The 104,134-nt window shown below is 47.1% G+C and overlaps 1 protein-coding gene across 1 annotated transcript; it reads left to right on the top strand.

The window, feature by feature from the left end:
- Positions 1 to 8,863: 8,863 nt before the first annotated feature.
- On the top strand, positions 8,864 to 87,195 carry GALNT16 (polypeptide N-acetylgalactosaminyltransferase 16). The gene is made up of 15 exons (XM_072866082.1): positions 8,864 to 9,454; positions 48,033 to 48,208; positions 52,796 to 52,894; positions 59,582 to 59,649; positions 62,094 to 62,159; positions 63,274 to 63,395; positions 65,291 to 65,378; positions 66,355 to 66,439; positions 67,484 to 67,587; positions 71,886 to 72,012; positions 72,989 to 73,081; positions 75,257 to 75,340; positions 76,385 to 76,526; positions 77,905 to 78,021; positions 85,188 to 87,195. Exons 1-15 carry the CDS (start codon positions 9,245 to 9,247, stop codon positions 85,323 to 85,325), a joined length of 1,719 nt encoding a protein of 572 aa, XP_072722183.1. The 5' UTR covers positions 8,864 to 9,244; the 3' UTR covers positions 85,326 to 87,195.
- The last annotated feature ends 16,939 nt before the right edge of the window (positions 87,196 to 104,134 follow it).

Below are 104,134 nucleotides of genomic sequence, written 5' to 3'. Positions count from 1 at the left end.
GAAACTAAAAAATCTTTAGCATCGTGTTTATCTGCCTGGATCGTGCCCTGGACATTACAGGGATGCGTGATGTCCTCTGGGCTCCAACATCTTCCCTGACCTTTTTATACTCCTCAGTTGCCACCTGGAGAGAGATCTCAGTCCCAGCAGGCAGAGGTATGGGATCAGCCTCGCTGCGGGGCACTGCAGTGCCTCTGGAGTTGACAGATCTGTGGCTCCTGTTTCTGGGCTCCCCTCAGCCTGGAGTTTCTCACGCTTAGTGCCAGGGCTGGAATGTTTTGGAAAGTTTTCCATTAATTGTCTAGGCTATTTTGAGTGATACAGCTTCAAAAATAAATACATTGCTGTGACTTTTAGGAAAGTTAAGCACTTTTTATTGCATTCGACTCAAACCCCATCTGCTGTGCAGGGTGCAAGCCCCTTTTATGGGATGTGTGAGAAACTGGGTAGGATATTTTTCACAGGTTATTTCCCAGATTGTTGTGTTTTCACATGGAATTCCTTTGTAGTGGAAGACAGGAGTTTCATCATTTTGCCAGATGAGCATTTCAAGCTGCTTCTGCTTTGCAGCCAAGAGGACTGTTATGAGCACTAACCTGGTAGCTACATTGAGCTGTAAAAGCTTTGAATTTCTATGAGGATTAAATTGCAGTTCAGGTCGCAGTCGGCACTGTGGTGAGCTGCCAATAAAGGAGAGCAAATTGTCGTCAGATTGTAATAAAAAGATTTTATTGTTAATTAATTCTGAGCACCAGAAAAAAGTGCTACGTGCTTTACCATAAAGGTGGGAAATAAATCCATGTCCTAGAAAAGATGCAGCAAGGAAGAGAAGCAAATGATTTGGGGTGAGAAAAGGAGATAAGAAAAGTGGTAGGAGGGAGAGCAAAAATTTATATCAGGCTCATAAAGTGAATCAGCTTGATTATAAGTGGATCTTCTAGTTAATAAGTTGTATTAATATGTAATTATTACTACTTAAATATTTATTCTGTTGCTACACTTTTAAAAGATTGCACGATGGCGGCATGAATTTAGAGCATTTTTCGGTGCTGTTGATAGCTCCTGCCTGATTCTGCCGTAACTCCACTCCTCACGAAGGCTGCACCTGCTCTTGCGGTGGCAGACAGGCGAGTTTCCTGGTCAGAGAGGGTTAGTGGGACTGTGTCCCAAGCGGGAGAAGGGGTGTCCTGAATCCTGGCTAACCAGCTCTGAAGACTTTCCTGGCTCCTCCATGCTGTCAGAGATTCATCTTGCTGCTCTCCGCCTTTCAGCAGGTGTTTTTCTCTTTGTACCTGAAGAGCACAAGTGCAATGTGGAACTGTTAATTACAGCTTATCGGGAATTCTTCTCTATGCTCTCATTTTCATTAAGAAACACGCTCATGAAAATAACGTTAAGGTTACAGTGACCTTAAATAGCACTTACGACAATGTTTAACTGTACGATTTAAAGCAACTGAAATCCTAGTTCCCAGTTAACCATATGCTATTTGCCTTAACTTGGCCCTGAGTCACTCCCCTCCACCACCTTGCTGTTTGCACGCTGGCCAGAAACAATGAGCCAGAAGGTATTTCTGTCCTGGTCAGCAGATATGCCACCCTAGGCAGCTCATCTTCTGTTAAATGCAGAAATAATTGGCATCTGCCCTCTGTGCCTATTCCAGTTGGGCATCAGGATAAATTAAGGACAGAGCCGCTCGAGGGGGAGTGATACGTCTGGCCGGGCTTTCTTTCATGCCTGTGGCCGTGGCATTGGTGCTGAAGGGCGAGAGACCGCCTGAGCAGTATCTAGCTCTAGGCAGGGCATCATCAAGACAAGCTGTTGGGCTTCTGGTACACCTTGTAGTTTCCCAGTGGTGACTGAGGCCAAGGATGTGCAGGGTGATATATGACCTGAGGCACAGCAATATGGATTTTCAGAAACCCACACACATACCCACACCCCCTGACCGGCATGAGAAAGCTTTTTCAGACAAGGAGAGTATTTCAGGCAGTTTAGGAATTTGGCCAATGCAGATGAGTAATGCAGATAGATAACATTTTTCTTTTTCTTTTCAACAACCACGCGGTGGAGGACGGTGGCACACACTGCCATTTTGGCGTTATGGTATGGGTAAACATGTCTCGGAAGTTTACAGGGGTATGATTTGGATCTGGATGAAGAGCATGGTGAGATGCTGTGGTCATCAGAGGGGCCTTTCATCCATTCTGGGGAAAGGCCTTCAGCTCTTTCTGCCCATTGGGACAAACATTTCCCCTTCTCCCTCCTTTTCCTGGAGTTTTCCTGAATTGAAATCAGGGACGAGCTCTGAGTCCTCTCCCTTCAATAGGTAAATTGCTTTCACCCACTCCTACCCACCTATTCCTCACCTGGAAGCAGATCACTGACCCTGCTTGGGAAAAGACGGGGAGCTTCATCAGGGAGGGCGAGTGTCCAGCCCAGGGATGGGCCAGAGGAGGAGGAAGGAGCCACTTGGTGCCAGCAAGTTCAGAGAAAACCATCCTGAGATGTCTCGCTTTCTCCCAGGCACCCTGCTCTGCCCGTGCAGAAGGAGCTCTCTGAGGAGTGGTCCCTTGGGAAAAATCCCTGAACTGTGGCTTGTCTTCCCTTGCATAATGTAGCTAGGAGCCATGACAGAGGCTTAGCTAAGAAAACGATCATCAGAGTTGTCTCAGCTGTGTGTATGGATGGGGTTTGAAGTGAGAATTAAAAGAAGGAACTCCTGCGGCTGGAGGGCTATAGGGAGCTAAGCCATATTTACGTCCTTGTCCCTCGTGGCTCTAAAAGACATGGCTTTCTGGCTCTTCAGTCCATAGCACATGCAGCGAGCAGGCAGGAGCCAGCTGGGTGCACAGTACTTTCATGCAAGGTGGAGCTCAGCTCCCAGCCAGCGCTGGGCAAGCAGAGCTGCCTCTCCCTGAGCAAGTCCTCTTGTCCCAGCGGGACAACATGCCACTCTCGTTTCTCCCAGTTGACTGCTCTCCTCTCTGCCACGGTGACTGCTGATGGAAGCTCCCAGGCAGGGAAGTGTCTCCTGCCAGCCTAAAAAAATGAAGCCTCTCTGGCAAGGGCACAGCTGCACATCCCATCATTGCGTGACCGGCTCCAGCCCCTGAACCCGAATGCTAATTTTCTTTAAATGTTTTTAGCTAAACTCTGGATGACTGTTCAAACTGTTTCCAGAGATTAGACAGACCTTATGTTCATGTTTCAGATGGCACTTCCATGCCTAGAAGCCAGAAATATAGGGGACCTGATTTCTCAGATCAGAGTAGTGCTAAGAAAAACCTTTTGGTGTTCTCCAGATGTTTCACAGTTGAAAGCTCAGCTACATTTTATGTCAGATGACTGCAAAAACATGCATGTTGTCTCACCATAACTATAAAGCAGGCACACTTTGCTTTTTCTAAAGACTAATCTGGATTATGCTTGTCTTTTCTTCCCCTGCAATAAAGATCTTCTCGATTTTATGGGGGCAATGTGGGACACCAGATCTGCTCTCCTAGATGTTGTTGCTAAGGCTGTCAGCCAAAGACACAAAACTGGCTTCCTGAGAGCACTTTTTAGTATTCATGGTCCTAGGAGATCTCTTTCCATTGAAGATGATGCTGATTAGGGCCTTGGTGATTATAAATAAAATAAAGTTCTTAATCCCCTACATAAATTTCCTCAGGTCATATTCCTCTATCCCCTGTGTCTAGGTTACTCACCAAATACTTAGCCTATGCTCATGTTAAAGAATCAGCCACCTGCATTGTCAAGGGGTCCCTTATGCTATTCTACTGTACAAAGTTTGTCACAAAATAAGAAGAGAGTTAACATCTCTAACATGGAAGTAACAGCTCTGGAGGAAACTGAAAAAGAACGAATGTGGTGGCAAGACCCCATAATTCTGCTCTGAGGTTTGTATGATCTTGATTTGTTTAGTTTATTATATTATGTTTCTCAGCTCACTTCTCTTAGGGCATTTATGGAATTAGCTGATGCTTTTGCAAAGATCAGCAGTGAAGTATCATCACTGTTAATATTCATTGTATGTCTACATTGCAGGTTGTGTTGAGTAGAGATCTCCGTGCCAGACTGCTTCTGGTACTCATTATCTCTGATGAAGCTGGCTCTAATACCTGTATGCAACATTGCAGCTTACAGTATAGCTATACTTGAACAATTTATATTGTCAGAGATCCCTGTAGAAACATAAGGTTAGAAGTGTACTGTCTTTCAAAAGAAAGATTAGATTCTGGAGCAAAGCTCTGCAGTCAGAGGTGAAATCATTGCAAATTCTGGCTGCAGAACACCTCGGGTACGAATAGCTTGGACCTGGGAGCTAGTCATCCTGCAGCGAGGTATTTGCGCCCTGAAGATGAAACATTGCTGTGGAGACACTTTCAAAGCGTGTAGAAGCCTGGTGCTGCAAAAGTACATGTCTTTTCTGCTGGAGCTGTGCTGAAGGTTCTGTCTCCCTCAGGTCAGCCAGCTCTAGTCCCTAACCCTTTCCAGCTCAAATAGGTCGCAAAGCTTAAGCAATGCAAATAATGGGTGTATATTGGATTTGCGTGGCAAGGTTTTGGTAGCGGGGGGGCTACAGGGGTGGCTTCTGTGAGAAGGTGCCAGAAGCTTCCCCTGTGTCTGATAGAGCCAGTGCCAGCCGGCTCCCAGACGGACCCGCCGCTGGCCAAGGCCGAGCCCATCAGCAATGGTGGTAGCGCCTGTGATAACATATTTAAGAAGGGGAAAAAAACCCACCCTGCGCAACAGCAGCCGGAGAGAGGAGTGAGAATATTTGAGAGAAACAACCCTGCAGACACCAAGGTCAGTGAAGGAGGGAGATGAGGTGCTCCAGGCGCTGGAGCAGAGATTGCCCTGCAGCCCGTGGTGAAGGCCGTGGTGAGGCAGGCTGTCCCCCTGCAGCCCATGGAGGTTCATGGTGGAGCAGATATCCACCTGCAGCCCACGGAGGACCCCACGCCAGAGGAGGTGGATGCCTGAAGGAGGCTCTGACCCCGTGGGAAGCCCACGCTGGAGCGGGCTCCTGGCAGGACCTGTGGACCCGTGGAGAGAGGAGCCCACGCTGGAGCAGGTTTGCTGGCAGGACTTGTGACCCCGTGGGGGACCCACGCTGGAGCAGCCTGTTCCCGAAGGACTGCACCCCGTGGAAAGGATCCACGCTAGAGCAGTTCGTGAAGAACTGCAGCCGTGGGAAGGACTCACGTTGGAGAATTTCATGGAGGACTGTCTCCCGTGGGAGGGACCCCACGCTGGAGCCGGGGAAGAGTGTGAGGAGTCCTCCCCCTGTGGAGGAAGGAGCGGCAGAGACAAGGTGTGATGAACTGACCACAAGCCCCATTCCCCGTCCCCCTGCGCTGCTGGGGGGAGGAGGGAGAGAAATCGGGAGTGAAGTTGAGCCGGGGAAGAAGGGAGGGGTGTGGGGAAGGTGTTTTTAAGATTTGGTTTTATTTCTCATTATCCTACTCTGATTTGATTGGCAATAAAGTAAACTAATTTCCCCAAGTCGAGTCTGTTTTGCCTGTGATGGTAATCGGTGAGTGATCTCCCTGTCCTTATCTCGACCCACGAGCCTTTCGTTATCTTTTCTCTCCCCTGTCCGGCTGAGGAGGGTGAGTGATAGAGCGGCTTGGTGGGCACCCGGTGTCCAGCCAAGGTCAACTCACCACAATGGGTGTCTGCAAATCTGGCTTATCTGTGCTGACCTGGGTACCTGCAGGCAAGTGTGAGCTGCTCAGCCAACAGCTCTGGGGTGGGTAACTCGATGCTTTTGCCGGGGTCGTAGGCTAGAGCAGAGCTTCGCTACCCCACGCTCTGGCTGCATTTCTGCAGGAACAACCCGTGCGCTCCTGGGCTGACTCCTGAAGGGACAGGGGAGAAAAAGACATTTCCTCCTATGAGAAAGACCTCTTGAACTTCAGGTTGTCCTTCCTGCATCAGAGCTGGCTTCTGTTTGGGGCTTTGCTGAAGCGTGCCTACAGAGCTCTCTGCTTGTTTCTCACACTTACCTACAGGCCACCCGGTGAAAAGGGTTTGGGGTCTTCAAATGAAAGGGTTAAATTATCTGGGTTGTGTTTTTCTTGTAATTAATGAGTTGATTTAATGAAGGAAAGTAGTCATTCTGCACAGGAGGATTCCTGCCACTTGTGTAAGTTGTCAGCAGGCCACATTACCCAGTACAAGTAAACTCTGAGTTTTTGGTTTTCCTGTGCTGTTTTCTGAACTGCTGGCAATGCTCTGGGAATAACAGGATGTGATGGGGGCCAAATAGCAAAGAGGGCTCGGCAGCATGTTTTGCAGGCATAAGAAAGTGCTGCTGAGAGCTCAAGAGCCTCCTCTCCAGGAGCACGAGCTCAATAATGACTGGGAGCACCCAGCCGCACGTGGTCAGCTTTCAAGGCTTGTGCGTAAGGTGCTTCCAGCAATGAGGGCCAGCTGGGCGCAGGCAGCTGCCGGCTGAACCCTGCCGTGGGCAGTGCCGTCCTGCCCCGCATGGCTCCCTGCACGCATGCACGGAGGTTAAGTGCCAAGACAGCCCGAGCTCTCTGCTGACACGTTCCCCTGGGCAGTGACTGCAGCTCCGAAACACAGCGGGACCGGATTACTCCGCTGCCTTGCTCACCGGGCAGTTATTTGCACTTGCTTAGCATAGGGGTTGATGGCTACTCCAGGCAGGGGAAGGCTTGGGGCCAGCCCTAAGAGTGTGAGCCTGTACTGTAGTATGGACAAGGTGCTGGGATTTATTAGAAGATGGCAAATGTTAGACTGCACTTACAGAAGTGAAGTGTTAATGCTGTGAAAATATAGGGCTTCTCCAGCCCTTGTCCTGCACAGGGAATAAAATGCGAGGTGTCTTTGCCCAGAAGGTGGTATCTGCGCTGGAAAGGGAAGAGTGCTCAGAATGATGTTGTCCCTGGAGAATCTGAATCTGAAGAGTCAGGGAGCTGGGTTTCTTCTGAGCAGAAAAGGGGAGATGCTGGTCTGACCTTGCAGGGGACTTCTCAACCATTAGAGGCTTGGCTGAGGCCGAGATGCTGGTGGGGTGGGGATCGCCATCAGGATGCTTGAAAGTCGTGAAATGTGGTGTGGGGAGGCAATGGTGACAGCACGGCAGCTTATAGGGTGCGCTAACAGGGAGGGCAATGGAGGAAGAAAGGGAATGGCTGCGGTGCAAGGGGGAAGCAGCATGCTTGGAAAGACAGGAGAAGGCAGTCTGTTTAGTTCAAGTGTTGGGGCAGAGGGCTTTCTGTTTCGCACACATCTCTCCATCACTGTCTGAGTGATTTGCTTTTCTGTAGTGAATCTCACAGGATGGTGAGAACAGACTAAGAAGTAATCAAGCAAAGTCTGGTATGATCTGCACAGTGGTGAAAGAGGAGACAGTGTATGGGGCTGGCTCTGCTGTCACAGGGACATGAACACATCTTTCTCCCATGTCTTTCCCTTTTCTGAATCCTGGATACAGCTCCTCTGCCTCTCTTCACGTCCCTCTGCAACCCAGGCAGCTGCTGGGTCCAAACCCGCATAGGAGAGAAGCCGCCCTTTTTTTGGTAGGACTGTGAAAGAGAAAGAGACTGAAAACAGTGGGAGCCCAGCTTCCACAGGTTACTCGTACCACTGGGACAGATGTGGACTGGGCAGCTTGGACTAATTATGTTTTTGTTGACCCCTTGGAGGACTTTGCTTTTGCCTTGAATGTCTCAAACTTCCCCTTGCCACTGGCTGTGATCAGCCGGCCTGGGAAGCTGCGGGTGGTTGATGGGTTATTGGGAAGGGCACCTAGGAGGACGTGAGATGCTTTGTAACACCTTTCTGCATCAGAAGTGCAGTGTGCTTTGCAGGGAGGCTGGTGTGGAGCCATACGGCAGCCCTGGGAGGCGGTGGTCCTAGCAATAGCTTTCTGCCCCAAGTGCTAGCACAGTACAAGTCTGACGGATGAATTTCATACTGTGCTGTGCTTCAGGAAACAAGCGGTGTGCAGGCAAACCTGAAAGGGCAATTTAGCAGGGCAGGTTGTAATTACATTTAGAGGGATTTGGCCAGGAGGAAGGTAGGCAAAAAGTAATTTAGAAGCCCTGCTGCCATTTTCCATACTGTAATTCGAATCCTCTAATCCCCTCATCAGGTGCCTTGGAGGCACCCACATTCTCTAAGCACGCGTCTTCACTGGTAGTTTTCTCAGTACCTCCTCCTGCTCCCTCGCGCCCTTAAGCCCTAGTTGCACAGCAGCTGCACTGTGCCTAAATGTAGCTTGGTTTCACAAGCTGGACGGTCTGTTGCCTAAGCTGCCCACAGGGCTGGATTCGGTGAGCTTTTTACCGCTACAGCTTTGGCAATGCCCTGTAACGCGGAATTGTATCACTGTTGCCCCTCCGCTGCCGCGCTTCCACTCCTGCAGGGCCCAAAAGGCCTCATGGCTGTAGCACTCCGCAGGCGGCCGGCCCTTGTGCCACCGTGCGTGGCTGCACCGTGGGTGGTTGTGGGAGCGGGGGCTCGGGCAGCTCCGTCGCATCAGCCCAAGAGACCTGCTTCTGTGAAGAAGCCCCATGGCTTCAACGCGAGAGGCCTCTGGGCACGCGCCCATCTCCACGGAGCGGGTGCCTAGACCCTGTGTGCCACAGGGTGCCACGGCGCACCCTCGCTGGCCACCTGCTATGTGGCAGAGCACCGTGCGGTGCTGGGGCCACCAGGGCAGGGAGCCGGGCTAGTGGTGCAGGAGGGCGGGCTGCTGTGGCACCGCGCCCCAGCAGCTGCCTCGTGGGGCTGAGCCCATGTCACCCCCGCCCCGCCACGGAGGCCCTGCCGCCACACCGCAGCACCCGCCTTCCCGGGGCCGCCACCCCCTCCCCGCTCCAGCCGGAGCGCCGGGCGCATCCCCGCAGCGGCAGCCCCGCGGGCCACCGGCCAGCGCCGGCGCCCAGCCCCGGCCGGCTGCTCCTCCCGCCGGCCAGGCCGGGCGGAGGAGGAGGAGGAGGCGCGGCGCCCTCCGCCCCCTGCGGCGGAGCGGGGGGGCGAGGCGTTAGGACCCGGCGGCGGCGGCTGGGCGGCGCGGGGCCGGGGCCGGGGCCGGGGCCGGGGCCGGGGCCGGGGCCGGAGCCGGAGCCGGAGCCGGAGCCGGAGCGGTGCGGGGGGAGCCGCCGCGCCGCCGCTCCGCCGCCGCCTCTCCCCTCCTTCTTCCCGCAGCCGCCGCTGCCCGTCGAGGCAGCGCTCCCTCCCAGGCTCCCCCGGGGCGCTCGGCATGAGGAGGATCAGGGCCAATGCCATCGCCATCCTGACCGTCGCCTGGATCCTGGGCACTTTCTACTACTTATGGCAGGACAACAAGCCCCGCTCGGCGGCCGCCGGCAGGTCCGCCGGCAGCGGCGGCGGTAGCGGCAGCGCCCGGAGCGGGCAGAGGGCGGCCGGCCGGCGGGAGCTCCGCCGGGAGGAGAGGACCATCCCCCTCACCGTGAGTGAGGCGCCGCCGCCCAGCATCCCGCCCTGCCGCGGCGGGGAGGATGCTCGGGGAGCCGCCGCCTCGGGCCGGGGGGAGCGGGGCGAGGAGGGCTGCGCGTTGCCTTCGGGTTGCTTCGTATTTATTTTAGCATTCGTGCTTGTCACCATGGCTACAGCCGGGGAGCAGGGTGGGCAAACCTCCGGGGAATAGAGTCATGCCGTGGGTAAAGTCTTGGCGAGTTGTGTCCGCCGGCTCGCCGGGCTCTGCTCCTCCGGCTGAGCGCGGCTGCCCTTGGCTGAGGAGAAGGGCGGGTGAAACAGCTGGAAGGTTTTTGGTTCGCGTTCAAGAGGCGCATATATGCGTGTATATACATATGTACAGACACGTGTATGTATGTGATCGCAGTTTTTTCCCATCAGGACCAGGTAAGAGCCACGACCTCTCGCAAGCCCTTCCTCTGGCCAGCCGGCTGCTGGGCGTCGGGCCGGGGGATGCGAGCGGCAGTGGCCAGTGGCAGCGGGGGGCTGTGGAGCTGGCACCAGCCTCTGCCTCGGCTCCCTCCGCTTCGCTGCCAAACGGGGGACCTGGGCGCAGCTCCTGAGTTTTGCCTGGTTTAAGCCAGAGACGGCAGTCTGCAAGTCAGGCTCAGGCTCTGCAAGTCAGGCTCAGGCTCAGGTGCGGGCAGGGTGGGAGCTGGGGAGCCCTCGGGGTTCCTTGCTGACCCGAGGGGTGGTAGTGGTGCTCTGATGTGCTACTTCAAATTTGCTTTCAAAGCCCCACACTCTGCCCTCCCGGGGTATTTGTGGGCTCGGTAGGGTGATACAATCAAGATCCTCACTTAAGGATGATGAGGACCTTTCTGCTCTGTCCATGGAGGAGATTTGTCCTCCTTCAACCTGTCTAATAGCATCAGTAAAGCTCTCCCAACTCTAGGCAATAGCTTCATAAAAAATAAACCAGCCCCTGGAGCAAAAGTGGCCCAGCAAGACCATTCCCAGGAGTGATCCAGCTGAAGCAGTTCGGGAACTGCACTGTGTGTCACTCTTTGGCTGCAAATCCATTTATCAGCCGGTTACGCACACATGGAAGCGAACAAAAGCAGCAGCCTGGTCAGAGTCAGAGCAGGGGCCGGGCGCCGGGGCTCTCTGCTTCCCTCCTCGACTAGCACTGGGATTTGTGGCCGGTGTCTCTCTTTTCTCCACCTGTAAAGTGAGGGTGGCAGGTGTGTGTGTGGGCGTCTGGGAAGCCTTGCGAATGTTTGGAAAACGCTGTCAGAGCAGCCCCAGCCCTTGGGCAGCAGGGTGGAAACCCTTCAGCTGAGACTCTCAGCCATCGCTTGCAGCTGCCGAAACTCAAAAGTCAAAACTGAGGCTCTCGGGCAGAGCGAGGACGTTCTTTGCCGTTCATTAGGGTCAGGGGCTGCCAGCAGTTCAGGCTGCTCTGCTGTGAGACCCTGTATGGAGCAGGACTGTGGAGATGAATACAGTGCCTCCCAGGCGAGGAGCTCTGTGTGAGTGCTGCTATTGCTGTAGCCTTTCGGGGCGTGCTGGGAAGCGCTCTCAGGCTGGCCAGGGCCGACTTGAACAGACGGAGGATTTGGAGTGCTGCTGCCTGTCAAATTCCACCTTCGTGTCGGGGGGGAAGCTGCCCCTGAGCCCCTGATTTCTTGTGTGTGCTTGAACATACTGCTCTGGCAGTTTTATTTCTCCGTTCCCCCGCTTATCCCTTCCATTTTTTTATTGCATTTACTTTACTCCCTCTCAGAGGGCTTGTGAGGTTACATGAATCCGTATTGTCTGCCAAGCGCCTTAAAATCCTTGGGAGGAGGATGCTGTGGCAGTGCCGCACGTTGTTATATTGCTGCTCTTTGGGGGAAGGCGGTATGCGCTCATGGCTAGCCACAAAGCCTGTTGTTACAAGCTATAGCGCTGACATATAGAGCCGCTCCAAACCTGGTCCTGCTCGCAGAACGACGTAAAGCACCCCAGCTCTGCTCCACACCTGAAATCCCTTAGCGGGGAAAAATAATCATCCTTTGCCTCTCCTGTCCCTCTGTAACTGGGGTCCCATGATGGGCCAGCCCTCCCGAGTAAGTCCTGGTCTCCCTGGCAGGCAGCAGCTGGGATGAAGGAGGACCCTCTCCTGATGCACCTGACAGCGAGGTGTGGTGGAAATATCACATCTTGCCGTGATCTATTTGCATAGAGAAGGGAAACAGGAGGATTTTGTGGTGTCTGGGCTTCCCCTCGTGCGTGCAGAGCAGTTTCCCAAGGGTTTCGTGGGCTGCCATGGGAGGCGGGCTGGTAAAATGCAATATATGTGCTGCTGTAACTATGCAGCGGCACAGCTATCGGAGACCCTGACGGGCTTTGCTTCAATGGGAGGCGAATAACGAGCCTTCCTGGTCACGGCCTCTGCCTGCGCTCCTGGGCTGGAAGCAGGGAAGCGACTGCAGGCGAGCACAGGGCAGGAAGGTCAGCGGGGGGCCTGGGGACAGCACTCCCTCGCAGGGGGTGGCATCTAGCCGGGGGTGTGAGCAGTGGGTCTCGTGGGCTGAGTCGACGATGTGAGCCTGCGGGGCTGGTTACGCAGGGGGTATAGCTGTGCAAGCGGTCCTCAGCACGCATCCTTACCCCGGCTCCTGGGTGCATGGCGTGCAGGCTGCGGCACTGCCCACTGCCCTCTCCCAGCCAGCACGGAAAACGTGCCATTTCAACCACCCCGCTGGAGAAATGATGGATGTAGAGAAGTGGCTGTCCTTCTGCAGTGCAGAGCCCTCAACCCTGAGTTCATTCCCTGCGAAGTTAAATTGCTTGACTGAATAAATAATGGCAGTCTTGTGTAAGCAGAGGTGTGCCTATACTCCACATGCTTCTGGTGTCCCTTGGCCTTCTGCAGAGCCACTGAGACAAGCTGCCCATTTTCATCCAGCTTTTGGTTTCCTCTGCTCTGCATGAGTGATGGTGTTGGAGTTCAGGTTTGGGCTCATCTGCAAGTAAGGGTGACTCATGTGACTTATGGGTCTCTGGAAAATATTTTTTAAAATTGGCTGCTTTTCTGGGAAAAAGAAAAAATCTTGTCTTTTGGATGAGTGAGTCCAAGAGTTCTGCTCTTGCGTCTATGCGGTGACATTTCAAATCCTGGGCAAATGAATGTGAATTGCATGGGTTTAAAAAATGGAAGTGCTTTCTGAGCTTGTGGTTTTCTTCCTTATTCTCTCCTAATGTGAAGAATAAAAATCACCTCAGGTAAAAACTATAGTCGATTGCAAGTCTCAGCTTGAAACTGGCTTGTTATTTGTTGACCTCATGTTTATTAGCATAACTTTAGACTTAAAATCTAGATGTCTGACTCCTGGAGTTGGCAAGGGAAATCTTTGAATATTAAAGCTGGGGGGGGGGGGCTGTCAGAGATCAGTGTCCCAGAAATAGCTTGTGCATGAATAATGATCCTCCAGATCCCTGCTTTTTATCCAGAAATCTTGACATGTGGGCTCTCTGCAATAGCCTCTCCCCAAACAGGTCCTACAGATGCTTGAAATAAAAATGCAGAAATTGGTGAAGGGCAGGGCTGACTCAGTGGCATGGCGAGCCTCTGCACGCTGCCCCTTCCCGCCACGGAGGGCAGAAACATGAGTGAGTGCCACAGTCCTAGGAATGCATTTTTTTCTCTGGAGCACAGCATAGTTTCATATCAATTAGGAGGAGCCCTGAGACCTCTGGCAGTTGGTTTGTGTGTTGGGTGTTTCTGGAGGATGGACTTCTTCCCTGGGCTCTTTTCTGTCCCTCCCAGGCAGGAGGTTGCCTCCTGCTCCTTGGAAATTTCCCAGAGGCAGAAGCCGTGCAATGTGTCTTTTGGAGGGACTTTGGCATCATTTACACACTACGTTTGGGCGGTTAATCATTCACCATGTGCTGCTCGTCTGCTTTAGCATGGCGCTGATGGGCAGACCCCAGGACTCTGTCCTCCCGCCTCTAAAGATTGCAGTGTGGGAAGCTCACCCGGTGTACCTGTGTCCCACTGAAGAGAGCAAGGCCATCGCTGTCGCGTGGGCAAAGCTCGGTAGCCAGGGGGGTGGCTGGTAGGTAGCTCTGAAAGAGGAATTTTGCTGTTGGCTGTCTGTGCGTGCTGAGGATGGGGAGTCCCAGTCCCAGACTGGGAGACTGGTGATTTCCCAGTCAAAAGCTGGATATGAAGCTGCCCTTGGGCTTCTCCAGCTTGCTGACTTCTCTGGGGTGGTAGAAAAGCAGCAATGTGCCTGAAAGATGGAGACAGAAGAATATCGTTAGTTAAATGCTCTGGGTCATGTTAGACTGGCTCGCAGTTTCTCTTTGGAGCAGGTATGTCGTCTCTTATCTTTGTCCTGCCAACTTTTGTGACCTGTGTAGCTTCTCTGTGACCCCACTAGAGCCTGTTTGGCAGCGGAGAGACCATATATTGTCATACTGGCTCGGGTTGCCTGGGCTCAGCTCTCCTGGCTGCTCCCCACCTCTGTACTCAGACACGTAAAATGAGCACTGGGGAGATAACAATCAAGGCATCCTTTTCCCTTGTAGCAAAGGATTTCTGAATTCTCTGAAACATTGCTGAACTGAAAGACACCTGCCTGTTGAGAGACAGCGAGCGGGAGACTTCTCAGGGATGCACTGCTGAGAACAGGAGGTGTCTGTAGCATCGAGCAAGTTGGCAAGGAAAGATGTCAATTGTTTGACTTTTCCCCTCTTGTGTAGCCAGAAAATAGGCAGTGGCTGCGGTTTACCTGGTTCTCTGAGTATCTGGACTGGCGACTTTAGCCACACTTGCATTTGCCAGCATGTAAGACTACCCTGATGTTATGTTCTTCAGACCTTGGTAGACTTAACTTGGCCAAACAGTGCGCTCTGCTGCATTTGTCTTCTCCTGCACCTGTAGCAACCTGTAATGGGGTTGTTGCACTTTGGCTGTGGGTATCTGAATCCTGCAGAGCAGGTGCTGGCTGATGTTCACCATTCGTTCGTGAATGATTTTATTCCCATCCATTCATCACATTCCCTCTGTGCGCAGCTTTCAGGGGATGCTGTTTCCCTCACAACTGGGATAAGCTGAAGCTTTCGTGGATCGATAAGTGATACCATTTTTCAGGGAGTTGTATCCCACAGGGCTCCCGCATGTGTGCCTGCCTGGAGGCAGGTCTTGTAGCCGCGGGAATGTAACTCTGGGAACTGAGGTGGATCCTAAATAAAAAAATAAAATAAAACAACAAGAGAGGGAAGAGCACTAATTCCTTGCATTGGCATATTATCAGGCTCATGAAGTACAGGTTTGATTTCATGTCCTGCTGTGCTGTGGAGAGAGAAGGCCTAATATTTAATGAGGTGCCACAGCTCATTTCAGCAGCCTCTTGCAGCGGTGGAAAGCGGTGATTCCCTTACTGTTTGACTCTTGCCGGGTTGCTCACTCTTGAGTGTCCTGCCTTTGGGGGCAAAGATCAGGAATATGGCTATATAGGTTTCTTTCTGCTCTTATGCTAGACGACCACGTGTCAGTTTGCACACACGTGAACACAGCACAGGAGGCGGGACGGTCTCCCCAAGGCGGGACGGTCTCCCCAAGGCTGCTGCGCTGCCTGTAAGCCAGACCACCTCAGCTGCAGGCAGCAGGAACCCGAGTCCGGGGAGGCATGGTGAGCAAGCCGGTGAAGTCACCACATTCAACAGCTTATGAAATGCTCCTGTTTTCGTAAAACATCTTCCCTTCAAGTTAAGCGAAAAGCGAAGGGGACTTGTGCTCTCCATCATGGCAGCCTGCAGAGCAGCTCTGCTCCCTGTGGCTCTGCAAACATCTGGGGTGCTGGAAACGCAATGGAAAAGAAGCTGCAGGCCGTAGTGACGATGCTTTTGCAGGGGGAGGGTGCCCCCTCCAAGTGCTGGGTTTGACTGTGCCGTTCAGCCTGGCCCGTTCCCCTGCCAAAATCCAGCACCCGCCCGGCTCTGCCTGGCACCTATATGGCCTCTGCTCTTCCCAGTCAATTTTAAGGTGGGAGGGTGGCCCTTAACGCTTGGGGTTTTGTGGCAGCTGTTCCTGCTGTGGCCAGACCCCTGCAACACTCTTGATTTTTTTGGATCTCTGTGGGATCTCTCTTATAAATGCCAGATGAGGGGCTTGTGCCAGCTCCCTGGAAAGGATGACTTGGTAACTATTTCTCCAGGGGTATTACCGCAGGAGGAAGATTCAGTGACAGTTCGACAGCTTAATATTTTATTTACGGTGTTTATGTTTTAAAAATGTGGGAATGAATGCCATTTGCCTAAATGGCAGAAAACGATTTTATATTTAATTTATCCCAGTGGCCCATGTGGCACATTAAAAAATAAAATAAAAATAAAAGAAATGGTTCACAATAATAATATTAATAAAATCCAGTTGGAAGCACTGGCCTTAATTATTAATCAAAGTGACGAGGTAGCTCTAGCGTGGTCTGGGGCTCGGGGAGCGTGGCCATCTGGGCAGCCTGGGACGGTGTGTAGAGGGGTGGGGGGAGTGAAACGCAGACCTCCTGAAGATCATCTTTTACCAGAGCCTTTCCATTAAATACGTGGGTGAAGCAGCTGCAAGTTTTAGCGAGCTGAAGTGTTCTTTCAGTATGCAGCTGCTTCCCCAGTTAAGGTTTGTCTTTGTATTTACAAAAATGCCCTAGCAAACCTCAAGATTTACAAAAAATTTAGCAGTGTTTGCTGGAAACAGAAGGCTTTGAGAGACATCTCAGGTTGCTGTTTGCCGTGAGTGAAACTTGGCCCAGGCGCTTCATCCCGAGGTGGGCAGGTCGGGAGTCACTTGAAAGGCAAGAGGAGAGGATCTGGTTTTGTTTCAGTGGCAGCGAACTGGGGCTGCTCGTGTTGGAGCACTGGAAAATGACATAATTATTCCTGCAGAAAAACATGGAGCATAGCACAAAGGCAATGAAATAGAGGCGAACGTGCTGGGGATGAAGCATGTGGGTCAGCGGGGGACCCTGGCTCCCCTGTGCCGTGCATCGCCCCCCTCTGCAGGGAAAGCCCCGGTGCAGAGCGTGGCTGGGTGGGATCTCTTGCTCTTCCTTGGCTCTCCCTAGGGTGCCAGCTGGTTGTTCCTGTCCCACGGCATCTCAGTGACAGTCCCAGGACCTCGTTCTCTTTTTCCTGTGTCGGTGGTGAGGGCTGCTCCCCTGTGCTCCTCCAGCCCTATCTGCCAGCTCCTGTAGTTAGGGTTGTAGCTCTTTGGGGCTCGTCGTGTTGGTTGTCGCTGCTGTTTTGCCCGTACAGTGCCCAGTGCAGAGGCTGTGATCCACAACACATCCCGTACTATCGCATTAAGGTAAAGACCTAACTAAAGCGAGACCCATGGACTAGGAGTCGAGCTGGCTTACTGACTGAGCTACAAACTCATCCTCCTTACAGTCTTCTGTGCCTCAGTTTCCCCAAAGTCTGAAATGGAGATTTTTATCTGCTTCACAGGGCTTTTTGGAGGCTTAGCTTGCAAGTTTTGTAAAGGGCTGGAGATGAGAGAACCTTAGCAAAACATTTGGTTGAGTTCACCCTTTGTACCAAGGTTCCTACTTGGTTCACATTTGAACCAAGAAGGGTATGAGCAGAAATGCAGCAGGTCAGGGACGATCTGCTGCGAAAGGAAGGCGTTAAAGGTGCAGCACGGTGAGCTCTGACAGTGTGCTGAACAACAGGATTTATGAGGAAAGGCCGTGTCCTACCTGCTGCTGTCTTTCACTGTATTTTTATAAACGCATATTTCTGCAACTAATAAAAGTGATAAAGGAGAGGAGCTGGACTGTCCTCATCAGATTTCCAGGTCCAAATTGTGCTTGTGGCTGTGGAGACAGTGAGATATATAGGAGTACATTTAAAAAAAAGAAAAAAAAGTGGTCTCTTGGGCCCCATCTTTGCAGAGAAATTGCCCATGTTGTGATGTGCTTTGAGCATATGGGTAATTTCTCAGTGTTGGTAGAGCCTGAGTTTTTGATAGGCAGCTGCGTGCTCTCTTTGGAGCCACTTCAGGGGCATCGTCCTTGCAGAGACCTGCCCCAGCTCCTTCTGCGGTGGCAGTGGAGGTCCAGCAGCACTGTTGGCATGTCAGCTCCGTGCTGCCCCGGGACGTGAACGAGGCTGCTGCGTGGGGCTGGCCCGGGCAGGGAGGCTGTCTTAGCCAGTCTGATGATGGTTGGTTGGTCGTCCTGTCATGATGGAGGTACAGGGTTGACTTTGCAGTCCAGGCTTCAAGGCTGCCATGGTCAGGCTGGGTTAATGCTCCAGCTTCTGACCCTGTTATAGCACGGGCACTGATGACACTTGGTGAAAGCTGCAGAAAATGATCTACTTTAACCTCTTGTTTTCTTTCTCCCACTTTCCAAATGTTTCTTCTTTTAAGCTGAAATGTGGTCCTTGTGAGGAGGCTTTGTTTTAAAGTAGCAGAGAGAGAAAAAGCAACTGTGCTGAAACCTGCATCAGCTATTTTGTGGGCCCAGGAGGAAAGAAAATAGGAATATTTTTCTTGACTTTTTTATTTTGGACAGGCTGAATCCCGAAACAGCTGGCTCTTGGCTGGAAAAGTGCTCTTACCCAATGAAGGTGTCTTCAGAGGTTCTCTGAAAAAGTCTTCCTGCAGGACAAAATTGGAAAACACTGATGCTTTCCATCTGCTCGCATGTCGAGTGCCCCGAACAAAGTATTTGGTGCCAGAGTGTCATGGTCAGTAATGCCACACTGTACCTTTGTGCCTTTTGGTATTAAGCATGCAGTAAAAAACATAATAAATGAGGAAGAGCATGTAAGAGCTGCAAAAAGCAGTGCAGCTCCTCGGGTAACTGGTGAGTTAGTCCCCGAGCATGGGAACAGGGATACAGTAGCAGTGCAAATGGGAGCCATCACATCCACACAATGAAGTTAAAAAAATTCTGTGCTCCCTATGTAGTTTTCCAAAGTAATTTTAAATTGTAAAAATTAATAGTAAAGTTATTGGAGTTAGGAAATGTGAATGTTGCAAGTGCTCACTACAGACTCCTGTTGCTCAGTGATGTGATCATGCTCTAATTGCCAAGTGCTATACTATGTATGTATTTGTTTTGGTTTGTTTTTTTCCTTTGTACCTTTCTGGGAGACATTTTGGATCTAGTTGCATGGTAGGAATTACCAGCTACACCAGGCTGCTGATGGAATAAGCTGTATGTGTTTCCTGACTTTCTGGGATGTCTCAATTTGGCTGAAGTACCTGTTTCACACCTAAAAGTAGGGCACAGCCTCCCAAAGGGATCTCTGGGCAGGTTGACAGGGACAGTGACAAACAGGTAGCGCATAATCCTGTCCCCGGCATAGGGACGCTGCATTGCCACATCCCTGCTGGTGCTACACTTGCTTCTGTGATGCTAAGGCTCTTGGTTTTGTGTTCAGGAACAGCAGAGCCGGCTCCCCTGGCAGTACCAGATGCAGGTTGGGGTGAGCACAGTCATGTTTCTCCCCTCGCTCGGAGTGCAATGCGGTGTTTACGCTGAGCTTGGGTTGGCAGCAGAAGGATGGATGCTCTGCAATGAGGTAACACTTTCAAAAAAATCTGTTGGAGCAAATCTGAGAAAACTTGCATCTGTTGGCATCCTCTGCGTTTGGGTGGTCTAAGTCTGGTTGTGCCATGCCCTGGGATGCCCCATTGCTGGGCCGTGTCCGCTAGCTGAGTAGCCCTGTGGGGCATTTCCAGTCTCTGCTGGGAAAACTGGACCACACTGGTTGGGCAATCCCAAAGAAATTTTGGGAAGGGCTGGGAAATCAGTGTTCCTTCAGAACTAGCTGTGGTCATCACAGAGGGTCTGTCAGGTCAGGCAGTGATGAGATGTGGTCAAGTGAGGTCTGGCTTCGGAGAGGTTGCCCAAGCACCTATCAAAGCTCCCTTTGGCCAAGCGCGGAAGGGTTTTAAGTCAGCAGATGGACTGCTGGCTCGGGTCAGGTTCTTGAACAGACACAAATCTCATGCTACATGTTAGGCGAGCCAGGAGGAGGTGGTTTACAGTGAAAGTAAACAACGCAGTCCTTACAGCGCAGGATAAAGATTGAGTCACATCGGGTAGTAGGGGAAATCTGCTGATCTGCTTGCATCACTTCGCTTACAGCATTATTAAAAAAAATTATTAATTGTGAATTATTTACTCATTAATTTTCTTAGGCCCAAAGCCACACCTTCATGAAAGATGTGCTGGAGTTGAAGGGAAACGTGGGGTGATATAAATGACTGTGCTTGGTGGGCTAATATGAAAAATAGCTCATTTGGTATGTTCTCCTTTCTGCTGCTGTTCAGGCATTAATTGTGCAGCTCAGCCCTGTGTGCTGGGTACCACACTGACCTTTGCTGCCCCTTGCACCTGTGAATCAGGGGGGCTGCCTGGGTGCTCCTGCCACCCCATGGTTTTGGACACGCTAGTCTCAGCATGGCAATGCCCTGGCAGTAGAGTCCTCCCGCCCACTGCCAGCGTCCTTGGGGCACTGGGTCTCACCAACTCCCACTCGCGCTTTCTCACAGAGGAATTGGCAGGGACAGTGTACTGCGGGGACCTTGTTAGAGGCGTATGATATGTGCAAAGCTGAGCCCTTTAAATCTTGGTGCCCTAGTTAATGGGGATTTAGTCCTCCCAACCTGTCACAGCCCATCTCATTTTTCCTCCTCTTCCTTTTTAGTTAGAGGATTATAATTGTCGCATTGAGCTTAAAGGAGATTGGAATACTCTGTATCTTTCTTCTGCCTTTCCCCAGTATCTCTTAAGAGGCATCATAAAGAAGCAGCAGGAATGGATAAACAGTTATTAGCATCACTGCAAGCACTGAAGAAGGGATGAAAAAATTCTCCCTAACCGTTTGCGCCTGCCTTCTTGCAGGGTCTGCATGGGATGCTCTGTAACCTTCTGAGCTGTGGCAGCTCCCTGACACGCTGGCGTTAGTCCGTGTCCCCAGATCGCCTGGTATGCAGGAGCAGGGACTCCTGGCAGTCAGCTGGGCAGGAGCTGCAGCTGCAGGAGGGGAGAGTGCTGATGGGAGCTGGGTGTATGAAGGGATGCCCTTGTTATTCTTCTGTGCCTCCTGTACCTTAGGAGCCCTGTAAGGTGTTATTCTAGTTCCCCAGCTCACGAATGCACAAAAGGAACTGGTTGCTGCCCGTGGGTTGCATGTTCAGAAAACCCAGAATGCGGATGCACTCGGTTCCTTCAGCTGGGCTTCAGCAGAATCCAAAACTGTAACATCTAAAGTTTAAATGAAATGTCTTGCCTTTTTTTGGCGGGGTGGGTGAGTGGTGCTATTCACCGTGGAAGAATCCTTCAAAGCGTTAGAAAGCAGAAATGCACAGTGGCCATTTGAAGTCCCTCGTTTATATAGCAATGAATCTAAGAAATTAGGAAATAATGCAGTGCACAGCATTTATTAAATGTCCAGGAATTTGCTAAACCGAGTCTTGTGACAGATTCATAAAGACTAAGTAAATTTTGAAGATCCACATTACATTATCAATTTTGTCTAATTTTCTATTACTGCTTTTATAATTCCACTAGAAATACACCTCCCACTGCTATATTTAACTTGCTGGCACTGTGTGAAGCTTTAATTGTGGTCCACACCATTCTTTGGGGCAAGGACAGCCACAAAGTATGTTGCCAGAAGGTTATTTTGAATCATTAAAGGCAATTCATATCTTTCCAGTCTTGAGTAGGTCAGTTGAATCTGAATGGAAAATATTTCTATCTAGATCAGAATTTGCTTTAAGTTATCAATTTAATATTTTTCTGCCCAAGGTAAATTCCCATATCATTGTCATTGTCCCATATCATTGTCCCATATCTGATGTGGGTAAATTTAGATTCATTTTGGTCATTGCCTATCAGTTGGTGGCCCTTTGAGAGTCAGATGCTGCTTAGCCTGGGGTGGCCTCAGCACCTCTGCAACGCAGGGTTCAGATCTGCGCTGGGTCACGATCGGAGTGGCTCCAGCCATTACCGGGGTCTGCTTGGCAAGAGCTGGGTGAGTGTTGGCAGTGTGCTTAGGGTTCAGGTGCAAAAGGAGAGGCAGGGAGAGAAGCTGTGCTCTATGAAAACTCAGCCAGCTCTGGCAGCTGCCAGCCTTTCCCCTGCCCTGGCTGTAACTCGGTACGCCAGGGGAGCACATAGACCGGCTCACAGCTGGATGTGTATCTCCCTAGCAGACTCTGTACATGAGGGACTTGTTTTGAGGCTCTACTGGGATGGGAGAGTGAGGCAGGGCGACTTGTTGAATAATAAACTGTTAGGGGCTGCCACAAGCCTGCCTGGAGTTACCTTTTCATGCCATCCTTTTCAGAGTGATTTGCACATCAAAGTTACGCAGCCTGAGATCTCCCGTACGTCTGGCTCCTAGCCCTCACGTACAGCCTGGGCTGCTGAGTCCCTCCTGATAGTCTACACATCCCTCCTCGTAGGGGTGCTTGGGTATCTAGACCGGGGGCTCTTCTGTGCAAGGTGAAATGTGAACTGAAAAGACAGCCTCTGGCCCGGGGAGTTAATAACCTCCATAGATGAATAAGATAAAGGGTTGGGGAGAGAAAACGTTCTTCCCCCCATTTCCCTGATGTAGAGCTGAGATTAAGCCTCAATCTCTGCTGAAAGAAAGAAAAGAAAAAAAGAAAAAAAAAAAGGTATGTTCGTTATTCAGATCTGCTAACCTCTGGTTATTAACTCTGATTAAAACACCAGTGAAGCCAAGACAGCTTGGATATTAACTGTGTACCAACATGAATTCAGACAACTTGGTACTGGATTCAAGCTACCATCCAGAGACAATTAAAACTCCGTTTGTCCTGTGGTAGCTGCTGTTGTAACTGCCCATACCTCATTCTTGTTAGGGTTTCACTTGCCTTGGTAATTTGGATCACCTCCCCACCCTCTGTAATTTCTATGTGGTCAGTGATGGGTTGGCCACTTAAAAACTGCTTTGGCACTTCGCATAACCTGAGAGGGCTGAGATAGCTTGGGGGGAATAAATTTGGCTAGCGTCTGGGGAGGTCAGGAAACCCCCTCAATTACTCTGAGTGCCAGCTCAGGTTTTGATGTGCTTTTTTTTCTGCGTGTTCATTTGGGGGAAGAAGCAGCATTTGAGGATAAGCCACTGGGAGCGGGAGTGGGGACACAGGTTAGAAAAAGCTTCTAAAGGATTCCTGTATGTGCAAATGTTAATCATTAAACCTGTTACTGCTTAACAGCATGACTTCTTGTCATGATAAACTGCCCCTCCAGGCTGAACAGGAATAAATCTCAGGGTGTTTGCTGAGCTCTGGGAGCTGGACTTCAGGCTCTCCCACCTCAGCCCTAATACTGCATGCTGTTTAAATGCTCCTTAGCAGGCTGTGGTGGCAACCTGCGTGGCAGTGGGGCTGCTTGGGGCTGTTGCTGCTTCTTCGGTCTTAACTCTGTCTTTGGAGAGTTAAATTCTCAACTTAATCAGGGTAAAGTGAGGTTCCCCATGTTATGTTGTTTTTAATGCCGACTGACATCTGTGACCAGCATCTGGATTCTAGTTCTGTGCTCAGACCAGTAGCCTGTGTGATTTGCTCTTCTTGGGGGAAAAAATACACCATAGGCACTTTAATAATTCTCTCTGCAGAAAAAAGAGTGTTTGCATCTGGGAATATGCTCCTGGCATTTATAGTATGTATTCGTTTTTTGTCTTGCTACCAAGTTCTTAAAGCAGATAGGTAACAGCAACGTGAGTCCCTGCATGCTGAAACGCTTATATTGCTGTCCGGTGGCACGTGGCACAAGTTGTATCGGGCAATACCATCTGACTGGGCATATGGCCTTTTTGCCACAAGTTATTAATAGTCAAATGCAAACACAAGCAGCAGCATCTACTTTTGTAGGAGCAGAATTTTACAAGGATGAATTCAGCTAGTTGTACTCATTTCCCCCCAAAATAGGAGTCTGAATGTAGGACATCCACTGCTGCGGATGTTGAGAAGGGTAGGTGGCTAGTTCAGACTCTAGCAGTCTGGACAACATCAGGTGGATGATGAAAAGTTACAAATGGATGACTAAGCCTTTACCCCTGTTGTTTTGGTAAGTGATACCGGGTAATATTTGTTGCTAGTAATTCTGTAATGCAGGCAGGGGAAACTTAGCAGTCTAAGGCGTGAGGGCCCTGGGGTATAGCCTGTACCTGAGCTGGATAACCCACTCTGCGAGGCACGCTGGAGACCATCTCTCCTGATCAGAGAGGTGAGGAACAATGTTTCTGGGGCAGCAGCAATATGCCACCTCAAGACAGCTCCTAACAGCCACAAGCAACTCTAAGTCTCTAGGGAAGTCTGTCCTGTTTGACGTATACTTGCTATTGCTTCTTGAACGTCTCCATACGGCACTAGGGGATTGGGACAGTATTGGTTCTTCAGAGTGGATCTGCACTGTAAGCAGAAACGGGCTATTTGGAGTTACTTGAGGGGGAAAGAATGGCCAAAGTAGACTGAAAACTCTGATGATGTAAAGGAAATACCTTTGCTCCTGAGAAGGGTGAGTGGAGAATCCCCACCTGTTTGCTAGGGCTGCTCAGTCTCCCTGTAGGCTGTGCTTCCGGAAGAACTCTTTGCAATTCTCCTTGCAAGTTCAGTACCTCCAGCAGTATCAAAGCACGTGTGAAAAAGAACTGCGTGGGAATGTCTTCAATGTCATTTAGAGGGCAGCTCAGCTATCTGTCCTCCGGATAGACACCAAATCTGGCAAGGAGAAAGGTGTTTATACTGTGCTTTAGTAAGTGTTGACCAAAAAGAACTTGTCGCTGTGCATTTCTCAAAACCCTGTTAATTCAAAAAACATCTCTCTTAGCTTTTATTTAAATTGATTTGGTGCATTTCTGAGAGTGTGAAGGTGAACAGCAATATGCTCCTTGGTTTGCTGAACTAGCTTACCATGAACTTGGAGGAGCTTCCTTCATGCTCCCTGCGGATGAGAAAGACGTATGAAGAAGCCCGGGGGGCAAGAACTTTTGTCTTTAGTATATGCTCCTAGTGTAGGGTGGGTGTGGAAGTATTAAAATACATTTAAAACATTTGAATGTCTGCTGAAATGTAGAATCTTAATATTGTCTGTCTTACCTTGTCCTTTCAGCTATTTGAGTTTATTAGGAAAAAAGAGGGTTTTTTTGTATTTCCTCTTTACACATATGGTGTTGTTTGCGTCAGTCACAGAAAATGGAGATGCTAAAATAACTGTATCATCCAGGCAGCCTCCCTGCAGATGCTGACTGCTTCCTGTAGTAATGGCCCACGCTATCTCTTGGAGCCTCTTGCTTGTTTGGGGAGGTACAGAAACCATCCGATAGCTCTTCCTTCCCTCCATCTTGTTAAATAGGTTGACAATATAACGCAGGATGCACAACGCTGTGGTTTTAGTCTGTATTGAGCCAGATTGAATGCTCAAGGTCCAAAACCAGGAGGAAAGATTACCTAAGGATGCTGGGATTATAGAGTAGCAGTCAATGTCACTGGGCTGGAGCTGGCTGCTCCTGGCTGTAGAAGGAGTTTGGCCACATCCCCTCCTTTGAAGATGTGTGATTTGGGAGGAGAGGACTACTGTTAGAGAGGCCTGTCTGCTCCTCCAGAGCTAATTTAAGAGCCTGCCTCCCATTCAGACAAGGGAAATGCTATCAGTGGAATTTTTCCTAGTATAGTAAGTGAGCTGGCCTAATGGTGTTACTGCAGAGAGGAGCAGATAGAGGATAATTTTCCTTGAACGTTTTCTTTGCTGCGTGGGAAAGGGGCTGCTCCCATCTGATTCAGCTGCTAGGCAGGCAGATTTCTCTCTGCTGGTCAATAAACAGAAACTGCTGTTTTATGCACCAGAAACTGGGGTACCGGCTGCTATAGTTATGACTTAGTTTCTACTGTCAGGTTAGTTAGGACTTAGCTATTGCACCAAGCCAAGGATCTATCTACTACAGATGTACAGGCTGAAAGTGAATCCGTATTTCTACGTTAAACAGATTTGTAGCAGTGTCTGTTCTGCCCAATGATTTTTACAGGGGAAACAGTCCAGAGACAGTAAGATTGAGACACTTCAGTTGGTACTTTTGGTAATAAACTTTTTTTTTGCATTGACATGTCTTGTGCACTTGACTCTTCAGAAATGTGGTAAGATTTCTGTGCTTAAGGATGTGCTTAAGCATCTTCTTTTACAGATCAAGAGTCTGAGGGAGGCTCAGAAAGGTTAAAGTCTTGATTTACACTGATTGCTCAGGCTCTGTTGACTTTCTCTTTGAATGTCTTTCCCACTGGGCATTTTGACTGGCATCCCTTTCCCTAGAGCTTCAGTGCATGTGCAAATAGTCACGGCTATTTTGCAGGGAGGGGAGGTGGATCAAGGAAAAGCGAGGTGCATATACCCCACTGATGCACAGTGCCAGCATGCTTTGCCCCCTGAGGATGGTGCTTCTCCTCTTGGGGTGTCTTTGGGATGAAGCATCAAGAGTGCTCAGGTGCCTGCTTGCAAGTGTGACATCTTGCATTGCTGCAAGGTGAAGGCCCTTGTAATGAGTGGCTGGAACGAGGCAAACAGTAATGAGTTGTCCAGGGATGGTTCATTGGCTCCTGCCTAGCAGAAGGAAAAGTGTCACTGTGATTTGTGCTTACCTAGCTATGCAGCTGAATTTTATCCTTGAACTGGGTTCCTGGTTAAGATAAAATCCTTTGGGTGAGATGCATTGCATTTGCACAGGGTTCTTAATTAGAAGAATTCATCATAAACATGGGCATCTTTCTCTTGTTAATATGGCAGGGGATAGAGATTAATTACATCAGCAGAAATGTGTCTGTTGTTGTTTACTATTTCTGTGAAATGTGGCAGTCCTTGGTGTCTGCAGACAGCGATGAGGTTCCATATGATATTGCTGTGCTGCCACTATTATGCTTGTAATTATTTAATGAGTTGCTGACTTTTGAGTTGAGGTAGCTCCACAAGGCTTGCTATCTGCTGATCAGGAGATGCTTAATACTTGCATATTCAAAAATTTCTAGATCTGCAGTGATAAAGGGGGAATATCATGGCATGTTTAAATTTTTAATAGCAGCCCTCTCCTAAAATATCTGTGTTCACTCTCCCATACTGCCACTAGCAAAGGAAGGGATAGAGTGCAAGGAGATAATTTACTATGATAATTTCAAAATTAACAGCTTCGTTTGGGGCATAAATAGATCTTGCATCCTGCTTCTCTCCCCTCTGTCCTCCCACCCCCTCCAGTTCAGCTGGCCAAGGGATGCCATTTTGAAAGCGTCCGAAGAAGAGAAAATCCATTGGCTGTGCAGAGCTCAAGAACTGGAGATTAAAATTGGTTATTGGGTTCTTCTGTGTGAAACCTAGCTTCCAGCACCAGGGATTAGTTGCTTACATTCAGGTTTTGAAGGGCCTGTGTCTCTCGCAGAGAATAATGCAAGAATGGCTCGCTGGCTCCGAAGCACGTAAGCATCATTTGAAATGCTTGCCAGTGGGGTGCAGCAGGGCTCTCCTCTGAAGCTAGCAGGAACAATTAGACCACTGGAGAGTTGGTTTTGGTGGGTTTTTTTGGCCAATAATCCCCATCTATCACCTCAGGGAAATTTTCTTTTTGTTGGTTTGTCTCCTTTCTTCCTCCTCAGATGGATTATCACGGTATAAACAGATTGCTAAGGAGAACCGTTTCCTTCCCCTGCCTAAAAAGGAAGTGAACATATGGAAACTGTCTCACAGAGACAAGTTTTGAGTCCTCTTTTAACTTGGCAAAGACTTTGCTCTTACCCCAGGAGCCTTGAGGAGCAAGGCCAGTGTGTCAGGCAGAGGCAGAAAGGGAAGCCCACATAGAGGGCTTACAGGAAGAACGGACAAAGTATGTTTCGAGGAGATCAGTGTTGTAGCAGCTGGGTACACGCCTGTAGTGTACTGGGCCAAATCCCACTCTGGCTCTCACAGTAGGTAAAAGTTGTGATTTTCAGCTGCTTCTGTCCTCTAAGCACAAAAGCGAGGAGATCCGTGGCATTACTAGAGAGGAGACGAGCGTTTGTCCATGTGTTTAATTAAGACCTGCTCTTCAGTGAGTGTGTTATTGCAGATGCTCTCTACGCACTTCTTGGGATTGAAGTGTTAAGAAATTGTCTTCATCCCCTTGTCTTACGTACTCTCATGTCATGAGTTAGGGATGGAAGTGCCTCCTCTGCCAAATATGATCTGATGGAAGGTCTTGCCTGGAAGATTTATTTATTTGAGTATGAGGTTTTTCAAGTTTAAGTGGAGATTAAGTTGGAATTTAAAGAAATATCTCAAAATGAAGGAGCGTAAAACAAGCATTTCTGCCTGACCTTGTTCTCAAGTGTGCAGTGCTTATCACTCTCGGAAGAGGAACAGACTGTTGTGGAGTGAAGATGCTTGAAGAGTCACTGACCTGTGGGGCTGTAGTGAGTTCTCTGTCCAGAAAACTCCCCAGAATAGTTTCTGTGCCGTTTTTTAAATGTCTAGCTTGCAGTTTGGGGCCCAGACATGAAGGATTTTAAGATCTGTCACATGTCTGAGGACAAGAGTTACAGACCCTTAGAACAGATAAGAATTTAGTTAAAATAGATAAGAATTTACTGACAATCCATAGCTTATTGGATTTCTCCATGTAAAATCTCATGTACAGCACTGAGGATTAATTGATTAAACTCTTCTCTAGCAAATTTTATTCTTTAAGAATACTTTAAGAATTCTTTAAGTAATGTAAAATTGCCTTACTGGCTAAAACAAACATAACAATGGGAGTTTAAAGTGGCTGTTGCCAGGCGGAGAATACTGTTATCTGCTTTTAATTATAGGGCAATATTTTCCTTAAAAAGAAAAGGTGAATCCAAGTCTTTTGTATCCTTATGGTGAATGGAAGCAGTTAATTAAAATAAACACTTGGGGTTTGAGATTTGCAAGGTCTTTCAGATGAAGGACTTAGGTAGACCTGGAAGTAAGTGTTTTAGGAAGCTGTTTCCTGCTTTGCAGTTCTCCCTTGAGCTGAGATGGAAAGGAGGTGTTAATCACTTCTCAAGGCTTCGGCAAGACATTGTTGCAGTCTTGTGAACATCATTGATTGTGTCCTCCAAAAGATCTCTCTGGGGCCATGCAGATGGAAGACGGGATGGACAGCTGTGGTAGCTTGCTGAAAGAAGCAAGAATATTTGATTTAAGAGCCTGCAGGCTCTTATTACTGTTCCTCTTGCTCTGTTAAGGCGCTGATCTTATATTTTGCTCTGTAGGTTACCATGAACAACTGTGCCATTCCTCCAGATTTTGCCAGTTGCCAGTAGGGACAGTGCTTGGGAGGTCAAGAAACACAGGAGGAACTAGTCTTACCAAGACATCCCTCCATCTGTCTGCAAACGATGCTTGTATTTCCTTGTCCCTGGGTACTGCCTCCCTTTTGGGCTGTGAAGGAGGCAGAGGCTGAGCCAGTACAGTCCCGTGCCAGCAGGAGATGGGGGCTCTGCTAGGTCATGAGAGGCCTGGGGGCAGAGGGGTCATCTCCCAATAACTGGACTGAGAAGACACTGAGGGATGCAAGAGGTGTATTTGGAAGGAGTCGGGGGGGGAAACAGGAGGAATGAAAGCTAATTTGGCCTCCACCAGATGCTGGCTGTGGTCCCTGGGAAAAAGCATTTTTGCTGTGTTGCCACTGATGCTTGTACTCAAGGTTACCGCACTTGGGCAGAGGTGAAGACACCATTCTGGGAATGTTTTGCTTCGGATGGGTTGACTGCAAAGGGAATTCTTGTTGTTAGCCTGGTATTAACCAGGGGCTATGAGAGGGATGACGATTCTGTCACTTCCCTGGTATCGTGGAAGTGTGCAGTGAAGGGTGACATTAAGTCATTATCAATTAAAAGAAGTTGAGGGAGTTCCTTTCCCTCTTGGGTTAAAAGTTGTTGCTTCATACAGGCTAACACGGTGCTCTGGGAAGACATTGAAGGGGTGACTGTGTGGGAAAACAGAGGATGGGGATGGGTTCCCTATATATGCTTTTCCCACTTGCTGCTTCCCTCCAAAGTTTATCAGTAACTTCGGAATTGGTTCTGGCATATTGCTCTTTATGTTATAATAGAAAGAGTCTGTTAAAGGCCTATCTGATGGGTGCTGGAGTACTTGTATGAGCTGTCATCCATTAAGATGTTATCAGGTTAAAGATGGTCGTTTGACCATCAGATGCAGATGGTTGCTGCACCCCCAGCTCCAGTTCAGCAGTGAGTGGAGGGACTGGGAGGAAAGGTGCCATTTGGACTCGCAGCCCTCAGTTCAGCTCCAAGGGCTGCTGGAGCAGCCTTGCTGGAAATATCCTCGCAGTTCGAGCCACTGGCCTAAACGCTGGCTCCATAACCCAGAGAGCGAATACTAACCTGGAGACAGAAAAGTCTCACAGCCTCTGACTCAGTGCTGGACGTGACAAGTGACATGGAATGAGGAGACCTTGCAGGGGGCCAGGCAGGATGGATAAAGAAGGTTAATTTGGAGGGGAAGTATATTGCAATGTGGCAAGATAGGACCAACTTTGTTTCCTTGTGCTTTTTTCTCTGCACTCTAGACTACAGAGAACAGCATCTATTTAAACATCCCTGTAGACTTTCCTCACTTTCAGATGAGGAAAGAAAGGGACCATAACTTTTTAGGAAACCTGAGGTGTGGCCATGTACACAGTTTCTGAACTGAGTTGTCTGGGAGATGTGTATATGTTATTTGTGTGGGTGTACATTGACGTCCTTGAGGTTCATGCAGCAGCCCAGCTATGAGTGCATACTGTAATGATATCTTAATTGTGATAACTTCTGGAGACTTTTTTTCAGTACAGAGGATTTTCATCATCTCTGTACTTGTTTTCCTGTTTTATTTAAAGTAGTAATTCAGATCTAGTGTTTCTCCTACTGCTCCGAGTGGTACAAATGAAATAGTGACAAGCCATTTGACCTCCTGAGCAACACCATTGGAGTCAGAGGGACACCTCCCTGTATCTACCAAGGGAACTGACATATCTACCTAATGAGAGACCAAACCTGATCAGTTTGGCTGGTGCACTTCTGTCCCCACCAAGCAGAGGTCCATCTTGGACACCTTTAGTTTAAAAGCCCCAGAGCCTTCCTGCAGAAAGGGCTGGTGGCAGGTGGCTCCAGGACCCAGCTGCGTTCCTTCCTCTTGGGTTTCTCTTGTCTGGGGCATCCCTAAGCAGGACTTGGGGCATCCAAGAGCTGGGGACAAGCCAGGTTACAGTCCCCTCCTGTGTGAGGGTGGGCTTGCCCGAGACTGGAGGACTCGTGCCTGCATCCTCTGATGAAGTCGCCAAGGCAGCAGTGGCTTGCAGCAGGTAGAGCCCTCTTTCGTTGGAGATGATGTCTGAGCCTTGCAGCAGAGGGTCCACCAGCAAAAACTAGTGAAGCACTTTCAACTCCGTTGATTAAAACCGCAATAAATGAGCATTTGCTTGTGATGGCTAAGTGAAGTTGTAGTACCTCAGCCCGTGAGATTTTGTTAGATGTTTCAGTGTTCCCAAGTTAATGAGCCTCCCTGAGATAGGTAACTCTTTTTCTCTTGACACCTATCATCACGTCTCAGGCCTGGCACAGTAGGATTTGAACTGCGTGACACTGGTTAATGCAGAGATATAAATTGCTATTGCATTACCTTCACCACGGCGTGTGGTCTGTGTCAACTGTCTCTCTCCAAGGCAGCCATTTTTGAAACAGCCCGTCACACGCTACGATTACGCTTTTGGTGAGGAAGATCACTTACTTTCTGCAAAAAGAAACATGATTTCTTCCCTAATCTATGATTAAAGATCAGTGGACTTTTGAAAGATACCTTTCTACTTTCCTTTAAAAAAATTATTCATTCTGTTGTTCCGCATGACTGACGATATATATCAACCACAGGCCTTTAGCATCGCAGTACAAACCTCTACTGCCTGCGTTTAAGGACTGATTATTCATTTGCAGGAACAGTACCAGGCAGTTATCCTCTGCGAACCGGCATACAGAAATGGGTAGTGTGCAGTCCTAGCAAATCAGGAGGGTAGGTTTGCAAAAATTGCTCCATTTTATGATGGGTATACCTTACAAAGATTTGATGCTGCGAGACAGTTTTCTATTGTTTAACTTAACTGCTAGTTTCTAATGATGAGTGTGCTGCTAAGCTCTTCTGCTCCCCTTAGTTTGGGCATTGGTTGCTAAAAGGTCAGCTTTACGAATTACCCGAATGTACCAAGTGTTTGGCTCTTTTAAAAAAAAAAAAAAAAAAAAAATCTTCTGGCAATAGGATACCTTTCTGCTTCTGGAAGGACTCTCCCTTGGGTATCCTTGACTCTGAACATGACCACAGTTAATTATATTTGGGGGGGTAAATGTCTGGCAATCAACTCGTTTCATCTTTTCTGGATTCCTTGGAGTAGCCCATGAATGACATGCTGAAAACCAAGCTGTTGAGCAATGTATGTGCATAATGGCAGTTCTGGAAAACACCCTTACGATAATTGTATTAAGGCTTCTGTGGATCACTACCAGACCCTGGAAGTAGCCTCTAGCATTGAAGGAAAATTTGGCTTTACATTATTTGCGCTGGTCTTGTAAGCTGCTTTTGGCCAAGCTGTTTAGGGGAGAAGCTGAAAGTGGATGCTCATAACAATCTGATGGTTGTTCTGAGAAAAGTTAATCACAAGAGCTCCCCGAGGAGGTAAGGAGGCACAGTAGCGTGGTACTCATCAGCGTGGGTAGGTAGCAACACCATGCTGTGTGCAGGCATCAGAAATGGCTTTGGTGAATGAAGTGGGCAGAGCCCTGCAATTGCAGTGGGGTGTGAGGCAGGAGCTGAGCATCTCCTTTTAGCACCCTGCTCCCAGGTAGCAGGCCCTGCTGCACCCGCAGCATGCTGCGAGTATTAATTTCCTTCTCACATAACTGGGAACTGGCTCTGTTTGCACTGGATAAGAACCTAGCTTTAAAAAAAACCCAAAAGCAACAAAACAAACTAAAAATTACTATGGTATTGCTATGGTAACAAACATCTAGAAATGCAGACAGATCTCTATATCAACAGCAGGCTTGGGCTTTATAGCCTGTGCCCTGGTGGTTGCATATGCAATCAGAGACAGAAATGATGCTGTAAAGGGAAAACAGCAGCAGGTTTATGATACCTTGGGATCTTTCCAAATGTGAGACCTACTGCTCCCTCTGAGGCAGGCTAGGAACAGTTGTAGGCTGTTGGCATGCATCTGTCATTGCTCGTTCATTACCCACCCAGGCAATGAGAGATGAGGGGCCAAATGCACTTCACAGCACTGTTTATGGCTAAGCAGAAATGGCTGATTATGGGATTGGCATTGGAATATCCTGCATTTTGAGTTTAAGAACACCGTGGCCTCTCATCGGGTTTTTGGGGGGCTTTGTGTGGTTGGAGAAGATGAATTCATTTTGCATATAGTGTTATTATTTGCAGCTTCTAGTGGCACGTTCAACGGTAGGCCTGGGAGAAGGCAAAGGGAGCTCAGCTTCTTCCCTGGTACGGTGTTTAGTTATGTGTGCAGTCATCCTGGGTTTTGCTTTGTTTTCATTCTTGTTTTCCATTTCACTCTGTTATGGGCAGCATTAAAATCAGCGAAGAAGGAGGGGAGGTGCCAGCAGCAGAGAGCTTTGAGTTTCTGGCTGAGATGGAGCAGGTTCTTCCAAAGCACCCCTAAAGCATGGGGTGTCTTGGTAACTCAGACAGCCATCTTCCCCTCCACAAGCATCTCCCCAAAAATATGGCAAGACTGGGCAACAGGGCAGGAGAAAAAGGGAAGGAACTTCCACCAGGGCAGTTACAGAGGTGTAGGGGACCCTGCTATAATTATGGAGGCTGGTGGTAGGAGAGAAGACGACCTGTCCTGAGAAGGCCTGGTTGAAGAGGAGAAAAGACCTCAAAATGCTGCCTCCTAAAAGAAGTCTTGTTTTCCTGCAGCCCTCCCTGAGGGATGATCCTGAAAGGATCCTGGCATGTGAAAAGAAAGCTGCCTCTTGTAATGCAAGGATTTCTCTGGCTTGCTGCTGCTCCGGCTCCCCTCGGGACCAAGTCACAGGCTGAGTCTTCCTAACTACCATTTCTGGCTTCAAATTAGTTGAAGCTACTGAGTGTGAGATATCACTGGGGACTTGATCTGGATGCTTTTGGCATGCCACTTGTTTCTGTTCTACTTTGCATGCGATTGCAGGGAAGCAAGGGGGGAACTCCAGGGAGCTCAGTCTCCTGTGTCAGGGCACATGTTGGCATGTAATTATGCACAGTCATGCCAATTAATGCTGGTAGTGGACATGCATGGTAAAACTAGCTTTGCGCTGACACTTGTAATTCAGGATTGCCCTCTGTGCTGAGTGCTTGACTCTACAACCTTAAATATGCCTTTTAATATTGGTTTGGGGTAGAGAGGGCAAGAGAGCGAGCTGGATGGAGTAATATATATATTGACAGGCAGTCAAGTGCCTTTCAACGAAGGTAGATAAAGTCCTGAAGGATGTGACCCTGTAAAAGTTTGGTACATCTCTCATCACTGGTTTCAGAGAGCCAGAGCAACTAATGCTGCTTAAACATCTGTTAATCACCGAGAAAGACTGAAAAATGCTGTTCTGGCAATTGGCTGGATCCTGAGCAGTGAATGTTACTCAATGGGCGTGAGAGCTCCTGTGCATGCTCTGGCTCACACCCTGAGGCTGCAGAGGTCTCAGTGGGAGCTGCCTGTGTGCTAATCAAGATTTGAACCATTAAATGCATTTTATTCAGTAGGAGGTGCTGCTCCGCTAAAGAGTTTTGTTCTTTATTGGCGTTGGGTGTGTTGCTGGCCAGACCACCTTCAGCAGCGGCAGGGATAGACTGCCACTATACAGGACACGCGGGTGAATACACGGCCTGGCTGCCGTCACTCCATCGTCCTGCCATGCTCAGACTCATTATATAGAATATATTACATCCGACCAGCTACAGTAAGAAATGCTTATTCCAGACTGTGTAATGCAGAGTTACAGGTTAATTCCTCTTTCACATTCACCTTTTGTCATTTAAGGGTAGGCCTCCCACATCTTGTTCCCTTTCTAACAGTTCTTTCAAGTTTTTTGGTTGTTGGTTTTCTGTTTTGTTTTGTTGGTTTTTTTTTTACTTTTATTTTGTGATATCGTTGGTGCTGTCTGTCCCCAACGCTTGCAACCACAGCTCTGCTTTTGGTTTTATGAATTTTTTTAAACCTGCTTTGAACAAACCTGTCAGCACATTTCCTTTGTTCATGTTTGTTCATCTCCATGTTCCCTTCTGGAGCCAGAAATGCTAAAACCCAACAAGAGCAAGCCAGAAATGTGAAGAATGTCTCAACATCTTTTTCTATTTGGGACAAAATGAATTGCGTTACAGACTCCATGTTGCTAACAAGCTGTATTCCATTTAACCTTTACCTCGCCACCAAAACCTCCAGCTAGAAATTTATACGTTATTTGTCTTCTGGGTAATGAAGGCTATTTAACAACATATTAGTTAGAATGGTTTCCAAACACAAGCCATTTTCCAGGGCAAATAAAGATTTGGAAGCAGGGGAAGTTCAGTGTATTAAACAGTTTGGTTTTTCCAATAGGTCATAATAAAATCATGAGTGTGAACAACTGAAAGAGTGGAAAACTGGGGCCTCAATGAGTACTCTGTGTGTTTGTTTCTCTCTGTTTATATTTTTGTTGTGGCTGAAATCCTGTCCCACTGATGTCACTGGGAATTTTGCCACTGGATTTCACTAGTAATTTACAGCACACTTAGATTTTTACATTGTGTTCTTCTGAACACAAACAACACCTCTGTGCTTCATGCTGCTGTTTGCGGAGAGGAGCAAGCAGACCTCACCGAGCAGAGCTCATCCTTCATGAGCAACCCTGTGGTTTTGGTGGGCTGTGACAGGACTGAAAGTATCTAGGTTTTATTTTTCATTCATATTTAGGAAGGCTGCTGAAAGCCCAGGCAAGATTCTTTGACCATCACAGCACTGGTGGCTTTGCGGAGCTGTACTCTCTCTTTGGTGAAATAAATCTGTGTGGTGAAAAATGCACCTGCCCGGTGCTCCTCAGCAATGGGAGCTAGCTGGGCTGTTCCGCCGCCCAAAGACGTGAATGGAGGTCACTCAGTCCTACTGGTTATACTCAGCTGTCATACTTTGGAAGAACAGAATTTAAAAAAAATGCATCCGGTGGATCTTGAGAAGGGAAAACTGTCTTCCTTGACAGCAGCAGTTACACAACACTCCTCTGGGAAGCAAAAGGTTAGGGGCAGAGCCCCAGCTATCAGAAGCAGACACCCATATTTTTCTTATGACACATGCATTAAGTTTTAGTTTGAAAACTTGCTCACAGAGTGGAAACGGCTGAGCTGGTGGCTGGGTTGTGGGCCAGCCAGCCGAGGTGGGGGAGGCTGTCAGGAGTGCAGTCTTTGCGTGGGGTGAGGAAAGTGGGACCAGACTACAGGGCTCTGGGAGCTTTCTGAAAATGAAATTTGGGCAAAAACTCATTAGTTGAATATGTGGAGAAAAAAGTCAGACATATCTTTTAATAAATGAACTCAAATCCAGCAGCTCCCCAAATCTGCCTGATCAGACTTACAGTTTAGCCAGGCCAAAAACCAGCTAAGGCCCAAGGTTTCTGTAGCTGTGTTATTGCTGACCACAATCATTCAAACATTACTTGATTTGAAAATCAAGTTTTGTGTCCTTTATCTTCACCTTCTGGGTTTTGAATTTATAGGTATCCACCTTTTTCTCTTCTGCAACTATGAAGGCAAAAAATTATCCTTTTGAAAGAAAAGCTGTGAGTTCTCCTAACAACATAACCCAGGCGTTGCATCTTTACGAGATGATCTTACAATACGAGACTCGCAACAGAACTGTGAGCACTGTATGTGCGGAGTCAGATGATGGCTGCCCTTTGTATTGGGTGGGGATTGACAGAGTAATGGGTTTTAAAGATCCTTGCTGGTCATTGCAATCATTGACTTTTTTTTGCCGCAGTTTGCACCTGCAGGATGAGGCGAGTGGCCGTGTGAGGGACTGTGCTGCTTTGTGCGTGGGGAGAACTGTGTTTCTGTGAGCAGTGGTTTTGGCCATACCAGTCCTGAGCGTATTTCAAGACTGTCAGATGCGGGCATTTTTGTGATGCCCGCTTCAATGGCTCTGCTCTTCCTTATATGCCCTGCTCTTTCTTGGTTGATAGTGATTAAACGGCAGAGCAGAGAGGCTGTGGAGGAGGCCTCTATTAATAATGTGATTGAAGTCTAGAATGACAGAGGCCTGCATAGCATAACACAGGGGTTTTTCATATTTGACAGGCGTATATGAACCCATTTCATGATTCTTCATTGGTATGCACCATCCTTGATTAAATTTGCTATTGGGGAGGTGAATTTAATGCCTTTGCAAATGGAGACCCAGGCAGGAGCAGAACGTGGCTCTGAGGGTCTTGTCAGTTCAAACTGATTGCTGAGTCCTGGAACTGGAGCAATGCAGTAACTGAAAAATTAATCAATTAAAATGGAATATCATTTGGCTCCTAAACAAAATGCCAACAGCCTGATATTCTCAAACCTTCACTGACAAATAGACAATGAGTTTTTCCACTATTAGAAGACAATGTTGCATGCCGCAGGGCTGAATGCATGGCAGAGAACATATCTGAGTGAACAAGGTCTTGTGCAGAAGGACTCATTTTCGTAATGAATCATGGATGCATATGCACTATCACTATTGTCACTACAGAAAAAGTACCAGTACAGTCCCTGGTGATAGATCTCATGGCTTCGAACCTCTGAAATACAAGTCCGCATTGTGAGCTGAAGGTCATTCTTGAACTTCTCTAAGAAGCCAGGTCATGATTCAACGGCGGCATGAGGAGTGATATTAAGTCACTCTGTTAAATGCCAGTTTGGTTGTTGGTTTACAGACAAGTTGCATTTTCGTATTGGGCCTGGCTAACTCCCAACCAACGGGTCCTGCCAAGAGCCTTTCGGTGTGTTCAAAAGCTAATGTGAGGAAGAGCTGTGCGGAGCATCGTGGTAAATTACCTGACTCGTCAAGGTCACGTCCTACCCAGCTGTTACTTCCTGGGAAGACAAGCTCTGTGCAGGCTCTGGGGCTCTGGGCCAGCCTCCAGGAGCAGCATGGTACCCCGGCTGGCCCAAAGGCAGGATCGTGGCTGCCTGAGGCCGCTCTGCCACCCGGCTCGGGCTGCAGGATGTGCCGTGCTTCCCGCCTGCGTGGTGCAGCTATCTGTGAGAGGCTGCAACAGGATCGATCCGGTGATTAACATGGGGAGAGAGGAGAGAGTTAGTGTGGAATTGGATAATACTCAAAATCATGACTGTTTGAGCAAGACCCATTAACAAAAACATGTTAGGGAAAAAATTTTTCCTTCCTGGAAGATGGGGAGAAATTCCCACCTCCTTCTGTGGGGCTGGGCTTGTCCCTGGTGGGGGTGTGAAATGTCCCCTTGTCTTCCTGGCTCAGCTGTGCGTGTGCACAGTATTTCTGCGGAGTGTGCATGTTGGCTAGTTGCAAAACCACACTATTTTATTCTTAATCTTCTAATCTCTGTTTAAAGCTCTAACTCTTGAGGTTGAATGATTAAAAAGGTACTTCAACTTCCTTTCTCTAGCCTTAGCAAAAAGCCCTTACAGTGTGATCTTGAAGGCAAAGAAAATGATCCCCAAGCTTACTATAATTAAATATTTTAATGCTTTGGGTGAGCAGTGCCCACTCCTCAGTGCTAGCTGACCTCTGCTCATCTCTTAGGTAGCTAGTTCACTGCTGACTACGTTAGCAGCTTATGAGGTCTAAAATTGCTTTCTCCTCTGCAAAAATATCTGTGGCGGCATCTGTCACTCTAGACAGTTGTGATTCACTGGGAGGAAAAGGCTGAATGTAGGTCGCTGGAGTTCAAAGGGAATAGATGAGTACATCAGCACAGGAGGCACAGACACGCGTTTTGTCTGTGCAGACAGCGTGGGTGGGGGAGTGGGCATAGAGAGGCACAATTTATGTGACTGATACGTTTCATGAAGACCTAGACCACCCTTATTTGAACTGTCTTATTGGCTTCATAGGTGCTACCAGGTAATCATGAGGGCATCATCTGTCTTGATACAGAATGCTATGTCAATCTGTCTTGATACAGATGCTATAAATCAGGGTTCAGGTAATGTCTAAACGGCCAGTGAGCATCTCACACTTACAAGACAGATAACAAAACATTGTGCCTTTTTCTTCTTTGTTTTAATAATTCAAAATCACTTAGAAACCAGGGACGTTCTTTACATATGTAAATGTCTATAAAGACCGGGATATTTTTCCAGAAGAAAAAGTGCAACTTCCTATAGTGCCTTTTTTTTGCTCTGAAGGACCTCAAAATGCACTTTTACAAACTGTGTATCTATAACCTTTAGCAGAGCAGTACTCCTATATACAGTGAGTAACCTAGATGGCTTTTGCTAAGGAGGTTTGCGATGTGATACTAAACAGATGTCTGAATGCAGACAGCTTCATGTCCATGTGACTGTCGTTTCTCTATGCAAAACCTTCCTTCCCAGAGGCACTGTGTCCCCAGCTACCCATTGGGATCTCTTTCTGACAATGCTGCTGTTATGGTGGGGGTGCCAGCATGAGCTGCCTAGTCCCTTAGGTATTCAAAGAGTGTGCTGTCATGTCTGTCTTCTCTCTGACCCCAGATGTTGTCATGGATATTTACGGATAGAGAGAGGTATGCTTGGAAAACAAGTGCCTTTTCAGGGAAAAACAACCCTACAGACCTCACACTCCTCTCTCACGCTGGTACTCAGTAATTTTGAAGACCGTCCCCTCGCTATTTTTCAGGGTTTTCTCCACATTGTTTTTCTCCTGGAGAGAAATATAAAAGCATAAAGGTTTCTATCAGCAAAAATGGCAGTGTTTGTGTCACAACAAAATTTGCCAAATAGGGAAAAAATGGCTTTACTCCAGGGAATGAGGTGAAGATCAAATGAACATAGAAGCCAGATGTATGCATGTCTGGACATGTGGGTGTTTATACAAAATCGATGTATGTGAATGTCATAAATATTTTTAAAACAAAAATTGTAATATAATTTTTCAGTTTTGCATAATGGACATCTGTGTGCATTGGACTTCAAACTGAGGAAAGAAATAGGCCTTGGCAACTGCTTCATCTCATCTGGGGTCTGGTTTTCCACGGTTCTGAGCAGGCTCATTTCCTCAAAGCTGTTTGGAAGAGAGTGCCCTCGGGCATCTATCTTGGAAGCCTTTTTGGCTTCCACTGCCTTGCTTTATTCAACAAGCAAAAAACAAAAGACTAGAAGGATGCCCCAGGGCATCATGTCCCCTCCCTCCAGTTATGGGCAACGTCTTCCTGCCTCTGGGCAGCTGGGCCAGAAAACTTTGCAGGATCCAGCCCTTGCTGACTGCTCAAGGTCTATTTGGGATTACATAGCTGGGTCAAAGATGGACCCAGAATTTATAGAATTCACCTCCTGCTATATATCTGTTTATGCTATATGTGTCTTGGCCAGCAATAGAGCATGATAACTGATAGTCTTGTGCACCTGTCACATGTGAAGTTGTATAATAAATTCCAGCTTCTCAGGTTACCATTCTACAATGAATATACATCAGAACTGTATTCAGAGGGGAATCCAAGTAGGCATGATTTATGCATGGACTGCTAATCTACATGAGGGCAGAGAGGGGTTAGTTCATGCTGAAGCCAGTCGCTGCATATGGAAGTGACTTTTTTGTGTGCAGTATGATGCTGAGCTCATATAACCGGCATGGCAGCGAGTACCCTGCACTCTTTAGGGCTGCTGTCTGCAAAACGAATGAGACCGATGTGTGCTGTAGTGCTGGCGCTTGTGCACTGTGTTACTGCTGGCCGTCCTCCAGTTGTCAACCCATGCTGCTTTGCATACCTTTGGGACCTGGGCAAAGTGATCCAGATGTGCTTCCTGGAAGCATCCCTCCCTTCTGTAGACAAGGCCATGCAGGATCAGGATGAAATATCACAAGAAGGATGCTTCTCCACAGAGTCACTAAAGAGGTGGCTAATAGGATCATCAGGCAGAGGCCACATGGCTGCCTCAGAAGCAAGATTGTGAGTTCTTAGACATGAAAGCAAGGAGTTGGGTCCATGGTAGGGCAGCCACGACCTTTTCTTATGCTGAGAAGTTGGATGAGGGTAGTGGTGTGTGAAGCTATCAGAGAACTACAGCTCATGATAGACAGAGGTAGTAACTTAGTTGCTCCTGGGGTTTTTTTGCTGCTCCCCCTGTAAACTTCCCCTGCACTGTTTTCCTCTCTTGTGTTGCCTACTTTCTTCCCCAAAACTGCCCAAAAGACCAGCTTGTCAAACCATGGCAAGTCTGCTTGAAAGGTAGTGGTCAAGCCTTGTCTATCAACACACTGTTGTGACCTGTAAGTCAGCAACGTCCTGTTTCTAAACTCTTCACACTAACAACCCATGTCTGCTTGTGACAGACATCACAGGAGAGCATGATGTTCACCTCATCCAGGCTGTAGGCAATAACATGGAAAACACTGTGCCATCTTCTGTGTCTCTTGGAGGAGGCTCTGAAAGTAGCATCCAAAAATTGATGGCTGTGGGGAGAACATTGCTGTGGAAACCAAACAGAGAAAAATAATTGCTTCTCCTTTCTTGCCTTATACAGGATTTCCACCTTTTCAGGCCAGATGCTTGAGGACACTTTCCTTGTCAACAGCTCAGTGTTTGGCAAAACTATGAGGGAAGAAGAAAAGAACAAAATAGAAAATGTTTTATGGAATGCCATGACTTCCTAGCCATGAGACAGGGATGGAGAGAAAGGGTTTCTCAGGGCTAAAACAGAAGAGAGCAGAGATGCAGTCTTGCAGAGCTGGCAGAGAATTGCCTCTGCATGCACAGAAGGCAATAAATGCCAGGAGACAGCGGAAAAGAATGGGGAGGTGGAGAGGCACCTTGGGCAAGCAGCAGTGCTGGGAAGCAAGCCCCAGCAGACTTTCCCTGCTTCTCACTCCCACCATCCCTTGGCGACTACAGGTCTGTCACAGGGCCTGGAGAAACCCCGTGAGCTGGCAACCATGGCCTCTTCCCAGAGGGCATTGAAAATAGCCTCTGCTGGGGGCCCACGACTGGTCTCTCCAGCCCACTCTGGAGCTGGCAGGAGGCCTCAAGAGTGTCCAGTACTGATGGCAGTAGAAAATCTCTTGTGACCAGTTAGCTGGTGCGGGAGCTGATCAATTCAAGTTGCTTTACTGCTTCCATTGTGTTACTCCAGCTTGTGCAAGCTACAAACAAAACATTCAAATCAGTCTCTGAGCTCCTCTGTCAGCACTTGCACTTCTCAAAGAACAGAGATGGTTCTATTTAACCGCAGTAATTATTAACATTTCATAATAGAAGTTCCATAAAAGCATGGTTCCTAAACCACATTTAAAATGCTTTACACAGCTGAACAAAGCATGAATAAAATAGGCCCTGTGCTGTCAGGCACAGCCTTTTCTCTTAAAGTATTTTGAGCAATTTTTCAGGGAAGTATACGGACTATTTCATGAGACATAACAAGAGCCACGTGCACACTGGGATTCCTAAACCCAACTGGAAATGCAACATACCCTCTGAAACAAATGCTCTTGGCAACAGGCATTCATGAGACGATCTCTTGCAGGTTCAGCCCATCAAGAGTAGCTTGCTCCCTGGGCAAGCAGGATCTCCTGGGAATTTCTTGGGAGTTGCTGCAGCTCTCAGTTCTGCCCCGTCTGTGCTCCGTGCCATTCATAGTCCATCCACGTGCCAGCATAGGGGTTACAGAGCAGAGCAGCACCTGTCTCTGTAGCACCCCAAGCACTGCTGTGCTCCCCAGCATCTGATTGCTGGTAGTGGTGCTTGCTGTGCTGTCCTCTCTGGGACTTGTCTTCAGGTCACTGGGACAGCGTATGGAGCAAGTGGAGTGAGCCCACAGAGAAAAATTTCACACCGTGGGGGCCTCAGCAGCTCCACTGTGGTTTACAGAGGTGACTTGGCCCTGGCCTTTGCTCAGCCAGCAAGGTTGTATCTCCTCCCAGTGGGTCGAAGCTGGCATTAAACCAGTTCAGAGGGGAAACCTCTGCTGAGAGGGGTTGGACCTGCAGGGCTGGTGGGAGGGAGGTGCTGGCAGGGCTGGGGATCATGGCAGTGGCAGCATGCGAGGCTGCGGCAGTGGGATCAATCAGAGGGGGCCTCGAGAGGGAGGAAGGTTTGGTGAGGTCATTACTCCCTGGCTTGCTTTGTGTCCATATTCATCAGTTAGACCTTCTTGGCCAGGTAGTTCTTCCAGGGGAAGACACTTACTGGGGATGGCTTGTGATTGATGCTTTTCTGTCCTGGGATTTGACAGAGCTGACACAATCATGAAAATGAGCTTAAAACAAAAGCGAAGCATGGCAGCCATCTGCTCCATTTGTTGTACTAGTGCTAAACACTTGTAAGAAGGATGTGCAAATCTGCAAAGTATACGTCCTGTCATATAAAACTGCTGTTGGACTAGCTTCACAGTAACCGTAAAATTATTAATTGCACTTACCTTTCAGAGTTTTGCATACCTTACTCTAGTTAAGTAATGATTCCTCATGACCCCTGGAGTATGGTTATCCTTTTTTAATTTGGCCAAGCCTACTGTAACAAAAAAATATCTTGGGACCCTGAAGTCCCCAGCTGCCCTAATTTTAGTGGCTGTTTGCACAGTGTTGGAGCTGGCGTGCCTGTATCTGGTGGCAGACAGTGACAATGCACAGAGGTGAGTGGCACTGTCTGTATTATAGTCTTGCTATTTTACAAGTGATTAGGCCTAGAGGAATATCACTGTGCTAGTCGAGAAATGAGCCTCTCAAGTTTTCATAGATATGCATGGCATTAAATCCTTTCCCTTAATCCCTTGCTTACAAAGTTAATTTCACTACTTAAATAGTTTCTGGTCTCTTGAACCATGTCAAAACACAAATAAGAACGTGCTTTCAACAGCAGAAGAGCAACTCAGTCCATTCTGTCGCTGAAAAGGAAAAGTGTATGTGAAAATGAGAAATGGTGAAATGAGATTAGGAGGTTTGCAGTATTTCCTGAAATTTTGGTATATGAATTGTGTTGGAGGTCTCAGCGGTGTTTGGGACAAACCTTAATTTGTGCAAACTACTTTGCTAATCCCTAGTCTAGACACTCACATTTCCAGTGCCTATTCATCTTTATTTCTGCTTTCATCTAGCAAATTTTTTTGCTCTATCACAGAGCATCAATCAGAAGGAACAGGGCTCTTCTGCTCCCATAACGCCCACTTGTTTTTCCAGCCTCAAGCATGGGGATACAAGGTGTGTAGCTTCATAGAGAACTTACAGGTATGAACTGTCCTGTTGATGTGGTAAAAGTCTTAACTCTGCACTCAGTTGTACATACTGTGCCTTTAATATACCCAAAGCTCATGTGTGCTTATATTGACTTCTTCCTGAAGTGAGAGGTGTTAATGTGAAGGGAGAGGAAAGAGGGGGTGGATGTCAGTCCACCCTCCTCAGAGGGTTTGGCAGAGGACTGACTACTATTTCATAGAGAATGTGTGCTGCTCCTGTCAAGTATGTTTTCAATTAACAGTGAAAAATATCCTGTAGTCAAACATCTATATTCTAGGAAAAGAATCTGATAAAGCAAGTCAGTCCTTAAAGATAAGCTTTATATTTGCTTTGCCAGGCTTGTTCGTAGCTGTCTGGGCTCCACTCAGGACAGGATGGTGTGTGCTCTCTTCTCTTTATTGGGCTTTGCTGTTGTGTGCTTTGTAATGAGCTGTAATATCTAGGTCTTTTCTGAGGAGCTGCTCCCTTGCTGTTTCTTCCACGTTTTGTATTAGCGCAGACCTGATGAACTGTAGAGGTCTATGGGGCCTTATTGAATTGTATTTATTGTTTTCAGACTTTTTTTTTCCCATTTGTTGAGATAATTTTGAATTCTAATCCTGTTCCCCAATATGTCTGACACTTTTGCTGGATTTCATATGGATTTAATAAATGTACTCTGTCTCAGTATCCAAGGTGCTTATGAAAATACTGAATAGCGCTGGGTCCAGAACAAACCCCTAAGACCTGCTCTCACCATAGCCCCTCTGCTCTGACAGTGAACAGCTGGTAATTCTGCTCTGATGGTGGCTTTCCAAACAGTTTCACCCATTCTGCATTAGTTTCATCTAGACTATTATTTCTCTAGCTTGCTAATGACAACGTCTTACCATCCCCTATCAAAAACCTTACCAAAGTCATGATGTATCTATCTAATCTACTGCTTCTCCACACCCTTAAGACTGATTACTCCATCACAGGAGAAAATTAGATTGGTCTGACATGATGCGGGTCTTGACAAATGTCAGTTGGCTCCTATTTATTACCTTGTTATCTTCTTGATGCTCACAGATCAGTTGTTTGATTACTTGTTGATTACCTGTTGATTAGCTGTCTGTCTGGAAGCTGAAGCTAGGCCCTCTCAGCTGTCAGCCCCCGAATCCTCCCTTTTCCCTGTTTGAAGAGAGCATGAAGAGATACTGGCTGAGATAAAGATGAGAAATGTTCTTAACTGACAATTAATTCCCAGTGCTCTTTTACCACTTTTTAAATGTGATGTTATAAGTAATGTGAGAACCATAGTATCTAGAGGAATTACCCCCAATAGTTCAAGTTTAAATGTGTCATGGCCCTGAGGGCACTAATGGGCTTTCCTGTCCCTGCCCACTCCCCAGGGCTCCCCCGACCCTGCCCACGGCCAAGGACCCCATTTCAGCCCCCTGGGGCTCCCTCCACCCTGACCATGATCCAGAAGGCCAGGGGCTGTCAGCCCCTGCCCCAGCGATGCTGCAGCAGGGCCGGTCTCCAGCTCCCCACAGCCCTGCCCTGCCCGGCCATGGGCCCTGCCAAGGTGGGCCCACGGCCTGGCCTCTCCCCAGAGAGGTGCCCGATGCCTGGGGCTGGGGCTGCCCCGGTGCCCCTGGCTGTCCCGCTCCTGGCTGGGGGGTGGGACAGGCCCTGGCTGCCAGGCCCTGCCCTGAGCCCCGCCATGGGGAGCCCCGGCCTTGCAGTGCCCTCACAAAATGGCTCCTGAAGACTTCTTGCTGCTTCCAGCTTTTTGCACAACCTTCACGGCCATATAAACCAAAACCAGCTGTTGTTTTGCTAGGGCTTGGGAGGCAGAGATAAGTAGTAAAGGGCAAGCGAGTGACCGCAAAATATTTGAAGGCGCATGATAAGCCGGGCTTTTGCTACAAATTGGTGTTGTTTTCTAGGGCAAGAGGAAAAAGAGAAATGGAAGCTAAGTTTGACAAAACGCTTAGTATGAATCAAAGGAGGAAAATAATTTCAATTTCTAGAGGTACTAAAGTAATTGTTTTCCTCCTCGTGCTGAAAATATAATTTCAAGGGAGAGTCTAGGCAGCAGGCTGTGAAACCGGCCGTACAGATAGCTGAGCCGTTGCCCTAACCCAGCGACGTGCCCAGCTGGTGCTGCGGCAGCGGGCGCTGTGAGGGGCAGCAGGGGACGGCATCCCTCATGGAGGGGCAGCAGGGGACGGCATCCCTCGCGGAGGGGCGGCAGGGCAGGGCAGGGTGCTCGCTGCCTGGAGAGGTGGAATGGAGGCAGAGTTATCTCCTGAAGTGTGCCTATGCGAGTCCTGCACTAGGGTAAATCCATATGCAGCAGCTTGGTTGTGCAGTGGTTGAATAAGTTTCTTTGTGTTGAGAATAGTGGCGCTTTTTTCCCCCCCTCATTCTTGTACGGTAAGAAAGGGAAATCTGAGCATTGGGCTGACCTTGGCTGTATTAGGCATAATTTTATGGGCCGCCTTCAATTTTTTTCTCGCTTCATTCATCTTCTCTCCAAATCAAATAGTCCTAACCTTTAATTTCTCTTCATCCTCCAGTAGCTTCCTTCCAGAGACCAGTTTGACAAAACTTGCACTCTGGCCATGGCTGCTGAGCTGTCACTGGTTTCGTATAACAACGTTCACCACAGTTTCAGTTTTCTCTGTCCCGTTTGCAGTGCACTCTATTTGCTATGTTTCCTATCTCAGCAGACCGAGTGCGGGATTTCATTGAGCTGTCCATGGGGACGCTCAGATCTGTAACTTGAGTGGTCACGGTTCATTTGAAATCCATCAATGTGCATGAGTAGTTCAATTTGTTTCTTCTAATGTTCATTATCTTGCATTGTCTACGCTGAATTTCATTTGCCATCATCTTGCCCAACTGTCTGGTTCTCCTAGGGCTGTCTGCACTGCAGGGTAGCCCTTCTTGGAGAAAGGTGCGGAGACATTTGTTCTTCTAAGCGCTCTCCTGCTTCAGGAATTTGCAGTGGTGCTGTGTCTCTTGAGTTGTTTCCCAACCCATTTAGATGGCTTAACCAAAATGCTGTGTGATATTGGGGACCAGTTCATGGTCTCTTGCCCTCTAAAACTCCTAGAAGGAGCCTTATGGCAGAGGGAGAAATGTGATCAAGCATAGTATTAGAGGGTATCCAAACTATTTTACACAGAAGGATCTCAAGATCTGGGGATTGTCCAGCGCTTTGGATGAGATTGGGATGTGCCACAATCTGCCTTTTCCAGCAGTTTTAGGGAGCTCCAGCACTCCTTCGTACAAAGCTGGGAGCGTTTTATGGCTTCTTCATTATTTGGTCTATCAAACGGCTACCATAGACAATTTGTTAAACTACTTTTATTGTATAAACAATCCTGATAGCTTTATAAGCCAATATTTTACAGTTTCTAGGTTGTTTCCAACCAAAATCTTGTATGTAAGAGTTCAGCATGGGCTAGAACTGTGCCTGTCCTCCCTCCCAGTGGCCCTAGTGAATGGTCTTCAGGTGCTGGCATCGCACTGACTCTGTGGCCTAGGAAAGCTGGAGGAAAATTAGGAGAGAAAAGGGATGGCCCAGGTGTTTTAGCTCTTGTATGGGACTGGGGACAGTCACATGCAGCTTCCAACTTTGTCATGGACTTCTGTGGGACTGGGCAAAGCTGGGCAAGGCACAACAGGAAACCTGTTAAATCAGCTGCCTCTGTGTTTGTATGTGATAGTTATTGCTGAAAAGCTGAAACTTTTTCCTCAAAATACTGTGTTTCAGCCACATTGGCTGGAGGCTGCTCTCAAACCCATGTTGACTGGAAGAGTTTCCAAATGTCTGCAGTCTCGCTTGTTCTGCATAGCAAGTGCTAAAGGGAATTTGGCTCTGCCTGTGCTATCAGGACGAGCAGCTTTCATCCCAAGCTCAGTTGGTAAGGATAGCGAGGCCTGCAGTTTTCCTTGGAGAAGGCAATTATAACACCATATCTGTGAGGTTTTCCTGCTTTCCTTTCCAAGCTCTTGCCTGTCCTGCCTTCCCCTATACCTGAGCTGCTTCCAGATGTGTGGCAAACAACCTGCCTTAGTGTACGCATGTCTGAACTTATTACCTGTGTCTAAACATGAGTCGGCTGCTCTCCCTGATGCTCTGATGCTTGTCTCTACTCTAGATGACAAGGGCTCCCCAAGGAGAGAAGAACAGCCGGAGGGGTTTTGATGAAAAGGCTTACTTGTCCTCAAAGCTGCTGAAGGCCGGAGAAGACCCCTACCGCCAGCATGCTTTTAATCAGCTTGAGAGTGACAAACTCAGCAGCGATCGGCCCATTCGGGACACCAGGCACTACAGGTACTGTGCAGCCCTTGCTCCAAGCCATGGCGGCTGCTTGGTGTGGGGAGTCCACTGCCCTCCTTTGCTGTTCTGCAATGTTGACAAAGGATGATTTGGGTTTTTCTTCACCGGCGTCGGTCCGTTCCTTCACTGTATTTCATGGTTAATCTGGAAAGGTCTCAAATGCGCAGAGACCCTTAACTAATTCGGCCCCAGCTTGCTGCTTTCCTAGCATCCTTCTCCCAGGTCCAAGTGTCATCTTGTTGCTTCAGGACAGCCCCTCCATTGCAGCTCAAATTGCTCAACTGACAGTTGTTTTTTGCACAACTCCCCTCACACTCGTGGCTTCTCTCAGTGACCCTCTGTCCTGGCTGCAAGGCTGTAAAGCCTTGCTTTACTCTGGTGTTCCTCATCTTCTGTGCCCTGGCTGTCTGAGCTGGTTTGGTGCCTTCTTTCCAGCCTGAGCATTATGGTGTGGATGAAGGCTGCTGGTGGGGATGAAACTAACGTGTGAATACAGTGAATATTTCATGGCTTGCAAAGTGCTCATCATTCTGTCCTTTTTTCACTGGGCGTGAATTTATTCTGCTGACTAAACTCATCTTTAAATTGCTAATCGTGCTCAGGTAACTATTTTGTGGTTTCTGGAGTACAAAAAGATAGTTGTACCTTGAAAACTGTAGGTTTGATAGTGATAGGATAGCGTAAAACAGCCTACTTCAATGGAGAAAAAATAGAAGCAAACTAACCATGTCTGAAATGCTTGTTTATCAGGACTGGAACCTAGACCCTACCTAGAGTTGCAAAGTAACACTTCACCGCTACTGGGAATGAGAAACCAGGCATCTAACTTGATTGAAACTGTGAAAGGGATGTCAGGGGATATGGAACTTTGTGAGCCTGCCAGCAATGACAGCCGTCAGGGTGCTTTGTGAATGCAACCAGTTGGGACTTTGGTTGTAAGATGAAAGTCTTTTGCTCCTGTTCCCTGGCACAGTACCTGGGATCGGCTTCCTAGTGACTCAGAGGCAGCGGTGCCATGTCCTGCATTACTGACAAGTCTCCCTGCCATGCAGAATTGCTGTTTTCTGTTAATCTGCTGTCATGTTCTGGCCTACAAACTGCTCACTTCAAAGGTGAATTATTGTTTATTTTGATCTGTGGTAGCAAGCAGAGCATGCTTTTTGTGAAAAGTCTCATCTATGCACTTCAGTCTGAAGACCAACATATATGTGATTCCCTGGAAATGTATGGCCATTTCAGCCTGAACTTTGCAAGGATTCCCTTCAGCAATGGGGAATCCAAAGCAGTATATAATCAGAGCAGATAAACCTATTTCCATGTTCCTTCTCTTTGCAGAGGTGGCAGTTTAGGAATGAGGGAGCTGTTTTTGAGTACCTTGTCTTGTAGCATTAGAATGGTTGCTGGGATGGCAACTTAGGATGAGGACTTATTTCAGCTGGTGCAAGTTAGATGTAGTTTGAGGAAAGCCCATCCTTGTGTCACAAATGGACCTGGCTCTCTGTTTAAGGAATGGGTAGTCAATAGGTCACTAACATGTCACTTTTTCTTCAGGCACCCAAGCAGAGCTTGGGCATACTTGACTCCCCATCCTACAAGCTCCTTCTGACCTAGCATGTGTCACATCCCACCTGTGGGGAAGGGGAAGTAAAATCGTGACGCCAAATATGTCACATTAAGGACATGAGTCTGACGTTTGGCTAAGGGAGAAGAGGTGGCCCTCCCATTGAGTCACAAGGTTCAGAAAGGACCCCCTTGCTTTCTAAACTCCTTTTCAGAGAGGAGTCTAGGTGCAGCTGGATCCAGTCTTAGTCTCAGACTTGGTCAACAGTTTGTGTCTAAGGGTTCTGAGGACGATAAGGGTAGCCACACGGCAGAGTCAGCGTCTGCCTGCTGGATCCCTCTCAACCCCACTCGGGAGTGACTCAGATTCGCAGATCCCCTTGGTGTGGATTGACGTGAAACGACACTCAAGGTCCATAAACAAACATCAACTTTACTAAGAACGAGAAACTCCTATATGAACAATATACCATAACTGTTGGTTATTGCACGATTCTATCAGCCTGAGCTGTGCGGCTTTGCTGAAAATAAGGTAGGCCTTTTGTTAACAAACCTTGAGAGAAAAGGGGGAAAGAAAGATAAAGAGGGAAAGAGAGAAAGAGATTTAGGAAGAAATATCACCGGTCCTGGATGCAGCGTTGGTCCTGCCAATGGAGGTGTTTGGTATACAAGAAGCCCCCGAGCCCCTGTGCGTGCCCCTATTTATTCTTCTATCTTTCCGGCCTCAGGAGTGGTTGAGACACCTCTTTTTAGTAGCATTGCACCCTTGTGTCGATTAGTGCCCGATTGCAGGACAGGAGCTGAAGGAGTCTTCTCCTTGTCAGATGCAGCAAGATGAACCTGGCAAGGCTGTCAGCGCAGTCCCATCTGGGTCACCAAAACTGTTATCCCACAAGTGTGAGGTTGTTTACCTGGTGTGCGAGATGCCAATATACACACAGGGCAGAGGCATTTCATTTCATGTCTGCGCAGAGATGGGTGCTAGGTGGTCATTCCACACCACTATCACAAAGTTCAGAACAATGTTTATATGGTCTAATTATACATATGCATAAGTAACCACACAAAGCCATTTTCCATTGGACTACACCTCTCCCATTTCAACTTAAAGCTACAGTGCTACTTTAATATTCTGCGCATGCTTGCAGGAAGTGGGGCAGTAGCTGTCTTGGGTCTTTAATTGAGTCGGTGGTCGTGATCTCCCCTCGCTGCCTTTACCTTTCTCCTAGTTACTGCAGTTTTTTTCTGACTTCATATTTTTTTGGTGCTCCCCCAGTCTTCAGTGCCTTCTAGGGCAGGATGTTCCCCTTTTATCAGTCCTTGTTGCAGTTTCTTCTTTGCAGGTTAGTGATTAACAAGGCCTGCATGTTCCCCTTTGACTGATTAGCAAGTATGCAAGTTAGTTAAGCCTATACAAGAATAACACATATAAACATACAAAGATACTTAAAGAAATCAGTATATCTATAAAGATATGTTAGTAATACTATTGTTCCCAATAATGTGAGAAGATACAAGAATAATTCCCCTTGAATACAATCTCTATGGGCTATACATTCTATTTGAGTCCAAGTACAGTTCATTTAATTCCGAGGCAGCCTGTCAAGCCAAGAGAAGTGACACTGAGCCACTCCCTGTGGCTTCCATTTTGTCTCTCAAGGCATCATCCATTATGTCTCTCAGGGCTCACAATACAGCCATTTGGGGCTCATCTCTTACAGCATGGAGCTGTTTTTTTGATCCAAAGCAAAGAGAGGGACAACTTTCAAGCACAAACTTTATCCTTGTCCTCTGTGATGCTGTAATAATTCTGAGATCTTGGGAAGGCTTCCCCAAATAACACATACACCAATCTCTGCTGCTTTTCCACTTCCTGATGCCTTAATACATTTTATATGTATTACATCATGGAGCTACTTTGAAACAATAATAAATGTGGTATGTCTCCTGTCTGGTCTCAGGTTTTCCACTTTAGTCTTTATCAAGGTTTCTTTATAGGTTTGAAAATTGCTGTAAGAAGCTGCTGTCCCCTTAATAAAATACTGCAATGAAAAAGTCATAAACCAGTAGGATTGAATGTGATGATAAAAACAGTAACAGTTTAGTAATAGCCATAAAAGAATAGTAAGTAAATGCGGAAGTACAAGCAGTGGCTGTAAGAACTGAATTGTATTCCTTCCCAGGATAGATTCAGACTATGCATGGCCTTAAGTTGTTAAAAACACTAGGCTACAATTTCAGATGTGAAAGTTAAGAAGGCAGACACTCTGGAGGAGCAGATCAGCCCACATCTGCCATTCCTAGTATCTGCCAGAATCGGATCCAGGATTCACAACTGAGAGTTGTTCTCCTCCAAGAATCCTTGTTCTCCACAGGGTATGAGCAGCCCTGGTGCAAGCTGATGCTGAGTTAAGCCTTGGTTCTGAGTATGAGAATGAATATATGTACCTAACATTACAAAGTCAGATGAGAAGATGGGAGGAACTGCTTTCCATTGCCAGCTGAGGTATTAGTGTTGAACCTCAGCAACTCCCTGATGCAGATGACAGCACTAGCTAGTGTTTTCCTTTCTGTAAAGTCCAATGTCCAAAGAATTTGAAGTGCTTTATACAGCAATGCCTGGGTGTACCAGCTCCATGCATCCTTAGCATGTGCATGTCCTATGCATGAATAAACAAGATTTTACAAGAATCACAGCCAAATCCAGGGTCCACGATGTTGAACCTTTGTTCCCCGTGAAACCCACGTGCCCTCCTCAGCATGCAGCATCATGAGTTTAGGTATCGCAGCATTGTGAGTTTAGTTATCACAGCCTCAAAACTTTGCCTTTCAACAGGCACAATTCTTTTTAAGCTCTGCCAACCTTGGTGCAGGGACTGCTGAGGCCTCCCTTGCTGCAGCTGAACTGTGCTGCTTCTGGTTTTAGGATATTACTCTCTTCTTTAAAAATTCTAGGTACATTGCTGCAGTGACTGCTACTGGGTGATGTTTGGCTTACACTTCTGCTCTCCCGTGTTGCAGGTGCACTTCTGTACGCTATGACACAGACTTGCCAGCTACCAGCCTTATCATCACCTTCCACAACGAGGCACGCTCCACCCTGCTCCGCACAGTGAAGAGGTGAGTTCAGCAAGGGGTACTGGGCCCAGACGATGGTGCCTGGAAGAGCACTGGTGGAGGGTTAGGCATTTTCCAGCAGTTAGGCAAGCAGGGTGGCTGCAGTCCCCAAAGTGCTTGTGATCTGCCCTCGAGCTGGCCCACTAGGACAGGTCAGGGGCTTGGATTGGCAGTGTGGGCATATCTTCAAAGACAGAACATATCTGCAGTTAGCCGCTATATAGCCCCCATGGGGGGAGGCAGCAGCAGCAGCAAAGGGGCTGCTGGGCCTGTGTTTACAGGTCGGAACAGTCTGTATGAGCTTGGTTTGGAAGAGTGAGGGGGGACCAAAGGGCACACTGTGGGCTGCTAGATGCAACTGAGCGAAGGGGCTTGGGAAGGACTGTGTTTCGTAAATGGGAATAAGCAGCCAGCCCCCTGCTAGAGCACGTGTTACAGGAGCTGGGGCTGGCTCAGTGAGGGCAGGGGGCACAGCTCACAAGTCTTTCAAGCAGAAGGTGATGAACTCGAAGTCTCGTGGAGACTGAGCCCTTGCGGTCTGAGCAGGTGCTGAGTCACTTGCTGGTAAACAGTTGCTGAACCTGATGGCCCACCAGATACTCCCCATGGCTTTGTGCACAGACTCTGCTGAACCTGCAGGACACTTGCTGTCTTGTACCAGTGTCTCCTTATATCTGAGTATTATCAGCAGTGGCCAAATCTAACCAAGTAAGTAGGTGGCATAGGGCCTGTCAGCATCCCCAGGTAGACAGGAGCAATTATCTGTACCACAAAGCAATGTTCCAGCTGCTCCTTCCCTTCCCCATCACCCCCGCAGAACCCAGGGAGGCTCTTTTCCTTTTAGTTTTTACACAAAAAATGCCCTCTGCCCTCTCTTGACTTATCAAGTTATTTCTCAAAGGGTCTCTGAAGCCTGCAAACAGGTCCAGGAGCAGCCTGTGGAGGCTGAAGGAAGAGTGAATTGTCCGGGTAGAAGGTTGAGCTGATGGTATCACTAACAGGAATGCATTATTCATCATCACCACTTCTTCCCCTGTCAGATTGTGTGGGCTTAGAGAAATGTGCTTTGTGAATAAATAACAGGCTTTTTCAAGCTGGCCTTATGGCTAGAAGGCTGGGTTTCTGTCTGCCAGGTTTGGTGCTACTGTGTTTCCAGAGACGTGTATATATTGCATTAACACATTTTGCCTTTTTACCTCTATCATTTCCTTTTCATTTGAACCATAAAATGAGTTCTACGGGGCCTCTGTTCAGAAAATGAGCAGATTTGTTTGGAACCACGGTGCTGCTAGGGCAACAGGAGGAGATTTCTGTCGATTACATCATAGGTCAGACAATAAACTGTTAGGTGCTCGGAAACCATGGTAGTAGGATCCTTAAGAAAATCTCAAGGCAGACAATCAAATAGCCAGATGCCATGATAGTTAAAATGAAGAGAAGATGACATTCAGAGCAGCAGTAATGCATAGAGAGATAAATTGATATCCAGATCCTATGGAGGTGATGTGTACTAATGAGCAGATGAGTGTTGCTGATGCATTAACAGGCCAGGCTTCCTCAAAGCAAGGTCAACTAGAATAGATTGCTCAGGGCTGTGCCTGGCCAGTTTTTAGTATCTTCAAGGATGGAGACTCTGCAACCTCTCTGAGCATTCTCTTCTCAAGGCTAAACAACCCTAGCTCCTTCAACCTCATCTCTTACATCTGATGCTCCAGTCTCTTAAATATCTTAGTGGTCCTTCACTGGACCTGCTGCAGCATGCCTCTCTTTTTCTTGTCCTGGGAAGCCCAGAACTGGTCACAGCACTCAAGATGTGGTATTACCAGTCTCTCAGATGTGGTCTCCTGCAACCCAGAGCCCCCAGCAAAGACCTTGAAAAATGGATGACCCATCTGTTCAAACTGGTCCCTGCAATCCTGCTGCCACTGGAGGAGTGCTGTTGTGAGGGACTGGCTGCACTCTGCTGTGAATGGTGGGGTGGATGGCATTTCCTCTCACACCTCTGGCTACAGCTGGAGTCTTCATTGCCAGATGGTTTACAGCCAGTGCATGTGATTGATTTACTCCTTGCTTACATCAAATGTCAGAAGTGTCCATGATTTATCCCTGTCTGACGAGGGATTCCAAAGGCTGAATTATTCTTGGGCTCTACAGTATTTTCAGTGTCACACACCAAGCTTTGGCTGGTAGCCTTGTCTTTGAGGCATGGGAGGTTTGACAACCATACAGAGAGGTGAAGGCTCAGGTCACGGCTGTGCTGTTAGAAGAGGCATGGGGCTGAGTCCCACTTGCAGGTTGACATTGATATTACAGAGGGAGTTGAAGATTTCACGGTGCTCTTCAAGGCCTCTTCTGTAACCCGAGAGTCCTGTCTTTCAGCAAAACGCATCTGACTGTGCCAGGCTGAGTTACTGCTGTGAGTATAATTGTTGCCCAATTCGCATACACAGTCAGTGCACCAAATACTGCGTAATTACTTTGCAGCACTTTGGGATGTCAAGTACCAAAGGGACAGGACTGTTCTGTTCTGTTTGGTTTATGGCCTGGCTGTGAGTCTGCAGAGGACCACAGTGATATTAAGCAACGGGAGGCATAAAATTGCACTGCTTAGCTGCTTAGCTGCTTACTAGTCAGGCTTGCAGGCTGTCATTATTTCTATATCCATAAGAGCTTTCTTAAGCCAGGTAGAGCAGGATTATTTAGATAATTAGAATTAACCATTTGAGATGCACCTGGTGAAAGTTAAATATGATTCCACTGTTATTATGGGCCTTTTCCCAAGTTTAGTTATCATAATTACACTATGGGGATGCTATAAGAGAAGAGGGGGTGGAAGACGACAACTGATGGAAATGAGCAGCACTAAGAGCAAAATTTTCTATGGCTGAAAACTTTTTTAGAGGCCCAGTCTTTAGAGATTAGTAGAATATGTACTACCAGTTGAAGTTTTCATACCTGAGGTCTTTGCAAGCCTGGCTGGCGAGTGCCTGAATTTGGGCACTCAAAAATCATCTGTAAAACTTTGGGAAATTGTAGGAAGAAATATATGAAAAGGGTACTGGGATTGAACTAATCTTAAATTAAAACTAGAGAGAGCCTAAATGTGCTCCCCTGAGCCAGATACCGTCTTACTGGGTTATTCTGACAGCTCTGCAAGGTAACTCAGCTGAGTGGCAATGCTGGTACCAAAAGGTCTTGGGAAGTGACCCAGGGATGAGACTCCTGCATTATGGTTTATTTCAGGGTGATCTAAACATGGCAGCTGTCGGGGCCAGGTCCTGATCTGCAGACCCTTCTGGCTAACCACACCTGCATGTGTGCACACGTGGACTCGCACAAGCACCTCTGGCAGCTCAGCAGCTGCCAAGGTCTCCCTGCTGCCCCCGGGATCTCTGCTGCTGGGTGGAAGCAATGGGAGTGATGTGCTGTTGTTGCCACTTGAGGATGGGAGAAATGTTTGAGGGAGAGGGGGAAATAGAGGAGTGACTGTGGGGAGGAATAACTTCTTCCCTCCAGCACCCTGTCACTTGTGCCTCCTGGTCCCCAGAGGCACCATGGGCTGCATGCCTGCCTGCTGCTGTGGGCTCCAGCCATTTTCCTCCTCTGCCCTAGGTAAAGGCAACAGGCAGCTGGACCTGCTGCCCAGCCTGCAAGCTGCCAGAGGGACCAGGCCAGCGCACCAATAGGCCATGCTGCCCCAAATCCTACTGGTCCCATGCAGGGAGTCCTTCAGAAAAATTTTGTTCCTTTGTTTTCAGTGTAGAAGGAGATAACTGATTAAAAATATCCAGCAAGAGACTAAGAAAGGGAGTAGGGGGAAAAAAAATGGGAAATGGGCTATCCACCAGAACCTGTGAACATGCCAGTTCAAATGGCTCGTTGCTGGCATCCTCGGTCCTCCAGGAGATGTTTGTCAGTCAAGAGCTGCTTCCCTGCGTGATATCTCTTCCTCGGCAGGACATAGCTGTCACTCTCAAACCAGTTACTTGCTTGGCATCCTGTTCTCCTTCAGAAGTAACTGTCACTCAAAAGGCATTTTGCGTGATTGATGTCTGTGCCTGATTAGTCGTTAAGCAACGCCATCACTTCTGCTGCGGTGACCATTCTTGCAGAAGGGAAAATCAACTGCTTTGGTTGTCTGCCTTTCTTTCTCTTTCTTTCTGATTTCAGTCAGTATGGCAGGTACTGTTTGGTTTTGGTGCAAATGTAAAGGTGAATAGTCAGGCTTTAAGTAAATGAACTTGAACAACTGTCTGGTTTGGTGCCTATGCAGAGAGCTTGTATAAATTCTGATTAAAAGGATGCTGTTGTAATGCTAGAGCATTTGGTACAGCAACTCATTACAATGACAATTTAAATAATGGCAAAAGAGGAGATTATTTTAGAGCAAAGGGAAAAAAAGAGATGCTCCTCTGCTAACATCTGGAATAAACAAGATTATCTGTGAGCTGATGAGGGATGGACAGATCAGCAGAGGAGAGAAACTCATTGGCAACGCTGATGTGGTGTCATGTGACAGAGTGACAGAGTAAGGACACTGATACTGAAAGAAGGAGGCTGTGAGAAAAGACAAAGGAGGTAAGGAATCCATAAGGTGAGGGGAGAACAGTCTGTGTTTCTGCTGTAAAAGGCAATCATCATTTGGATTTCGGAATCCTAATAATACATTTTGTGCCTAAAAGTAATCGATTGTCGTGCCACCTCTGCACCTCTTTGGAGAGAAATACTAGGATTACTGTGTTCCTTGTTAAAAAGACAGACAAGACAAAGTGCAAAGAAGATTAAGTACCATTCCCAAGGATCCACAGAAAATTATTTTAGAGCTGAGAGCAGAACTGGGCATTGAACAATGAGCTGTGAACTCCTCGAGGAATGTTTTCTCTCTACTGGGGAATCAGTGGAGAGGTGAGGAAGAAGGAACAAAGTGTTTTCCCCAGTTATGTTGAATTGGAAGACCTGAAACTTGTGGAGAAAATGTGAGCATTGCTAATAGTCAGGCTAGTGGGAGAAGGTGTAGGATACCATTTTACAGCCATTATACTGCAGGATGCAGCCTGTCTGGATTTGTTGTTTTGCATTGGGTTTGCACAGACAAGAATTTCGGTGCAGGGCAACCTTGTCTGTAAAATATGCAGTTGATAGCTATGCTGGGAGAAGCTGCACTTATAAATGCAAAGAGGAACATCCCCCACCTCCCACCCCACCATGCTAGAGGATCCAGAGAGGTATGAGCCAAGAGAAGCAAATGAGATTCAGCTTTGAAAAATGCAAGCTCAGTCATCTAGGGACATATAAGCTCAAAATACAAATGCTCTCAGAGACATGTGAAGCAGCATAAATCTGAAATAGAGCGGGATGTGATACTGAGCAGCAGAGCAGTCAGGATTTTGCTGTGTGAGACAGCAGAAAACTCTCCCAAACTGAGGAAACTTTGGCTCTGTATGGAAAGCCATCAGTGATGCTACTTAGCAAGACGGTATTTTATTTCTCTACAGCTCCATTCCTGGGAGTATGGGATTACTCTTGTTGTCTGTTTCCTGTATAAAAGAAAAAAGCCAAAAAAAAAAAAAAAAAAAGAAAAAGAAAAAAAGCCAACAATCTTTCTGCAGAATTGCTCAAAATCAGAAGAGTGGGTGCCACTGAAATGAGATGGGTTGCTAGAACCAAGAGGACAGTGTCTACCTCTGTTTTTTAATATTGAAGTTTGCATAGCTGTCATCATCACTGGGGTGACTAAATGCGACTGAGCAATCTTGTTGAAAGCAATGAGGACCTGCCTGCGCACAGAGGCATTGGAGAAGCAGGCTCGAAGGGTGAATATGCTGTGTGGTTGTAGTAGAGCCAGGGGAAGAACTTGAAGAAGGTCATGGAAAATTAGTTCAAGTGTCTTAAACGAATGAGAGGGACAAACAAGTCAGAATCAGACTGCTCTGACTCCAGGGTACCAGAGCGCATCAACCTCTGAGGAGGGCAGAAGCTTTTATTCCCCCTCCTTGTGTGTGAAAGCCCCTGTGTCCTGCGGATGCAAACCCACTGCAGTCCCAAGGGTATTGTGGGGTATGGTGCGACCAGCCCGAGGAAAGGGGGCTGCTCTCAGCAAGTGTGGGGGCTAGTTTGAAAGAAAGACAAGTAACAAGCAAAAGGGGAAAAAAAACCCCAAATCCAGAATATTGCCAAAGAAAATTGCCTTCGTCCCAAAGAAGTGAATTGGTGAGAAAGCTCCAGCAGGCCTCATCTGTGGCATTGAGACAGAGCTCCTTGCTGGGGAAAGTAGGAGCTCTCTTTCCACTCCCAGCAGTGATGAGCTTTTCCCAGAGCCTGGCAGATGGGAACAGCCGTTTGGCTGCCTCGGGGCAGGTGGTGCTCTCCTCTTTCCCTCTCTGTTTAGAGGCAGAGAGCGTGCAGCAGCATCCTTTGCTAGCTGCCCCCAGGCAAGTCCCGCAGTCAGCTTCCTGGCTGTGGGTCCTTGGTAAGGTCCAGCTGAGATGCCATAGCTCTCTGGGATATTCCTGCTTGCAGTTTGGCTCCTGCCAATGAACCCTGGTACAAGGGCAAGGTTACCTCTTCCATATTACTGGAGTTTGGTATTCCTGCTGTAATGCATAGCATAGCAGATTTGTGTCAGTCCTACCATTGTCGTTATTATGGCAGCTCACAAAGATTGTCTTTTTCCTGCCTGGGTCCCTGCAGTGTCCTGAACCGCACCCCTCCCAGCCTCATCCAGGAGATTATTTTGGTAGATGACTTCAGCTCAGATTGTAAGTATGGACCTATTTCCCTTGCATTTGTTTCTTCCCTTCTGTTTTCCCTCTTTTTGTTTGCTCTGATCAGTCCCCCTCCCTCACAGAGATTCCCTCTTGTCTGTATGCAAAAGAAAAAGAAGAGGGAGGAAGTTTTTCTGTGTTTAGTTTATGTACATGCATGGCAGAGGCCAGAGCTTCTTCCTCTTTTTTTCTTTCCATTGGGTCTTCCCTTTCTGTCAGCTTGGCAGTTTTGGCCAGGTTGCCAGAGATCTCTGTCTGGTTTCATTATGCACCATTTTGTGAGCTGTTTAGCACAGATTTTTATATAGCGATGGTGTACATGAGCAGAGTGGGTAATTACAAACCAAGAGAGAGCAGAGGATGCAATGGAGCCTACAGAAAATTGCTGCCTGGGGTCCTGCAGGCAGACTGGGGTGAGACTGTCTGCCTGCCTCCATGTGTCTGGGATCCCAGGCTGTGGAAAGGTTATTGCTTTGGGCAGCGCCATACCTTCTCCTGCAGCTTGGCACAGGGATGGAGTGTCTCCTGCAGGAGTTCCACCAGACCTGCAGACTGGAGGCTATGGACTCTCCATCTGTACAGTTGCTCTTGCTCCTGGCTGTTGTGTAGTAGTGGTGAGGTGGTGGGGACAGAAGACTTCTTGCTTCTCCCATGATGTACGCTAGATTCAAGGGCAATCTAGTTGTGTGCCACTTATAATAATTGATAATTACTCCTTCAGAACACTTTACAGATAGCTGAGAATGCCCACCTTGGCCTGCTGAGGTAAAGAAGCATTGCTCTTTTGATTCTGCAGCTAAATACTTATGTAGCTTTGACCAAAAACATTTTTAAAGGTGGATGCTGTGATTAGGGATTTAACTCTCTGAGGTCCTTAGAGTGTGATTTGCATAAGGACTGAGCTGTGCCCTGCTGTTGGAGTTGGGTGTTTCTGAGCACCTCCAACAAACAGTCCTAAATGTCCCATATTCGGCATCTAAAAATGCAATTTTCAATGGCTGAAGTGTACCAGATTGATGCTGATGGATCTCTGGGACCTGTACTGCACAGGGCTCAGCCAGAAACTCCCATTTAGGCTCCTAGGTAAATGGAAAGATTTTTAAAAAGCCCCATCCTATGACAGCTCTCATTTTTCTCACTGGCAGCTGGGTATTTGTGGTACAGCTACTCCCCGAGGCACCTGCATGGAGGCACTTCAGCACGTTTGAGGTCTGACACATTGCTTTAATATCCGCCTCGGTTTCTCCAAAGATACAGAGAGTTTGTAAGCTCTGGCAAGTAGTTACAGTCAGAGTGATGTGCTCCAATCCTGGAGTGTGAATGACTTGATAAGGATTCTTGTACTTACCTGAAGTTGTGACTTGGCCAAGATGAGTGTTGCCTTCTCTTGTAGCAGATGTCCAGCAAAATCTGGGTACTCTGTAATTAAGAGCACCTGCCACTTCGCTTGGATGATGCAGCAGCTGCCAAAGTGCCCACACAAGAGCAGTATTTCAGATTGCATGTATCCTTGAGAATGGAAATGCTCCTGCAGGAACATGCCAAGAGATGCACTTTGGCTAATGGCCTTTGCGTTCTCCCCAGAGTTCTCAGTCTGTGGGAGGATGACAGTGGGAAAGGGGAGGTGTAAGACATGAAAAGGAATGAGCAATAAACATGGAAACTGGGGTGAACTTGGTGGAGCAAGGGAAAAGAGCAAGTTAGAAATTGTTATTCCTGTGACCTCTGCTAGGGCAGGAATAGAGAGAGGATAACAGAGAACTAAAGACCCAGTGCTCATAGGTACAGCTGGGCTGGAGCCAGTAGCTGTTCCTCTCTGTCATCTTCCTTGGCAATGTAAATGAGGGATGGCACGAGCTTCTGGCAGGCTGCCAGCCAAGCCCTTGGTTAGGCATCCATGTGTTAATGTAATGGTGTCTCCAAGGAAGCGGGTCACATCCCTGTGGCCTTTTATTAAATAAAATCAAGCAGAAACTGCCCTGAGAACAAATGGTGGGAAACGCCCAGACGAGCCACTGAAGGCAAAGAGAGTGGATGAGATCACTTTAAATGACAGGACTCTCTTTTACTTGGCACTTTGGTGATTTGCAGCCCTGGCTCCCTGCGGTCCCTCCGTTTCATCAGTACTTGGTGCCACCTTGCCAGCGCATGCCCCGTTGTTCTTGTGAAATGCTGAGCGCGGGAGAGCAAAAGCCTGGCTGCTCAGAGTATCAGGGAACACAGGCTCAGCTGTCCGAGGAGGACAGCAAGCAAGCAGTGCTCTTCTGTGTACTCTTTAGACAACAGGATTAAGGCCATCAGGCTGATTAATGTGATGTTAAGTGAAAGCAGAATTTCCCCTCCCATGGAGAAGCAGGAGAACACTTAATTGGAGCGCTCTGTTGAAGCCAAATAATTCATGCATGTGTGCCAAATGTTTTTTTTTTGCCTTCCCTAAGCTGAGGACTGCCAGCTCCTTACCAAGATCCCAAAGGTCAAGTGTCTACGAAACACTCGGCGAGAAGGTGAGTGTGGAAAGCTTTGTAGGTACTAAGATTTTGCAGATTTTCCCACGTGGCCCTGTTTGCTTGACAGCTGCTTACATGTTGTTTCTTGTGGTTATAGTTTGTTTTTTCAGTATGAGGGTTTGGTGTCCTAGTTTGGAGGATCTGTGGAGGGAGAACCTGGCTTAGCAACTCTCAGGCTTCAGGGCTCTCATTTTGTACTTTAAATAATGAGACGTGGTGTCCAGAGGCCCTGGCTAGAACAAGGACTGCAGTTTAAGATCGTTATGAATATAGATGCAGGTGTAAGTCTTACCCTTTTAAACTCAGACTGCAAAATAACAAGCCATCTAGGAGCTATGGGAAAGGGAAAAACAATCATATATCTATCACAAATAGATACAATTAAGGAAAGTTATTTCTCATATATCTCCTGTGTGCATAAATGGTAATGCTGACTTTCCCAGCTGCTCTTCGGTTTGACTTACACGTGCTGGCTTATTTCTAAACCTGTCAGTGCACAGCAGGCCTGGAGTGAGGATCAGGAAGGGGAGCCAGGAGTCACTACTCAGTTCACAAAGGGCATCCCAGGTAGTGGGATGGTCTGTAAGAAAGTATGGAGACATCTGAGAGCCAGGTTAACATCTCTGACCACAGGGCAGAATAAAGGACAAGTGGGAATAAAGCAGATAAGCAGTAAGAAAGGCAACAAGCAGAGAGTAGAGCTTTGTCCCATGGAAGTTGTGAGAGAGGCAGCAGGGTGCTCTGATGGGAGAAACACCCAGCAGGCAGCAGCAAGGTACCTGTGGGGAAGGCTGGAAGTGAAGGGGGACATCATCAAGGCAGGAACCAGATGAAAGCTCGGTGGAATGGACAGAAGTGACAGGTGAGGTCATTCTTTGTCTGCTGGGAGGGCTCAGCTGGCAGTGTGTCCCCCAGGGGATGCCCTGCTCTTTAGCTCTTTAGCAGAGAGCATCTTTAAGGGATGCTCTCTGCTCCTGATGGAGGTGTGATACAGGAGAACCACTTGCTCTTCTCCCGTAATGGCCACACAAAGTATTTTATTTTCTGAAGGAGGCTCAGCTGTTTCCCTTCCTAATCTTCCTGCTCCTCTGCTGTGCTTTCCTCATTGTAGGGCTGATTCGCTCTCGGGTGCGAGGAGCTGAAGTGGCTACTGCTGACATCCTCACCTTCTTGGACAGTCACTGTGAAGTCAACAGTGAGTGGCTGCAGCCAATGCTTCAGAGAGTGAAAGAGGTGAGCACCATCTGCCCCTCTGGAATGGATGGGGCTGACCTGTCTTGTGCTGGTGGATCCTCTGCCCTCACATGCCATCAGCAGTGCCAGTGAGGACAGCATTCCCAGGTACTCCTCAGGCAGGCTGTCACAGAGGAAGGTGCGGCCTGAGCTAGATGGACCAGAGATCCCTGATGGGCTTCTATGTTCTCCTGCTAATGTGGCGGGGTAGGAGGTGCTCAGTGATGGGATGAGATGGTGAACACTTGAACCACTAACTTATATCTCAGGTCTCTGGTAGGTCCTGTGCTTCTTAGTTCTGTCCACCTGTACATAGGATAGCCACTTCAGCAGCACACACTGTGCAACTTTTCCATGGTTGCCATTTCCCTTCTTGTTGCTGGACCCCCCCCTCTGCCTTGTCACTGCCACAACTTTCCTTCTATTAATGCTCCTGCCGAGCTGCCAACACACACCACCTGCATGCAGGCAGCTTCCTAGCACAGAGGAGCTGCCTGTGAGTGCAAGGATGCCCCTTTGCTGGTTCACTTGGGAAAGGATTGACATGAGGCTGGAAGAGTGAAAATGAGATGGGAATATTAGCAGCTGTCACCCTGACTGCACTGTAGGGCTAGAGGGGGAGACATATGACTCCGCTGTAAGAGCGAACTGGGGAGAGGTGAGAGAGCAGTCACAGCCATGCTGGCAAGTGCCAGGGATTGATCCCCTCTGAAAGGAGGATTCCATGTAGTAATGGGCCCCAGGAGAAAGGGTGGAGGCTCTAATGCTGCCTTGTATTCATGTCTGCTTGGCTTAATATGAAGGAGCAGAAGATGGTGAAACTTCAGGATTGATGGCTTAAAAGCTTCTGCTTTTTATTCCTGCTCAATAAATCCTCCATCTCAGAAGCCCATAAATGTTTACTTTACTACAGCTCTTTAAGTCAAGCTGCAGCAGCAGCAGCATAGGGGTCCCTAAGCAGAAAGGACCTCACTAGTTTCTTTGGGAAGGACGTAAGTTGCAAAAGCTTGGGTGCTGACTCTAGTATTATTAGTGAGCAGATTTCAAGTCAGCCGATTTCTGACCTACTTCCTACATTTCTGATGTGCATCCTAGTTCAGATTTCAGTCTTGCCCTACCCAGTCCTAGCATTGGCTGGTTGGAGCAGTGGCTGGAGCACCAAGCTGCTGGCTGGGTGCTGGTGGACTCAGGCTGGGCAGGCATACTCTTACTGTGCAGCCATCACAGCACGGAGGTGAATAAACATGAATGATAGCTCTCACCTAGGATGTGCCTATCCATCCTGGCCAAGTGCGCTACGGCAGGAGGAACTATTGCAAGACAGAATGAAGGTTTGATAGGAAAGGCATGGAGGGTGGCAGCTGTCCGATAACAAGATGCTGTTTCTGGCATTGCCAGCTCTCTGTTTCATCATATATTTCAGCTATTACAAGACTGTCTTTAATGTCCTGTACTTCATTGTACTTGTTAGGAAGATGCTTTATTAGTGGGTTGATCATTTCTAGGCTGATGATAATGAGTTAATTCAAGGATGGCTGAGCAGAAGGTATGCTGTCAGTAGATATCAAAAACAAGCACAAAACCTTTGGGACAGTGATTCATGCCTTGTGACTTTGGCAGGAAATAAAGAGCTGTTTCTTAGCAGCACTCCTGGGTGTTGGGGTCCCAGGCTCTGTTCCCTACATCCGTGGCGTGCAGCTGGCTAATACCCACCATCTCCATGTTTGGATGTAGTGGCCACGGATCCCTTGCTCAACTACCAGAACTGTACTGGAGAAGCCAGACAAAGATTTACATGTGCAGCTTTGTGTTTTCTGATCTCTGGCAGCTTTGCCAGACATTCAAGAAAAGCCTGACTCTCCCTCCCCCCCCCCCCCTTTCTCTCTCTCCCTCAGGATTATACCCGAGTGGTGAGTCCAATCATTGATGTTATCAGCCTGGATAATTTTGCCTACCTGGCAGCATCAGCTGATCTGAGGGGAGGTGGGTATAATGAATGGCTTGTGTAAGTTAGGCCTGAGGGATGGTGCATGAAAAATAATTGATATTCTTTTCAGCTTTCTAAGAAAACAGAATGATGATCTTTCCTGATGGGTTCTCTGTCCTCTTTTTCCTGCAACTTGCAAAGTCAGATCTTTTGCAGAGTTACAGCAAAACCCAGCTAGTGTTTTCCTCTTGAGCTTGCATCACTGTCACAACATTTTGCAATTTCAGCAACATCAGTTAACTGATGAAACATATCGCCATGCCCTCCCTACACTACTTGTACACTGGAGTCTGACAGGCACTTCCAGTTGCTGCTCCTATCTGCCAGGCTATCTCATGGCATCTTCTGAAAAGCATTTTCAGCTCTCTCCTGGCAGCTGAACCCCCTTGCAGCTGTTCCTGTGGTCACCCACAGTGCCTGGTGCATTTCTCCCTTTTCTATGGCTGCAGTTTGCTGCCACGCTGCTTGCCTGCCAAAGGCTACTCATTCTGTGGCTACCCTTAACGACGGTATAATGTTAGTGACTGTGCTATGCTCAACTATCCACCACAGGCCAACTATAAATAAAGGTAGTCTTGAAAGAGGTGATGGTTACAATGATCTGCAGGCCTTTGTTCCCAGAATACATCACATCCCACAAAGTCCTTTGATTAAAGCATTGTAACTTTGGCAGACAGGGAAGTGTAAGACAGACTGGCCAAAATGCAATTACATCTCACACTGACAACACTGTCCTGAAGATAGGGAGTGGATTTGAGCAGAGATCTGTAACGCTAAGGGATTGAGGATGCCAAGACAGAAGCTGGTGACTTCTCAGCTACATTAGGATAGACTCTTGCCATTTTGGGTAGACCATGAGGGAGGTCAGGGAAGGAAAGTAGGGATAGCCTGTCATGTAAAGGTGGAGACTATCACTGAAGCTAGTAGAAAAACAATAACAAAACCCATTTGACGTGTTTTTTTCCTTCTCAGGGTTTGACTGGAGCCTTCACTTTAAGTGGGAGCAGATTCCTATAGAGCAGAAGATGTCCAGAACAGACCCAACTCAGTCTATAAGGTAGGTGTCTCTGATGGACTGTGTCCAGTCCTCCAAATGCCTTTACTAAGCCTTCACCTGTATGTCAAGGAGTGCACAGGGACTGCCTTGCTGAGGATGAAATGCCACAGTGTTCACTTGACGATGACAAACGCTTCATGTTATTTTCTGAATGCATTGAGGTCTATACCCTAATTCTGAGAGTATTACTCCCTGAATATTGTAAGAACAGCAATTATATACTATCATAGGCTTGTAGGCATGCCACCTCTACATGTCACCTCTTCTTCTATATATTTGTTTTTGTGGTCTCACTCAACACTCTGAATGCCTCAGAAATCCCTTTGGGGTTTTTAATTACCTCCATCTTCCAGGTGAAGAATTAAGGAATGAAGCAGCTAAACAGTCACCCAGGAAGTGTAAAGCAGACCTGGGAACTGAATCTTGCCTAGTAATTTGGGCACAGAATTATCCTTCCCTCCTAAATATGTGTGTCCATGGACAAAACAGACTCTGTTGGCTGGAACAGTTATTGCCAGCCTTGCTGCTGTGTACATGGCTCTGAGGAATGTAGAATGTGACAAATCCTGATATAAAAAGTCACAGTGTTTGTCTGTATAGGCAGACAGCTCCCTGTTTGTAACATAAAAGTATCATTCAATTCCTCTGTGTAATTTTGAGCCTCAGTTTTGTACTCCAGAAGTAATCAGCTTGCTAACAGCAGAGCAGTACATTCAGCAAAGTCTCTCACATTGTGTCTACTTGGTGAATACAGTCATCAGGCAGTGCCCCTGTCATTCCTTCACACAGTGCATTTTTGTATAAATACAAAAGACACAATAACTCATTTAGTGCTTGCAGGATCACCTAACAAAGGCAGGAGGATGATCTAGTGATGGGGATCTCAGAAGCCTGCTGCAGGTTCACGTCCCAGCTCTACTATTTTTCTCTTTTAAATGAGATATGATGTGTCAGGCCTGGACAAATTGTCCCCCCTCTAAAATGAAGATGGTGGTGCTACATATACACGTGATGATTTTGTGTGGGCTTGTGCTTTCTTTCCAGAACCCCTGTCATAGCAGGAGGCATCTTTGTGATCAACAAGTCCTGGTTTAACCACCTGGGAAAATATGATACTCAAATGGACATCTGGGGAGGAGAAAATTTTGGTAAGTTTAGGGTGTTTCAGGGGAATGACACACTAATGCAGAACCACTTCCCAGTCTTCCTTGCCCACCAGAACTCTCCTTTTGAGAGATCTTATCTGCATATTGATGTAAGGCTAGGGACATGGTCTAGTAATCCCCGTGTCGGTCAGAATTGTATCGCTGTCAGCTTTGTGCAAAGTAAATGGAGGCTTTTTGCGATCAGGGCTACCACTCTCTTACAGGCATATGCACTATTATACAAGTGCTTCCACAGTACAAGTAAGAAAGAGGAACCTCCTGATATTTAAATTGTTGCTGGTTTTTGGAGAATATTCCCCCAGTCCTTCACATGACAGTCTGTGTTGCCCCAGCTCTGAAGTGGACAGTCACTCCTATGCTGTCTTCTTATACCTGTTCCTCTTTCCCAGATAAGTCTGAGTTGCTCTCCCAGCTTGATAGGTCAGAAGGATGTTTTTCCTAATAAAACAAGCCTCTTTTGGTAAGTGGAATTTGGGTACAAATAGATTCAGAATGCAAACATTTAGAAGCAGATTAGGGCATCACAAACATCTGAGGAATTCAGAGGCCCAGGGTAGTCTGTACACTCAAGTGCTGTTATCTTACAGGGCATAGTGCTGAAACCCATCTCCTTGCACTTAATGGTGGCACAGATATTCCAAGCATCTCTCTTTGCCCTGTGTGAAGGGATGCTGCAATGTCACCAGGAGTTAGTGACAAAAGGAAGAAGAGTATTGAAAGTATTGTTCACAGAGACCTCAAGTATTCAGGGCATTCATTTAGAAATGATGCAGGTGGAGCCAAAGAGATAAAAGCCTTACTCTGTTTTGCAGTCAACTTAAATAGACTTTTCTGTAGCTAATGCTGCCAAAAAAATTATTCTGTTTCTACAGTTTCCATAAATGTAAATAAATCCCTTTAAAGAAGAATTTATATGGTGTTTTCTAGCACCTGGAGGACCAATTAGAAAGAAAGAAATAGTCAGGAAGAGGAAACTTTTGTTTCTCTGAACACAGCTGGGAGAGCTGCCTCTTTCTGAAATGATCTCTGAAACCAGGAAATAATATTTTTGGCTGATAACAGAATATCAAGGTACCACTTTTTTAAAACAAAGTATCTAATAATGAGTGCTTGTGTTCTCTGTTTTCTGAGGTCTTGCTTCAGTTTTATGATATTCATGATATTAAAAAGGGATATTAAATGGGACTTGCATTGGGATCTCAGCAGTGCTAGTAGGATCGGCTAAGCCCTGTAGGCAGAAGTAACAGGCAGCCTTTACCCAGGCATGAAGATCCCCTCTCCTGTGTCCCTCAGACTCTGCATAGCCAAACTCAGCTCCTTGCTGTCACTAGCCCTACTAGAGCTGCAGAGCCAGCCACTTGGCCATCCTGCCAGCCTCTACGTTGCAACTGTGTAAAAGCTGTAAACCCCAAAGATGGAGAAAGAATATTTCTTTAGGCTTTTGGTTGTCTGCTTCCACCCACCTGGGAGCCCAGTGTTGTTGTTTGGTGCGTATGTCAGTAGCTTGATGCTAAGCAGAGCTCTGTGCCATAAGTGGCAGTAAATTACCGGCACACCCGCAGCCTTTCTTGCATGTAGAGCTGATCAAAACCTCCACAGAATTCCTTCATTCTCCTTCATATTGCTCTTGTAAAGCCTGGCAGTGGCTGGGCCGGGCTGTGTGGGACTCGACCAGGTGTACAGGGCTTGCCAGTTTTGCCTTGTGTGGTTTCCCTGTAAATTTGTTGTCTCCCATCACTTGTCTCTTATCCTCCACCTCCACTCTTCACTTAAGAGGGCAAAGCTAAGTCCACAATGCTCGGTTTAATGGGGCCTGTCCCTGGGCTGCATTGCCACACCACCACTGTGATGGTGGCAATGGGAAGGTATTTTAAAAACAAAACAGACTACTTCTCTTTTTTAAAGGTAACTTTTGTTCAGCTCTTCAGCATAATGTGAGGCAACAAATCAACCAGTGGCTTCTACATTGGGCCTGTTGCCGTTGCATGGCAGAGGGGTAGAAACCAACCTGTATGACAACAAAAAGTATTAATTTTCCTTGAAGTGTTCAGAATGATTAATTTATGCTCTTAAAAAAAAGTTTTCCATACTTAATTGAAAATTAGATTTTGTGATCAAGGGCAAACGTTGATAATGTTCTGAAACACTATTTTTACTACAAATTACAATTCTGAGTGGAAAGGAACTGTTTGGATAAGATCACCATTTGCAGGTGAGGTGGGAGTGGTTCTGACTAAATTGGGTGGGTGAGATGGGCCATTACCTGCCCACGAAGGCCATTTTTAATAAACTTCTTATTTGAAACTTTTTTCCTGTGAGGAAACAGGGTAAGAGAATGTATGGGAGGGGCACAGAGCCAGACAAGCTCTACGCACACAGCAGGTACACAGAAATGATCAGGCAGCAGTTACCAGCTGCCTAAATGTCCTTCCAGCTGGATGTGAGCTGGTGAACCCCTTTTTTTCCACTGTGATGAGGAAAAGCCACAGTGATTAAGTCATTTAAAACACATAGGGACAAGGTCACGTCCTGGAAAATATACAGCAAAAAGTTCTCCTATGCTTTCCCTCAGAGGATGGATGAAAGTCCTTAATAAGCTATGTTTGATCTCCATTTTCTCTTCTGTGCCCAAAATGTACATTCTTTCACCCCTTCTTTAAATAATTCTGTCATTTACAAACCTGGACATGCAGTCTGTCTGTGTGCTTAAGATATCAATATGGCATGAGGAATCCTCTCTTGGGAAATGGACATCACTTGAAGTTACCCATGCTAGGTTGAGAGTTTTGGTTTTGTTATAGGGCGGAGTGAGTCAGAACCTCATTCCAGGAGAGCAAATGCCAGCTGGACACACCACCAGACAGAAACTTATGTCTTGGACTTTTTTTTGTTTTTAAAGCCCTTCCTCTCTTTGGAGCTGGAACTCCCTGTTGAAAAGAGACTGAAAATAATAAGCTCTAGGACAGAGTCAAGGAGAGACAAGAGCTAGTAAGAAATGTCACAAAATGCAGTCTAATAAAATGTTTTTTTACTTAGAAGCTAGATTAAATACACCATCTCTCCCCCCCCAACACTGTTTAAACAGCCTTTCCCAGGAGCTAGAGAGGAAAGCTATAGAGAAAGATGAAGGTTGGGAAGATGTTAGTGTGTGTACATGCTTTGAAACAGCCATTAGATCTGGATACATAATTTCTTTTTAATTTCTAAACATCAGAGCCCCATAATTCAGGCATTACTGGAGGGAGATCCCAACTGAGTAAAGTTTTTGAAGTAATCAGTCTACACAATCTGAAGCCCTTTTGGTAAGGACTACCAAACTACCCAGCTAATTTTCATTTTCCTTCTTCCCTCTTCTCTTTTCACCGCCACATGAAACGCGAGTGGAAAACCCCTCCGGTGTGGCAGTGATTAAACTTGTGAGGACAGACCCATAAGCTTGAGCGAGGTCACATCTCTTCTATGATGCAAATAAGCGCCTGTACATCAAAGCTCCACGTTCTTCTAATCCTTTAACAAAATGTTGAATTTAGCTTCAGGACCAGCTGGATTTCTTCAAGTAGCAGGGTTCTCTCCATATTTTTATACTCATACTATTAGACTGATTTCTGCTCTCAGTAGCTCCCCCAGCAGATGCAACTGGTGACAAACTGTAACCCAGTCATCCACTTTTTTTTTTTTTTTAAATTAACAGAGCCAAGCAGAACAAGAAAATCAAGATATTGTAGGATGGATAACATGGAGGTATGAGGGAGAGGACTTTGCTCTAGATATTGACTCACTTCCTGTGCCCTCATCTTGTTCTATTCTTTCTCCTTGTCTCCTAAACTCCCTTTCTTCCTCACATGATTTGCTTTACACAGTGAATTCTTCTTTTTTTCTTCCATCCGTGCGCAGGGCTGGAGAGTTAAAAAGTCTAAAAAAGTCTAAAACAAGATGGGGGTGATCTCAGTCTGTTGCCAAATGTAATCCTGGAGGCCTGACAGCAACCACAAGGACCTGGTCAAAGGGAAAGGTGTCTCACTGATATGCTCAGGGACCCAAAGAGAGGAGGGGGACTGGAAAAGGCTAGGAAGTCTCTGACCCACAAGGGTTGCCTCCATTTTAACAAAGCGAGGACAGTTTTTCCACTCTTACCATGGCATCGCTTTTCCTGGTTTTGCTGTTGCAGGCAATACATCTAGAGCAGAGGGGCAAGGTTTTCAGGCACACTGCTGAAGTTGCCCTTCTTGGAAATGCTGCCGATCTGCCTGCAGCTGTATGACTCTTGGGGTCTCTTCCAGAGCTCTCTTTCCGAGTGTGGATGTGCGGTGGCAGCTTGGAGATCGTTCCCTGCAGTCGAGTGGGACACGTGTTCAGGAAGCGTCACCCCTATGACTTCCCTGAGGGCAATGCACTGACTTACATCAAGTAGGTGTTGGGTAGTTCCTGGTAGCAGCCAGGTCACCTTGATGTTGGGCATGTCTAAATAAGCCTGAATTCTTTGTTGTCTTTCTGCCTGATGACAGAGGAGAACAGCTTGTGGCTGAGCATCTGTTCTCAAGGGAAGGATGAGTTGCTGTTTTCTGTGAACAAAACCTGTTCCCTTCTCTGTTGTTTGTATTAGTGCATCTTGTTCTTCCTCAGTCTGCAATGGAGGTGGGGAGCAGTACCTCAGAGAGAGACCCTGGCCATTCGTGGATACTGCCCTATGACATGTGCCTGTGTATCAGCAGTCCTTAGTCATCTCTGTTGTCTCTGAGCTGCTTTTGAGTCCAGAGATACTATTGAGCTGTATGTGCTCTGAGACAAGCCCTAAGGACAACTTCCACTGCAGGACAGATGGGAAGAGAAAAAAGATGAGACAAAGTGCTTCACAATGAGAGCGGTTAAGCACTGGCACAGGGCCCCAGAGAGGTGGTGAAATCTCCATCCATGGAGATTTCAAAACTCGACCAGACAAGACCCTGAACAACATGACCTAACCTGAAGCTAGTCTGCTTTGGGCAGGAGGTTGGACCAGGTGATACCTAGAGGTGCTTTCCAAGCTGAATTATTCCGTGGCATTATTCTAATCTGGGGAAAGGGATACTGTAAAGCAGGGTGATGGTGACAGTCAGCCCAGGTGTCTCTGCAGAGGGAGCATGTGTGAAAACATCACGGTACACTATGACTGGTAAAATTTTAACTTCTGAACTGAAGCATCCTTGCAAGCATCCTTGCATCCTTTGTAGACTTAACACATTCAATCTATATCCATCCATACTGCCCACAGTGTTTCATGTTTGGGACTGTCTCCCACTCCCTCCTGGCAGACAGGCCTTGGGTCTGCCCACCCAGTGCCTGCTCGCTGGGAGGGCAGGTTCTCCAGCAGCACTCAGCAAAGCATCTCCTCATCCTCATGCAGGAACACCAAACGCACAGCAGAGGTGTGGATGGATGAATACAAGCAGTACTACTATGAGGCCCGGCCATCTGCCATTGGGAAGTCATTTGGAAGGTAAGCTGCCCCCAAATCTCAGTAGGAGGGCTCTGGTAAGCCCCTTGCTAGCGAGAAATAGTTTTTGGATCTTCTCTGGGGCCAAGTGTGGGAAACAGATGCTCTGGATGGCTGGTTGCCAGGGAGGTTGCAGCTTGAGTGTCTGGCTAACAAGGTTTGCTTCTAATTCACTTTATTTTTCCCCCAGTAACCCTGCATAAATCATTTGTTAGCAGAAGGCTGAAGGGATCTGTAATGAAATTAAAAGGCCAGACATTTTAAGTGGATAGGTAAGAATATTTTCTAACACAGCACGCAGCTGGTCTGGGAATGTGAGCTATGCAGTTACTAGAGCTTGATCCAAAGTTCCTGTGTGGATGAAGCGTCCTGGGGCAAGCATGGCTAGCTGGCACATGGGGCAGGTTGCACTTGGTGCGCTCCCTTCTTTCCTGATGAGTGAATGGGTGGTTTGCCTGGTTTGCAGGGCAGGAGAGAGCATGGCCAATGGTGAGGCATCTCATTTAGAAACACAATCTGGTTGTGACTCGTCTCCAGCACCTGCTGATCCCCCTTCTGTGCAGAATTGTGCTCCTTACAGCACCTTTGCTAAAGCTGTCTCCAGGCCACATGGGATTCGCTGTTACGGGCTTAAGCATTCTTTGTGAGCCAGAAATCAGTGATGGACACCAAAACCTGGGATGAGGGGAGAGCTTGCTCTCTGTGTTAACAAACCCCTATAAACGCCCAAATAAACGTAAAAAATCCCAGGAGTGGTGTATATCTGTGGGTTATATATGCGGGTTATATCTGCCTGTGAACAAGTGACTATTGTTGTATCAGCTTAAGGACTTGGCAAATGTGATTGTATCTCAAACGTGTAGGTAAATGCACTGGGTACTGATGCATCTTCTGCTTATTTGATGACAAGCAGGTTTGGTCTGACCCCCACACACTTCTTTGTTATACATCGTGCTTTATTATCATGATACATTACATATTTTTGTACAAATAGCTTTGCCTACCTAATTTATCTGTCTTTGAGCTGACTGCAGCAGCTGGGCTGGGGTCAAATAGCAAGTAACCCTGCTGCTTGTGAAGGAAACCAGACTGTTGCATATTGGACATGGATATATTGCTAATGTGTTTTAGGGCCGAAGCCTGCAGTTCTTGTTCGCACAGACTTCCTAGTGGCTTTACTGGCAGCATTGGCTGAATAAGAGCTGGAGCAGAGCTATAGGATTTGATTTCAGGCAATTTCTTGACCTGTAGTAACAGCCCTGTGAACCTGCATTAAATCTAGATTTTGGAATACCAATGCCTCTGACACCATCACTGTCAACTGGGCCTAAAAGGGACCCTCCTTCTCCACAATTTTGATGTGAATATAGGATCTAAGTACATTCGCTGAGGTATGGGCAGTACAGTGGCCGCTGTGGGCTGAGGATGGCAAGGAACATGGGTACAATTGAAAGTCCTTCCCAACAGACAAATGTAGTGGTATAGCTTGAAGAGGAGAGTCCCTAGTGTCACTGCTTAGTAGGACTGCTTGACGGAAGTCCTCTTCTTCAGCCAGCTAAAGCCAAGCAAATCAGCAGTGGGAGGACTGCTGCACCAGACAGTTACTGGGGTGATGAGTTAATTTCCCCTTATACTCCTGCCCTTTCCCAAAACTGCCTAAGAATAAATAATTATGTTCTTTAGGTCTGAAACCCAACCTGAGCCTAGAGCTGCTGCCATGTTCCCTCACCTCTAGCACACACAGATTAACCATTTGTATATACCTGAGCACCAACACTTTCTAGGTCTTTTCAGGAGCTGATGGTCATGCAAGTTTCATGGTATGCCTCTACAGGGGCACCCAGAGGCAGAAACGCTTTCATGGTCCTACAGTAGTTTTTCTGCAATGTATTATTTAACACTGTAGGGCCTGGGCCCTGCCATTGTTCTGAACCAAAGGAAGTGCAAGAATTGCTCTCCGAAGGTGTTTATGTCTTCCTTTTCTATTTCCTGCCACTTGCCTCTCTCCTCCTTTTCATCTCAGGCCACTGCTAGTGCTCTGAACCCAGCAACAACTAGGTGGGAGAATGAGTAAGGGTGAAAAGTCATATAGTCTCCCTCAAACCTCCTGGCCAATCTTCATTGTTCCCCTCCCTCCTGTTCACTACCTTATCCTCAACAACCTGCCTGTGTTTCCAGTGTTGCAGATCGAGTGGAGCAGCGACGCAAACTGAACTGTAAATCCTTCCAGTGGTATCTGGAGAATGTCTACCCCGAGCTCAAGTGAGTCAGTTCTCCGCTCGTAGAAATCTCTGAAGGATCTGGGAGGTGGGTCACAGTGAGAAGCTGAGCCTTGGCGGCAGCCAGCAAAAGAGAAACTTATGCTTGGGAAAGGTTTTCCTCTGTTCTTCTTTTTGCTGAGAAACTTCCTGTGATTTCCTGGCTTGTATCATGACAACAACTCTGCAAAATGTTTGTTGCCCCTGCCTCTGGGAGCCTTCTGCTCTGCCCCATACAGCTGTCCCTCAGAGATGTGCAACAGCGGTGTTTTCGGAGGTGCGGGGTATAGACAAGTGCCAGAGCACTACATCTCTCCCCATTAAGGCTTGGTCTCTGCCTCTTGGATGGTCTGCCTGGAGATAACTGAGCCAAGTAGAGCTGGACAGCCTCAGTGCAGAGGTGCAGGTGGTTCAGAGAAAGCCCCGTTGAATGCCAGAACCAGCTGTGCCTGTGGCTTCCCCTGCCCCGGGTCAGGATGCAGTAGTGCTATGGCATTGCCCTGCTGGGAGGTAGCCTGGGTAGAGCTGTGTTGTTAGCACTTGCTAGCTAACACACCCTGGCAACACATCTTTACATCTCAGTCAAGCAGAGTCTGTAGCTAACATGGGTCAAGGCTAAAACATCCCGCTGTAGTCTGGCCTTGACAGATCTTTCCTGTATTGCTACCAATGAGACAGTGAATATGTGCTAGCACTGTGGGGAAGACTCTGGAAAAGGGGGAGGCAGAAGCAGGATAAATCAGTGTGGATATGGCTTTTTACTGGCAATGGCCTCTTTCAGAAAAGACATCACACTGAACCGCTTGGAGCGCACCTAAAGCACCTTATGCCTTCTGAAACAGAAGGGTACCAGCCCTCTGACCAAGTTCTCCATTGACTTTTGCCTCCTCCAGGCATTTCCAGTGGATAGCTAGCATGATATTTTTCATTTTCTGTCAAATAAAGCAGACTATGTTTCCATAAGGGGACAGTTATGCCCTTCTAAATGTGTGTGTGCTTTGGACGTTTCTGTGTATGAAGTGCCATGCAACTGTCATTTTACTTCAAGGGTTCCTGAAAAGGAGCTGATTCCAGGAATAATTAAACAAGGAGTAAACTGCCTGGAGTCTTGGGCACAGGATACCACAGGGAATACATTGGCTGGCATGGGAATCTGTAAAGGAACAGTGAACAATCCACCTGTCACTCAGGTAAGGCAGGCTTCAGCTTGGTGCTTTGCTCCTGCTTCTGCCCTTTTTATTACCGTTGAATGAAAAGGCATCTCTGGCCTTGGTGGGTTTGTACAGAGGTGAATGAAGGAAGAATTTGTCCCTGTTCATGATTTTAACAGTAAGCAGAAAAAGAAGCTGTGCTCATCTCTTAGAGCTCTGTTGGCTCAACAGACCCAGCAGTCAGGCATAGAGTGGGAAGGTTTTCATCACTCAAAGGCAACAGGTAGCATTTGAATGCTCAGGGGTGTGACTAGTCTGTGCAGTAGGCGTGCAACCAGGGTTTGTCATGTAGCTGTTCCCACTCAGACCGTTGCTTGGGTGTGCTCTGCTTCATCGTCCAGCCCATGAGAACCAGTCCTGGGGTGTGCTTGGCTAGTACCCTGACACGCGGGTAAGAGATTTTCCCAGGATCAGAAATGTTCCTTGGTCTGCCAGTTCAGCTGTAGCTGCAGATGGCTTGGATTGTGCTGTTTTACAGATGCATTTCAGTATAAAGCCCAAATAGAATTTAAATAGCCAAGACCCCAGCTGCAGTAATTTGGTGCAGCTCCCCTAACTGCAGTGGAGCTGTGCTGGTTTATACCAGCTGAGGATCTGCACTCAGCCTCTTTTTTTGGTGACCAAAAGCAGCAGGGAAGCAGCTTGAGAAAGTTAAGGGTCACAGTAGGATATTTTATGCCAGAAAATACATATTCACATCTGTTAACTGTTGGAAACCAGTTTGCAGCCAGCATTCAACATGCCATTTAATCTGACTCATTGTTCCATGTCATTACCGTTTGAAATCTTTGAAACTCATTGCATTTTGTATTTCTTCCTTGGGGAAAGTATAATAATAATAGTTGATTGGGTATCCATCTAGTGAGAGGAGGGAAAAATGAAGTGGCTTGTGTTTTATGTGTGCTGGTGATATATGTTAGCCCATGGATATGCTTGCATGTGTTTTGCTTCACTTGACAATCTATAGGTCACAGATACCTGTTACAGAACATGTCTGCTATGTAAAATATGCAGAAGCAGTTGCATGTCATGTAAATCAGGGGTCGGGGTCCTCCCTGCTTTGTAGGCCTAAATCTGTAAAGCTGCAGAGCAGGGAGTTGCGTGGGATCCAAGGTTAATCAGACAGCTCAGATGGTCAGGGGAGCCAGCTGCAGGCTTTGAAAAAGTCATGATGCACCAAGCCTGAGCATAAACTCTAATCAGGTGAAGACTGCTTGCCATAGTCTTCCCAGGGAACCTTTGGTAAGAGTTGAACAAAGGATACAAGTTTTTGAAATACCTGATAGGAAAAGCTCTTTCTCCCTCATCTGATCACCATTATGATCCTAACGGAACCTTTCTTTTTCTTACGCCAAAGGAGTGGGTATTCAGTGACCCTCTAATTAGACAGCAGGATAAGTGTCTTTCCATTACCTCCTTCTCTACTGGCTCTCAAATCACACTGGAAGCCTGCAACCAAAAAGACGGCAGACAGGTAGGCAACTGTGCACCTGTTTTTAATCCCTCCATTGCCACATACCAGTGTACCTACATCAGGGCAGCCTGCAGGGGCAAACCTATTACTATCAAAGTGTATAAAAGTCCCTTCCATCTTCTGCATCTGCCTCTCTGTTGTGTTTGATAAGCTTGGATGTATGAGATTGCCTGCAACCAAAGCAGGGAGCACAGACCACACTAGTGTGTGGGTGTCTGCTCTGCCTGGGCCCTCGGCAGCATGGTTAGCTGCAGCTCAGTAGCACCCCAACCTCGATCCTTGGATACATTTACGTTCAGCCAGATCGGTGCATGGATGGAGCACAGCATCAGAGAGGGGTAGATAACCAGCAAATGCTTTGAGATACCCAAGGGAAGGGCAGTGTGTGCTATCATTTGTTTACTTACTTAGAAGTGAGAGAACTGTGTTCTTTGTGCTGTCTTTGGACATGTGAACAGACCTTTAAAACTGAATGTGTGCAACTCATTTGAGAAATACCGACTGACATAAAGCACCATATGTTCCACCCAAACTGCTCCCTGAGGAAAAACACACAGCAGCAGCGTTCCCAGCAAAATGCAGTGTTCCCAACAAAATGCAGCTCTGTGAGTCTTATGTTGTTTCCAAGATGTGCACCCCTGATCTGTCAGGACACATAAGTCATTTTGCCTTGCAGCACAAGGTAAGAGATGGCCTCTGCAACAGCCAGGGTGCCCTCACAGAGATGTGATGTGCCTTTTTATCAGAACTGGGCAAAACACAACAGGTGACAATGTAGCACTAGCAGACAGTGGACTGGGTTTGTTTTATCCCTAATTCCTGTGCTTTCCTCTACACCAAGACAGAACACATTTTCTGTCATCTAAGGCTATGCTTGCTCTGTGTTTTCTGACACATCTATTGTTTTGATAGCCCAAAGGTAGGACACGGCTCAGCTTGCTACCAGTCCTCAGCAGCATCCTCTTTTGTCAGTACTTTTTAATGCTATACAAATCTCTGAATTTAGTTCTTCCTGAAAGAAAGCACTGAAATCCAGTCTTGCCCATTTATGGAAAGCCTGTGTAGACTTTTCTCTGGAGGGCTGGTTAATGCAGAATTGTCTTGGAAGAGTTGCCTCCATTAATATGCTGGGAAAACTCTGAGTTTGGATTAGCCTTGCAAGAATATCCCAGGTGGGCTGTGCTTGCCTGCTCCTTTTTCTTGCTGGTTATCACTCACCCCCTTGCTGTGTAATTAGGTCACTTAGCTTCCCCTTAGGTGCCTTGCAGCCTCCTTTTCCTCCCTGGCAGCAGAGAGGACTCTAGCAGCTGCCAAAATCAGCTGTCTTTCCCCGCCTCCCCTGTCATGGAAGGACAAGGGTCCCCTGAAAGGGGGTGGAGTGCAAGCCCTGTTAGCCAGAAGAGAGATTAATCCACACTAACACAAGCAGGCTCATTCCGCTGCTGGAATAGGGATTTATTGAGCCTTGATGTGTTGATTATATACAGGCTCATTATAAAGACATGCACACACACTTAAGGATGTGAGCTGTTGTATTCCATTACCTTATGTGAACAAACTGCACTTAAATCAAGGACTTAACATAGCAGATGATTTAGCCAACTGACTGTAAGCAAGGATTTTCTTTAAGCATTTCAAATAATTAGAGACTGATTTGAATCACAGCTGCCATTCCAAACCACCTTGCGGCTGAAGGGATGAGGTGGGGATGAGGTGGGAGAAGTGCATTTGAATTTTTAATCTGATTTGGGTTGAAATGCTCTGAAACGTTGGGGGTTTTTTGGAAGTCCCAAAATCCCATTTAAAATTTCTACTTATAAAGCCAGTTCTACTTGCAATGCTCAAGTTTGTTGTGTTCTTGGGGAATGTTGTTATGGTTCTTTCCTTCCATAAACACAACAGTAATTGCTGTTAATACTGACATTGGATTTTAATTAGCTCGAAGTCAGTCATCTTTGCAAACTATCCCATTCTCTCTCCTCCATTTCTTTTCTAGAGGGGCCACCTGCATCTAATGCAATGTTTTCTGCTTACTTTGGGAACTGAGTCTTTCTCTGCCAGGTCCTAGGTAGAGTGGAAAGTGAAGCTAACGACTTTTATGGGGGTCATCTGAGAGTGTATGTCTGACAAGGCATGTTTCTGGCAACAGAGAGCCAAGACAGAGAGGGAGTCTTGTTCTTTCTGGGTTGGCAGCTTGCAGAACCCCCTGCCTAGGATGTCACTCAAGCCCAGCTCCTGATATTCGGGAGGTTGAGTTTCAAGGAGATGGCCACCGCTGTAGAAACTTTAAAGTGTGAAATGAAAGAGCAAAGCTGGAGGGAACAAAATCCCTCAATTGCCCTACAACTTGCTGGTCTCCCCATGGGTACTCACAGCCCAAAGTGTGAGTGCTGGGGGGAGAGCAGTGTTTTCAAACTACATATGGGTGTAGCCACTCCTCAGTTCAAGTGGGCTTCTCAGAAAGTCAGAGAGGCTGAGTGGGAGTGGAGGAAGTTGAGTTACTTCAGGGAGGTGGAGGTGGCAAGCAAGATCCCCGAATAGGTGGTCTGAGTGGAAGGGGGTGAGCCTGGGCAACGTGCATCACACATACAATGTCTTAAGAGGAGACAGTGGCATGGTGAAAGCCCAGCTTTGAACATCTCTGGTGTCACTGCCATCAGAGGTCTGTGGTGGAAGACGTTTGTACTTTTCTGGATCTAGACTTCATGTTTATGTCTGAGTGATGCAAAAGCAAGATTTCTGACAAAAGATGAGGCACGTGATGGCTTCATTTTTTAGTGTCACCTGAGCAGATTGGTTAGATCCTTGCAACGGCACCATACAGCTTCTCAAGTTGCTTTCTGCTTTCAAACATACTGAATCTGTGCCCATGCTACACAGCTGTTGTGCATTAAGCATGTCCACAGGGCAGATAATTTTGTTGTTATTTTTGAGTGCTAACAACAGTCCATCTAACGTACATGTAATACTCTAGCAGAGGCTTTACAGTGTTATGAGCTGTATCTAGAGTATTACTTCAAAATAAGTCTAGAACTTTGCAAGTAGGACGATATGAGACAATGGTCAAAATTTAGATGATTTTTGGTTCTGTCAGACTATGCTCCCTTGGGTTGAAAGGAACCAGGAACACAATCTATTTGGCACCGTGATCCTGTTGATCATTCAACAGCAACAGCTGGCACTGCTAGCAGAATACCAGCCAAGAGCTATTCTGCATAATCAGAAGTAGATTTCAAACCAGATGGATGTTAGCCATAATTTTATTTGGAGAATAGCATTTTTTAGTTGAATACACAATAAATTATTGCCTTTAGCTTTGGTTTTGGCTCTGACTGACGGTGGGAGTGGCCTTTTAATTTGTATTATAGTGAGGACAAATAGAAGGCAAAGTGAGAGTCAGACACTAAAACAAGAGCATGAAAATGAGAAACACTGGCACAGTATTTCCCAACAGAACAAGAAGCATGCTGAGAAATCCTATTAAACAGCCATATTTCATTAAAATGGGCTGAAGGAATGTGACCCCAGCCTGAAAATGAGGACACTGAGTTTTCTTGTGAGACAAACAGTATTTGAAGTCCTGTGTGCCTTTGGACGTGATTGGGAAATTTTTCCCACCTTGCTTCTCAGTGTGTCATATTACCCGAAGTGCAGACAAATGCAACTTTACATAGACTATCAGAAAAGAAAAGGAGTGAAAACCTGTCTGTTCTGGAAGCACCTGACTTTTGATTACCCTGAAAAATTACATTAGTGTAAACACGTTCAGCTCTTGTATATATTGGGTAGAAGAGGATTGGCTATTTCTGACTTTTCTCTTAGTAATTGCACGTGGAGTGCTTCTATCCAGTCACCTCGAAGTACTTTACAATTATAGATAATAAAGATGGAGAGAGAGCTTTACAAAAGAGTGGGGAAATTTTTCGTCCACATGGGGGAAGAGGATCAAGACACAATATTTCAAAGAAAATATGGATTCTTATTTTTCCATCTCCACTCCAAACCTGCTGTGACCAGTAAGCTATATTATCTCCATCTGCACAAGAAAGAGAGACCAAGGAAGATTTTTCAAGCCAAAATTTTTCAGATTGTGCAATGCTTATATCTTCCAAAAGCTTTCCTTCCAAGTACAGGCCAGTCATAATGTCTGGGTGTAGGAGAGGAGAGGACTCCCTGTAATGTTTGGCTGCATATGCAGGAGGTGTCTGCTCTGTTTTTCCTAAAGATGAGCATCATCACTGTCACTTAAAAGTTAGCTGTCCAGGCTCCCCTTGTGGTCTGTGGAGAAAGCTGGGCCCTCCCAGAAGGTGCTTGTACCTTGGACCCCTCCATAAGTATGTCACCAGGTGACTAGTTTAGACTAAGTTGCCCAGCTCTGAGGGTGCCGATGGTGGGAGATGAGCATCCTATCTCCTGTTTCCACCCATTCCTACTGCCCACCATCCTCAAGGGTCTGAGATATGATGTGTCCCTGCAGGGTTAGGTGTTGGGCTGTCCTTGGTAATCCTGTGGTCTGGCAGTCAGGCAGGGGGGTCTTGTGAAAGGTTCAGGTGAAGTCAAGGGAGTTGCTCTGGTATCTCACAGAGGGCAGCAAAGCACAGTTTCTGAGCAGAAAGGGTAGAATCCATCATCCTGAAATTACCGCTTCCATGTGAGATGAGGAGCCCTACTTTGGCTTTTACTGTCAGTATGCTTTATAATAGCTCCATGCACGGCACTTCCCTGCAGCCCAGATGAGCCTTATATTCAACTCCATCACCTTTTCAGCTTTTCTCCTCCCACTTCCCCATCCTTGCCCCACTTTCTGTTGAACATAGGGATCCAGGGTGACTTGAAACGCTGGGCTTCCTAGTGGTGTGATTCACTGAGAAGCTAATTGGTTTGGTGTAGTTTGTCAGCAGCAGAAAATGTGCTCTGGTGAGTGTTTGCTGGTGTCCTGCTGTGTCTGTTGCTGTAGACTCTTCTTACAGACATCACAGTGGGTACCTGCTCAGCATGGAGAGATGACATGGCAGCAGGTCTCTGATCTGGAGGAATAACGTGAGCGAGCCTCCCAGCGATGCTAGTTTTCTCCTGAACAGCTAGGGGAGAGAAGAAAACCAGTGTCTCTTGGTAATTGCCCTTGTCCTCCATCTCAAATCTCATAACAGCATACTCCTTTACAGCAGGAGTGAGCTATGGGGTGTGTGGGAGAGACGTCAGGCAGGCGTCCTCTAGCACATGCACAGAGGAAGGCAAAGGAGGAGGCTGGGAATTCACAAGTAAAGAGAGGCAGGGGGAGGGTGGAGGGCAAGGAAGAGTTTCCCTTTGCACAGTAGGTGTGCTTTGGAGAAGGTCAAGAGGTTCTTTGCTGAGGTGTCTGTGACCCTGGGAAACAGTGGTGGGGAGGCTGTTGTGCAGAGATGGCATCAGCTAGGCACAGTGTGCTGCTTTCCAAGGGAGAAGACCTTCTGCTTTCCACTCCATCATTACAGCTGCTGCTTTATAGTATTAACTCTTCCTCAGCTGTTTGCAGGGAGACTTCTGCCTGATGAGAGCCAGATGGCTCTGGGACCTGTGTAGGCATTTGGTTGCAGCAGCTGGTGAGGGCATTGCAGTGCACAGACTGCATTGTACCTTCCTCTCCATCATCACTACATTCCTCTGCCCCTTTCCTATTAAAACCAGCTTCTTCCTCTTGCACAAACAGCTCTCCTTTACTGGTATCCTGTCAGTCAGGGCTAGCAGTGCTGGCAAAATGATCCTGCCTCCGGTATTTAGTCTTGAAGGAATATGTGAGACAGGAGCAACAGATTACTCTGGGCTTTGCAGCTGCCCTGCCCTCCAAGAAACATAACCAGTACACAGATTTGGAGGAGAGCTGCCAGCAATATGTGAACATAACTGGATGTCTTAAACCACACAGCATGTGGCAGTCTGTTTGCTGTATTACCTAAGAATTAAAATGTTGGTAGGTTTTGACATTGTCTGGGTATTGCTAGAATGTTTTTTATTCCCTTTGCATATCATTTCTGCAGCACCCTTGAGGTCCATCAATGCTGTCAAGCTGTTTCTTTTTCTTCATCAGTGTCACGGGTTAGCCAAAACATCCTCATAGTATTCCTAAGCTGTTTACTGACTGAGCACCCAGACCCTAATTCTAACTGGGTCATCTGTGTGACTGAAGAGTGATGGGAAAATCCCCGGAGCCTGGAGCACTCAATCCAATAACCTGCTGATCTCAGCTGTTCCCCACTGGAGGGAAATGGCACAGCCTCGCCTGGGAGATCCTAAGTCCACAGACTCGTTTCTACTTTTTTTCTCTTCACTATCAGCCACAGTGGTCCCAGCTCTTTCCAGCAGGGATGAAAGGTACAGCCCTTTCCCAGCAGAATTTGCAATTCAAGGTTAGGACGTATGTTTTCTTTCCAGGAAAGCAGCACAACCAAAGCGGACCTTCAGGAAAGGGTTGCATGTGGGACCTTGTGGATATGCTCTGAGGGGTGCAGACCCAGAGGATAGCACTGCAGGAAGCAGAGCAATATGTACTGAGAAGCTGTGAAATGGACACTTATAAACTGAAATGTTGGCAGGACAGATAAGATTACAAAGAAGAGCCCTCTGAGAAGGGTGCAGAGCCATGAAGAGCTTTCAGTGTAGTGCTGATAAAAAACTTGAATTTGATGAGAGGAGAGATGAGGGGACATGGAAGAGCAGCAAGAATCTAGTCAAGCAGCAAGAAGTGTGATTTTTGCTTTCTGTGGATGGATTGCTTTCCATGTTGGGAGAGCTTTCAATGTTTTGCTTTCTGTGGATTGGAAAGAAACCATAGAAGGGTTTCAGGTTTTGACAGGTATCTGGATGCCTAGAGATGCCAGACAAAGAATGGCAGGGAAATTGTGAATACATTAAGCTTTTGAAAATGCCACTAGTTGCTGATTTTTGTGTTGTTTGCCTTCTAGATGCTTCTGAATATCTAGCCTTATAATTCAGCTAAGCTCAGACCCCAGGTATCTAATGACACAGTAAACCAGTGCTTTGGAGATGCTGCCCATACCCAGGTTTTCAGTCTCCCCAGTTGTTGGGGTTTACCTGAGGTTTATGCTCAACCTTTCTCCTCCAGCTTGGAGGCACAGTTCCCTCATGAAATGGAAGTAACGGCATGTTTCTTCTCTATCTTCTCACAGAAGTGGAAGATGAAAGGCAGTTTCATTCAACACTTTGTCAGTGGTCTCTGCCTGGAAAACCAGACTGGGAGAGTGGTGACCAACCCTTGCCAAGCAGATGTACCTGGCCAACAGTGGGAGCTGCTACAAGCAACATGATGGTAGCACAGAGATCTCCTTGTTTCTTTGTGCATGAGACTTTGGGAACAGAGGGGAATCGGGAAGGGAGGAATGGTTTTGTATGTCTGACCCTAAATGTTTTCATTGTGCCCATCTGCAAGCCACCATTTCAGCTGAGCACTTGGTGTTTCTGAGCTTTTCAGAGAAGAAGCTGGGGGTGAGAGAGGGATGAGGAGAGTTGTTGAAATCTTCCCATCTGTTGTCATAAGTTCTCCTTTGTAGCTGATGTCTGTGCACAGCTGCACCCAGAGAGGGCGGAGGACCCAGCCCAATACTCGGAGTGACTAGAACTGCAGCTCTCCCCATCTGTTCCTTTCTCTGCATCCAGAGTCCACGACCTTCAGTCCAACAGCTTAAACAATGCTTACACAAACATTGGTAGTTCTTTGGCTTCCCTGGCTTTTCACTCTAACATCGTGCATAATTTATGCATGTGTGTCGCTCAGTGAGGACTGGCCAGAAGAAGAGTCATCATGATGAGCGGAGGGGCTGGGAAGGAACTAGCAGATGCTGGGGCCAGGTTTGTAACTTCTTTGTGGTGGGCCCGTTCCTTCCTCTGCCCGCAGTAGCTGCCCTACAGCCAAATGGGCTGAGGTTGGGAAATAGGGCACAATGCTGACAAGAGAGCTGGAAGAGGGACAATCCCAGCATAACCAGGGATTGTTTGGGGGACTTATTCCCTGTTGAATTCTTGCTTCCAGTTTTTTATGGGTGGAAGGCCAGCCCTGCCTCCATGAGTGATCCAAGCCCACAGGCAGCCCAGCTGGACCTGGGTTCAGGGTACCACACTCCTGCGGAGCTGGTCAGAGACAAGTGCCGACAGTTTTGGGATGCCAGGGAAACTGGGATTGTTCTCTGGCTGCTCTTCCTGGTGCTACCAGACACTGCCTGCTGCACTCCACACCGAAGGTGATGCACAGAGCTGTGTGGGCAGCGCACACTGACAGTGCCACTGCACTTGGCTCAGGCCTGTGGCAGGAGCCCACCCAGTTCCCCGCTGCAAGAGGGAGAAGGGGACAGCCCCTAGGTCATTGCAGGCTTCCTGCTGCTGGCTGGGCAGGAGCACAGCCCTCTCACTGGCTTTCCAGCTCTGCATGGCCCTTGTGAACACAGCCTGGCATGACAAGCCACCCAGTCCCTCTGTCTAGTTGCTTTTCCCCCTCTCTCTCAGAAAGAGGAGGTGAAAAGGCCTGGGGCTGCTCCACTTGTGATGCCCAGCTCTCCTCCCAGTGGGCACCTTGGGGAGGTTAGTTGGTGAAGCTGAAACTGCCCCCTGCACAAGTGCTGCCACAGTACAGGCCTGCCCTGAGAGCTCTCTCCTTTGTGTTCTGGAAATACTGAAGACAACTGGTGTCTCTAGCTAGCATCCCAGTCCTATTCCCAGTTACCAGTCAGCTGTAGCTGAGTGAGTTTTCAGACCTGCCAGGGGAAGCTTACCTATTCACATTAAAAAAAAAAATCCCCACCACATTACCTTTTCCTACTAGATCTGTTGAATTTTCCTCTTGGAGCTAGGTTTTGTAAACCAACCCTCCTCTCCAAGAGCCTGGCAGGGGAACCAGATGGTGGGGCCACCTTCAGTAGGCAATTGCTTGCCTGGATCCTTTCTAATCTGGTGGAAAAGAAACAGGATGTTCATTTGGATTCTGAACAGCTGGCTGCTTTTGATCATGCTTGTGTCCCTTTTCAATTCTTTCTCCTACCTCGGTATTAGCCCAAACAGTTGACAAAAGAACAGATACTGTTCTTCATACGTTGCATGTGCTCAAAAGTGCTTGTGTGAGAACTCGACAGTTTGTTTTCTGTTCTCGGTTCTTTTATTTAAAAAATTAAATCAGCCAGGTGGCAGGAGCTCTTTTCTTGTTTCCCCCATCACTTTGACATCAGCTCACCATCTTGACACTAATGACCTGCCTGCACTGTGAAAACTCAGGAGGCAGTTCCCTTTGGTCCCAAGCTTACAGCATGGTGCAGCCACACTTCTGTGTAGGAATGGGGGCACTGACTCTGCAGAGAGTTATCTTTCCCTATATAGAATTGCTTTGGGCCTGAACCACTGAGGCCAGGAAAGAGCACAGAAGGAAAGAAAATAGCCTAGGAACAGAAAGAGGGCAGGCAGACCCATTGGGGGGAGAGATGCCATGCTACTAGCAATTGCTTTTTTAAACAAGAATATGCAGGAGATTATGCTACTTCCAGAGCAGCATCATTAGGCAGTAGGAGACAGGAACAGTCAAGTTATCGCATACCTGGCTTGAAAAAAGTTGATGCAAAGACAGACGAAAGGCCATTGAGCAGGTACTGTACATAAGCTCTGTATACAATGAAGTGCTAAAGGATTATGATGTATTTTCATCAAAATGCATCCTAAGTGGACCATCTGAGCTTCCCCCATTTCACTCTCCAGCAGCTTAAGGGTTGCAGCTAACAGCGTGTTCACTCCTCCACCAGGTACTGCTTCCTTCCTTCTAGCTCCCACTGTGTGTGTGCAGCTTTCTTGCAGTTCCTTCTTCATAACCGTACTGGGACTAGGACCCAGCTCCTCTACAAACAATTCTCCTGACTGCTGCAGACCACAGGAGCCCTGCTTATATACAGGCTCTGAGCTTTGGGCCAGCCCTGGTTCAAAGGGCTCTTGTCAGCACGCTGGCTACTGCCCTTGACTTTGGGCTTGGCTCCGATGTTGGAGGTTAGTGACCGCTCCCGGAGCAGAGGTACCTGGGCTAGCTGTGTTGGTTTGTGCCTCTCTTCCTACTGCTCACCACCTGGCAGAGTGTGAACTGGCATCCATTTGGGGCTGTGAGCTGGGGCAGCTGAGGACTGGACACTCTCCTTCCTCAGGTGGCCTGGCCTGGGGGAGAAAAGGGAAAAGGTGGGCATATGCTAGACGTCAGTAACTTAAATTGGCCCTCGAGTTAGGGGCCAATTCTACCAGAGCCCTAACCCTACCTGGTTTTGGACATGTTCTCCTGAGGTCACCTCCCCACTGCTTACTCCACTGTCAGCCTAAAGCACTGCTCACAGGACCTTCCTGTAGGCCCAGTGCAGACCTCCCCCCACATCATCTTCTGGAAGCCATTGGTTTCCAATGGATTTTAGCAATTGCTGAAAAGGAGGTGCATACAAAAGGCTGCTTCCAAGTGTGGGCAAACAAAACTTCTCGGAATAAACAAAGTCTTGTCCAAACTCATGATTAGCATACTTTCCATTTCCCTTGCACTGAAGGGAAGGAGGAGCGATGTTACCTGTGCTTTTTTCCCCAAGGTCCACGCAGTGCCATGTTTTGGAACAGGACTCCGGTGGGATTTTTGAAAGCAAACTGACTGAGCCCTCAAATTTGGCCCAGTGATTTGTTTTTTTAACAGTCAGAAAAAGCAGCTGCTCGCCCTTGTTTTCCTGTTTACTTTAAACAGCCCCCTAGACTGTCAAGACAGAGCATTTGCATTGGTAATATCCTTTAAGAAAGCTGTTATTGTATCAGATCATCCAATGTAATTTTGTGTGCTGTGAACCAATGGGGGTTTATTTAAGAGGAGCTGAAACTACTGTTGTACAGAAATCAGTTTCAAAAGGTTTATTTTCCCCACTCAGTTGTAAGTTGCACTTTGCCAGATGTAATTTATGTGGAGCCCAGATTTGTTTTCCTTTTTCTTTAAGAAAGCATGTGCCAGAATCTGTTTAATGCCTGGAATAAAATCCACTTTGAAACAAGTGTTTCAGCCTGTTCTTATTCCCCCTTACTTCCCATCCGAAAAGAGCCTCCATCCTTTCTTGTCTGGTCCCTGCCTCTGTCTCTCACTGGGTTTGTGTCCCCAAACAGACATACCCCAGTTCTTTGCATGGGTTCCTGGGTTGCTTCTAGAGGGATACTGCAAGAGCTGGCAGAGAGATTTGTAGGATACAGTGGCATATCGGTTGAAAATGACTGAAGAAGCCCTCCTCAGCTGGCTAGGCAGGAAAGTATCCTTTCTGGCAAAAGTTAAGAGCAGTTAATGGACTGGCTTTTACATGCTGAAAGAAATAGCTGGGGTTGGGGGGAATTAATTCTTCCTGTTACTCCCTCCTTGATCTTTTCCTCAGGCTATCAGCCTGCCTATTCCTTACTAAGCCTCCCAAAGGCCTTTCTTCTGCCTCTAACTTGAGGACAGGGAAGCACCACCACCCACAGATGCCTGCTAGCCTGCGTGTTGCTGAGCCTCACATACTATGACTCCCCGAGGAGGCTGGTAAACTTTCCTAATCTTACCTTAAAAAAAAAAAAAAAAGCCCAGCCAGAAACATCAATTTGGAGGCTTTAAGTTTAAAATCAGGGCTTAACTGCCTGCTAGTTCACCTGAAGAGGCTTTTTCAGACTAGGATCAGCTGGGTCTGCCCTTACAGAAAGCGGCTGTGCCAGAGCCTCTGTCTAGGAAAGGAGGGTGAAGGTGTTCTGGAAGTTAGCTGGGGTGGGGGGAACCAGCACTTCCCCGTGCTGCCTGGTAATGTGTCTGGTGTTCGAGTGCTATGGGGACTCGATAAAAAGGAAAAGAGTTGGGGCTTTCTCTCTTAGTGCTGCTTCTCTAGCAGGACATCAGTAGGGCTGTGTCCCCGGAGTCCTGCCATGCACACCCTGAGTGATGACCACTGAAGTGCCCTAGAAACCAGGAGAGTCTCAGGCTGTAAAGATGGCTGGGAAGGCCTTAATTAGTCCTGTCTGGGAAAATGAAATATTGATCTTCTGAAGACCCAAACTGGGGGGGATGACAAATGAGTGAGGGATGGGTTCCCCTCTGAGGAGGATAGGGTCAGACATGCAGTGATCTGGCACATAAATGAGGCAGAGAAGAGTTTGGAGTAGAAACAGGTGCATCAAAGGGAACTAGAACCAAGTGTAGGGAAAATTACAGGGGAGTACTTTCTTTGCAGGAGTATAAAAACATAGAAGCACCCCATCCACAGCGGTCATACAGTTGGGTGAAATTTGGTAAATGCTTTGTCTCAAAAGGCAAATCAAGTGTTGTTTGGATTTGCTGTGGTTTTGGTTTTTTTTTTAAATACTCAGGTAGTTCATTTTAGCACTCACAAAGCAGATTATTTTCTTAGAAACAGAAATGTTCTCCAAGCGGGGTTCAGTAAGAACGTAGGTGCTAGGAGATCTTTTTCTGCAGGCTGTTAAAAGGGACTTGCTTGATCTAAAGACCTTATGTGAGTGTCTCTTCATTCTCAAAACCCTCTGCTGTTGGGCTGCAGGGTGTGTTGGGGTGGATATCTCTGTCCCTCTAATCGGACCTCTTCAGCATTTTAGAAGTACATACTAATTGCAGAAGACCCTGGAAACCTGACTGCTGCTCTTCCCTCGGGCAAGCATCCTAACACACTTCTTGCATCCTTTCTCTTTCGGTCTTGTACTGCTTGGCCAACACAGCCAAAGAGCTCCTGTATCCCTCCCTCTTAGGGGGTTGTCCTGGTTTCAGCTGAGATAGATAGAGTTAATTCTTAAGGCCTAAGATTCATTCCTTCGTTGTGACTTGTGAGCGTTTTAAACAGAAGCAAAGAAGCCCCGGAGAACTGCAAATGTTGAAATGAGATGTTTAGATCTACCTGAAACAAAACTTGTTTTCAGTGTGTTTGTTTTGCTGCTATGGTAGCAAAAAATCAGCAATGCACTGCCCTGTGACAATAATTGGGGTGTTTGCAGCATGCTGGGCTTCTGGCGCTGCTTCTCCGGTGGAGAACTCTGTGCCCATGTGTGGACAGGAGGCATTGCCCCTCCGCCACTCTCCCAGCTTGGGTGCAAGGTAGCAGGGCTGTCATCCACGTTTCTTCATTTCTCTGAGCTGTTTTGCAAACACCTGTGACACAGCCCAGAGCTGCGTGAAAAGTGTTTCTGTGCTGCAGCATGTTGCAAAGGTGCTGCTGGGCAATGGAGGCTGGGTACGGGAGGGGACTGAACAACCTTTTGCTTCTCTGACTGATCTGCATCTGTTTGAGAAATGCTGCTTAAATCTCACCTGTGACTGACTGGTGATTAAGAACAGGCCAGAACAGGGTAGTATTTCTGTCCTGGAAATGAGACTGGGTAGGTGTTCAGACCTGTCTGTCTTTGAGTCAGGGACATCCAATCCGAATGGAAATAGCAGATTCTGCTTGACATATCGATAAAACTTGTGCCTTACAAATCTGAGTCATTAAAATAAATCCAGCTTAATTTGTACTGCATGGTGCAAAAAGAAGAACGAGAGAAAATATAACAAAATAATCCACTTGGGACAAAATTATGTTTTAATGCGATTTTAGTGGAAACCAGCTTCTCTGGTTTTTATTTCCATGGAAACTAGTACCGCAACGCTGCTTACCACTGCCTGCAGCGGGGCTGAGCTTGGCAGTAACAACAGTAGCGTTGCGCTGAGTGATGAGCTGGCCAGTGCCTCGGGGGATGCTCAAATTCATGAGCATGAACTGAACAAAATGGGGTCACTGACCCAAAAAGCCACCCATGGGTCCCTCCGCACCTTCTGATCTGTCTCAACTTTCTTTTCTCAAGGGCTCTTCTCCCTGAATTTTGTGGTCAGAGTCAGAGCTCAGGCCTGCTTTGCCTTCTCCTCGTCTTGGTCTCCACTGATGTGTGGATCTCAGTATCGCCTTCTCTGCAGCAGCCTGAGCTCCCTGTAAGCGTGGTGACTGCTGGCTCCTAGAGCGGTCGTGAGCTCTCACAGGCTTCACCCCAGCTCTCGAGATCCCTCTTCACCTCACACCCTGGCATGTCACTTCACTGCCCCGTGGGGCTGCCATGGGGTCTCCTGGTTGTTATTTAGCGTTAACCTGTAGGCATGCTGCAGTCTGCTGTTGGCTTCTGTTCAGCAGCTGGGTGACCAGCACTGGCCCTGCAGTATAGCTGTATTTTGGAAGTGACCACAAAGGTTTCAAAAAAGTGGGGCAGCTGCATACAAAGTAGAGAAAACAGCTGATTTGAAGAGGTGACATCTTTTTATGTTTCACCAGAGTTTGTGTGAATTTCTTTACCCACCAAAACACCTTGTTCCCCAGTCCTCCCAACATATAATGAGGGCAAACCAGAAATCATGTCAATGCTGGTGTATTTTGAAGGCAATGGTTTGAATTTTGCCCTTGCTAAAAAGAAGCAGCGTTGTTCTCAGTGTTCTGGCAAGCAGAAAAGCAGTGAAAGGGGAAGTGCTGAAATAGGTATGAGGGCACTCAAATGTGGCCGTGGTTTCCAGAGTAGAAAAAAAAGGGGAAGATGGCTAATGAGTGCCTTTGAGCCCGAGCAGTAGTAGAGCAACAGGGTGAAGAAGAAAGGGGTGTGAAAGGAGCAGGAGTCTTCCTGTGATGGCTGGGGGTGTTTCTAGGACACAAAGAAGACTGTGGGTCAGGCTCTGAGGACAACATAGACCTGTCTCTTGTTTCTAATCCCTGCTGCCCCCAGCCCTTCTGCAAGCTGTCCCCCTTCTGTTTCAGGGGACAGCTTGGCCTGTGCCAGGCAGCTGGTGGGACTTGGAAGAACGGTGCTCAGGCTGTGACTTTCAAGCCTGGCTCCCACCGGAGGGACGTTACGCAGCCGGCAGTGGGGCTGCACTGGTATGAGGGTGTCTGTATCTCAGGCTGCAGCAGAAAGTGGGGCACCAGGGTGAGCTGAGGCTGTTGTCCCAGCCCAGCTGTTGGATCCCGTTGCACCCCACTTGCGTCTCGCCTTGGCTCTCTCTGAAACATGTCTCCTGTTTCTCAGGATCTCAGTGAGGATCAGACAGTCCAAGGCTGGCCAGGCCTGAACTAGAAGATCTTTTCCACCCCTCATCCCAGTGATTCCTTCCCTTTTAAAATAAACACAAGAGCCACCAGTGCTACAGCTGGAAATTCAGTGGAGAACACGTAATGGGGACAGTTGATTCTGAGGTTTGCCTCATCTTACCAAGAGACAGAGCAAAAAGGATGCTGTGATCCTCAGTGACTGCAGACCAGTCACATCACCTCCCAGTAGTCCCTTCCCTTCTCCAAACTGGGAATGGTTCCATCTGGCTGCCACATGAAGTGAAATTTAGTTCAGCCACCTTAGAAAAGCACTTTCTCCATGGCAAAGGGGAACCATTTTTGTTATTGGTATTTCCTAATCAATCTTCTCCTGCAACTTGTTTAATTCTTTGCTGAGTTTTTTCTTTGCTCGATCAATCTCCGAGTTTGCTGCGCTTGCAGTGCAGCGTGAGAAGAGCAAGCCCTCCCTCGGGCTCCGGGCTCAGCGAGCAGCCACAATCAGCCGGTGCGGCCAGGAGCTCAGGGTGGGCTGCACCAGCTGCCTGAGCCACCGACCCAGCGCTGGGACAGCTTGCCCGTGCTGATCCCTTGCTCTGCTGACTACAGCAGCGACTACCCTGCAGCTGGTGTGTGCACCTGCACGTCCTACCTTGCCTTCCCAGCCAGGCAGGAAAACAAGGGTGAAATTCTGGATCTATTTAGTCTCTGTGTGTTTTGCCATCATCTTCACTTACATTTGCTTTTCTTCTTTCTGGTCTTAAAACAGACTTTATGGGTGAGGAGACGGAACAGAGAAACACTTTCCTTAGCAGAAATTGATGGTGGGCTTTCTCCTCGCTGCTGCATGTTTTCTTCTCTTTTTGCAGGGTTGTGGGGGGTGTTATTCATTAGTGCGTACACTTGTCAGATTTGGGAAACAGACTCAGTCTAAATCATTGTTCCTGCTTGGATTAAATTTCTGATTGTGCATTTTAATACTGTTGGCTTTAAGAAATGCAAGTGGCTGGGAGAATGCTGCCGGTCAGCAGTTGCTGGCTTTGTGGCAGAAGCAGCAGTAGAGAGCTGGCCCAAGGCAGGTGAGACGGAGGGCTGGGGCGAGCTCAGCGGTTAGCCTGCTTGGTTTTCCTTCAGCAACACAGGCAAACCAGTAATTTAACATTTAAATCTTGAAATGGCTACAAGGAAGGAGAGCAATACAGATAATGCTTGCAGCTGGTCTGCCTTCTGTACTGGCACTGCTCAGGGGATGCTCTGTACAGATCCTCCCTCGGTGTCCAGCATCACCTCTCTTCCCCTTTGAAACACCCTACCTATCTCAGGTTGTTCATCTGCAGTACTGCTCAATACACTGATAGTTCTCCCCATTAAAATCAGCTTAATGACAGCTGCTGTGTAGATGAAGGCTTGACTATGTGGGCTTTATAGTATCATCTGGACTGCCTCTGCTGCTGAACATGCTGCAGGGCAGGAACCATGTAAATGGTGTTTCAGCAACTCAGGCATGGAGGGACCTCTCTGAGGCAGAAGTCGTTTTTTCTGGGTAATTTCTCAGATTTTTGAGGAAAAGTAGCAAATTGTAGCAGAGACTTCATTCCAGATTGCTGGAATTGCTCAGCCTGGTGTTTAGGCTTGCAGGCTGCTTCGTCCTTTTGGCCAGCCCTGAATAGTTTTAAACCATCCCCTAAACCAGGCTTACTGGCACAGGCTAGCACAGTGGGCTGAGATAGCTGTCACGGGAGAGTTCCGTCCCTCTCTCAGGAGTTGCTCTTACCTCCTGCCATAGCTGGGATTTTCATGGGAGCCTTCACTTCCAAGAGTTTTGTTTAGTCTAAATCACTCAGCCTGTGAGAGCTGATGATGCTGCAGCTGTAAATATCTGTTGATGAAAACGGGCATTAAAAATGCGACAGATGTAGCTAAGTCTAAAAGCATACCAAAGGGTCTTATGCTTGGGGTTAAATTACAGAGTGCAAATGTTCAAGCTGGTTCTTTCACCGCTGCTCTCAAGGCTCCAGTGCAGCACTTTTAATCTTTTGTATTTTAAGTCTCTTAAACGCCATTGTGTGAGATTTGTTGTGTGCGTTTTTTTAACTAGAGGTTACGGGTTATAATGCTGTTGACAAGGACAACCAAATGATGTCAAAGTCCTTCTAATTATCCCAAGCTGAAGTGTCACCTCTGCTTTCCGTCTGAGTAGATGAAAGCAATGTTCAAAGAGACCCACTTAATACCGGAGCATTTTTCAAGGCAATCAGCTGCTCCAAGCTCTTTTCCCCCTAAGCAATCTAAATGCTAAATAGATCTTTAAAATAATTACCATATCTAAGACGAGGAGCCATTTTCCCCTGCAAACACCTGATGCTCATTAGCAATATTTAACGTGTCACACATCTCCTCTATTTACTCTAAACTTTTTTGGCAGGGGTTTATCAGGTTTCTGCAAGTGCTGAGCCTATGCTGAGGAGCTTGGGGAAACCTGAGCACAAACCCTTTCTCCTGAGAGAGAAGGGGTCTGGATTTCTGCGAAACTCTTCCTTCTTTCCCTCTCAGTTTCATTTTGATCTTATTAAAAATAAATAGTGTCAGTGAACAACACCAACCTGGCACCAGCCTAAGCCAGGTCCCCAAAACAGAGCTGAGCTTAGCACTGAGTTTGTGAGGGGCAGGGTGGTAGAAAAGGTGGCTTTAACCTCTCTTTGCAGCTCCTCTTTCCCAGGTCAGAAGAGGACACAGCTGGGTCACTGGTGGCTGCTTGCAGCATCCAAGAGCCCTTGTCAGGACCAGCAGCTGCCAGCACGGACGTAGCCCCTTTGCCCAGGCACATCTTCAGCACACACTGAACGACGAACCCCACGGGGCTGCCACAGCGGCTCTCCCGCAGCAAGTGGAGCCTCCTGCTAGGGAAAATCCACAGGAGAGGTCTGCTCACTGCACCTCACGTGGCTGTCAGGAATCACTCCCGCCCTGGTACCAAAGCAATATATTAATGAAGGAACAGACCCTCCGGGAAACTAGGGTTGCTCAAGTTGGAGCCGTTCTTAGCTCTGCCTGCCAAAGCTGCTCTACTTTACGCCTCGCATGATAAGAAAGCTTAATTTGGACAAAGGATGTATGATTCTAGCCTAGTGGTTCAAGAGCTTTCCGTCTCTGGAGCATGGCCTGGAGCCCAAGGTTGCTTTAGGAATTACTGTGAATTTTTATTCTGTAACTGTTTAATTTCAAGTTCATAAACAGCCTTTGGAGCAGTGCCTGGAATGCAGGACCTTCCTGCCATGCAAATGCCCCAGCTGCTGCTAGAAAACTGTAATTACTTTCCTTCTGGTGCAGGTCATCCTCAGATATTCCATACCAAGGATTTCAAAAGAGCCTCACACGTTCAGTGTTTTGCCCTCTAATCCCTCCTGCCAGCCCCAGACAAGCCTATACAGTTAGGTGAAACAGAGAAAGCAGTGACGGTTCTTTTATTTTTGTGTTTATTTGTAATGGCTGTGCTCTGGGAAGGCTTACCAAATCAAGCGAAATGGAGGAACACCTTGTTTATGAGTTCCCTTAGCACTTACTCACAGACATGGTCTGAACACAGCTGAGACTAAAGCACTTCTGGGTAGGTGTTGGAGCAGATCCTGGATTGTGAAGACTGAGATGCACATGTTTGAGGTGAATCCAGCTTTGGACAACAGCTGAATAGGGGCTTTTTGGATTCCAGTGTGAGATCTAAGAATCCAAATCCCACCTACACCCCTTTAGGTCTGGGCTTCTGGACACCATACATCATCTGGGGTACAGCCTGGAAAAGAGTCTGAAATCATCTGACTTTGAGCCCTATATTTTGGCTAGGATGCCATACATCCCTCTTAATGTGCACTTCTCAAAGTTCTTATTCAAATGTCTCATTTGAATAATGTGTGCTTCATTACCACAGGGGTTCTTCATCCTGTAATATACTGCAAACAAGGCTGAAGGTCTTGAGTTAGTGGAGTTCGTGGGACCCTTTCATGGGTGTGCTGTGCGTGGTAATGCTATCATCTGTGACCTCTGTGAACTCAGAGCCTCCAGACACCATGTCCATTAGTAAAACAGATTACAAAATCTCAAAGGGGCTTTTTGGTGTTGCTCAGAGGAGAAGAAAGTGCTGCTGTAGAAATTTCCTCTGAATTAGATAGTAATAAAGCCTGACCCAGAGGGCTCTGAGCGTGTGTGAGAAGGGTTATTTGGGGGCTCTCCCTCATACCCCAGGGCCCCCACCAGCTGATCTGTTCAATCACATCTTAATCTGACCATAATCTCAGCAAGCTAATGAAAGGGAACTGGCAGGAAAGGCTCGGTGCCTGCTGTAGCGATGAGTGACCAAGCAGGTCCTGAAAGCTGTAAAAGGTTTTAAGGGGATCAATATTCTCTGTGCTCTCATTTCTAATTGGGCTTTATTGCAGGGCTCTGATTCATGTAGTTCATTAAATGGACTCAGATGGAGTTTCTATAACCGAGTTTATACTCCCAGGGCATAGGATCAAAATAGCAGCAGCAAGCAATTGCTAAGGCCCCTAGAACTCATCTGGAGAAGTAATTGCAAGAGTGCTGAAGCATTAGACTTCAAAGAAACATGGATATGGCTAAATCAGTATTATTAATTTCATTTAAGTTTACAAAAAAAGTTATCATCTGCCATGTTAAGAGTCACTTTAAAACCCGCTCAGTGCCATGAAGCAGATATTTCAACTAACTTGTAGTACCACTTGCATTCTGGAGCAAGTATTTTCTGGGTCTTCATGAAGCCCATGAGTAAACAGCTCCTAAACAGTAACTATATCAGCTAGGCTTACATAATTTCCAGCTCTCCCATTCTCATGACACCATACCCAAAACACCAAACTAGTGGCAACAATGAAGAATATACACAATGGAGAAAACGCTGCCTATTGCACCTCCTTACCTACCTTAGGTCTGCACAGACACTTTGAACTTCCCTACAAAGCATCTGTGGAAAACATTAGTCAAGTAGGAAAAAAAAAAAAACAAACACAACAAAATAACCCCAACATAGAGTGCTTATCTGTATCTGATCAGATAAACGTGCCACCTAGTCCATTAACCTGTTCCTGCCAGTGACCCAAACCAAGCGTCTAGGGGAAAAATGTACGAACAGGGCAATTGCATAGTGCTACTCTCCCAAAACACTCTCAGGGCCCTCAGTAATTTCTGATGCATTGACACCCTGAGCCAGGGATGGTATCCTTGCATTTAACAACCATTGATGGATTTTTCTTTATGGGGCTTGTCTAAGTTAGGAGGAACAGGGGTGTGTCTCAATTCTTAGAGGATCTTCTGCATTACCTAATTAGCACTACTTATTGCTAGTTAGGGTGAGTGTCAGCGTTTGATGGAAAGTAGGGCAAGAGAGATCAGTTAGGTCAATGCATGTGTGAGGGAGGGAAAGGGGGAATTGGACCAAGGTGTTCAGCGTGAAGCTGGCTCAGCTAGTATTGGGCTGGGACCTGCATTTTATTGTTATATTACTCCAGGAGCTAGAAGGGAGCCTGGGCAAGTCACACAGGTAGTTTTTTCAATCTGAATTACATGTCAAACACCTTTGAGGCTGGATCTCCATTCTCCCTGCAACTAGATTTAAGTAGTGTCTAACTTCTAACTTCAGGTAGTAATGAATTTTCTACAGAAACAGTTTAAATGGAGAACTCAGGTTTATGAAGCTTAAAATGTTTTATTTGAGGTGTCTTGGGGGGCAGGTTGATAAAAATTCTTCTGGCTGCTGCTCCCCCACAGGAGGAATCTGGGGCTCCAAATGAGATGCCTAGGCTTCCCATAATTAGGGAGGATTGGGGCTGAGGAGTAAGACAGACAGAAGCCAGCGTGCTGAGCAGAGAGCTGCCTAGGTTATGCAATATGCTAACAAGATGATTAGTCCATTAATTATCAGATGGAGGGAGGTGCCTATTTTTCCTTGGGATTTTCAGAAGGGAAGTACTTCCTGGAGCTGTGGCTGACCTGATTTGGGTGCCTTTCTGCCAAGAAACAGAGCAACACAGTTTTGTGGTTAATGTAGCCCCTGCTCTGCTCATTTCAGACAGGCTTTGAGTCCTCCGGAATATCTCAGGTGAGTGTCTTCATTAAGATCAACTGCTTGGGTATTCTCATGTGTCTCTTTCTCAAGCTTTCTAGCTGAAGTTGTTTCATTTTGTATGAATAATGAGTGCTTTTACTTGGAGATGACAGAGGGTGCATTGAGTGATCACTGAACAATTAAGTGTGTTGTAAACACAAAAACAACACATGCAATTTTAGGAGGCATTAAATGATTCATTCTTGGTTAAGACTATGGAGATATCATTACCACAGTATGAAAGATTGGTAAACTTCATTTAGAGCTGCAGGTCCCCAGAATGATAACTATGTTCAATCAAAGACAAACTTAGACAGGAAAAGATGCAGAAAAAAGCTAGGATGAGGAGACAAACTTGTTGTACAAGAAGAAACTACCAATCACAGTTACTAATTTAGTGAAATTGAGATGGGGAATGATTGCTTTTCCTGGGAGATGAGGGGAGAAGTACTTGGAGAAAGAAAATAAAAAGATGCTACTAGCACAAAGCAGATAGAAATTGAAATTAAACTCACTTGGCCCAGAATCTAGAAGGATACTAGTGAGCTGAAAAGTGTGTTCTGGAATAGCATTACAAGCCAGGCAAGGAAAGCTGCATTGGTTTGGCACTGGCTAAACTTCTGGCGATGATGGGAGTAGAGAAGAAACAATTCTGGCTTTGAGAAATGCATTTCTTCGAAGAGAAGACTTGAATGCTGACTCTGCTTGCTACACTCTGGTTATGTCTCCATGCTTCTGCTATATTCCAGTGTTACAGTGGAATAGATGTACAAGCTAAGAATTCCCTCAGAGATGAAGTTAATGTATTGAGGGAGAACAGATTTCTCCCCTCCTATTTCCTTCCTGCTCAGAACCTGAGAGTAGGCATAGCTAAAAATGAAATGTGGAGCAAGGTTTATTTCTAGTCCTAGTAGTGTTGACTTCCTTCTTACCCCTGCAAGTACATTACTGGATATGGCATTAGGATGCCTTTGCCTCCCAATGAGATTAGCAGGGGGTGCTGGGGTGGAGGCAGGGGCACAGGTGTGATTGTTTTTCTCTCCATTGTCATGCATGGCCTGTTTCTTACCTTCCCCTGGCATTTTGTAATGTCCTTGCGCTTTCCCTATGAGTACATCACAGATTTCTGAGGCCTTTTATCTCTTATACAGATTTTTTTTTTAATTTGTTGAGGGCTGGAAAGGCTTGTTGGGTGTGGGGGCTTGCATCTGGGTGGCAGGTCTGATGACCTCTCAGGACTAAACCTCTACGACAAAGCATTATTCTCAGCGTCCCATGTGAACCTTCATTCATTCAAAGAGAATATCGGAACAAGATCAAATCTGGCTGTTCTGCACCCTGTCTTTGTCACTGGGGATTAGCTGCACTTTCTGTAGCCTGGTGAATACTACCATTGTGTCATGCAAACCCACTCATGAGTACTTGATAGCCTGCCATTTGCAGCACTGTCCTAAGCAGCCTGGGCAACAACGAGCTCAAATGCCTGCATGAAATTGGTCAGAGTAGGGATTCAAAGCTTAGGTTTCCCATTTTTCATGATATGTGATGTTCTCATAGTGAGTCCAATAGAATGATGGATAATTTAGGTTGGAAGAAAGCTCCAGAAGTCATCTAGTCAAATCCTGCTCAGAGCAGGTCTAACCAGCTCAGGTTGCTCAGTGCTGTGTCCAGTCAGGTCTTGAACATCTCCAAGGATGGATATTCCCCAGCCTCTCAGGGCAACAGGTTTGTGTTGGGAGTGTGTGAAACCCCATCCCCTAGGTAACTAAGAAGGTCATAGTCTAAACCTAGGAGCCTGTTTCCTGCACAGTCAGTGGAGCAATGCAGAAGCTGTCTGGACAGGAATTAAATACACTAGATGGAAGCACTGGTGCATTAGAGATCTGGGCCATATAAGTGTCATATTTAGCCAGGGGTAGAGTCCAGAAACACAGCCTCTAGGTACGCAGCCCAATTTTTTTCTCTCCTCCAGGTCTTGTTGATTTACATGGCACAAACACAAGGCATGCAGCAGCTACCCAGAGTTCCAGAAGCTGTGTGTACGTCACTGACAGCTGATGCTAGGCCGACAGTGCATAGGAACAGTCTTAGTTGGAAGGACTATGGAGACACTGCAGGGGCTGCAGCAGCAGCTTGACTAGGGTGTGCACACAATTGATAACAAAACCCTTGCTCCAGCAGGGATGGCACTGAGCTGGGATGTGCAGCATGCAAGTTTTACTTGTGTGTCATACGCAAACTCAGCACAAATAGTAGGAAAAAAAACTATGAATTGGAGCTGTGCCCAAACCTCATCAGATAAACTGTTCATACAGGTATAGTTCAGACTCGTCATAAGAAAATGAATTGCTAGAATACGATGCTTCCCTGTAACAAATCCAGACAGGGCTTACTTTAACTTCAATCCTTTTCAGCCAGAGTGAGGATGAAGCATTTATTAATGGGCCAGAACAGAGAGCTGCCTTGTACTACACAAACCCAAACATCTCCATTCAGTGTATTTCAGTGATTCCCCTGCTATTTCAGTGAATGATACGTTATATTCAGCCAACACCACTAAGTAGCATTATAGCAGAGAAGACACTTGGTGTAGAAAACCTCAGAGAATTGACTAATATGGCAGAGCTTTAAAATAATTTTCTATTTCAATAGATTTACTCTTGCAGTTTATATATAGCTAGTACAAGTTAGTTATCATTTTATCTTGAGACAAATACTGAAGTCATCACTCCAGACTTCAAGGGAAAATGGGTACCTAAGGCAAGTGGTTCAGATGCTCAGCGAGGCTGAGAATCTCAGAGTCGGTTACTGGCCTCAGCCATACCCTGTCTGCTGCTGGAGAGTTGCTAAATTATGCTCCCTGGCCCCGCAAATACTATTATCATAGGTTGGGGGGGAAGTAAGACAGAGAATTTATAATTTATTTGTTTGAATGCTCTCCAGGGTCTAGCAGACACTTACAGTTTCAAAACAGGAGTTTGAAATTACTTCGTACTTGTAATCCAGCTACCCTTGATTTTTCACTGTTTATTAGCTTTCTTGATGGATTGTTTTGAGTTTCCAACATAGCTGAGTTCCAGTACAATCAGGCCATTACTCAGTGGGAATTGTAAATATACGTAACTGTTTATGTACTCTGAAGCAAAGTAGCTGGAGCATTCCCCTCCTCCCTCTGAGAGTAAGTCATCGTAAGGAGCATCCTTGCTTTCAGTGCATCACGAACTAGCTCACTGCTTGGCATACGGTAATGAGATCACAACCAGCAACTTTGTGACTTTCTTACCTCTTTCTAATGCAAGTAAAATCTGGTGGTTCTTCCAACCTAAAAAATATGACGAGTGGTGAAGTCCCCTCTTGCTGTAAGCAGGTTTTTCTAAAGCACATATATTAGTTACTACCAAAGATAACAAGGTGGTCTTGGCTACTACTTCCTCTTTTTCCCCGCGGCACATGACAGTGGCGCTAAGCACAAGAACAGACGGATGTGATGACAGGGATGCTTATGATGTGTTGTGATGGATGTGATGACTTCAGTCTATTTTAAAAGAATGTGATGATGGAAGAAACTGTAGACAAGTATTTTAACTACCTAGCTTATTTCACCCTCAAAGCGGAATATAAACTCAATTTTGCTTTTCACAATCCCCTTCAGCCTATTGAAGGAGGCTGCAGAATGAGATTCCTGTAAGAGTGATCCTGTTGTTATTGTGGTGTCAAGTACAACTCAAATTCTAATCCTAGTGGGGTTACATCAGACCTAGGCCCTTGAACTGGCTGCAAGATTTTTGGCCTGTACCAAAGGATTAATTAAAGTAAGTGATAGAATAGTGTCAGGCATCCTCCCCTGCCCCAGTGCATTACTGACTGGCAGGGCAATGGTAAACCAGTCCTTTATATATACATATGTGACAATTTATCTACTGTTTTCTGCAACAGCATCTACCATGCTTGACCTTGTTCTCGAACCCTCAGATGAGATTTTTTTTTTAAGTGACTGGCTACTCTGCTTGTTGGTGCTGACTGGCAGTCCTAGTCCCCCCTTCCCCACAACACCCAATGTCTCCTTTGTACGTAGGGTGGAGTAGCATTATGCCTTTCAACAGCAGTGAACTGTTAGATCAGCTCGGCCATCTCGCAGAACTTCACCTTACTATTTACTTAGTGAACAGCCATACCAAGAAATGAGTTGTACCATTCTCGTCATGCCTCAACCTGAAATTAGTAGCAGGCAGTCCAGAGGCTGCATGAGGACTTGTCTATTCCATGATTAGAAAAGATCCCAAGCCTCCCCAAGCCAAGCTGGAGTCAGGCACCTCAGTTGCTCTGTACTCCTGGCAATGGATGAGGGCTCATACATCTCATTGAACTGAGGCTAGGCTTGCTTCAAAAAAAAAAAAAAGTATTAAGTATTTCCACCCTTGGAAATACTAGGTTCTCTGAATTCCATTCTTTATCCCTGTCTTACAATACTGTACCACTCTCCTGCAGAAAGAGCAAATATAATTTACTTTATCATTTCCTCCCACGCTGTAGCAGGTATGACCAACACTGCTACTTGTACCTATCCTTTATGCAGGAAGCACCGGACAGTCTGCCACAGAGAAAGCATGCATGGGATGACATTCTTTTCTGACATACTTTCTATAATCATGCAACTTGTTTATGGCTCTACTTGCAAAATGCTGCTGACAAACCTCACTTTTAAAGTAGCTGAACTCAGGCAAATGTTTGATATGTCTTAGTAGAAGTGCTGTCTTACACCTCAAAGGGCAGGTGCAACTGGAGAAAGTCCTAAATGCACTGCTGTCATCCTTTACTGGAAAGGAGCCAAGAAGCAAATCACCTGGTCTGCTAAAGCAGACTACATTGCTAGAGTGCCAGTCTACTAGCACATTATGTGTTTCCAAATGCTCATAACCCTCTTCGC

The sequence above is a fragment of the Ciconia boyciana genome, chromosome 6, assembly GCF_034638445.1.
Source record: "Ciconia boyciana chromosome 6, ASM3463844v1, whole genome shotgun sequence".
Classification (NCBI taxonomy): Eukaryota; Metazoa; Chordata; class Aves; order Ciconiiformes; family Ciconiidae; genus Ciconia; species Ciconia boyciana.
Note: the sequence above shows the minus strand (reverse complement) of the source record. Positions and strands in the feature narration are given on the sequence as shown.

What these genes read in the sequence shown, in the direction of transcription:
- GALNT16 (XM_072866082.1), top strand. Translation starts at nt 9,245, where the DNA reads ATGAGGAGGATCAGGGCCAATGCCATCGCCATCCTGACCGTCGCCTGG. An exon ending in CTGGGGAGGAGAAAATTTTG is followed by an intron (nt 67,588 to 71,885) that starts GTAAGTTTAGGG and finishes GGTCTCTTCCAG; the next exon opens with AGCTCTCTTTCCGAGTGTGG. An exon ending in AATGTCTACCCCGAGCTCAA is followed by an intron (nt 75,341 to 76,384) that starts GTGAGTCAGTTC and finishes TTTTACTTCAAG; the next exon opens with GGTTCCTGAAAAGGAGCTGA.